The sequence below is a fragment of the Mustela erminea genome, chromosome 17, assembly GCF_009829155.1.
Source record: "Mustela erminea isolate mMusErm1 chromosome 17, mMusErm1.Pri, whole genome shotgun sequence".
In the NCBI taxonomy this organism is placed as follows: Eukaryota; Metazoa; Chordata; class Mammalia; order Carnivora; family Mustelidae; genus Mustela; species Mustela erminea.
This window is the reverse complement of record NC_045630.1, coordinates 50,041,917-50,178,213: the sequence shown is the minus strand read 5'-3', so window position 1 is coordinate 50,178,213 and position 136,297 is coordinate 50,041,917. Positions and strand designations below refer to the sequence as shown.

Sequence of the window (136,297 nt, the reverse complement as noted above, 5' to 3'; positions counted from 1 at the left end):
CAGCAAGAAACCCTAAATCCAGAAGCAGAAGAGAAATAATAAAGATCAGAGCAGAAATCAATGAAATAGAAATCAAAAGAACTGTAGAACAGGGGCACCTGGGTGGCTCAGTGGGCTAAGCCTCTGCCTTCAGCTCAGGTCATGATCTCAGGGTCCTGGAATCGAACCCCGCATGGTGCTCTCTGATCAGTGGGGAACCTGCGTCCCTCCCTCTCTCTGCCTGCCTCTCTGCCTGCTTGTGATCTCTCTCTGTGTGTCAAATAAATAAATAAAATCTAAAAAAAAAAAAAAAAAAAAGAACTGTAGAACAAAACAATGAAACTAGGAGCTAGTTCTTTGGAAGCATTAAACGGATTGATAAACCCCTGGCCAGACTTATCAAAAAGAAAAGAGAAAGGACCCAAATTAATACAATCATGAATGAAAGAGGAGAGATCACAACCAATACCAAAGAAATACAAACAATCATAAGAACATATTATGAGCAACTATAAACCAGCAAATTTGACAACCTGGAAGATGCACTCCTAGAGATGTATAAACTACCAAAACTGAACTAGGAAGACAAAAAAAACCTGAACAGACCCATAACCAGTAAGGAGATTGAAGCAGTCATCAAAAATCTCCCAACAAACAAGAGTCCAGGGCCAGAGGGCTTCCTCTGGGGAATTCTATCAAACATTTAAAGAAGAATTAATACCTATTCTCCTGAACTCTTCCAAAAAATATAAATGGAAGGAAAACTGCCAAACTCATTTTATGAGGCCAGCATTACCTTGATCCCAAAACCAGACAAAGGCCCCATCAAAAAAGAGAATTACAGACCAATATCCTTGATATTTTCACACAGATGTGAAAATTCTCACCAAAATACTAGCTAATAGGATCAAACAGTTCATTAGAAGGATTATTCACCATGACCAAGAGGATTTATTCCAGGGCTGCAAGATTCGTTCAACATCCACAAATCAATCAATGTGATACAATACATTAATGAAAGAAAGAACAAAAACCATGTGATACTCTCAATCAATGCTGAAAAAGCATTTGACAAAGTACAGATCCTTCCTTGATCAAAACTCTTCAAAGTGTAGGGGTAGAGGGTATATACCTCAATACCATCAAAGCCATCTATGAAAAACCCACAGCGAATATTATCCCAATGGAGAAAAACTGAGAGCTTTTCCACTAAGGTCAGGGAAATGACAGGGATGTCCATTATCACCACTGCTATTCAACATAGCACTAGAAGTCCTAGCCTCAGCAATCAGACAACAAAAAGAAATTAAAGGCATCCAAATCAGCAAAGAAGAAGTCAAACTCTAACTCTTTGCAGATGATATGAATACTTTATGTGGAAAACCCAAAAGACAACACTCCAAAACTGCTAGAACTCCTACAGGAATTCAGTAAATTGTCAGGATATACAATCAGTGCTCAGAAATCAGTTGCATTTCTACACACCCATAGCAAGACAGAAGAAAGAGAAATGAGGAGTCAATTCCATTTACAATTGCACCCAAAACCATAAGATACCTAGGAATAACCCTAACCAAAGAGGCAAAGAATCTATGCTCACAAAACTATAAAGTACTCAGGAAAAAAACTGAGGAAGACACAAAGAAATGGAAAAACGTTCCATGCCCATGGATGGGAAGAAAAATATTATGAAAATGTCTATGCTACCTAAAGCAATCTAAACATTTAATGCAATCCCTATCAAAAATACCATCATTTTATTTTCAAAGCAATGGAACAAATAATCCTAAAATTTATATGGAACCAGAAAAGTCCCCTAATAACCAGAGGAATGTTGAAACAGAAAGCCAAAATTGGTGGCATCACAATTCCAGATTTCAAGCTCTATTACAAAGTTGTCATCATCAAGACAGTATGGTACTGGAACAAAAACAGACACATAGATCAATGGAACAGAATAGAGAGTCCATAAATAGACCCTCAACTCTATGGTCAACTAATCTTTGACAAAGCAGGAGAGAATATCCAATGGAAAAAAGGCAGTCTTTTCAATGAATGGTGTTGGGAAAATTGGACAGCCACATGCAGAAGAATGAAACTGGACCATTTCCTTACATCACACACAAAATTAGACTCAAAATGGATGAAAGACCTCAATGTGAGAAGGAATCCATCAGAATCCTTGAGGAGAACAGGCAGCAACCTCTTCAACCTCAGCCCCAGCATCTTCTTCCTAGAAACATCGCCAAAGGCAAGGGAAGCAAGGGCAAAAATGAACTATTGGGACTTCATCAAGATCAAAAGCTTTTGCACGGCAAAGGAAACAAACCAAAAGACAACTGACAGAATGGGAGAAGATATTTGCAAACAACATATCAGATAAAGGGCTAGTGTCCAACATCTATAAAGAACTTAGCAAACTCAACACCCAAAGAACAAATAATCCAATCAAGAAATGGGTAGAAGACATGAACAGACATTTCTGCAAAGAAGACATCCAGATGGCCAACAGACACATGCAGAAGTGCTCCATATCACTCGGCATCAGGGAAATACAAATCAAAACCACAATGAGATATCACCTCACACCAGTCGGAATGGCTAAAATTAACAAGTCAGGAAATGACAGATGTTGGAAAGGATGAACCCTCCTATACTGTTGGTGGGAATGCAAGCTGGTGAAGCCACTCTGGAAAACAGCATGGAAGTTCCTCAGAAAGTTGAAAATAGAGCCACCCTACCACCCAGCAATTGCACTACTGGGTATTTACCCTAAAGATACAAATGCTGTGATCCGAGGGGGCACATGCACCCGAATATTTATAGCAGCAATGTCCACCATAGCCAAACTATGGAAAGAACCTAGATGTCCCTCTACAGATAAATGGATAAAGAAGAGATTTTATATATGTGTGTGTATATATATATATGTGAATATATATATATATTGGAATCCTATGCAGTCATCAAGAGAAATGAAATCTTGCGACTTGCAATGACATGGATGGAACTAGAGTGTATTATGCTTAGCAAAATATGTCAATTAGAGAAAGACAATTATCATATGATCTCCATGATATGACGAATTTGAGAGGCAAAGTGGGGGGTTGGGGTTAGGGAAGGAAAAAATGAAACAAGATGGGATCAGGAGGGAGACAAACAAACCATAACAGACTCTTAATCTAACAAAACAAACTGAGGGTTGCCAGGGGGAGAGGAGTATGGAGAGGGTGGTTGGGTTATGGACATTGGGGAGGGTATGTGATATGGTGAGTGCTGTTAAGTGTGTAAGCCTGAAGATTCACAGACCTGTACCCCTGGAGCAAATAATACATTATGTGTTAATAAAAAAAAATTTTTTTTAATTTCAAAAGATAAAAAAAAAATGTTATATATCCAAAAAAAAAAAAAAAAAAAGGAGAGAGATTGAGAGAGAGAGAATGTGATCAGGCAGGTAAATAGAACAGAGCCATACACTAGATTTTGGGTATATTTTGGTCTGTTAGAAGAAAGTGCATCTCACTATTTTAAAGAAAGAAAAAAAAAATATATATATATACACACACACATATATACATGTGTGAATATGTCTATACACACACACACAAAATAAGGTTAAATACAATGAAGGACTAGACTATGACCGAAAAATGAGAATTAAAAAATATTTTTAAAAAGAAATTGATAAGAAGTTGGTTGAAAAGAAAAGAAGAATAATTCAAAAATAAAGAAAAAATTAAAAAGTAAAGAAAATTTTAAAAATTAAAGTTGGGGGCACCTAGGTAGCTTAGTGGGTTAAAGCCTCTGCCTTCAGCTCAGGTCGTGATCTCAGGGTCCTGGGATGGAGCCCCACATCGGGCTCTCTGCTCAGCAGGGACCCTGCTTCCTCCTCTCTCTCTGCTTCTCTGTCTACTTGTGATCTCTGTCTGTCAAATAAAAAAATAAATATTTTTTAAAAATTAAAGTTGAAAGACTAAGGAATCACGGGGCAGGGGGGAGGGGGAAACCATGAATTCTTTGGGCTGTATTCCCCTAGCACTGGAGATTTGCAATTCTCATTGATCAGTAAACTTGGTCTTGGCTGAATATTCTTGCTGATCTTCTGGGGGAGGGGCCTGTTGTGGTGATCCTCAAACATCTTTGCCTAAGGCAGAATTGCACCATCCTTTTCAGGGGCCACACTAAGTAATCCACTCAGTTTTGCTCTTTGTAGCTTTTGTTCTGTAAACGCTTCCCCTACAGCTTTAGAGGAGGGGAATGAAAATAGCAGCCTCCTAATCTTTGGCCCCAAAGGAGCTGAGAGCTCAGGGCCCCACTCCTCAGTGCACCCTCAGAGAAACTCGGTCAATCCCTCCTGTCTCCCTGGTCTCCGGCCTCACTCCGTGCTCACCTGGCCTGTGATCAAGCGTTTCTATCTCTGGCACACAGCCCCATTTGGAATCTCCAAACCCAGCAGATTCCTGCCACGCTGCTGCTTACAGAGAAGGAAGGAGGGAGTCTCTCTGGATCTGCTGCTTGTGGGGTTCCTGCTAGAAGAGTAGTGGCCTGAGTGTGTCTCAGATCACAGTTTAAGGTAACCCTGAGCCGAGAGCCCTTCCTCAGTTCCATCTCTGTAGCTGGCTTCCTTGCTCTGATCCCTGGGAAGTCTACCACACTCAGACACCCCGGTCTTTCTGTGACCCTGCGGGTCCTGAGACCACACTGTCTCCATGAGGGCTCCATCCCCACTTAGCCTCTAGAGCAATGTCCCACCGTGGAGCAGACTTCTAAAAGTTTCAATTTTGTGCTCCCCTGCTCTGTCCCTTGCCGGTAGCCGGCTGATGGAGGCTGGCCTTTCCGCCCGCTCCTCACCCCCGCCCACCCTGCAATCTATGTTCCCATACATCACTTCAGATTCACTTCTCTACACCTCCTACCTTGCAGAAAGTGGTAGATTTTCTATTCCTAGAGTTGCAGCTATTCTTTTCTTTGTTCTCCAGTTGAGTTTATAGGTGTTCAGAATGGTTTCATAGTTATCTAACTGAATTCCAGGAACCAGATGAAATTTAGGTCTCCTACTCTTCCGCCATCTTGGACCTCTCTCAGCCTGTGGGACTTCACTCTTGCCACGAAACCCCAATGTCCTACATCTCTTCTGATCATTACCTCTCTGACTGGCTTTTACCATGGCACATGCTCAGATCTCTATAAGCTAAGAGAAGAAAAAGAAGAAATTAAAAAGAAAAAAAATTTTTTTAAGTACTTAAACCCTATTACACCTTTTCATGACAACCTCTTTCCTCTCTCAAGTACCAAGAATATTGAACTAATCATCTACATTTGTTTCTCTAGCTCCTTATTTCCCAGTGATTATTTAGCTGCTACAATCCTGCCTCTGCTGTCATCCATGGAAACTGTTTCACCAAGTGACATCTTTATTAAATCTGATTGCTAGTTTCATTATCATACTTGACCTCCTTAGCAATTGACACCAGTGCCTCCCTCCCCTGTCTTCCACAAACCACAATATCCGGGTTTCCTCCCTGATGCTCTATTTGTTCCTCTTTGGTATTCCCCATGAGTTCCTCTTATACTTTTAATTTTTAAGATGTTAATATTTTTCAAGATTCTTCACTGAGTTTCTTCTATTTTCACTCTAAAAAATAATTTATAAACTATTTCTTCCAGGGCCCCTGAGTGGCTCAGTCAGTTAAGAGTCTGCCATCAGCTCAGGTCATGATCCCCAGGTCCTCAGATCAAGCCCCACACCAGGCTCCCTGTTCAACAGGGAACTGCTTCTCCTTGTGCCCCTCACCCCACTTCTGCTCTCTATCTCACTAAAATCTTTTAAAAAAGAATTTCTTCTAATCCTGTAACCCTAGTTATCAGCTACATTTTAATAAGCAAAAAAAACTATAATTATAGTCCAGTACAAATTTTTCTCTTTTATTCCAAATTCATATATGCAATTACTTATTGGGCATTTAAACCAACTGGATCCATGAACACTCCAAAATCAACATTTTTCCCCCGTCTCTCAATCTCACTATTCTCATTCTCCTATATGCCTTATCTATGAACACCACATAATCCACCACATTGACTAACCCAGATACTGTGTATCTTCCCCAAGGTCCTAGTTCCCCTCTTATATGCAGTACCAACTCTTTGTTTATTCTGTTCTATTCTATTTTGTGATTACCTCCAACAGATCCAATTCTACCCAACCTCGTTATTCTTATCAGGCAAAGACATAATTTGTCCCTATGTCTTGAATCTTATTCTCTAGAAAGTCTTCCCTGAAATTCTTCCCCAAGCCAGTTTCTTCCTTTAACACTCTTATTGAAATCTGTACTCCTCATTCATAGCATTTATTACAATTGTAAATAAATAATTCATTATGTTGTTTGGCCTTTGTGTCCTTCAAAAAATGTAAGCTCCCTAAGAGAACATAACACTCATAATGAAGGAATGGATAAATTCTTCTTAAATTCATTTTCCACACTGCCACCAGCCTAATCTTTCTAAAACACAGTCTTGTCACTCTACTATATAAAAGTCTTCAAGGGACTTCCACTGCCTTTAGCAATTAACTTTACATCTAAACCTTTTTAGCATGGAATACAAGATTCTCTATGACCCAGCCTCCTTACTTCTGTCTGCAGCTTTGTTTCTGATAATGACTGATTGCTTAATATCTCTGATCTTTTTCAACCTTACTTCAGACAAATTAAATATTTCAAAAATGAAAAAGGAGAAGGAACATACTTTCAGTATTTTATCATGCTCACATTAAGAAACAAATGAGGGGCGCCTGGGTGGCTCAGTGGGTTAAGCCTCTGCCTTCGGCTCAGGTCATGATCCCAGGGGCCTGGGATCGAGTCCCACATTGGGCTCTCTGCTCAGCAGGGAGCCTGCTTCTCCTCATCTCTCTCTCTGTCTGTCTCTCTGCCTATTTGTGATCTTTCTCTCTGTCAAATAAATAAATAAAATCTTTAAAAAAAAAAAAAAGAAACAAATGAATGGGGGCACCTGAATAGCTTAGTCAGTTAAGCATCTACCTTCGGCTCAGATCATGATCCCAGGGCCCTGGGATTGAGCCCTGCATTGGGCTCCTTGATCAGCCAGGAACCTGCTTCTCTCTCTCCCCTCTCCCTTACTCATGCGCTCGCTCTCTCTCTCTCTCTCTCTCTCTCGCTGTCTAAAATAAATAAATAAAATATTTTAAAAAGAGAGGGAGAGAGAACAAATGAATAAAACATATTAAATAAAGCAGCAGCCTTATTTCAAATAAGCACCCTAAATTACCTAAATCATCTGGGATGCTTCTTTACTAAAAACCAAAGAATATTCCAGGTGAATTAGAATTAAGTATAGCACACCTGGACAGAATTCTTTAACAGGAACTACTTACTTGGTATTCCTCAACTTTGGATATCAGAATCTTTAAAAAATGCAGTGTCCATTAGGTTTAGGCATAGATAGATAGATAGATAGATAGATAGATAGATAGATAGATAAACATGTGGAGGATTTCCTAGGAATATAAAGGAACTTACTGAAAGTAACTAACCTGGGCCACCTGTCTGACTCAGAGCATGAGACTCTTGATCTCTGGGTTGTGAGTTCAAGCCCCATGTTGGGTGTAGAGATTACTTAAAAATAAAAATCTTTAAAATTAAAATTAAAAAAAAATTATGAAAGTAACTAAACCAACTCTAACATGAGAATTACATAAAATTTGTCCCACATATTAGGAAGGTAGGTCTCTATATCCTTACTTCCCAAGACAGACTCCTAAGAAATAATTTAATCAAACCCTTGCAAAAAGGTAGTTTCCATTGTCATTACATAGCTAGAGGTATGCTGAAAATGAAATACTCAGTAAATGGTCAGCTTCCTGTATTTCTAATAGACAGGACTCTACATAATTCAAAACTGGGGAACAGGATGGGACTAAATGAAATACTCCATGATAATATCAACTGTGCATTTGGAGAATAATTTGACTTCACAAATTTAACAATAAAAAAACGTTTTTCTTCTTTCATAAAAGTATGGACTGTCTTGGAAGGAGTTCGCATGAGTGATTTTGGTTTTTTGGAAAGAAAGTGGGAGATTCAACAGTTATTTGTCAGACAAGTGAAAGAATAAAGAGAAGCCTACAACTCACACCGGTGGAAAGCTTGAAGAGGACGAATTCTTGAGTGTCTGATCAGTTCTTCAGGGTTCTGGGGTACCAAGGTCTCTGGTACAGTCATTCTTACTTCCAAAGTGCCTTAGGACTTAGAGCACCAACATCCACTAAAGACCGTCCTGCATGAGCCCTGCCAAATTTCATTCTGAACTGATCCATTTAGATTTGCTTAATAATACTGCTGAGAAGGAAAGTGTGAATCTTGAGGGAATGTCAACCTCATGAGTAAAGACAGAATTACCTAAAAACTACATAGGGAGTAGTAATGGTTTCACAAGTGTACACTTATTCCCAAACTCATCAAGTTATATATATAAAGTATGTACAGCTTTAAATGTGTATGTGTGTGTGTGTATGTGCATATATATATACATATATATACATACATATATATATACACACATTTATATATATACATACATATATATGTATATATGTATATATACACACACATTTATGTGTGTGTGTGTGTGTGTGTATTAGAAACAAATACAAATACATCACGAATCACAAAACCAAAAAAGAATTTGGAACACCATGAGCAGATTTAGTAAGTAATGCTCTTATTGGGTTTTATACAAAACTTATAAACTGTAGAATACTACATCTGAGACTAATGATATACTGTATTTGTCTAACTGAATTTAAATTTTAAAAAAATGGGGTTCCTGGGTGGCTCAGTTGGTTAAGCATCTGCCTTTGGCTCAGGTCACGATCCCAGGGTCCTGGGATTGAGTTCTGCATCAGGCTCCTTGCTCAGTGAAGAGCCTGCTTCTCTCTCGGCCTGCTGTTCCTCCTGCTTGTCTCCTCTCTCTCTCTCTCTTTCTCTCTCTCTCTCTGACAAATAAATAAATAAAATCTTTTAAAAAAAAAAAAGAAAGAAAGAAAATAATGCTCTTGCAAAGAGGTCCAAATGTGAAGACAGAGGGAAAAAGAGTTTACAACAACTGTAAGGTAACTAGCCCGTAGCAGATTCGATTTCTTACATGATTTTCCTTTGAATATGAGGAAAAGTCACCTTTAGAAATTTTTTTTTCATCCTGCCCTATAATTTCCATTTGTCACCCAAAACCATCAGTGAAATCTGGCACACTCACAGTCTTCTGTGTGGTTCATATGGAGAGCAAAGGGGCACGACAGTAAAGGGAAGTATGATTTGCCGACATCTCATGAGTACCTTTTAGTTCTTACAGGAACAAAGTGTTACCACTCAAGAAAATTGGATTAGGAGGCAAAATCTGGCTCATAATAGAGGTGGAGATGGGGATAGAGGGTCCTGGGATAGAGTCCCGAGTTGGGTTTCTGTCACTTCAAAAGATACCTGACACAAAATTTTACATCACCACCTTGCTACTCACAGTCATCCCTCCAAGGACTCAATTTCCAGCATCTCTTTTCTAAGAACAAAGGCAAGAGCCACTACATGCCACATGGAGCTGGGCTTTCCCAATCTTGCCCCCACCCTCTTCTGGCCCTTCTCCTTCTGCAGCCGCAACACCTGCTTAGTGGTAGTCAGCTGATGCTTACGTTTACTCATAAAGCACCACTTTACCATTTTTGAACACAGAGCAGTTTCTATTCCAGAGATGTAAGTCCTGGTGTGCTACATTCTCTCTGACTTCATAATTTGTCTGTGTGCAAATGAGCTTTCAGACTGTGAAACTGCAGCCAAAGCACCACGGTTTCCCTGATGGCAATTTTCTCAAATTGCTGACATATTGCCTAGGAAAAAATAGCCTCTGGAGTGCTAAATTTGCAAACTTCAATCTGTTGAGGCAGCAAATATCACATGCTTCATTAGAATAGTGAAGGGAAGTCAGTCATAGGACAATTAATTATGGAAACCTGCCACTCAAGTGCCTAATAAGTAAGCATCCCCAAGACTCGGTGGTGCTGGCTTTTCATGCCATTTTCAATCCATTCCAAGAATCACAGTGACAAGATTAGCTCATCAAACTGGTGATGTTTGCAGCTCTAGAGTAAAATTATTCTACAAATGAAAAGCCCATGACTTGGGCTATAAAGCAAGTTTAAGTTGATGTTCAATGCATCTGTTCACTGCTGACATTTTCACAGGTGCTCAAGAAGCGTGAATATGGGGCTCAAAGAGAAGCACAAGCAGAACACACACAGTCAATCTCTCTTTGGTAGTCACAAGGGAAGCTTTGTAGCTTATATAAAGCATGATTTGTACCCTATTTGCATAAGCAATTCTCGATTACAGAATTACAGGATGTTAGGATCAGGAAGCACATAACAGATCATCTCATATAATTCTTTGAAATTGAGACTCAGGGAGGTGTAATGATTCACCTAAGATTTTACAGCTAGTGACTGACATAGCCAGGAACACGCAGGTCCATCTCCTTACAATTTGTCTGGAGCTACCTCACCACTTCTCTTCTGTAAACTGTTTCTTGACCATAAATCATTGGTTTGCTCCAACCTCTGGCAGTGATTCCATTGCAAAAGCATTAGACCCAGAGTTACAGTGCCAAGATTTAAGTCCTGGCCTTGACACTCTAGATTTATGATCTTGGTCAAATCAGGTAACCTTTCTGAGTTCCATTTTCTGCATCTTCATCTTTTCCTCTATCTCATGGGGCTGTTACTAGAATTAAATAAAATAACGCATAAAGCACTTTGGTAGACTGTAAATCACTTTGCAAATACAATGTATATTATTTATAACCAAACTGTAACCATAGTTAAAAGAAAAAATCAATCATAGTAATCATCAATAACTGTACAGTACCGTTCTTGGCATAGAATTGAGGTAATTCTTCCGCAAAGAACTTTCCCAGAGGGTGAATCCCTATCTACAAACAGTTTATATTCCAAAGAATAACAAAGGAACAAATGGATTTCTGTTCTTTGTCTAACTCATAAATGTCAGAGTTTTTTGCCTACAAAACAAAGATGTGATGAATCCGGGAGACTCTCATTTAGGATGACTTTGGCTGTGGTTACCAGGAAGCCCTGACTTAACCAATAAAGGTAGGACAACTTTAACTAGAGTTTGTCAAGGTCCCAGTTCAGCTTCTTAGCAATTCTCCTGATTCTGCCCCTCTTCATATATTGACAACTTCCTCGACTGGTAGCAAGATGTTGGCAGCATTTCCAAGGATCACATCCCAACAAGATAAAGTTGTAGAACAGGTTTGCACCTTTAGTGTCACGTACTTAAAAGCAAAGAAGATTTTCCAGTTGTCTGTGGCAGACCTGTCCCCGTATCTCTTTGGCCTGAAATGGATACCACAGATCTCCTCCAAATGGCTGAAGGTAGTCAGAATACATTTGCCTGAGTGGTGAAGGAGCCAGCTTTTCCTTGAGTTCAGGCTGTATGGTGAAGGGGTGGGTACTTAAGCAAAATAGGAAGGAGAGAAGCAAAGAATTCTGATGCCACACCTTCCTCATTGCTCTGTGGCTTCGTCATTAGGAATGCCTCCTAGGCAGCGAGTATTGATAAAGGTGATGGCCCTGATAGAGGCAGAGGGGAGCCTGTCTATTGGTACCAATTCAGTCTCTAGGTTGTCAATTGTGAAACAGTGAGGAGCACCTGGAAACTAAATCAGTCGGGGTTTTGTCAGCACTGTTACCTTGTTGTATGTTACTTTGCTGTGTGACGTTAGGGTGAGAAGCATGTTGGAAAACAGAACAAGTTGTAAGTAATCATGACAAGTTTAGTAGAGGGAAAAAAACAGATTTTCAGAAATCTAGGAAGAAAAGCAGCATCAGTCTGGAAGATTGAGAAAAATAATTATCTGAGGTTGAGAAAATGTCATCAGATGGATCCATGAATGACATAGGAAATGTGACTGAACACATGAGGAAGGTCAAGCAAAAGGCAGGAAATCGGGGCACCTGGGTAGTTCAGTCAGTTAAGTATCTGCTTTCAGCTCAGGTCATGATCTCAGGGTCTTGGGATTGAGCCCCACATAGCGTTCCCAGCTTAGTGGGGAGCCTGCTCCTCCCTCTCCCTCTACTCCCCAGGGTCATGCTCTCTCTGCCATTCTATCTCAAATAAGTAAAATCTTAAAAAAAAAAAAAAAAAAGGCAGGAAATCAAAGAGCAAGGTCGGCAGGACAGTCTTAATGGAGAAAGACAGGTTTCAAAACAGGTTTGTGAAAATGTAAAAGCCAAAAGAAACACACTTGAGAGACAGATTTGCCTCTTGGGTTGCCAATCTATGACTCTTGGTAGAAGAGTTCTGAAGAAACATTTGAAGATATATCTATTTATCTGATTTCTAATATTCAAATGTAGAAACATTTGCAGAAGCCTAAAGCTTGATCCTTTTTTTCTAAATCATTCCTTTCCTTTGTGTTAAAATTTTCCATATATATGATTCTTTTCCAAAAACCAATTGTATTGGGTTCTATTTCATTTGTATGGATTTCACATATAATATCAAATGTAAAGTTTCCCCAAACATTTTATGTTTTCAAGACTGATTCTCAACGTAAGTAAAACAGATCCTATTCCTTAGCAGTAAGATTCTTAAACACCCAGGCAATTCCATCATCTTGTTTTCTTTTTATTCAAGTGGCAGTGGATCTAGCAGGAATTTAATGTGCTTTTGTTGCATCCACTGTATCAAAGATGGCTGCTTTCCATCTCTCTTTTTGGCATTCTGAGCGGTATGTGCCAGCCATTTTCAGAGAGAGTGGATGATTTCCTGCACCGTTTTATAGAGGGTTTTGCTTTGCAGCCATAGTGCTAAACAGTCATCCTGCAGCTCAGCTTTGCAATCTTATTTTTTTCTCATCCTATTCTTGCCCAAAAGTTGAATTACCATAAAAGACAACTGAAGTCACTTTCTCAGCCATGTCAGGAGACCAGGGAGATGACTGCATGTCAAAATAAATCAGCGTTCCCAAACGCATTGAGACAGGGCAAATGTACCTGAATCTATTTTTGGCTGGTGAAAACTCTTACCATTTTTGGCAGTGTGAACAGTCACGCATATGCAGTCTCAGCTCAGTGCAAACGCTGGCAGTAGCTTTGATTTGTTTCTATGGTTTCAAATCACTGCAGGTAACAGCCATGATGCAGCTTACAGTAATGTCTCCTGGTAGAACTCTGGTTGAGATAGCCTCTTTGTCCAGCTCCCTTTAAGAAATACTAGCACAAAACCAGCAATTCCCATTGTTGGTTTGTGTTTTTTTTTTTTTAATCACTACTTTAAGTGCTTGATATTTCTTTGTTTATGGTATAGAGAGAAAAAGAGTTTGGATTAGGTTAGTGAAATATCTAAGTGCTAAAGAGGAATAATGTAAATTTTGAATTTCAAGATTGAAGCCTTAAGCCTCCTTCTATGTTATCTGGCTGATTCTCCCGACTCAGTAATCATCACTGATATTTTCTATTAGTATTTTTTTATTTTCTTATTTGAGAACAAGAGAGAGCACAAGCAGGGGGAGAGGGGAAGCAGCAGGCAGAAGCAGGCTCCCCACTGAGCAGGGAGCTGGATCCCAGAACCCTAGAATCATGACCTGAGCCAAAGGCAGACACTTAACAAACTGAGCCACCCAGGCGCCCCTATCATTGCTGATATTTAATGAGATCTCAATGCGCCTGCTCCAGTCTTTCATTTGGATGGTATTTCACTATGTAACTACTCACTTTGGTCAGTTGAAAACATTTAAATGGAACATTACTAGATAAGTCAAATATCTAAGGTGATCCTTCAAAAATTTAAGGAATCACAATCAAAGTTAGATATATTCATTATGATGAGGGTTTCAAGGAAAAAAGAATTTATTATGATGAAGATAGGGAAAAAAAAATTTTAAATTCTAGACCCACCACTTCCTGCCATAGTAAATTTGTGAGCAAATCTGAAGAATGGATACTCTACAAAAATGATTTATTTATTCTAAATATATATATTTTTAAAAGATTTATTCTACAGGACTTTGACTAAAAACTCCTATGAGACTTTCACTCTTCTGTAGTGGGTTGAATAGTGTCTCCCAAAATTTTAGATCCACTCAGAACCTTGTAAGATCATTTTATTTGGAAAAAAAGGTCTTTGTACATATAATTAGCTCAAATGAGGTCATACTGAAGCAGGGTATTGCAACCCGAAATCCAATCACTATTGTCCTTACAAGAAAAGGAGCAACATGCAGAGAGACACGGGAGGAAGAAGTCCATGTGATAACAGAGGCAGATATTGGAGTGATATAGTTCCGTGACAAAGAACACTGAAGATCACCAGCAACCACCAGTAGCTACCAGAGAAGTGTGAAACAGACTCTCCCTCAAAGCCTCCAGAAGGAACCAATCTTATCAACACCTTGATTTCAGTCTTCTGGCCTCCTAAACTATGAGAAAATAAATGCCTATTGTTTTAAGTCACCCAGTTTGTGGTACGTTGTTACAGGAGCTCTAGGAAATTAATAGAACTTACAGGGGACTGTGCCAGGTATATCCCACAAGGAGTCCCTGTATCCATGTTCCTAAGGCCTAGACTAAAATTTGGCCCTTTTAGCTCCTTTCTTTAAGCCTATAGCCTACTTTTAGCCACCAAGGTCTTCCACCCCCACAGAAGAATGACCAACTCAAATAAAAAATATTTTTCTTAATGTCTTGAGCATAGGCAGTCTTATAGTCCATCTCCCGCCTTCATTCTCACTAGATTCCACCTTGACCCTGAAAGAGAGGATCCTTTCTAAATCAGAAGCTTCACCCATCCTAAGGCATTCTTATGATATCGGCTAAATGGGAATTTAGAGAAAGAAGGACTTTAAAGAGCAGTCCAGGGCGCCTGGGTGGCTCAGTGGGTTAAGCCGCTGCCTTCAGCTCAGGTCATGATCTCAGGGTCCTGGGATCGAGTCCCGCATCGGGCTCTCTGCTCAGCGGGGAGCCTGCTTCCCTCTCTCTCTTTGCCTGCCTCTCAGTCTATTGTGATCTCTCTCTGTAAAATAAATAAATAAAATCTTTAAAAAAAAAAAATTAAAAAAAATAAATAAATAAAGAGCAGTCCAAATTAAAGTAAGGGCTCTTATCTCTTCTTTTAAAATTTTATTTCTTAAAAGGTAAAATTGACGTATGACATCATCTTGATTTACTCTCTTGACAACTTTCAAGTATGCACTATAATATTATTGACTAGAGTTACTATACTGTACATTATATCTCATGACTAATTTATTCTATAAATGGAAGCTGATACCTCTTGACCCCCTTCACCCATTTCATCCACTCCCCATCCTCCATGCCCTCTAGAAACCACTCTCTATGAGTTTTGTTCTGTTTTGATTTTATTTATTTGTTTTTTAGATTCCACATATAAGTGAAATCATACAGTATTTTTTTCTCTCTCTGACTTATTTTGCTTATCATGATACCCTCAAAGTCCATCCATGTTGTCACAGATAGCAAGATTTCATTATTTTCTGGGGAGGAGTCAAGATGGCAGAGAAGTAGCAGCCTGAGACTACTTCAGATAGCTGGAGATCAGCTAGATAGCTTATCTAAAGATTGCAAACACCTAAAAATCCAATGGGAGATCGAAGAGAAGAAGAACAGAAATTCTAGAAACAGAAAATCAACCACTCTCTGAAAGGTAGGACTGGCGGAGAAGTGAATCCAAAGCGACGGGAAGAGAGACCCCAAGGGGAGGGGCCGGCTCCCAGCAAGAGGCAGAGCAACAGAGCACAAAATCAGGACTTTTAAAAGTCTGTTCCACTGAGGGACATCGCTCCAGAGACTAAACCGGGGCGAAGCCCACGTGGGGGCAGCGTGGCCTCAGGTCCCGCAGGGTCACAGAAAGATCAGGGGTGTCTGAGTGTCGCAGAGTTTACAGGTATTAGAATGGGGAACTGGCTACAGAGACAGAACCAACAGTGGGCTCACAGCTCAGGGTTACCTTGAACAGGTCACAGGCTCGGTGAGCTCGGAGCGCGGCCGGAGGTCAAACAGACGGGAGTTACTGGACGCTGTTCTCTGAGGGCGCACTGAGGAGTGGGGCCCCGGCCTCTCGGCTCCTCTGGGCTGGAGACCAGGAGGCCGCCATTGTATTCCTGTCCTCTGGAACTCTAAGGAAAGCGCTCAGGGAACAAAAGCTTCTGAAAGCAAACCCTAGCGGATTACTTAGCCCGGCCCCTGATAAGGGCGGTGCAATTCCGCCTGGGGCAAAGACACTTGAGAATCACTACACCAGGCCCTTCCCCCAGAAGATCAACAAGAAATCCAGCCAAGACCAAGTTCACCTACCAAGGAGTGCGGTTTCAATACCAAGGAGAGCAGCAGAATTCCAGAGGAGGAGAAAGCAAAGCATGGAATTCATGGCTTTCTCCCCATGATTCTTTAGTCTTGCAGTTAATTTAACTTTTTTTTCTTTTTCAATTTTTTCTCTTCTTCTGCTAAATTTTTTTTAACCTTTACCCTTTTCTTTTTTAACATTTTTAACTGGTTTATGTACTATATATGTATTTTTTCTTTTTTATATTTTTTCCTTATTGGTTTTCTTTTTTTAATTTTCTTTTTTTTTTTTTTTTTTTCTTCCTGAACCTCTTTTTATCCCCTTTCTCCCCACTCACGATTTGGGATCTCTTCTGATTTGGTTAAAGCATATTTTCCTGGGGTTGTTGCCACCCTTTTAGTATTTTACTTGCTCCTTCATATACTCTTGTCTGGACAAAATGACAAGGTGGAAAAATTCACCACAAAAAAAAGAACAAGAGGCAGTACCAAAGGCTAGGGACCTAATCAATACAGACATTGGTACTATGTCAGATCTAGAGTTCAGAATGACAATTCTCAAGGTTCTAGCCGGGCTCCAAAAAAGGCAAGGAAGATATTAGAGAAACCCTCTCAGGAGATATAAAAGTCCTTTCTGGAGAAATAAAAGAACTAAAATCTAACCAAGTTGAAATCAAAAAAGCTAAAAAAAAAAAAAAAAAGCTATTAATGAGGTGCAATCAAAAATGGAGGCTCTCACTGCTAGGATAAATAAGGCAGAAGAAAGAACTAGCAATATAGAAGGCCAAATGACAGAGAATAAAGAAGCTGAGCAAAAGAGGGACAAACAGCTACTGGGCCACGAGGGGAGAATTCGAGAGATAAGTGACACCATAAGATGAAACAACATTAGAATAATTGGGATTCCAGGGGCTCCTGGGTGGCTCAGTGGGTTAAGCCGCTGCCTTCGGCTCAGATCATGATCTCAGGGTCCTGGGATCGAGTCCCGCATCGGGTTCTCTGCTCCGCAGGGAGCCTGCTTCCTCCTCTCTCTCTCTCTGCCTGCCTCTCTGCCTACTTGTGATCTCTCTGTGTCAAATGAATAAATAAAATCTTTAAAAAAAAAAAAAAAGAAGAATTGGGATTCCAGAAGAAAAAGAAAGAGAGAGGAGCAGAAGGTCTATTGGAGAGAATTTCCCCAATATGGCAAAGGGAACAAGCATCAAAATCCAGGAGGTGCAGAGAACCCCCCTTAAAATCAACAAGAATAGGTCCACACCCCATCACCTAATAGTAAAATTTATAAGTCTTAGTGACAAAGAGAAAATCCTAAAAGCAGCCCGGGAAACGAAGTCTGTAACATACAATGGTAAAAATATTAGATTGGCAGCAGACTTATCCATAGAGACCGGGCAGGCCAGAAAAAACTGGCATGATATATTCAGAGCACTAAACAAGAAAAACATGCAGCCAAGAATACTATATCCAACTAGGCTATCATTGGAAATAGAAGGAGAGATAAAAAGCTTCCAGGACAAACAAAAACTGAAAGAATTTGCAAACACCAAACCAGCTCTACAGGAAATATTGAAAGGGGTACTCTAGGCAAACAGATAGCCTAAAAGTAGTAGATCAGAAAGGAACAAAGACAATATACAGTAACAGTCACCTTACAGGCAATATAATGGCACTAAATTCATATCTCTCAACAGTTACCCTGAATGTTAATGGGCTAAATGCACCAATCAAAAGACACAGGGTATCAGAATGGATAAAAAAACAAAACCCATCTATATGTTGCCTACGAGAAACTCATTTTAAACCCGAAGACACCTCCAGATTTAAAGTGAGAGGGTGGAAAAGAATTTACCATGTTAATGGACATCAGAAGAAAGTAGGAGTGGCCATGCTTATATCATATCAATTAGATTTTAAGCCAAAGACTATAATAAGAGATGAGGAAGGACACTATCAACAAGGAAATAAAGGCCTTAAATGACACTCTGGACCAGATGGACATCACAGATATATTCAGAACATTCCATCCCAAAGCAGCAGAATACACATTCGTCTCCAGTGCACATGGAACATTCTCCAGAATAGATCACATCCTCGGTCCTAAATCAGGTCTCAACTGGTATCAAAAGACTGGGATCCTTCCCTGCATATTTTCAGACCACAATGCTCAGAAGCTAGAACTCAATCACAAGAGGAAAGTTGGAAAGAACCCAAGTACATGGAGACTAAACAGCATCCTTCTAAAGAATGAGTGGGTCAAATGATAATGAAAACACAATGGTTCAAAATCTGTGGGACACAAGAAAGGCACTCCTGAGAGGGAAATATATAGCGGTACAAGGCTTTCTCAAGAAACAAGAAAGGTCTCAGGTACACAACCTAACCCTACACCTAAAGGAGCTGGAAAAAGAACAAGAAAGAAACCCTAAACCCAGCAGGAGAAGAGAAATCATAAAGATCAGAGCAGAAATCAATGAAATAGAAACCAAAAAAACAATAGAACAAATCAACGAAACTAGGAGCTGGTTCTTTGAAAGAATTAATAAGATTGATAAACCCCTGGCCAGACTTATCAAAAAGAAAAGAGAAAGGATCCAAATAAATAAAATCATGAATGAAGAGGAGAGATCACAACTAACACCAAAGAAATACAGACAATTATAAGAACATACTATGAGCAACTCTATGCCAACAAATTTGACAATCTGGAAGAAATGGACCATTCCTAGAGACATATAAACTACCACAACTGAACCAGGAAGAAATAGAAAGCCTGAACAGACCCATAACCAGTAAGGAGATTGAAACAGTCATCAAAAAATCTCCAAACAAACAAAAGCCCAGGGCCAGATGGCTTCCTGGGGGAATTCTACCAAACATTTAAAGAAGAACTAATTCCTATTCTCCTGAAACTGTTCCAAAAAATAGAAATGGAAGGAAAACTTCCAAACTCATTTTATGAGGCCAGCATCACCTTGATCCCAAAACCAGACAAGGATCCCATCAAAAAAAGAGAACTACAGACCAATATCCTTGATGAACACAGATGCAAAAATTCTCACCAAAATACTAGCCAATAGGATTCAACAGTACATTAAAAGGATTATTCACCACGACCAAGTGGGATTTATTCCAGGGCTGCAAGTTTGGTTCAACATCCACAAATCAATCAATGTGACACAACACATTAAAAAAAGAAAGAACAAGAACCATATGATACTCTCAATAGATGCTGAAAAAGCATTTGACAAAGTACAGCATCCCTTCCTGATCAAAACTCTTCAAAGTGTAGGGATAGAGGGCACATACCTCAATACCATCAAAGCCATCTATGAAAAACCCACCACAAATATCATTCTCAATGGAGAAAAACTGAAAGCTTTTCTGCTAAGATCAGGAACATGGCAGGGATGTCCATTATCACCACTTCTATTCAACATAGTACTAGAAGTCCTAGCCTCAGCAATCAGACAACAAAAGGAAATTAAAGGCATCCAAATCAGCAAAGAAGAAGTCAAACTATCATTCTTTGCAGATGATATACTATATATGGAAAACCCAAAAGACTCCACTCCAAAACTGCTAGAACTTGTACAGGAATTCAGTAAAGTGTCAGGATATAAAATCAATGCACAGAAATCAGTTGCATTTCTCTACGCCAAAAACGAGACAGAAGAAAGAGAAATTAAGGAGTCAATCACATTTACAATTGCACCCAAAACTATAAGATACCTAGGAATAAACCTAACCAAAGAGGCTAAGAGTCTATACTCAGAAAACTATAAAGAACTCATGAAAGAAATTGAGGAAGACACAAAGAAATGGGAAAACGTTCCATGCTGCTGGATTGGAAGAATAAACATTGTGAAAATGTCTATGCTACCTAAAGCAATCTACACGTTTAATGCAATTCCTATCAAAGTACTATCCATTTTTTTAAAAGAAATGGAACAAATAAATAATCCCAAAATTTATACGGAACCGGAAAAGACCTCGAATAGTCAAAGGAATACTGAAAAAGAAAGCCAAAGTTGGTGGCATCACAATTCCGGGCTTCAAGCTCTATTACAAAGCTGTCATCATCAAGACAGCATGGTACTGGCACAAAAACAGACACATAGATCAATGGAACAGAATAGAGAGCCCAGAAATAGACCCTCAACTCTATGGTCAACTAATCTTCGACAGAGCAGGAAAGAATGTCCAATGGAAAAAAGACAGCCTCTTCAATAAATGGTGTTGGGAAAATTGCACAGCCACATGCAGAAAAATGAAATTGGACCATTTCCTTACACCACACATGAAAATAAACTCAAAATGGATGAAGGACCTCAATGTGAGAAAGGAATCCGTCAAAATCCTTGAGGAGAACACAGGCAGCAACCTCTTCGACCTCAGCTGCAGCAACATCTTCCTAGGAACATCGCCAAAGGCAAGGGAAGCAAGGGCAAAAATGAACTATTGGGATTTCTTCAAGATCAAAAGCTTTTGCACAGCAAAGGAAACAGTTAACAAAACCAAAAGACAACTGACAGAATGGGAGAAGATATTTGCAAACAACGTTTCAGATAAAGGACTAGTGTGCAACATCTATAAAGAACTTAGCAAACTCAACACCCAAAGAGCAAATAATCCAATCAAGAAATGGGCAGAAGACATGAACAGACATTTCTGCAAAGAAGACATCCGGATGGCCAACAGACACATGAAAAAGTGCTCCATATCACTCGGCATCAGGGAAATACAAGTCAAAACCACAATGAGATATCACCTCACACCAGTCAGAATGGCTAAAATTAACAAGTCAGGAAATGACAGATGCTGGCGAGGATGCGGAGAAAGGGGAACCCTCCTACACTGTTGGTGGGAATGCAAGCTGGTGCAGCCACTCTGGAAAACAGCATGGAGGTTCCTCAAAATGTTGAAAATAGAACTGCCCTATGACCCAGCAATTGCACTACTGGGTATTTATCCTAAAAATACAAACGTAGTGATCCAAAGGAGCACGTGCACCCAAATGTTTATAGCAGGAAAGTCTACAATAGCCAAACTATGGAAAGAACCTAGATGTCCATCAACCGATGAATGGATAAAGAAGAGGTGGTATATATACATAATGGAATACTATACAGCCATCAAAAGAAATGAAATCTTGCCATTTGCGACAACATGGATGGAACTAGAGGGTACAACTATCATATGATCTCCCTGATACAAGGAAGTGGAGATGCAACATGGGGGTTAAGGGGGTAGGAAAAGAATAAATGAAACAAGATGGGATTGGGAGGGAGACAAACCATAAGTGCCTCTTATTCTCACAAAACAAACTGAGGGTTGCTGGGGGGAAGGGGGTTGGGCGAAGGGGAGTGGGGTTATGGACATTGGGGAGGGTATGTGCTATGGTGAGTGCTGTGAAGTGTGTAAACTTGGCGATTCACAGACCTGTACCCCTGTGGATAAAAATATATGTTTATAAAAAATAAAAAATAAATTTAAAAAAAGATTTCATTATTTTCTATGGCTGAGTAGTATTCCACAGATCCATTTATCAGTGGTCATTTAGGTCATTTCCATATCTTTGCTATTATAAATAGCAGTTCAGCTGCGATGAACATAGGGGTACATATATCTTTCCAAATTCGTATTTCATTTTTTTCAGATAAATATCCAGAAGTGGAATTGCAGGATCATATGGTAGCTCCATTTTTAACTTTTGAAAATCCCCCATACAGTTTTCCCTAGTGACTGTACCACTTTACATTCCCACCAACAGCAGGCTATTGTCCTCTTTTCTCTATTTGCTCAACACTTACTTCTCATCTTCTCGATAATAGCCATTCTAACAGGTGTGGGGTGACATTGTGATTTTAATCAGCATTTCCCTGATGATTAGTGATGCTGAGCATCTTTCCATGTGACTACTGACCATCTGTATTCTTCTTCGGAAAAAATGTCTATTCAGCTCCTCTGGACAGTTTGTAATTGAATTATTTGGTTTGTTTGTTGGTTGCTATCGAGTTGTGTGAGTTTGTTATATATTTTGATTATTAATCAGTGGGGTTAGCATAATGAAGGTCCATGCAGTGATGGCAAATACCTGTTGTCATGGTTTTAAGAGAAAGGGAAAGGAGAGAAATTGATGACAGTGAATACAGATAATGCTTTTAGAAGGAAACTTCCTGCAAACACATACAAGGAATTTGAGTGTTAGTTGTTGAGAAAAGTAGAGTCAAGATACTTTTTTTTAAAAAAGCTAATTGGAATGATCCAGTAAAAAATGAAAAAATGATACTGTAGAACAAAGAACAGTGAATTTTAGAATGTTTTCTTGGGCAGACAAGAGGGAAAGGCATCTAATGACAAGTGAAGAAGCCAGCTTTCAACAGGAAGATGGGTAGTTCATCTGCAGGAACAGGTAAGAATGCTGAGGAGGTACTAATGCTTTTAAGTAAGTAGATGCAGTGGTGGAAGTCTATGCAAGTTTTCCTCTGGTTGGTTCCATTTCTCAGTAAAGGAGGAAGTATAGTCATCAGCTGAGCATAGGAGAGATGTTGAGATTTAAGTAAAATGAAAAAAGTCACTATATAATCACCTCAAAAAGAGAGATGAAATGGCCTTGGGATGTATAGAATGCTTACCTCATAGAATTAAGGACCCACTAGAGGTGCATGATCAGAATTTCAAGGGAGACAAGGTAACTTGGTTTCATGTTTTTGTTTTTGTTTTTCCACCAGATCAGTTGCAGGTTCACAATAATAGTGATTTGGACTTAACCAGAATGTAGTTTTGCCAAAAGAATAGCACAAAGAGAAGGGCAAAGGAATTCAGGGTGTATGCAAGAGAGGGCTTGTACTAACTGACCATGAAACTTAGGTTGGGAAATGAGAGAATAAGGATGTCAAAAAAAAAAAAGTGCAAAACTGGAAATGGTGTGGAATTGATGGAAATGAGGATTCCAGTGGAGCCAAAAGATTGCTGGAATTAGAATGCTGGAAGGAGCCAAGACGGGAGATAAGAGGTGGTGTTCAGAGAGTGAGGGGCATGAAATTCAGATTAAAGAGATGCAAATATTGGTAATAATAAAAGTCAAGGGTATGATCACAGCATTGAGTGACTTGAAGGCAAGACTAGAGAAGATCACTGAAGAGGAACACTACAAAGCACTGAATATCCAGGACACTGTGCACTGAAATCATCAAGAACTGAAACAAGAGTTGTGTAGGACTAAACAACTAAATGGCTCAGGAGTTAAAATTACAAAGAAATGAGGGGTATTGAGAGCAATTATGAGTCATATAATTTGATGATATGAGATCTAAAAACAGCAAGTTTCAAGGAAGAAAGAGGGAGAATGAAAGAGGCACTGGTGAACAAAGGAGACAAGACCCACCCAATCCCAAGACCCAGTGGGAGGAAGAAACAGCAACTGCTCTAGGGCAGTGGAGAAAGTCACATTTTTGTGAGAGCAAGAAGGTAAAAGCGATGTTTAAAATGTAGACTGAGGACATAAATTACATAAACTACACTGTGGGCACTATGGAAAGGTTTCCAGAGTCAGAGAGGGTGGCAGAAGGACAAAGAGTCTACAGGTGATAGAGTGGGATAGGGAAGACCCAGGAGTCTGTGAAGTTTTATGGTACAAAGAGCATGACGGGCATCATGCTTTATTTGTCCATTCCTTTCCATATTCACGTTTTCTCCCTCTTTATCAACTCTCCCTATTACAGCAAGTGTGATCGTATAAAAATGCAAATTTGACCATGTCCTTCCCCTTCTTAAACCTCTTCAATGGTTTCTATTAATCTTAGTATGACGACTAAAATCCTTAGTGTAACTCACAAAACTCTGCACAAGCACCACTCCTAGCTCTCCAGACTAACACATGCATTTGCTTTGTGCACCCCAGTCATACTGTCTTTTTTAGCATTCTAAAACACTAAGTTCTTTCCTGTCTCACAGACTTTGTACTTCCTTCTGCCTAGTACTTCCTTCCACACACAAACCCCAGGTTTTGCCTACTTAACCCCCACTTGTCCTTCAGATTTCAGCTCAAACTGTCACCAAGACAGGTCAGGTTCTCCTGTTTGATGATCTCATAGAGATCTTTGCTTTCACAGCACTTAAAATGGTTAGAAATTATGCATTAGTGGTTATCTGACTCACATCTGTCAACCTCACTAGAGTAAATCCCATGAAGACAAAGATAATATCTGTTGTTTTTACCATGGCATGCCCAGAATCTCATTAACCTGATGCTCAGTATATGTTCAATAAATATTTATTAAATGACTTGATCTAGAGGACACCGTCTCCAGCACTACAATGAGACAAATATCATTAGCCTTAAACCATCTATGTCAATGTTCCTCCTTCTTCTTGGTAGAGGAATCTGATGTCAGAGAAACATTAAAAATAAGATTTCAGCTTTAGAAAACAAAATTTCTTAGTATCTAAAAAGCTATTACAAAAGAATAATGAAAATATTAACACAGCAATAGAATAATGGCGTAAATACGTGACAGGTACTTCATTAGCAAAGAAATACAAATGGCAATTAAACACACAAAAGATTAACTCCACTAATAACCAAGGAGCATGGAAACACAATCTATGCCATTACTGCAGAGATAAGAACTACATATATTTTTATTGAAATTACTGTCAATTTTTTTAAATGATTAAGAATTACTAGTAAATATTGACAGTTTTTACATGTAGAAATAAACAGAGAAAGAACTTCATTGCCTACTAATGCTGTCCTGGGAGTGGTCTGGTTTGCCTGCTTACAAGACTTTAAAATTAATTAATTTTTTTTAATGGATGAAATGAACAAAGCACCAATAAAATAGTAAGGAATTCCCAGTCCAAAAGAAAAAAGAAAAGAACAGTTTAAGAAAGAAAAGAACACATGAAAGATGTTTTTGCCAAAACATGCTGTCCTTGCTCTTTGAGGAAGTTATCACCAGTTAGATTTATAAGACCACAAGGCCAATACCCAGTTGAAGCTCACAGAGCAAGACCATGTCTTTGCATCCATGTATCCCCAACACAGCATTAAATCTCACTCAGAGTAGATGCTTAATAATACCTTTTGGTTGAATGAATTAATGAACGAACAAGCAGACATTCAAGCCTATCTTCAATCTTACTTCTTCTATTTTAATACTATCATGTGGTATTTATAGTAGGGCTTCTGTCCTGACATATACTAATGCTAAAATATATCATCCAAAATTCTTTAAATGTAGTTCTATCACAAGGCTCCAGAATTATCTACACTTATTTATATAGGTATCCAGAAAAAAAGTTGATTTTCCTTTTTCATGAATAAAGGTTGCATATATAAATGACTAGATTTCAAATTGGAGATGTTTTGTCAGAATAGTTTATACAGATGTTTCCCAATTTTATAATGGTTCAACTTAACAATTTTTCAAATCTTCAGTGGTGCAAAAGTGATATGCATTCGGTAGAAACTATACTTCAAATTTGGGATTTTGATCTTTTCCTGGGCTGGTCATATGCAGTATGATGCTCTTGTAATGCTGGGAAGCTCCCAGTCAGCCACACAATTATGAGGGTTAGCCCAACTGTAGGCTAATGTAAGTGTTCTGAGCACATTCAAGGTAGGCTAAACTATGATGTTTAGTAGGCAAGGTGTATTAAATGCATTTTAGCCTTAGAATATTTTCAACTTACAATGGGTTTATCAGGGCTTAACCCCATTACAAGCTGAGGAAGAACTGTACTAGCTTACACTCTCAATACTATCTTAGAGGTTAAAATTAGCAAAAAGACTGCTTCAAGATAATAATACAAATTAGATGTATAAGTTTATAAGGCTGTCAATGCAGGAGGCAAAGAGACCCCCAAAGCATAGGGATAAAAGCTTGGGAAACATAACCAAACTTTTTATAAATATCTGTGTTTTAAAAGAAAAGAAAGTCATATAAGCATGATTTCTTATGTTTAGACTCAACCATGAGAGACAGCAAGAGAGGGCCAGAAGTGTTTGTGTCTAATACAAAGAAGCTTTAATAGAGCAGTATTTGTTTTAAGGGTTAGTCATATACACATATGTGAAATTTGTTTGCCAAGTGCTATTTGAATCTTATAAGAAAGGACAAAGTACATTTCAGCAGATAACACAACATAGGCCAAGATCATACAATAGTAATAGCACAGCAGGACTAGAATCCCAGGTCTCCAAAGTCCAAGTCTGGTAGTCGCCCTCCAACATACTTCACCAAGAGGTTACAATTTGAGAGTAAACTGGTATGCAGAAAGTTCAGTGGCTTACCTGTGACATTGTGTTTGCCAACTTCAAGAAAGTTGGCAAGAGGTACAGTTTGTGGAATGATAGCAGAGGCTAGAGTGGCCAAATTACTCATGAAGATACAATGAGACTACTTAGGTTGACACACCAGTTTTTGATTGCAAATGTTAATTCAAGTAAATTTTGGTCTAAAATCTGAAAGAGTAACTGCATCACTCAAAGGCGATCGCTGTATTTGCAACACAACTATCCCAGTAACAATCTGTGTGCTCCAAAAGAAACACTTCCCACATCATCTTAAGTATGCTAGGTATCCCAAATATGTAAGTTAGATATAAACTATTTCAGGCATGCATTATTAAGGAGGGTCATAGTGGTGATGATTCCTCAAACATCAGTGCTACATAGGTTACAGAAAATATGGACAAAAAATTCATGAAGAAACCAGATAAAAATAAAAAACTGAAATAAAATGAATATGAACTTAAATTATATTTGAAAACATTTTTTTGATATGAGAATGGAAGTAGGAAAATATCAGCCAGAAAAGTGATAATAATGGAGTTTAAAATTCTGATATTGTGTCTCTAGTACCGTGTAGCAGGATACAGTAACATTTTGGCCAAGAGGTGTGTAATGCACCAGGCAGATTCGGTTGGTATCTAGTACGGCTAAACATCTCATAGGTTATCACAGCCAATACCTCTTAAAAAACAAATAATTTCCTTTGGACCAGTTCTATAGTCAACCTGCCTTCTGGTCTTAATTTGGTTTCCTTGGTAAATTTATCTACCAGGGAGAGAATGTATTGATAGGTTGATAGGACTATCTGGTCTGCTTGGCTGTTATAATTGAAAAGTAAATTAGTAAATTGTCTTTCAGGTGTACATTAGTCTGTAAGTTTTATTAAGTTGTCTCAACTACCCAATGTCCTTATTACCTTCAGTGACTGTATACTCACTGCCTCAAATCATAAGCTGAAAGGGCAGACCTTGGACTTTGGTAACTTCACTGGGAGACACAATCTGGGAGGCCCAACCTGGATAGCTTGTTAGTCTCTAATCAAAATCATCATAATTAGCAGCCCACACAGAGCCACTAGATCCCAGAGCTCACGATTACCACTTACTCTATGCATTCCTTAATAATTCAGTGAAGGGGGGCGGCTGGGTGGCTCAGTGGGTTAAAGCCTCTGCCTTCAGCTCGGGTCATGATCCCAGGGTCCTGGGATTGAGCCCCCACATCAGGCTCTCTGTTTGGCAGGGAGCCTGCTTCCTCCTCTCTGCCTGCCTTTCTGCCTACTTGTGATCTCTCTCTGTCAAATAAATAAATAAAATCTGTAAAAAATAATAATAGTAATTCAGTGAAGGTAATTAATGTCTCCTAAAAGCTTCTAATAAATCCATAAATAGGGTAGTTATTTCACCCAGGAGCCTCCACTTCTTGTTTCTGTCCATAATGCAACTTTCACCCCTAAGATTGAGGGAAGGAAGAGTAAACTGGTGATAGGGAGGGAAAGAAGGGAGGGAAAAAGAAAGAAAAATAAGAAAGGACAGAGGGAGGGAGGCAAGGTAGGGGAGAGGGTGTTGACAGTGAGGAAGAGACGGAGGGAGACCCAGTTAGTTGGGTTTGAATCCAAGGTCTACTGCTTACAGAGCTGTGTGAAGTTGAGTAAATTAGTTTTAGTTTAGTTTTTCTTGTTTTTTTTTTTTAAAGATTATTTATTTATTTATTTGTCAGAGAGAATGAGAGCGCACAAGCAGGCAGAGTGGCAGGCAGAGGTGGAGAGAAGCAGGCTCCCTACTGAGGAAGGAGCCCGATGCAGGACTCCATCCCAGGACCCTGGGATCCTGAACTGAGCCGAAGGCAGCGGCTTCACGGACTGAGCCACCCAGGCATCCCACACTGTTTTAGTTCTTTAGTGTCCTCATGAAAGTGGGAATAACAGGATGCACTTCTTATTTTGTGAGGATGAGTTAATATGCAAAAATACTTAGAAGAGTGCCTGGCACATTGTGACTGATTTTGCATTTTCTTCCTCCCTCCCTCCCCTATCTCTCCCTCTCTTTCTAATTTTCATTTTCAATTCTTTACTTTTTATCATATCACGTGCTGTCCTTAATGCCCATCACCCAGTTATCCCATCTTCCCACCTGCCTCCCATTCTGCAACCCTGTTTGCTTCCCAGAGTCAAGTCTCTCACGATTTGTCTCCCTGATTTCTTCCCATTCAGCTTCCCTTCCCTTCCCCTACGATCCTCTGCGCTCTTATATTTCACGAGTGAAATTGTGTAATGGTCTCTGACTTATTTCACTTAGCATAATACCTTCCAATTCCATCCATGTCAATGCAAATGGTACATATTCATCCTTTCTGATGGCTGAATAATACTCCATTGTATGTATGAACCACATCTTTTTTATCCATTCATCTGTTGATGAACATCTTGAGTCCTTCCACAGTTTGGCTATTGTGGACATTGCTATTATGAACACTGGGGTGTAGGTGCCCCTTCTTTTCGCCACTTCTGTATCATTGGGGTAAATACCCAGTAGTGCAATTGCTGGGTCATAGGGTGGCTCTATTTTTAACTTCTTAAGGAACTGCCATACTGTTTTCCTGAGTAGCTCCACCAGCTTGCATTCCCATGAACAGTGTAAGAGGTTTCCCCTTTCTCCACATCCTCACAACGTTTGTCCTGTTAATTTTTAGCCATTCTAACTGATATAAGGTAGTATCTCATTGTGGTTTTGGTTTGTATTTCCCTGACAAGTGATGTGGAGCATTTTTTCATGTGTCTGTTGGCCATTTGGATGTCCTTCTTGGAGAAGTGTCTGTTCATGTCTTCTGCCCATTTCTTGACTGAATTATTTATTTTGGGGGTGTTAAGTTTGATAAGCTCTATATAGATCTTGGATACTAGTCCTTTATCTTATATGTCATTTGCAAATATCTTCTCCCATTCTGTAGTTTGCCTTTTAGTTTTGTTGACTGTTTCCTTTCCCATGCAGAAGCTTTTTATCTTGATGAAGTCCCAATACTTCATTTTCACTTTTGTTTCCCTTGCCTTTAGAGATGTATCTTGCAAGAATTCTAATTCCAGAATTAGAATAGATAATAATTCTAAAGCAATAATTGTAATTCTACTGAAACTGTAAAAATCCTAAGATCAATTTCTTAGGTGCAGAAAATATAGCACAATGCCCAGATTATGAAAACAGTATTTCCGTAAGTATAAAAATAACAAATGAGCCTGTGCTTGTTAAATTTGAATGTGCACAGGAATTAACTAGGCATCTTGTTAAAATGAAGATTCTGATTTCATTGTCCTGGGATTCTGCATTTGTAACAAGTTCCTAGTGATGCTGATGCTGCTGGTCTGAAGATCACACTTTGGGTAACCAGGTTACAGATGATTTTATTTAAATACATAATACAGATATAGATACATAAGATGAAAAAGTAAAATAAAATATTTTTTAATGCTAGAGATGGAGCTAGAGACTATTATGCTAAGTGAAATAAGTCAGAGAAAGATAAATACCATAGGATTTCACTAGTAAGAGGAATTTAAGAAACAAATAATATGGGAAAAAAGAGAGAGAGACAAATCATAAAACAGATTCTTAACCATAAAGAACAAACTGAGGGTTGTTAGAAGGAAGTTGGCAGGTGATTGGTTAAATGAGTGATGTGTATTAAGGACAGCAGTTGTTTTGATGGGCACTGGGTATTATATGTTAAGTGATGAGTCACTAAATTTTACTCATAAAACTAATATTACACTATATGTTAATTAACTGGAATTTAAGAAAAACTTAAAAGTATAAAAAAGTTAATTGACTAAAAAATAAACTGCTGTAAGAAAAGCCACCAGTGGGGAGTACCCCATAAGCACCATTATTATTATTGTTACAAAGACATAGGTATGCCTTAGATTACACCATAAATATATCACTCAATATGTGATAGACACATATATATACATACACATACATAAGCTGCATTTATATTTTGTTCATATTTAAATGCATTAGGGGAAATGCATTTAAATGCATTAGGGAACATCTTACTGAAAGAAATCCTAACGGGGTGCCTGGGTGGCTCAGTGGGTTAAAGCCTCTGCCTTAGGTTCAGGTCATGATCCCAGGGTCCTGGGATCGAGCCCCACATCGGGCTCTCTGATCAGCAGGGAGCCTGCTTTCTCCCCTCTCTCTCTGCCTGCCTCTCTGCCTACTTGTGATCTCTGTCAAATAAATAAATAAAATCTTAAAAAAAAAATCCTAACAAAACTTTTGTCACAAGAATAATTGGCTAACTTATTATATGATTTATTTACTTATGGTTTAGAACATGAAAGTAATATAGTCTGGTAGGAAAAATTTCAGTATCTCGGAAACCTGTAAATTTGGGGCACCTGGGTGGCTCAGTGGGTTAAAGCCTCTGCCTTCGGTTCAGGTCATGATCCCAGGGTCCTGGGATCGAGCCCTACATCGGGTTCTCTGCTCGGCGGGGAGCCTGCTTCCCTTCCCCTCTCTCTGCCTGACTCTCTGCCTACTTGTGATCTCTCTCTCTCTGTCAAACAAATAAATAAAATCTTTAAAAAAAAAAAAAAAAAGAAAGAAACCTATAAATTTAAAATGGAAAATTCCCTACTTCAACCTTCTACTTCTAAGCCCCTGGGTTATTAACTGTTAAGAATCTGGTGTGACACTTTCAAATATTTTTGTTTTTATATATACACATATAAGATTTTTTCCTCAGAAAATGGATTTATGGGGCGCCTGGGTGGCTCAGTGGGTTAAGCCTCTGCCTTCGGCTCAGGTCATGATCCCAGGGTCCTGGGATCGAGCCCCGCATCGGGCTCTCTGCTCGGCTGGGAGCCTGCTTCCTTCTCTCTCTCTCTGCCTGCCTCTCTGCCTGCTTCTGATCTCTCTCTGTCAAATAAATAAATAAAATCTTAAAAAAAAAAAAAAAAGAAAATGGATTTATACTATATCACTATAGTGCAACTTTCATTTTCCTCAAAAACAGATCACAGACATCCTTCCATGTTAACGCACAGAATCTTATCTCATTATCTTCAATGATTTGCATAGTATTCCAACATACTATTTTCCCATTCCCTCTTGCTATGCTTTTAGGTTGTTTCCAATTATTTGCTATTACAAAGAATACTATGATAAATCTTCTTATACATATCTTTACGTACTTGTGTGAACACGTACGTAGTATGGTTCTTGGAAGTGAAATTATTTTAAGGATATAAACCATCTACATTTTGAGAATTGCTAAATTGCTTTTCAAAAGATTTATACCACTGGTCCATCAGCCTGCCCATTTATGCCCGCACTGTAAACTGGATGTTTAAAAGCACTTTAGTTTCCTGATAATCTGACAGGAAAAAGGCATCTCTTTAAATTTTGATTTGTATTTTTTTTTAATCACTAGTGGATTTACCATCTTCTATATCACTAGATATTTTTTAACACCTTCTGTGAATTGCCTTTTCATATCACCTGCCAATTTTTCTCCTGGGTAAGAGCTCACTGTATATTAGATACCAATTTTATATCTAATATACATATTGCATTTTGTTATGATGAAAATTTGTTTTCTTGCTTTTAAGTTTTTAGTGTTTTTTGTACAGAAATTTCTACACAGTTAGGTGTTTCTCTTCCAGATTTTTTAAAAATGTTTTATTTCTTGCTTAGAAAGCTTTTCTCTATCCCCAAATAGTAAAATATCCTCCCATATTTTTCTTATTATTTCATTGTTTTACTTTTCATGTTTACTTCTTTAATCATGGTATATATCAAACTGTTTTTAAAATACACTTGCACAAGACTTTTCCCACTAATTTTATGGTTTAGTCATTACTATACTACATTCCTACAAGAAAGCCTTACATAAGTTTATGTAGACTATCTGATTAGCTTAAGAAAGTACATCGACCAGTGGCCCTAGTCTTTTCTACATGTAATTTTTATTCAACCTATTTTTATATTGAAAATCAAATCAAAATCACCCCAAATCAACTTTCCTAAACCATTTAACTATCACACATTATTAAAAATTAGCATTCAGAATTATTGCATGTTGGTTCTGCCTATATGCAATCCTCTTTCATAGCGCTGTCAGTCCTGCAGAGAATATGCTCTTCATTTAGATCTCTGCTTCAATATCATCTCTTTAAAGGTATTTTCCATGGCCATCCTATCAACCCTCACCTCCCTCCATTCTTTTGACCTGTTGTTTTTTTTATAGTCTTACCAGGACTTGAAAAATTGTACAGGCTTGCCTATTGCCTCTTACCATGAGGTCAGGGGCTTGATCTTGTTCACCACTGCATCTCCAGCACCTAGAACAACTCAGATATATGTTGAATAAATTGTCAAAGAAATCCTCAAGACATTAATATAAAGTCAAAAATAAAAAATACTAGGTATGCTTGAAGTGGTGACTCTTTGACCTCTCAGTCATTGGATTTAAGCCAATTAACCATGTGTTAAGAAAAAGAACAAACTGAAGAACATTCATGTTTGACAGATCTAGGAATTCATGTCAGTTTTAAAAATAAATTCCTGGGCACCTGGGTGGCTCAGTGGGTTAAGCCTCTACCTTTGGCTCAGGTCATGATCTCAGGGTTCTGGGATCGAGGCCCACATTGGGATCTCTGCTTAGCAGGAAGCCTGCTTACCTTCTCTATCTCTGCCTGCCTCTCTCTGCCTACTTGTGACCTCTCTCTGTCAAATAAATAAATAAAATCTTTTAATAAATAAATAAAAATAAAAAATAAATTCCTCCCCCCAAAATCAAACTATCTGGTTTGCCCATTTTGTTTCTATGCTTTACTTCACACTACTAGGGGCTTATTAAATACAACATAGCATACTTATATATTGGAATACAGAGCAACCATTAAAAAAAAAAAGCTATGGCAGCAGCATCTCCGCCTACCCACGGGCCCTGTCCCCGTGCCCTAATAAATCACCTTTTGCACCAACGACGTCTTAAGAATTCTTTCTTTAGTCGTCGGCTCTGAACCTCCTCACCCCACCGAACCTGACTTAGGTTCTGGGACTTCATCATTTTTGGCAAGCCAGCAGGAGTTTTGTGAGTCTTTACATTTGGACTCTGAGCTTCGGTGCAAAATTGGGTAGGCCTGGCTTGCTTCTCCCTAATATGTGGACATTTATAGAGTAATTTTGATGTACATGGTCTACCTTTCTACCAGAGAACAACCAGGGGTGATGTTCCCGTTCACAATGAGCAACTAATGAACTAGCTAGGTCCTTGTGTCTTCCCCTGTATTAACAGGAGACCCAGAAACTGTGGACGCAGCAATTGTCAATAAACTTGATTGCCTGTTAACCACTTTCAGTCATAGGACATCAAAAGCTATTTGTGAAGATCACAAGTAGGCAGAGAGGCTGGCAGAGAGAGAGGAGGAAACAGGCTCCCCGCTGAGCAGAGAGCCCCATGCGGGGCTCAATCCCAGGACCCTGAGATCATGACCCGAGCTGAAGGCAGAGGCTTTAACCCACTGAGCCATCCAGCCTCTCCTTTTTCCTGATATACTCCTTATTCGGCGTGATGTCCATCTTTCCAAGACACTGATAACAGCTTTGGATCTGATATACCTCAGGGAAACAGATAGATATATAAGAAATGACAAACTTCGGGAGGTTTAAAAATATTCCAGCCATGCTTCTTGATTAACAGTCCCCGATTCCCTTCTGAGATGATCGAAGAGAAGAAGAACAGCAATTCTGGAAACAGAAAAACAACCACTTTCTGAAAGGTAGGACCGGCGGAGAAGTGAATGCAAAGCGACGGGAAGATAGACCCCGGGGGGAGGGGCCGGCTCCCGGCAAGCGGCGGAGCAACGGCGCACAAAATCAGGACTTTTAAAAGTCTGTTCCGCTGAGGGACATCGCTCCAGAGGCTAAACCGGGGCGAAGCCCACGGCGGGGTCAGCGTGGCCTCAGGTCCCGCAGGGTCACAGAAGGTTCGGGGGTGTCTGAGTGTCGCAGAGCTTGCAGGTATTGGAACGGAAAAGCCGGCTGCAGAGACAGAGCCGACAGTAAGCTCACAGCTCGGTGTTACCTTGAACCGGTCGCAGGCTCGGTGAGCTCGGAGCGCGGCTGGAGGTCAGGCAGACGGGAGTAACTGGGCGCTGTTCTCTGAGGAGTTCTCTGAGGAGTGCGGCCCTGGGCTCTCGACTCCTCTCCCAGGAGGCCGCCATTTGTATTCCCGTCCTCTGGAACTCTACGGAAAGCGCTCAGGGAACAAAAGCTCCTGAAAGTAAACCCGAGCGGATTACTCACCCCCGCCCCTGATAAGGGCGGTGCAACTCCGCCTGGGGCAAAGACACTTGAGAATCACTACAACAGGCCCCTCCCCCAGAAGATCAACAAGAAATCCAGCCGAGACCAAGTTCACCTACCAAGGAGTGCGGTTTCAATACTAAGGAGAGCAGCAGAATTCCAGAGGAGGAGAAAGCAAAGCACAGAACTCATGGCTTTTTCCCTGTGATTTTTTTTAGTCTTGCTGTTAATTTAATTTTTTTCTTTTTCATTTCTTGTTTTTCTTCTCGCCTTCTGGTAAAATTTTTTTTTAACTTTTACCTTTTTCTTTTTTAACGTTTTTTAACTAGTTTATCTAATATATATATTTTTTCTTTTTTATATTTTTCTTGTTTTCTTTTTTTTTTAATTGTTTTTTTTTCTTTTTTCCTTTTTTTTTTTTTCTTTCTTCCTTTTTGAACCTCTTTTTATCCCCTTTCTCTCCCCTCACGATTTAGGATCTCTTCTAATTTGGTTAAAGCATATTTTCCTGGGGTTGTTGCCACCCTTTTAGTATTTTACTTGCTCCTTCATATACTCTTATCTGGACAAAATAACAAGATGGAAAAATGCAACACAAAAAAAAGAACAAGAGGCAGTACCAAAGGCTAGGGACCTAATCAATACAGACATTGGTAATATGTCAGATCTAGAGTTCAGAATGACAATTCTCAAGGTTCTAGCCGGGCTCAAAAAAGGCATGGAAGATATGAGAGAAACCCTCTCGAGAGATATAAAAGCCCTTTCTGGAGAAATAAAAGAACTAAAATCTAACCAAGTTGAAATCAAAAAAGCTATTAATGAGGTGCAATAAAAAATGGAGGCTCTCACTGCCAGGATAAATGAGGCAGAAGAAAGAATTAGTGATATAGAAGACCAAATGACAGAGAATAAAGAAGCTGAGCAAAAGAGGGACAAACAGCTACTGGACCACAAGGGGAGAATTCGAGAGATAAGTGACACCATAAGATGAAACAACATTAGAATAATTGGGATTCAGGAAGAAGAAGAAAGAGAGAGGGGAGCAGAAGGCATACTGGAGAGAATTATTGGGGAGAATTTCCCCAATATGGCAAAGGGAACGAGCATCAAAATTCAGGAGGTTCAGAGAACGCCCCTCAAAATCAATAAGAATAGGCCCACACACCGTCACCTAATAGTAAAATTTACAAGTCTCAGTGACAAAGAGAAAATCCTGAAAGCAGCCCGGGAAAAGAAGTCTGTAACATACAATGGTAAAAATATTAGATTGGCAGCTGACTTATCCACAGAGACCCGGCAGGCCAGAAAAAACTGGCATGATATATTCAGAGCACTAAACAAGAAAAACATGCAGCCAAGAATACTATATCCAGCTAGGCTATCATTGAAAATAGAAGGAGAGATTAAAAGCTTCCAGGACAAACAAAAACTGAAAGAATTTGCAAACACCAAACCAGCTCTACAGGAAATATTGAAAGGGGTACTCTAGGCAAACAGATAGCCTAAAAGTAGTAGATCAGAAAGGAACAAAGACAATATACAGTAACAGTCAACTTACAGGCAATACAATGGCACTAAATTCATATCTCTCAATAGTTACCCTGAATGTTAATGGGCTAAATGCCCCTGTCAAAGACACAGGGTATCAGAATGGATAAAAAAACAAAACCCATCTATATGTTGCCTCCAAGAAACTCATTTTAAGCCCGAAGACACCTCCAGATTTAAAGTTAGGGGGTGGAAAAGAATTTACCATGCTAATGGACATCAGAAGAAAGCAGGAGTGGCAATCCTTAGATCAATTAGATTTTAAGCCAAAGACTATAATAAGAGATGAGGAAGGACACTATATCATACTCAAAGGGTCTGTCCAACAAGAAGATTTAACAATTTTAAATATCTATGCCCCCAACGTGGGAGCAGCCAACTATATAAACCAATTAATAACAAAATCAAAGAAACACATCAACAATAATACAATAATAGTAGGGGACTTTAACACTCCCCTCACTGAAATGGACAGGTCATCCAAGCAAAAGATCAGCAAGGAAATAAAGGCCTTAAACGACACACTGGACCAGATGGACATCAGAGATATATTCAGAACATTTCATCCCAAAGCAACAGAATACACATTCTTCTCTAGTGCACATGGAACATTCTCCAGAATAAATCACACCCTCGGTCCTAAATCAGGACTCAACTGGTATCCAAAGATTGGGATCATTCCCTGCTATTTTCAGACCACAATGCTCTAAAGCTAGAACTCAACCAAAAAAGGAAGTTTGAAAAGAACCCAAATACATGGAGACTAAACAGCATCCTTCTAAAGAATGATGGGTCAACCGGGAAATTAAAGAAGAATTGAAAAAAATCATGGAAACAAATGATAATGAAAATACAACGGTTCAAAATCTGTGGGACACAACAAAGGCACTCCTGAGAGGGAAATATATAGCGGTACAGCCTTTCTCAAGAAACAAGAAAGGTCTCAGGTACACAACCTAACCCTACACCTAAAGGAGCTGGAGAAAGAACAAGAAAGAAACCCTAAGCCCAGCAGGAGAAGAGAGATCATAAAGATAAGAGCAGAAATCAATGAAATAGAAACCAAAAAAAACAATAGAACAAATCAACGAAACTAGGAGCTGGTTCTTTGAAAGAATTAATAAAATTGATAAACCCCTGGCCCGACTTATCAAAAAGAAAAGAGAAAGGACCCAAATAAATAAAATCATGAATGAAAGAGGAGAGATCACAACTAACACCAAAGAAATAAAAACTATTATAAGAACATACTATGAGCAACTCTATGCCAACAAATTTGACAATCTGGAAGAAATGGATGCATTCCTAGAAACATATGAACTACCACAACTGAACCAGGAAGAAATAGAAAGCCTGAACAGACCCATAACCAGTAAGGAGATTGAAACAGTCATTAAAAATCTCCAAACAAACAAAAGCCCAGGGCCAGACGACTTCCCGGGGGAATTCTACCAAACATTTAAAGAAGAACTAATTCCTATTCTCCTGAAACTGTTCCAAAAAATAGAAATGGAAGGAAAACTTCCAAACTCATTTTATGAGGCCAGCATCACCTTGATCCCAAAACCAGACAAGGATCCCATCAAAAAAGAGAGCTATAGACCAATATCCTTGATGAACACCGATGCGAAAATACTCAACAAAATACTAGCCAATAGGATTCAAAAGTACATTAAAAGGATTATTCACCACGACCAAGTGGGATTTATTCCAGGGCTGCAAGGTTGGTTCAACATCCGCAAATCAGTCAATGTGATACAACACATCAATAAAAGAAAGAACAAGAACCATATGATACTCTCAATAGATGCTGAAAAAGCATTTGACAAAGTACAGCATCCCTTCCTGATCAAAACTCTTCAAAGTGTAGGGATAGAGGGCACATACCTCAATATAATCAAAGCCATCTATGAAAAACCCACCGCAAATATCATTCTTAATGGAGAAAAACTGAAAGCTTTTCCGCTAAGGTCAGGAACACGGCAGGGATGTCCATTATCACCACTGCTATTCAACATAGTACTAGAGGTCCTAGCCTCAGCAATCAGACAACAAAAGGAAATTAAAGGCATCCAAATCGGCAAAGAAGTCGTCAAATTATCACTCTTCGCAGATGATATGATACTATATGTGGAAAACCCAAAAGACTCCACTCCAAAACTGCTAGAACTTATACAGGAATTCAGTAAAGTGTCAGGATATAAAATCAATGCACAGAAATCAGTTGCATTTCTCTACACCAACAGCAAGACAGAAGAAAGAGAAATTAAGGAGTCAATCCCATTTACAATTGCACCCAAAACCATAAGATACCTAGGAATAAACCTAACCAAAGAGGCACAGAATCTATACTCAGAAAACTATAAAGTACTCATGAAAGAAATTGAGGAAGAGACAAAGAAATGGAAAAATGTTCCATGCTCCTGGATTGGAAGAATAAATATTGTGAAAATGTCTATGCTACCTAAAGCAATCTACACGTTTAATGCAATTCCTATCAAAGTACCATCCATCTTTTTCAAAGAAATGGAACAAATAATTCTAAAATTTATATGGAACCAGAAAAGACCTCGAATAGCCAAAGGGATATTGAAAAAGAAAGCCAACATTGGTGGCATCACAATTCCGGGCTTCAAGCTCTATTACAAAGCTGTCATCATCAAGACAGCATGGTACTGGCACAAAAACAGACACATAGATCAATGGAACAGAATAGAGAGCCCAGAAATAGACCCTCAACTCTATGGTCAACTCATCTTTGACAAAGCTGGAAAGAATGTCCAATGGAAAAAAGACAGCCTCTTCAATAAATGGTGCTGGGAAAATTGGACAGCCACATGCAGAAAAATGAAATTGGACCATTTCCTTACACCACACACAAAAATAGACTCAAAATGGATAAAGGACCTCAATGTGAGAAAGGAATCCGTCAAAATCCTTGAGGAGAACACAGGCAGCAACCTCTTCAACCTCAGCCGCAGCAACATCTTCTTAGGAACAACGCCAAAGGCAAGGGAAGCAAGGGCAAAAATGAACTATTGGGATTTCATCAAGATCAAAAGCTTTTGCACAGCAAAGGAAACAGTTAACAAAATCAAAAGACAACTGACAGAATGGGAGAAGATATTTGCAAACAACGTTTCAGATAAAGGACTAGTGTCCAGAATCTATAAAGAACTTAGCAAACTCAACACCCAAAGAGCAAATAATCCAATCAAGAAATGGGCAGAAGACATGAACAGACATTTCTGCAAAGAAGACATCCGGATGGCCAACAGACACATGAAAAAGTGCTCCATATCACTCGGCATCAGGGAAATACAAATCAAAACCACAATGAGATATCACTTCACACCAGTCAGAATGGCTAAAATAAACAAGTCAGGAAATGACAGATGCTGGCGAGGATGCGGAGAAAGGGGAACCCTCCTACACTGTTGGTGGGAATGCAAGCTGGTGCAGCCACTCTGGAAAAAAGCATGGAGGTTCCTCAAAATGTTGAAAATAGAACTGCCCTGTGACCCAGCAATTGCTCTATTGGGTATTTACCCTAAAGATACAAACGTAGTGATCCAAAGGGGCACGTGCACCCGAATGTTTATAGCAGGAATGTCCACAGTAGCCAAACTATGGAAAGAACCTAGATGTCCATCAACAGATGAATGGATCAAGAAGATGTGGTATATATACACAATGGAATACTATGCAGCCATCAAAAGAAATGAAATCTTGCCATTTGCGACAACATGGATGTAACTAGAGCGTATCATGCTTAGCGAAATAAGTCAAGCAGAGAAAGACAACTATCATATGATCTCCCTGATATGAGGAAGCGGTGATGCAACTTGGGGGTTTAAGTGGGTAGGAGAAGAATAAATGAAACAAGATGGGATTGGGAGGGAGACAAACCATAAGTGACTCTTAATCTCACAAAACAAACTGAGGGTTGCTGGGGGGAGGGGGTTTGGAAGAAGGGGTTGGGATTATGGACATTGGGGAGGGTATGTGCTTTGGTGAGTGCTGTGAAGTGTGTAAACCTGGTGATTCACAGACCTGTACCCCTGGGGATAAAAATATATGTTTATAAAAAATAAAAAATTAAAAATTAAAAAAAAAATTAAAAAAAATTTTTAAAAAGCTATGATACAAGCACATTTATTAATAAGCTTGTAGGGGCTGGGAAGCACGCAAAAAAATATTTAATTGTAATCCCTCTTTCATAAAAACTAAAGTATCTATTACATGTGTGAGTGTAAACACATTCTCTGGGGAGATATACATCAGAACACTAACAGTGATTATCTCTGGGTAATAGGATTAGATTTTATTTTCATATTTTTCTTTTCTGTATTTTCTCGTTTCTCTAAAGTAAACATGTATTACTCCTATAAAAAGAAAAAACTGTTACTGTAGAGGAATGTAATAATGTGTGATGGAGTGGACTTGCCAGCCTCCTACTAAAATGCCTTCTTACTCTGCAGAAACTGGAGAGCTAAAAACTCATTTCTTAGATTCCTTTTGCAGAAAACCTAATGTAAGTTTTGAAAGTCAAAAGTAAGGCCTGTTGCTTTAGCTATTCTGAGTGGCAGAGTTTATTCTGAGTGGCTTTCGCTATTCTGAGTGTTTAACTGCGGAGAGGCTGAATTTCTTTCCAGTGCTAGTGTCTAGTCACCGCGTGACAACACAAAGTTGCAGCACATTCATTCCCAGACTGCCGCACCTGCAGCAGTCCTAACAACAGGGAGTCCAGTGGGGAACCCCTTGACTGCTGCAGATGTAGCAGTTCTGCTAGTTCGCCAGTAACTAAGTTTTGCTGGGAGTCATTCCTGGAAACCCAAACTTGAGCCTACTCTTCCATATCTTTCAATAACCCTCTAACAAACTAAGTTTCAAAATGCTCTTATAACCCCATTCCTCTTCAAATAGCTGGAGTAGTTTGTTTCTTGCAAGTAAGTGTCAATGATACAAAAATGATAAATTGCATATCAACTGTTTTAAAAAATATATATACTACGTAAACCTATTTTGGAATATGCAGGCATGCAAACACAAAAATGCACCCATACTGGGGAAAAAAGGATCACTAAATACACTAAAATGTCAATGTAGTCATCCTTGATGGTAGAATGATGGGTAATTTAAATTTCATTTTTGCTTATCTTTAAAATTTTTAAAGGAAAAACCTTAAAAGCCTTTTTTTCCCCAAAAGACACAAAATCCTCCTACGGCGGTGGGGGGTGGGGGAGTGATTTCTGAATGTATCTTGAAATGTTTTAGGCAACTAGATTAACAGAAGTTATTAATCTGCATGTAACACCATCATACACACAGAATATGTATCATGGTCTAAATAGGGGAGCAAGTCCCCATGGTTCACGATCTAAGAACAAATATTTGTCTATTCTAGTGGCACAGTCAAGCTGACTGCTCTCTGTTAGAAAAAGGGCAGCTATCTTGGGAACTAAACATATGAGGTGAGACTAGCCAGTGCAGCAGCTGTTGGCAAGCTTTCTGTGTTTATGATAACAAAAGTATATTGCTTAAAATTGGCTCGTTATTGGGGCGCCTGGGTGGCTCAGTGGGTTAAAGCCTCTGCCTTCGGCTCAGGTCATCATCTCAGGATCCTGGGATGGAGCCCCACATCAGGCTCTCTGCTCAGCGGGGAGCCTGCTTCTTCCCCTCTCTCTCTCTGCCTGCCTCTCTGCCTACTTGTGATCTTTCTGTCAAATAAATAAATAAAATCTTAAAAAAAAAAATCTGACTCATTATTTAAAAAGGCACCAAACAGAATGGAAATGCCTTCACCCATCCAAGAGTTAAATGAGATTTCAGAAAATAAAGGGCAAAAGTGAAAAGAACAAAGGAGACTTTCTTTTAAATACTCCTGTCAATACATCTTTTTAAAAAAGAAAAAAACTTCCCACATAACTGACATTTATACATTTCTGGATTGCTCTTCATTCATCCATTTTCTCTACCCACCAGCTTCATGACTTAAGACCCAGACAAAGACAAATTGTATTTCTTTATTCACTGGCAGACATTATCATGAAGGATCACAATGCATTTACATTTATCAAAGAAGAAGCAGATAAAAGAAACCGTTCTTAAGCTATGGAAATTCCTATCAAAGAATTTTATTAGAATTAGATTAGTAAGAAAATATCCTTACACCTATTAACAGTTTTATAAAGCTATTTTTTAATGTCATTTGATACTGGTTACTCTTGTTAAAAGCATCTTTCAATGACAAGTTTTTAATTTTTATAAAGAAATTTTGGATCTTTTATGGTTATTGCTTTCTGTGACCTAAGAAACCTTTGGCTACCCTCAAGTCACAAAGATCACCTACGTTTTCCTCTAAAAACCTTTGTACTTTAGCTATTAAAAAAAGGTCAATGATCCACCTCAAATTCTTTTTTGTGAGGAAGGGGGTCTTGGTTCATTTTCTTTCCACATGGAGGGTTAGTTGTTCTGGCCTCATTGAAAAGACTTTCCTTCTCTGTTGGATTGCTTTGCAATCTTTGTCAAAAATCAGGTAACCATATAGGGGCGCCTGGGTGGCTCAGTAGGTTAAAGCCTCTGCTTTTGGCTCAGGTCATGATCCCAGGGTCCTGGGATCAAGCCCCGTATCAGGCTCTCTGCTCAGCAGGGAGTCTGCTTCCTCCTCTGTCTCTCTGCCTGCCTCTCTGCCTACTTGTGATCTCTGTCTGTCAAATAAATAAATAAAATCTTTAAAAAAAAAAAATCAGGTAACCATATAAAGGTGGATTTGTTTATAGGCTCTCTTCTGATTCCACTGATTGACTTTGTTGTTGATCCTTATGCTAGTATCACACTGTCTTGATGACTGGATACTATTGACTATAATATTCCTTGTACTGCTTTACAGAATTTAAGCCTCTATAAAATAGGGTATATAAGGGTACCTGGCTGGCTCATTCAGTAGAGCATGCAACTTTTGATCTCAGGATCGTGGTTCAAGCCCCACGCTGGGTGTAGAGATCACTCCAAACTAAAAAATCTTAACAAAAACAAAAACAGGGTATATAAATTAAGTTGAAAATAATTGGGATCAAGGAAGCCTAAAATAATCCTTAATAAATCACTTTTTAAAATTTTATCATGGGTTTGAAAACACTCCATAATTACTATTGTATCCAGAGCAAAATATATTTACCCACAAACAAATGAAAAACTACAAATTCCTCTTTATTATTTTCAACTGAAATTATGTGTGAAAAATATTTTATTAATTTTTCTACTCAATTCCCACCAGATTTTTTCACATTAGTTACTTAGTAATACCACAGTCTAGTAAGTTTTAAAATAATCCTTAAAAAAAATTCATGTGTTTGAAGCCATAATAAACTGTTAAAAAGTCATGCATCAATTCAGAAATGTATCTAGTTTAAAAAAAAAAAAAGTAGATAATTTCCTTTCTAAAGAGAAGTTCCATAAAATCCCCTTTAAAGTTTAACTATGAAAAGATTAAGAGCAAGAGTACAATTTTTCCATAAAATAAAAAAAAGCAAATCCCAAAAGTAATTTTTAAAAATCCATTGTGAGCAGACTGTACATGGTTCTTGAAACTATTGGGCTGTACCAATTTCATTCAAACTGGCAAAGAAGGATCTTCTACCACCACATCCTATTTTTTTTTTAAAAAGCAGATAGCCTAAACTGTCAAACCTCTGATTTTTTTATATACGGCTTAGCAGCCAGAAAATGCTGCCAGACTGAGAGTAACACCAAAAATCTTTTAAGATTTATCATTTATTCTTAACCTGAAATTCTACTTCGAAGCATAATACTTATACTTTCCTAAAATTATTCTAATAATACATAAATAAATAACCCCAAACACTTAAAAATTCTGCTAAAATAAATTGAATGTTTATTACTTTTTCTTCTGGCAGCAATGAAAATCACTAGAATCTATACTTTTGTCTTTTCCAAATGATCTGCATTAAAACCATACTTTCTTGAGACAAAATTCAGTTTTAAAATCCTCAAAATGTTTAGATATAATAGACAAATACTGATTTTTTTCACTAATGATGAGAAACAAGAGATCTAATTTAATCAAGATCTGACATTCATAAATTTTAAACATGTAACTGAGCTAAAAGATCGAGATATTGATTATAATAATTACAGGTAGAGAATATCATTTATGCAATTTCTAGGTTCATCATGATAGTATATATCCAGAGAACTTCTCTTATATATAAGAGAAGTTCTTGGATCCAATGTCAAATAATGGAATTTGGGCAAGCACTCTTAATATCACTTTTATTTAATATGCACTACATGCACATGATGCAGGCTGGGAAAGAATCCATGCATTAAAGACAAGACAGACTGGTACTATTGCCAAACGTGCATTGAATCAATTAGAATGTTGCTCAAAGTTCTTTATACTTAATGGTTTCCATGAAAATAAGTGCAGAAGCAGAAATATGTATGCATCCCAAAGCGTCGTCTTCATTTGGTTTCCTGTGCTTTCTTTGCATTCTGTTTTTCTTTTGCCTAGAAGTTAAAGATAGTATTCTATAAAATCTTAAAAGTCCATTTAGATCATGTTAAAATGTGTGTACATGGGCATACTTAAGCTGAAAGACTTGAAATTCATTGTTTTTAAGATTTCTAGAGCAGGGCGCCTGGGTGGCTCAGTGGGTTAAGCCGCTGCCTTCGGCTCAGGTCATGATCTCAGGGTCCTGGGATCGAGTCCCGCATCGGGCTCTCTGCTCGGCAGGGAGCCTGCTTCCTCTCTCTCTCTGCCTGCCTCTCTGCCTGCTTGTGATCTCTCTCTGTCAAATAAATAAATAAAATCTTTAAAAAAAAAAAAAAAAAAAAAGATTTCTAGAGCATTCGCTTTCATAACTCAAGACTTGCAACATACCACTGCAGGACAAATTATAGTTATGCTCTGCCCCTCAGTAAAAAAGGATCATGTGTGGTTTACAGTTCTTTCTTATCTGCAACTGAAATGTATTATAACTGTAATCATTTCAATATACATAATTACTCATTCCACAAAGTCATACTCATTCATAAATGCTTCAAAACAATATATTTACCTATGTGCCCATTTCTCATTCAAACTGAGTATAAGAAAAATACTAGTTTCTGCATAGTTGGGATTAACAGAATATCACTGAAGGATCACATATCTGTAGTATTAATAAAATTTACTTATAGAACCTAAGAAAAATGCTCTCATACCTTATTTCATTTGATCTTCATAACAATTATATAGCTTGAACCCAGTAACTCTATTTTATTTTTCAGCAATGAAGACAGAGCTGATTGATTTCACACTTGAAAAAAGTCACACCGCTAGTATAAAATAAAACCGCAAGAGGTCAAAAGACACCTGTTCAATAGTGGTGCTTTTCAATGTGCATACCAAAGAACTGGGTACCCTGTTATATGCTGTTCAATAAAATGCCTGAGATTCTAAATTTCTAATAAATTTTTAGGGGATACCAATTCTGCTGGTCTTCAGATGACACTTTGAAAAATAAGATTTTAGAGAACTACAATATAATGTTCTTTCCACTATGCCACTTGAATCAGCAAGGAATAGAGTTTTGCTATTATGCAACTAAGAAAAAAACTTCCTTGGACGGAAAAAATAGGGTAATTAGAACTACAATATTTTTATAATGTATTAGGTAGTATAATTATACAGCTATACGATAAAATAGTGTTATTCCTTAGAATATATTAAAAGGAAATATATGTACTATATCAAACTGCTTACATAAACATTTTTTATTAACATAATTTATAATTTGATATGTATATAATTTTTAAGATTTTATTTATTTATTTGATGCAGAGAGATCACAAGTAGGCAGAGAGGCAGAGAGAGAGAGAGGAGGAAGCAGGCTCCCTGCTGAGCAGAGAGCCCAATGTGGGGCTCGATCCCCAAACCCTGAGATCACGACCTGAACTGAAGGCAGAGGCTTAACCCACTGAGCCACCCAGGTGCCCTAATATGTATATAATTTTTAACAAAGAAACTCTGTTTCTAAATAATAAAAATAAAATTTAATTTCTGATATAATTTGAAATAAAAATATGTATTTTTCCCATATTGATCTCCGAATATACTCTGAACATACAGAATGTTTAGTAGGATTAACAAAAATAAACTTACTGGTTTATAACGTAAACTTTATAACATAATTAAATGAGCAGACATATAATGCAGAGTGTGCATACATTTATTAAACTATATAATTCAGATAAAAATAAGTGAAATAAGTTAAAAATAATTATTACCATTTATTGAGGACTTATTTATGTACTTTATAGATCTGATCTCATTTATTCCTCAAGAATGTGAAGTAGGTATGATTCCTAATTTATAGATGAAGAAATGGAAACTATAATAACTTGCCTAAAAGCACCAGCTAATAACATATCTTCAATTTAAAACCCAAAGCCTATATACTAAACCGAAAGCTCAGACTTTGTTAAAAATAAAAAACAATATTACATTTCTAAATAGTATGAAAAAAAGGTGCACTGTTATGTTCTATACAGTATGCCAATGAAATATCAAAATACACTGACCCAAGTGGATAATTCTGTAACCATAGATATCAATGTAGATATCACTGGGAATATCAACTGTTCTTCTATCTTATTTCCATTAAGGAATAGAAGAAGTAAGTTCTAAAGATTATTACCAATTGAATCGTAATGTTTTAGTAAAATGGGGACAAAATTCAACATTGTGAAGGTGCTTTGAATCCCCCCAGGGCAATGGAATCTGATTTTACATTATGGTAGGTTATGGGTGATTGTTAAAAACCTGGAATAGACAATGATCCAGAATTACTAGGTTAAGATAAAAATATTAAAAGAATTATAAGTATACCTGAACTCAGTAAAAGTTTCACAAATGAAATTTTCATCTAGCTGATTTTATATTTTAAGAAATAGATGTGGTATATGCCACAAGAAGTTTTATAACTATGTATTTTTAGGTTATTTCCTGAGCAGTTCTTACGTAATGCATATTTAATGCCTCAAAAGATTAGAAGCCTCATGTAACAAAAATACTTATAAGGCTAGACCTTAACCTAATTCATTATAGCCATATGGCTTCAGGAGAATCAAAGTCTTGATCTTTTCTTTATTATTCTATAAAATAAAAAGATTTTCAAACGTAAATATTTTTATGCAAGCACAGGCTCTAAGCAACTATCTCAGTTACTCAGGGATCTGATCTTGGACAGGTTTGGCCATTTACCTTACTGCCAAGAGTAGCCAAATTTTTCCTCTTTGGTTCCCTCTCCCTCTTTTATTATTTTCCCTTGGCATAGGGGGCTGAGGGGTAGGGGAGGAACAGTTAAACTTACTAATTCTGAGTAACTTCAACTTACCCATTTCTGTATTCTACATGTTATTTTTCTTAGAAGTAGTACTATTAAGCAATTACCACTGTTAAAGATTTTGTATTATATATAATTACAAAATCTCATCATTATTTTTTTTATTTGTAACATTTGTGTTTATCTGCAGAAAGTGATATTCAGTATGATACAATGATTTTTTTTTTTTTCAAAATGAGATGAATACATTTGTGGTTAAGGAAGCTGATTTACTGGTAGAGAATATTGATTCTAACCATGGATTTAAAATTTTGTGGCTGTGAAACTTCAAGTGGCATAAAGCTATTTAAGAGCTACTCTGTGCTCCCCCAGGATCTTCAGCATGAATTGATTCTGGCACTTACTAGAACAATCCTATTCAGCACAATACTATAATTGTTTATTCCTTTCTCCAACTGTATCATGAACTGCTTAAGAGAGAAGAACGTGTCTTAATTATATGGACATCTACAGACTTTAAGAAGTTCTGGAATATTGTTAAAGCTAGATAAATGTTTGACGAATAACTTTAAAATTTCAAAAATTTTAATCAAATAATCCATCTGAATTTCTTTAGATTCCTTAGGAAACATTCCTTAGGGTATAACAGACTGATTCCTTTAAAGGAATTCCTTAGGGGCTAACAGATACTGCATATACACAAGGAATAAACATAATTTCAATATTGCTTATCCAATATTATTAATCAAAGAATAGTCTGAAGAAATAGGCAAAACGTAGATGAGTAACTATCCCTTCAAAAAAAGATGCAAACACAAGAACACACAGAGCTGGTGTCCCACTAACACAAGGCATTCATACACTGCCACCCTGTGTCCAAAATGTGAAGCAAGAAATTACGGTTCCAATGCTTGTTCTCCCTACTATGCTTTCAAAAAAATCTGGGGATATAGTCATTAAAAAACAAAAATGGTTGTTTTCCTAATTTGCATCAAAAAGTTTATCCACAGGCCAATTTTAAAGCAAAATACACACATTTTAAATTTCTCTAATAACATTTGTCTGGCCTTTAGTAGTATTTATCTACAGTTAGAATCTGATGCAACAGATCATTTGATTTAACACAATGCTATTTTATTATTATTTTAATATTTTTAATAGAGAAATATTTCATACTGTTTCATACAAAGAACACAGTATCTAGGAACTTCTGAGAATCATAGAACCCTAATTGTTTAATTTAAAACTTTTAAAATCAGTTTCCCATCTTAGAATTTTTTAACTTTAACACCCTGGGATACATGAACAGAAAATCCGTATGGAAAACAGTAGACTTAGCAGTTTTCTGCAATAATTTGTGCACTAAGTGCAAAGCAGAACACACATGTTTCAGGATTCAGGTAATAAGGTATACACAAAAACACTGTCTCATTTCCTTTTGTTTACGATGATATTAAAAAAGCTGGGTTGAAATGTACCTTTGCTTCAGAAAGTTTAAAATTAATAAGAAACATACCAACCACGTACTCTGCTTTTAAGTTAATGGTCCAAAATTTTATTTGCCTAGTAGCGTCTTTTCAAAGTGTTTCTCAAAATGTAGTACACAAACCAGCTGCATTAGAGTCACTAGGGGTAACTTATTAAAGATTCTTTCCCCTATCTGAGAAGAACTGAGGAGGGACCAGGTAACATGTATTTTAAGAGTATCCAGCAATGGTCACTTTCGGAAACACTGACTTACAGTATGAACTTAAAAACAATTTAAATGCATCGCAACTATGCAATTATTTTATTTAAGAGCCTTATACTAAGGAAAAAATCTTAGAAATCAGCATTTTTCACAAACGTATGTGAACTTTCTTTCGGGGGAAGGAATACTAGTTTAGGAACGAATTAAAAAATAAAACATTTCTTAGTCTAAGCTATAGTTATTTTTCCCCCTTCAGTGTCCATTCTAGTTTTAAATTACATGATAATTCAAATTTTTCCTAATATAAATAACAAGAAATCTACTGTTTCAGTCTTTAACATTAAAAATTTGCTTTCAACTAACTTAATGGCACCTGGGTGGCTCAGTCAGTTAAGTGTCCGACTCTTAGTTTTGGCTCAGGTCACAATCTCAGGGTCATGAGATCAAGCCCCATGCATCAGGCTCTACATTCCGGGTGGAGTCCGCCTGAGATTCTCTCTCCCTCTCCCTCTGCCCCTCCCCATTACTCCCTAATAAATAAATAAAATCTTTAAAAAATTTTTTTTTGCTTTCAGCTTACAGACAGGAAAATTTTAAAATTTTATTCTAATATTTGGTACAACCTAAGTTCTTAACACTAAGGATTCAGGACGGCTAAAGCAGTGCGGCAATTCCTTATTTTATTTTATAATATCAGGTTGAACTAATTCTCATCTAGAATATAAAACAATAACTAAAAGCAAAAAAAAATTGAAATGGGAATGCTTCAACAAATTTTACCTCTACTCAAGTCAAGATGTTTATCTTGTTTTGGGGGAATCTAAATCTAATTTAAGTATTCATCAGTAAAATACTTACCTTTTCTACTAGTGGTATTAACTGTTGGTGTTCTGCTAAAGTCTTTAATAATTCCATAATGAAAGGCAGGTAATTATGCTTCCTTCTGATATTTTCAATCTGAAAATAAAACAAATATCAAACCACACTAAGTTTCTGACATTTTGATCTTTGCATCCAACTCAAAACAGAAATGGGAGTAAATTTTCCATTCTCACAAGAAAAAATATTAGAAATAATGAGATTTCATCTCCATGAGAAAAAAGACTAATACAACAAAACATGTGACTTTTCTTGGGTGTGGCTTCCTACTCTTGCCCTAACAAATAACACTTTTAAAAGTCTAAAATTATTTATGAAAACTTAAGAGGAAAGTAAATTTAAGAAGCCCACATGATAAATTAACACTCTTACTACTACAACTATACAAATAATTAGGTCATACCTAAAGAAACCAGCTTTACTTTGTGATCAAGAACAATCTTTCTTTCAATTACTTTTAATCAAGAAGACAGACTGTAGGGACAGATCTGTACTTCAAGTGAAAACCATGCACTGACTCCTGGGTATTTACCCCAAAGATACAGATGTAGTGAAAAGAAGGGCCATCTGTACCCCAATGTTTATAGCAGCAATGGCCACGGTCACCAAACTATGGAAAGAACCAAGATGCCCTTCAACGGACGAATGGATAAGGAAAATTTGGTCCATATACATATGGAGTATTATCCCTCCATCAGAAAGGATGAATACCCAACTTTCGTAGCAACAAGGATGGGACTGGAAGAGATTATGCTGAGTGAAATAAGTCAAGCAGAGAGAGTCAATTATCATATGGTTTCACTTATTTGTGGGAGTGTAACAAATAGCATGGAGGACATGGGGAGTTAGAGAGGAGAAGGGAGTTGGGGGAAATTGGAAGGGGAGGTGAATCATGAGAGACTATGGACTCTGAAAAACAATCTGAGGGGTTTGAAGTGGCGGGGGGTGGGAGGCTGGGGTAACAGGTGGTGGGTATTATAGAGGGCACGGATTGCATGGAGCACTGGGTGTGGTGAAAAAATAATGAATACTGATATGCTGAAAAGAAATAAATTTAATTTAAAAAAAAAAAAAAGAAAGAAAACCATGCATTGTCTAGAGCACCCCTTCCAAGTTATGTGATTCTAGTTTGTTACTGCCCTTTCAGCTATTAAATATTCTGTCTGGCAGAGGTTCAATTTACTTTCCTTTTCTCATAGGAAAAAAAGACAGTTTACATTTTTAGTAAATTCAACATTCCTTTACTTCATATAAATTTGAGCTGCTTTAACTTCTTATTTTAACTAGTTGTGATATCTTACAGGTTCCTTCAATTAATTAATCAATTAAATAAAATCTTAACACATGTTCATATTATAGCAGTAAGAGAATCATTTTACCTTTCTGAACAGACATTTTCAAGCAATGTAGCAGGTAAAGATTCTGAAAACTTAATCTGTATTTTATCTTAGGCTAATATTAAAACTTAGTGATGAAATAACCCTGCATTAAGAATATGTAAGTGTTGTTGGGGGACGCCTGGGTGGCTCAGTTGGTTAAGCAGCTGCCTTCGGCTCAGGTCATAATCCCAGCGTCCTGGGATCGAGTCCCACATCGGGCTCTTTGCTCCGCAGGGAGCCTGCTTCTCCCTCTGCCTCTGCCTTCCACTCTGTCTGCCTGTGCTCGCTCTCGCTCGCTCTCTCTCTCTCTGACAAATAAATAAATAAAATCTTTAAAAAAAAAAAAAAAGAATATGCAAGTGTTGGGTACTTATTTTTATATACCACAAAAAATGGAAGATAAGTCTCTGAACTTTCATCCCTTACTTTCCTATCTTCCATGAACTTGGAATTCTCTGGAACCAGCCCCTACTACTTTCAACTGAAGAAATCCTACAGTCCAAGGTTCATTTATTTAATTTAACAGTCATTTATTGGCTGGTAAGTATGATGCGAAACACCATGCTAACACTTTGTTGAGCAATAAAAAAGAAAAAAGGACAATTCTTGCCTTCAACTGAGCTTCAAATGAGTAACAATGATTTTGATACACATGAGAAATGACATAACTACCATTTCCAAACTTATGCAAAATTCAAAGCTCCTTCTACTCTTCACTCTCTCTGAAAAAAGCTTATCAGACTGCAAGTGAAAGAGAATGACAGTCTTAAAGACAGACTTGCTTCATATTTGACTCTGAATTATACAAATGTTTGCCATAATTAAAATTAAATTAGAAGTTTTTTAAAAACCCTAAATAACTGGAAAGGAAAATAAAACAAATGAATCCAATTGTGCATTGGTGATATACCCACACCAAGAGAAAATTGGTGACAGAACCACATCAAGAAAAAATTTTTTCAAGTGAATTTAAAAATAGTAATTTAACTGTATAACCGAAATGGGGTATACCCTAAGGAAAAAAATAAACTTCAGAAAAAACTGCATTGTTATTAACACTAGTATTGCTACTCTGAACCTTTCTATATATATCCATAGGTTTTATATATATAAAATATATATATATTTTATTATAAAGAAAACAAGTCATTACGTTAATATTGTTAGGAATCAAGACTTTCAGCTTAAAAGAAGAAATGCAAATGGTTAATTTCAAGTATAATGCCCTTTAACTCATTTTTTTTTCCTTTTAAAGTAGGCTCCACATCCAACATGGGATGGAGCTTGAAGTCATGACTCTTGAATTCAAGACTCTCATGCTCTAACAACTGAGCCAGTAAGGTGCCCTAAGCCATTTATTTCTAAATTTGAAATTTATTTCTAAATTTATTTCTAAATTTTTACTCTAAATTGAAGAGTAAATTCACATTGTACAAATTCACATTGTTTTCTCTTCAAAACTAAAATAAGAAGCAAACAAAAATGGATTCCTTAGCTTTGAAAAGGCCTAGACATAATGACTAATCAGGATCACTGAGTACGCAAATAGTGGTTTCTAAATAATATTTCCCACCAAAAGAACCCAAGGTTTCTTTAAAAAAATGGCTAATCCAAGTCTGAAGTAGGAAATGTTCAAGAGGAGTCTGAAACATCTTGTCATACTAGAAATCAAGGAAGCTATCAAAGATGAAGAGAATCATATCAAAAGGACTTAGGACTTGAACTGGATCCTAATAGCCAAAGACAAGACAATTTGATCATTTATTACAGTGAACTGAAGCATCAAATAGGTTAAAAATTTGTTCATAACGATACTTCAAAAAAAAAAAAATCAAAAGAAAGAAACCTCACTAGTTACACCTTTGTGGGGTGCCAAGGAACCAAGGAACCAAGTCATTATTCTGAAAACTAGTAAATGATGGGTAAAACAATCACGTATTCAACATATCTTCATGTCAAAATATACTACTCTATATTAAAACAAAGGAACAAATAAAATAAAACATACCTTATATCTTTTTAGTTTCTGTACTTCTTCTTCAATAAGCATCTGGTTTTTGGCAACCTCTGACTGAATAGCACTTAACATATTACTACCCTGGTCTGTATCCATGGGTTCCTCCTTAGGGTAAAGAAAAAAAAAAGAAAACAGCATACCCTAATGATTGAGGCTTGAATCCAAACTATTTTAAAATGATAACACAGTACAATTATTTTCAAATTTTACTTTTTTTCCTTCCTTCTCTATAAAGATTTTATTTATTTATTTGAGAGAGAGAATGAGAGGAGACATGTTAGCGGAGAAGCAGACTCCCCACTGAGCAGGGAGCCCCACGCGGGACTTAATCGTGGGACCCCAGGATCACAACTCGAGCTGAAGGCAGACGCCCAACCAACTGAGCCACCCAGGTGCCCCTCAAATTTTACTCTTAATACTGGTGACAGATTACCAGTCTAATTGCAATGTTAAAGGACAAAAGCCCTAAGAAAGTACTTCCCATATTTCTATGTTCTACGATAACACATACGAACTTTTACCTAAAAAAAATCTATACTGCAATATACTATAGTGCTATAATCTTTAATTCAGCCACAAAATGCTTGAATATGCTATTAAGAAAATGTCACCTAAAGAATATAAAGAAGATATTATTACCAATTATCTTCTCCAATCGTAATTACAACAAAAAAACAATTACATAGACTAGTAAAGATTTTATGTAAATCTAAATGTACCCAATTAATTCTGTGAGAAATATATTCTAACTTGCTCAATTTCATAATGAAATTAAATAGTTAATTGCTAACACTTACTTAGCATGTAATGTTTGTCAGTCTGTTTTAAGTTGTTTACATATATTATCTCAGTTAATCCTCACAACAGCCTTCTAAGGTAAATACAATTCACTTCATTTTAATTTAAGAAATTGAAGCACAGGGGCTCCTGGGTGGTTCGGTCAGTTAAACCTCTGACTCTTGATTTAGGCTCAGGTCATGATCTCAGGGTCATGAGATGAAGCCCTTCATGGGCTCCATGCACAGCACGGAACTTAAGATTCTCTCTCCCTCTACCTGGCCCCCTACCACTCATGGGCACGTGCTCTCTCTCTCTCAAAAAAGAAAGAGAGAGAGAGAGGGAGGGAAGGAGGGAGAAGGAAAGTGAAGCACAAAGAAGTATATTCCAATTCATACATCTACTACGTGGCAAAGCCAGGAGCTAAATCAAGGCAGCCTGACTCGAGTGTGTTCTCTTCATCACCACTCAGGACACTTGATTAAATCAAGAAGGAAGGAAGCGAGGAAGAGAGAGAAAAAGAAAGAAAGAAAGAGAAAAAGAAAGAACAGAGAAAGAAAAAAAACAGATCGGATAAAGAAAGAGAAAGAACAAAGAGAGAGAATACCTTTCCTGAGACAACTGAACTAGAACTTTGCACTTAAAAATGTGGTCACAAACCTCAGCAAGTTGTCTTTGTAACTCTGCTATCTTCTGTTCGTATATCATTTTTCTGTCAGACACAATGGCCATTAAGTTAAATCGAATTTCGCCTTCACTGTACCTAAAAAAGTTAAAGTTTATAATGTAATAAAGAACTGTAACACTATTACAATTAAGATCTATTGTGACTACCCCATGGCTCTTTAGGATAAACACAAATACTATCAATTGGCTACAGTGAAAATTGACATTTAAAAAAAGCTTTCATACATGAAAGGCTATAACTGCAGGAAAAAAACTAGCTAAATTTAATCACAAATATTTTTAAATGTTCTAAAATAAAATTATATCACTAAACATTTGAAATAAAAAATATTTCATTTTCCTACTTTTATAAGAAATATGGCAACCATCATTTACTTCAGATCTCATAAAAAAATAACTAAACTAAGACCTCCCACTTGTTGGATTAATTATTATGGCATTTTGGTGGTAATTAACTGTATTCCTAACTACATACTTTTTTCCAAGTCATGATGTAGCTGCCATTTTTAGTCCATATATTTTTATATTTCACTTATACTTTACATTTAATTATAAACTATAAAATATTGTATAATATTTTACTAATATAATGTGGTTATATCCTGTTGGAAAATTTCTGAACGCTATTTTATTTTCACTACTCTGATACCAGAGTATCACAATGAGACATCTCACAGTGTAAGTTTATTTATGGTAACGACTGACATTAGAATTACTGGTAAGATGTGTAAGTGGTGCTTAATCAAGATGAAAATATATAGAAAATCTAAGCCTGTTTTTGCATTATATACTTAACGACAATTTCGCATAGTTCTATTCACTGAAAGAGTATAGAGCACTATAACTACAGTGCTTTAAACCATGTAAAAATGTTTTTAAAACTCTGCTGTGGACAATTATCATACGATCTCACTGATATGTGGAATTTAAGAAACAAGACGACAGAGGATCATAGGGGAAGAGAGGAAAAAATCAAACAAGACGAAACCAGAGAGAGCAATAGACCATGAAAGACTTAATCTCAGGGAACAAACTGAGGGTTGCTGGAGGGGATGGGTTGGGAGGGATGGGGTGGTTGGGTGATGAACACTGGGGTGGGTATGTATTGTAATGAGCACTAGATATGACATAAGATGGATGAATCACAGACCTGTACCCCTGAAACAATATATTATATGTTAATTAACTGAATTTAAATTAAAAAAAATAAAATAAAACTCTGCTGTGGAACTTCCATTTCCTCATTTCTCTCACTAAGAAAATACCAAAATAAAAACACCAGACATAATATATATTTTTAAAAAGAAAACGAAAGCATAAATTGAACATTCTCAAAGATGGAGAGAAGGCAGAGAAGCTAGGGAACCAGGACCCAAAAATAACACAGTGATGAACTCTGTGAGTTATCTTATATGCCTTCATATAGCCTAGACCTGAAGTTAAAGAAGCCAGCAGCTAAGAAATACCAACAGGCACAGACAAAAAATGGACAAGAAAAAGTCTATTCCTTCTATCCAAACAGGAAAGGAGCAACTCACGAGACAGAAAACTTTTAGATAATAACCACTCTACCATAGCTAGACACAACCCGAAAAAAACTGTGCCCCAACTCTACCTACCAGCAAAGACCGAACAGGGATATAGGACTTTCATCCCTGTGGACAATACTGACACCTATTTGCACCTATTTGCAGTATCTAGAAGAAACTAAAAAGGGAAGCCAAGTGGGAAGTCACTACCATACAGTGGTAAAGGAGCCTCTCCCACTCTAGTGACAGTGAAGCCATGTAGTAAGCAGTAACAAGGCATTCCTACTCCTTCCAGCAAGGGTAGTATCAAGTGGACACTCTTTTGGGGACCAGAACTCCCCCCAGCCCAGTAATAACAAGGAACCTCTTCCCATCTCAGGTATCAGTGGAAGCAGAGTGGAAACCTGAACATCTACTCCCACCTGGCAGTAATGAGGTAACATCCTGATTTACTCGGCCAGAGCAGTGCCCATATAAACCAGCTTAACAGAAATTTCATTTAAAAAATCCAGAGTCTTGGGACACCTGGGTGGCTCAGTGGGTTAAGTGGCTACCTTCGGCTCAGGTCCTTGGGATCGAGTCCCACATTGGGCTCCTTGCTTGGCGGGGAGCCTGCTTCTCCCTCTGCTTCTGCCTGCCACTCTGCCTGCCTGTGCTCTCTTTCTCTCTCTCTCTGACAAATATATAAAAATCTTTAAAAAAAAAAATCCAGGATCTTTTTATATAAAACTACAAATGTCTAGGTCTCAACCTGTAATCATTTGTCATATTAAAAATGATGAAGAGCTCAACTCAAATGAAAATACTAATCAGAAGAAAACAGGGCTGCCTATATCACTATGAAATAAAGTAAATTTCAAAACAAAGAAAATTTACTCGAGAGGGACATTACATGATAAGATCAATCCACTAAGAAGAAATAATGATAAATGTTTAGTTTACACACCAAACAACAGACCTGCAAAATACATAAAGTAAAAACTGATTAAAACTGAAATGAGAAGTAGACAAATCCCAAACTATCCCAATCTGCAATGACATGATTATGAAGAAAATGCCAAGAAACTCACAAAGAACTTCTGAAGCTGGTGCATGAGTTCAACAACGTCAAAGTATGCAAGAAAGAAAATAATCAACTGTGTTTCTACATACTAACAATAATCAAAGAAATCAAATATGAAAATAAAGTATCATTTGTAATCACTCAAAAGACTCAAGTACTTGGGTACTTTATTATCTGACAAAACATGTACCAGACCTGTATGCTAAAAAGTACAAAATGCTAAAGAAAGAAATTAGAGAAGATCAAAGTAAATAGAGAGACAATACCATGTTCATGGACAGGAAGACTCATCATAGTAAAGATGCCAATTCTCCCCAAATGGATAGAAATGTTTCACACAATTCCTATCAAAATGCCAGCAAGAATTTTTGTAGATATGCACAAGATTATACTAAAACTTATCTGGGAAGACAGAGGAACTATAACAGCTAAAACAATTTTGAAGAAAAAGAATAAAGTTGTAGGTATCAGTTTATCTGATTTCAAAATTTACAATACAGCTACAGTAATCAAGACTGTGTAGGACTGTCAGAGAGCAAACAGGTCAACAGAACAGTGTAGTGAACCCAGAAACAGACACATAAATACACCCACCTGTTATTATAATTCTACCAAATTATTAGAGGAAGGATAACAACAAATGGTGCTAGAGTAAATGGACATGCACAGGCAACAAAATGAACTTTGACTAACTTCACAACATGTACAAAAATCAATTCAAAATGGATCACAGACTTAAATGTAAAATGTTAAAACATAAATTATTTAGGAAAAAAAGACAAAATCTTCAGGATCTCAGGCTAGACAAAGAATTCTTAGATTTGACAACAAAAAACAATTCATAGTAGAAGAGAGTGATAAATTAGACTTCATTGGGATTAAGAGGTTTTGCTCTGTGACTGTACTGGGAGAATTAGGGGATAGGCTACAGATTGGGAGATAGTATCTGCAGGCAACATGTCTGATGAAGAACTAGTACTATCTATCTAAAGAAACTCAAGGCTCAACAGTCAAAAACAATCTAATCACAAAATAGGCAAAAGGCATGAAAAGATTTTCAACATCATTAGTCATCAGGGAAATACAGATTAAAACTATCATGAAATATCACTACCACCTACTATAATGGCTAAAATAAAAAATTTTGACAAAACCAAATGCTAGTACATATATGGAAAAACTGGATCACTCATCCACTGTTGGTAGGAATGAAAAATGATACACTCTGGAAGAGTCTGGCAGTTTCTTAGAAAATTAAACATGCATTTACAACTCAGCAATGGCACTTCTGGGCATTTATCTCAGAGAAATGAATACTTATGTTCACACAAAAATGTGTACACAAATGTTTACTGCTGCTTTATTCATCACGGCCAAAAACTAGAAGCAATCCACATACCCTTCAATGGGTAAATGAGGGAAAAAAAAAGAAAAGAAAAAAAAAAGGTCCTACCCATACCATAGACTACTACCAACCATTAGAAAAGAATGAACTACTTATTTACTTAACAACCTGGATAAATCTCCAGAAAATTATTCTGAGTGAAAGAAGCCAATCCAAAAAGTTACATATTGTATGATTCCATTTATATAACATTCTTTAACTGAAAAAAAAATGATAAAACTAGGGATTAAAGATAGGAGGGGAGAGTGGCAACAGAGGAAGTGGTTGTGGCTCTAAAACCGTGACATGAGAAATCCTTGTGCTCATGAAATCGTTCTGTACCTTGACTGCATCAGTATCAACATCCTGGCTGTTGACACTGTACTCTAGTTTGATAAGATGTTACCACTGCTGGGTAAAAGGTACATGGGATCTCTCCATATTATATCTGTAAATGAATGTGAATATATAATTATCTCAAAACAAGGGTTTTAATTTAATTCAAAAATATGCTTAAAAACAACTCCACAAAACAACCATACAAAATATCTAATGGAGATCTGCATGTTTAACCTTTATAAAGAGGACACATTACCATGTAGAATTTAAATATTTCTGAAATAGATTTCCTGAACATATTAATTCAATCAAAAGTAGATGTTCAAGCACTGCTAAAATAATAATAAAATACAAGATGAAAGAAAATGTTTAAAAACTAGAATACTATGCCAGTGAGATTAGCTGAGCATTTACTTTTGTATCCTTTTTTCTATGACTGGCCTCACTGCGCTGATCCAGTCATCTTGATTGCATGCACCTAGAAAGAAATTTGAAAGCAATTAAATCAAATGAAATCAACAATAAAATTATTTCAAAAGTTAGTCTAAAATATCTTTTTATAAATATTTTGGAAAATTCAGGATGGTAAAAATCCTTTTAGCATAACAATGTTAAGCTTCAATTTAAAGATAAAGGCAAAGAAAGCACGAGTATAATTTGCATTACTACATTATTACATCATTTAGCAGGTGCTCAACAAATGTATGGAAAAGTAATTCATTAAGGAGTTATCCCATTAAAATCCACAACTTTGTGAAATAAGAATACCATTTTACAGTAGTAAAACCAAGGACTAAGAAAAATAGCACACAAGTTAGTAGCAAATAAGGATTCAGTCCTTATCAGCCTGACTCCCCACCATAACTATAAAATAAAAAACTGAAATCTATACATAATGCAAAACTAATTCTACCCAGTTGTATTAATCCTCTTTTTCACCATAATTTTTAGCACAGCCACTAGATGTATAGCAAAACTAGCTGTTCTACTTTATCTTTTACTTCCTTTGTATTTGAAGGTTCTAATAAATACAGAGTAAGTGACCAGATAGAAGCCAACAGAGAAAATACAGAGATCAGCTTAACCACCAAACTACAAAAAACTTCAAAAGAATTTTTTAAAATTCTATTTTTCTGTGACATAAAAAATTAAGTATTTTTAAATATAGAGGTAACATATAAATCTTCATAGATGAATTACTGGTTCTATGCAGGGGACATGGTCAAAAAGTATAAACAAAATGAACCTAGGTTCATTTTTTAATCTAATAGAACTACAAAGTTTTATGAACAGCAGATAACATTAGGTTTAATAAGAACAGGTTTTGTTGAAATTAAAATGAACCTAATTTTTTAAAAAGGGAAACTTAATGAGCTAAAAATAAAGAGTTAAAATTCTTTGTGAGCGTGTGATTTTAGTACAATATCAGAACTACCAATTTTACCCTTACCTTGCTAACCATTTATCATTTTTGCTTAAGGTTAGAGATGGGTAGAATTGGGACATATCTACCCTCTGGTCCAAAGAACAGCATATTATTGCACTACTTAAACAGAAACTTCAGGGGCGCCTGGGTGGCTCAGTGAGTTAAAGCCTTTGCCTTTGGCTCCGGTCATGATCCCAGGGTCCTAGGATTGAGCCCTGCATGGGGCTCTCTGCTCAGCGGGGAGCCTGCTTCCTCCTCGCTCTCTCTGCCTGCCTCTCTGTCTACTTGTGATCTCTGTCTGTCAAATAAATAAACAAAATCTTTTAAAAAATAAAAAATAAACAGAAACTTCAAAGAAAAACACTTTTGTAGACTGTTAAACTCTGAATTAAAGTGATTCTGAATGATCCAATTCTAAGTGAAAATATTTTAATGCAAAACGGTAAGAAATGCTTACTATCTGTTATCAGTAGGTTAAAAATGACAATAACTTAATATTCACTAAAAGAAGTAGCTTTTTAAAGTTACCTGGAAAATTAAAAAAATAAATTACATAATCTATCCATGGGTTAAAGAAATTTTCTCTTAGAAAAAACATTAAAGATCCCAGTCAAACCATAGTATTAATATGTCCTTCCTGTTATTTAACCTCACAAAGAAATGAAAAGCTTATGACTTTCATGACATTATACTACCTTACAGTCACCTTCCCCTTAAAATCTAAGCAGAGGGGCGCCTGGGTGGCTCAGTCATTAAGCGTCTATCTTTGGCTCAGGTCATGATCCCAGAGTCTTGGGATCGAGCCCCGCATCGGGCTTCCTGCTCCAAGGGAAGTCTGCTTCTCCCTCTCCCACTCCCCCTGCTTGTGCTCCCTCTCTCGCTGTGTCTCTGTCAAATAAATAAATAAAATCTTTTAAACAAATAAATAAACAAAATAAAATCTAAGCAGCATTGTGGCAAAAACAAAGGAGAATGCCCTATTTTTTTCCTTGTCAAAAGTGCAATACTTAGAACAGGAACCAGATTACCTAAATCAATTGGTCCTTCTCTTAATCCATCTAATTCATACAATCTTCCATTGACAGGAACATAACTGACAAAATGAAAAGCATCTTCTTCTTTTGCTGATGTCTTTGCATCAAATTCAAACATTTGCTGTCTTCAGTGAAGAAGAAGAAAAAAAAAATAGTGAGAGACAAACAAGCAAAAAAGAACAAGTGTTTATTTAATAAAAAGTCTCTTTACCTGGCAAAACTGTTGTGTACTTGTCGGATCACATCTGAATTGCTCAGTGCCAAACCTTTCATCTAAAATAAATTGTTAAAATAGCCTATTAAAAGGAGAACTATTACAAATAGGACATTTTAGGAATAATAAGAGTATACTCACAGCTGCATCAAAACTTTGTGAAAATTCTTTAAATTCTGATAATGTCTCTCCCAAATGGACATCTTGATGGGTACAGTTCAATAACACACTTACTATAGCTTGGGTAGCACAAGCATTGTTAATTACCTATAAAACAAAAAAGCAAAAATATTATTAATTTATTTTTTAAAAAGCAGCTTTTAACTAATGACAATGCCCTCTAAAATATGAATAACGCTAATAGTTTTCAAAATGTATTTCATATAGTCTTAACATAAACATAATAAACATGTTTAATTCCATTCTAATGTATTTTCAGGAATTTGCTGCAATTCTGGAGTTGAGGATTCTAGGAAATCAAATAAATTAAATCCTAACATCAGTGAAACCAACCAGTTAGGGTAATAAGACAAATCTTTCCTAATCGTAAATATAGCTGATTAAGCCAAAATAACTTGTCCTCCCTCCTATTCATACTTCTTCCTAAATTCGTTTCTGCCTCTCCAAATTTAACCCATATTTCCGTATTCAGCATAAGCTCCAACTCACCTAGGTGGCTTTTAGAGAAGTTATCCAATAACAATTGCTATTAGTTTCTACCTTCGAGTTCCTAGAGAGGATACATTTTGTCCACACATTTTTTTCAGCTCAGTCCTATACAGTCTTTACAGAGCTGTCATCTAGTTGTTAACAATTTATTTAGCAAATTATGTGGATCTTACATTTTAGTAAGAGTGAAAAAACATGTAGATAGCATGTACTATGTGCCAGGTACTTTTCTAGGCACTTCACGTGTATTAATTCTTTTAATTCTCTCAACAATCTATGAAGACGTAGTAATATTATTATCCCCATTTTACATTAGTGGAAGCTAACGAACAGAGAAGTTAAGTAACTTGCCCCAAGGGCACAAAGCTAAGTAAGAGGCAGATAGTCCCAGTTCTAGAATTTGTGCAGTCAGCCACTATGTAGGCTGGCTCAGCCATTATGTGGTCTCTCTAACGAGATTATAACCTACTGTGGTCAAGGGCTTCTTCCATATTTCCGATAACCCCTATACAGTGTTGAGATTATAGAGCTAGAAAGAACCTCAGATGATCAGTGTGAATACCACCAAGGTTAATTATAAAGTTGAACTAAATTTGGTGAATGACCTTTAAAAAAAATACAGTTTAGTACTATTGCTGTTTATTTTGTTACTACATTATAATTAAATACTATTTTCTAGAGTCTTTCCAAAATGCTAACTCACTTATGCATTTACAATTTAGCAAGCTATTTATATCCTGCCATATTTCAGAAGAAAAACTTTCAATTATCTTCTGTATTTAATTCTCATAGTCCTCTACTTATTACATCGCCAGAGGCTTTTGAGGTCTTGTGAAATCCACCAGTTCTTACATCATTTGCAGCAGTATGTTTGAAAAATTCCTCAATGAGACTGCTTTCTCTACTAGGAAACATTCTCTTCTACCCAGTTCTCAAACAAATACAACAATACCACCACATTTCTGATATCCTCTCTGATAATTTCTTATACTCATAACTATATTATAACTGACAAATTAGAGAAAAGTAACAGGAAATCTAGAATCCAATTAATAGTGCTGATTTCTTTTAATATGTATTTTTCTCTGAATCACAATTCTTTAGTTAATTTGGAGAAGAAATTTCAATGAATAAAGGAGACTACATAAAGGTTTGGTTTACTAAAACTTAGTAAGACTCAGTGTCTCCTTACCTTGGGGTAAGGGGACCCTTATCTGGGATGAAATTATCTGGGAATGGGTTGGTAGGAGCAAAGTTAGAAGAAGTTAAAATTTATACTCATTCAAACATTCTTTCAAATTCTCACATTAAGGACATACTATGCACCCAGTGCCAGGTTAGATGCTGAGGCTATGGCAGAGAATACTCTCAAACATTCCTATAATCTAAGGACTTCAAATCTGTAATCCATCACTTTAGAAAACTTTTTTAAAGAATTGGGAAAAAAAGCTCCTTCCAAAGTAATCAAGTTACATATGTTAAACATGCATTTTTCTTATAATCAATTTCAATATTTTTTTTTAAAAATCCAGTGGTTAATACTTCCCCTTCAATATTAAATAATGATACACACTGTCTATGATTTACTACAGCTTATTTTGTGTATGAAGAATAGTAATCATGGTGTGCCTGGGTATAAAAATAGCTTTCCAGATTTAAAAATGAGTCTAGCGCCACCAAGTGGTTATGCTATATATAGCATAAAACTGCCAAAAGAAAGACCTTAAAAAGGGTACCTCCATACAGTCATTCACATATTCACTAAGCACCTACAGTGTAGGTGTGCCATACATTGTAGTGTGTGGGATGCACAGTGAATGAGAGAGAGGTCTTTCACCCAATGAAACTCACATAAGAATCATCTTACATCCATCTATTTGGAAAAACTTTTAGTTCCTGTCACAAAAAATTCACTGCAGCATAAATTATTTTACAGTTCCCAACTTTTAAAGTCTCTAATTTATCCTGAGTATTCTATTATATGCTCTGGCATGTAACACATTTTCAAACACAGTAGTACAGTTCAACAGTTAAAAAAAAAAAAAAAAGGCCAGAGTAAGAGGTCACAAGTAGGGCTGGCCCAGAAAGAACCTTAAGAATTTGGTTTGAATTCCTTTGAGAGAACATATATTCTTTGGTTCATCCAGGCTCTCCCACTCCCTGTTCCTTAGAGACAGCTCAGTTCACGCATGCATGTTGCCAACCTGATACTACAGCCATTTGATTAGCAACCCCTGGACTACAGAATAACTTTTCTCATAGTTTATACAAAAGAATATAGTGGGTGCTCAGAGGAATGCTCCTAAAATAGTTTTAAGTACTGCATTATAAATCACAGTCAATTTTCACTAAGTTGTAGTCATAAAATAAAAATGTTTTCAGTATTTGTTTATAGTCAAGGGGAAAAAAAGGTTGAGAATGAAACTGTGGGGTCCTAAAGGGAAGGTGACTCTAAAATAAACACAAAATCGAAAAAGTATATATGTCCTGCCTATGAAAAATTTAGAAAAAAGTCCATACATGAAAAAGAGATGAACAGAAATCCAAAATGATGAAGGAAGAAATCATCTTTAACTGAAGTATCATAGCTTTCTCAATGAATGTAAAATTTTAACAGAGCTTTGAAAGCTTGACAGGACCTAGAGAGAAGAGAAGGAAATTCATTTAGGGAAGCAAGAGGGTCTGAACAAAGGAACAGATTCACGTGGTACGTTCAAGAGACAATAAGCGTATTGGTTTGTATTAGAATGGTTGTGGTCAGGGTATGGCATCATTTGTTACCTTGAAAATCACTGGCCTTGAGCAATTAGTAGTTTGCCCTACGAGCAGACGATTTTTAATAGGAAAATAACATAACAAATATAGGGTTTTTATTATGAAAGATTCAGATGACAATTTACAGCAAGGACTGAAGATGGCTGAGAACAGAAACAAGATCAACTAGATTACCCTATGAAACAGATATGAAACAATAAAAGGTGAGATTAATGGCTTTTTAAAACCTGTATCACACAAATATGTAGTCAAAATTCTAGGAGTCAGGAACACAACAACAACAACAAATGCTGGGTGTCTGGGTGACTAGTGGGTTAAACATGTGCCTTTGCTCAGGTCAGGATCCTGGAATCCTAGGATGGAGCCCTGCATTGGCTCCCTGCTCCAAAGGGAGTCTGCTTCTAGAACCCTCTGTCCCTCCCCTTGCTCATGCTTTCTCTCAAATAAATAAATAAAATCTTAAAAAATAAAATAAAATAAGGTTAAAAAGAGTAAGGGCATACTAATATCCATATGAAACAATTTTGCTTTATATGGATATTAGTATCCATATGAAAGATTTTTATAAAATGGAGAAATTTTTTTAAAAATCTTAGCAAAACCAAATCAAGAAGAAAGAAGTGTCTTAAATGGTCTTTTAACTATTAAATTGAACCAATAGTTTAATGTATATACTCACAAAGAAAATACCAGGCCCAGAATTGACTGTATAGGCCAATTCTAATAAAATCTGAAAAAAAGGATCATCTAAACTTTATATAAATTCTTTGGAACAATAAAAGAAAGAGGAAATTCCAATTCATTCCATGAAGCTACCAAACCCGTAATACTAAAACTAATCAAAGCCATTAGGAGAAAAGAAAATTAAGGTCCATTTCATTTATAAATACAAATGCAAAACACTAAACAAATAATACTGAATTAAATCTGACAGTACATAAAGAGAGAATATATCATGACCAACTGGGCTTATCCCAAATATGAAGGATGATATAATAGTTAGAAAAATCCTTAACATAGCTGATTGCATTAATCTATTAAAAGAGAAAAATAAACACGATCATTACAGTATGTGCAGAAAAATCACTTGAAAAATTTTCACAATAAAGACATTCACTAAATTAATAACAGAATGCCCTTACTTAAAAAACATTTAGAAAAATAAAAATAAAAACCAGAGTAATCATCAACCAAAACAAGAAAATGGTAAAAGCATTCCCTTTAAAATCATGATAATTTTATTGAAAGTCTTAGGCACTAAGAAAAATAAATTAGGGGGCGCCTGGGTGGCTCCGTCATTAAGCATCTGCCTTTGGCTCAGGTCGTGATCCCAGGGTCCTGGGATAGAGTCCCACATTGGGCTTCCTGCTTGGTGGGAAACCTGCTTCTCCCTCTCCCACTCCCCCTGCTTGTGTTCCCTCTCTAGCTGTGTTTCTCTCTGTCAACTAAATAAATAAAATCTTAAAAGAAAAAAAATAAATAAAAGAAATCTTTAAAAAAAAAAAAAAGAAAGAAAGAAAAAAGAAAGAAAAATGAATCAGAGGTGTAAGGATTTGAAAGGAGGAAATAAAACTGTTATCATTTGATAGAGTAATTTAGATAGAACCCCCTCAAAAACACCAACAAACAAATATTAGAGATAAAAGAAGAGTTTAGCAAGATAGCTAAATATTCAAACATAAAAGTGAACTGCATTTTTTGGCCAGCATCGAACAACTTAGAAAATTGAAAAGAAGATAGGACTTATAATTATAACAGAAATATCAAGGAGTTAGGAGAAATCTAACAGAAGAGGAAATTACCTCTACAGAGAAAATTACACATGTTAAAGATAATAAAGATCTAAATAGATACATACTATGTTCATGACTTAATATGAAGATATAAATTCACCCCAAAGTGATATTTATAGTCAATGCTATTCCATTCAAAATTCCAACAAAATTTTTCATACAACTTGGTTAGATGACTCTGAAATTTAATTGAAGAGTACTGGGCCAAGAACAGAAGGATATTTCTAAAAACGAGCAGGGATGGAAGACATGACCTATTAAATAGCAGACCTTATGAAGAAGTGAAAGCAATTAGGACAGTGATACTGGCACAGGGACAATCTGATGAGTGGAACAGAGTCCAGAAAACACACAAAGTCTGATATACAACAGAGGCAGAATGTTAGATAAGTAAGGAAAACAGATGTTTAATAAATGAGGCTAAAAAAAAAAGATGATCCATATGGAAAAAGATAAAACTGAACTCCTATTTCACATGCTATACCAAAACCCAACTCCTAAGGAATTACGAACATAGATGTCGAAAATTCAAATTGAGGGGCACCTGGGTGGCCCAGTGGGTTAAGCCTCTGCCTTCAGCTCAGGTCATGATCTCAGGGTCCTGGGATTGAGCCCCGCCCCGGGCTCTCTGCTCAGCAGGAATCCTGCTTTCCCCTCTCTCTCTGCCTGCCTCTATGCCTACTTGTGATCTCTCTCTGTGTCAAATAAATAAATAAAATATATTTTTTAAAAAAAGAAAATTAAAATTGAAATACACAGGTAAATATCTTTTACAACTTCAGATAGATAACAATTTCTTAAACAAGATACAAAAAGCACTGGCTCTAAAATATAAAATTCTACTCCTCAAAAGACACCCAGAAGGGGCACCTGGGTAGCTAGTGGCTTAAGCCTCTGCCTTCAGCTCAGGTCATGATCCCAGGGTTCTGGGATCGAGCCCCGCATTGGGCTCTCCGCTCAGCAGGGAGCCTGCTTCCTCCTCTCTCTCTGCCTGCTGCTCTGCCTACTTGTGATCTCTCTCTCTGTCAAATAAATAAATAAAATCTTTAAAAAAAAAAAAAAAGGACACCCAGAAAAGGTATGCCAACGTGCAGAAGCAGTATCAAGAACTCATAAACAACTCCTACAAATCAAAAAGAAAAGCATAGTTCACCCCATAGAAAAATAAAAACAAACAGAAATTTCACAGAAGAAACACATATGTCACTTTCAAAATGTAAAAGGAGATGTAAACCAAGACCATGATGAAGTACCATTTTGAAACAAGCTGGCTGGCAAAATTTTTAAAAGCCTGACAATACCACATTGGAGCATGCTACATAGTTACTCAGATACTGCTAATGGGAGTGTTACAGGAGTATCTACTTCATAAAACATTTTGATACATTTATGTATCATGTTAAGTAGTCATTTCTACTTCTAGGTATACACCAGGAAAAATCTGCATATATACAGCAGCAGACATGTAGAAAAATGTTTCTAGTCACACAATTCATAGTAACTCAGATGCAAAACTCAAATGTCAATCTAGGAAGAGTAAGTAAATAAACCTAGCATGTTCAGGCAATTGATCCTATACAGCATGCAAAATAAAGGAACTATGAAGATAAACAATTTATAGAAGAATCTTAATGATATATATTAAGACAAAAAGTAAGTCCCCCAAAATCACACAGAGGATGTGAGAGAGGAAATGAAATGAAGCATTTATGTCAAGAAGTTTTAAAGTGGAGCCAGCCGGGACGCCTGGGTGGCTCGGTCAGTTAAGCATCTGCCTCCAACTGAGGCTCCTTGTTCTGTGGGGGGTACCTGCTTCTCCCTCTGCCTGCCACTCCCCTGCTTGTGCTCCCTCTCTCTCTCTCTCTCTCTCTGACAAATAAATAAAATCTTAAAATTAAAATAAAATAAAATAAAATAAAATGGAGCCAGGAAGCCAATAAGGAAATGGCCTTATGCACATCCTCACAGGACAAAAGCCATGAACTTTTAATTGGGAAAAAGGGAAAAAATCCCAAGGACTCTGCCAAACACCTGCAACTTGCAGTAAGACTTTGCTTAGTGAATGCCGTAACAACCAAACTATATTCAGTCAAGACTAGTCTTTTCTGAGCCAACATCAATCAAAATTCTTTGTAAACAAAACACACAAACATTCCTTTTGTCTTAAGACCCTTGATTTTTACTACCTAGGGAACATAATTTGGGTTGCTACCCAAATCTGTGCTCCCCAATTTAAATTTTGAGACCCCATATAAGTGCTTTTATTTCAGCACTGCCTGTTTTCTCAATTGGTAAGCATAATACTCTCTATCTAGTCAAAATTTTATATACACACCCCTTTTTAGGATTACAAAAAATATAAAAGAGAAAGCAAAAGGGGATGCCTGGCTGGCTGAGTCAGTCAAGCGGGTGACTCTTGGTTTTGGCTCAGGTCATGATCTCGAGAGGAGCCCAAAGCCTGGCTCTGTGCTCAGTGTTGAGTTTGCTTCAGATTTTCTCTCCCTCTCCCCTCCTGCTCAAGCTCTCTCTTTCCCAAATTCTATATAAAAAAAAAAAAAGAAGAAAAGAAAAGAAAGAAAGAAAAAGAAAAGAAAGCAAGGAAATAATATACCAAATCCAACATGAGGATTACAAGGGATGGAGGGAGGGACGATGAGTTGTGCTGAACAATGGTGAGAGAGAAGCAAAAACAGATGAAGTTTACTTGCGTAGTGAGTTCTTAGGTGCTTACTGTATTACTTAAAATAACTAAATAAATAGGAGTCACGAGTATGTGTCATCAATCAAGGATTATCATAAGCCTATTTCATGTACCTAAAGATGAATTTTTTTAAAAAAGGAAAGACGAAGAACACAGGCATCGTCATTGGTTGCTATGTCCTCCCCCTTCATCCCCACATCCAATCCATTACCCGTTAAGAGTGCTAAGTATTATTCAAATCTGCTCATACTCATCTCTACCACCAGTCTTTCACCTACTTTTGCATGTACTTCTGCAGAAGCCTCCAGATAACTAGCCTTATATTCTATACCAGCGTCTCCTCCTCATATGCATTCTCCACACTATGGCCAAAAAGATCTCTTCTAAATAAAAATCTGATCATGTCATACTACTTTAAATAAACACTTCAATAACCTTCTATTACTCTTAAGATACCAAAAAGGAAAAAAAAAAAAAAAAAAAGTACGAAGTCTCAGTCATGGCCTAAAATACCATACATGATCTGACCTCTGTCAACATGTTTGCCAGAAGGCTGATATTCTCTAATAACCATCTTCTTCTTCTTCCAGATGAATAAAGTACCCAAATTTTATCAAGGTCCATGACCCTGGAAGACAACTTTCCCACTCCCCTTTGCTGCTAAGGACAGCTATATGACTAAGGTCTGGCCAAAAAGAAGTAAACATGTAACATAGGTAAATTCTAAAAAAATGTCCATAAAAGGAGAGAAGTGTGCTGTCCCCTTTCTGCTTTCTGGAAAGTCCAATTAAGACAGAATGGCTAAAACTCCAAAGTAATCTTTAGAATAGAATCCACACACAAAGGAACACAACAAAAGAGCCTGTAATTCTGACAGTTCTTGGAAGTGAAAGAGAAAAACTTCTATTTCTTATAAACCAGTGTGTCTCTACATCTAACTGTACCTAATTCTGATTAACATGCTGCCTGTTCATCTCATGCCATCTTCCCCTTGCTCTCTATATGCCAGCTACAACTGGCCCTCTTTCAGTACATTTTACTCTTATTCCCTTTACTCTATAAAGCTGCTATTAATCTGGGATGATCCTCAACCTCTTTACCCCAGTTAATACCTACTTAACCTTCAGACTTCAGTTGAACTGTCGATTATTCAGAACTTTCTCAGATCTCCCTAAAGGGGTCAAGTCCCATTTTCATATATATAATAAAAAATTTAACCTTGTCCAAAAAGAGGACTTGCCCTTGCCCTTGGCTTCTGGGAGGTAAACTCTAAGCTCCTGAAAAGCCAGGCCTCATAAGAGCATCTTTGTTTACCTGGGGCATTTGGTCCACAAAGGTAGTCACTGTGACTTCGGGGAGAATTTGGTGACTAGTGACTGAGGTCAGCCGTGGTGGGTGGTCAGCCAGGTCTATGAGACTGAAGCCAAATAAAAAGTCTGGATACCAAGAATTGGTTGAAATTCCCTGGATGACAATCCTCTGTATATACTGTCACATATGGTTACCAGGAAAGTTAGTGCCATCTGTGACTCTTGGGAAAAGACAATGGGAAGCTCTGAGCAAGGAACCTTCCCATACTCTGTCCCATCCATCTCTTCCCTTGGCTGAATTTAATCTGTATCTTTCACTGTAATAAACCATAACCGTAACTCTAACAGCTTTCAATAAAGTCTAAGTTTTTCTAGCACATTATAGAAACTGAGGGTGGTCTTGGGGACCGGACCGCCCCCAAACTTTCACTTGTCAGAAGTGAGGGCGGCTTGGTGACCATGAACTCTGTAGTTGGTATTCTAAGTGAGGACAGTCTCACAGATTGTTTTCAAACTTCTGCAGTATAATACAGTTGTCATTTCACTCCATGCAGTACTTTATCACCACCAAAAATTTTGCATTTTACTGATTAAAACTGATCACTTCCACTAAACGCTAAGCATCTTGTGGGCAGGGATTATGACTATTTATCATTCTCCAAGCACCTAGCACAGTATCTGGCACATTGTAGGCAATCATGCTTTCCTGGAAGACTGACTAAATAATCAGACAAACCCAGTACAATCCTAGCAAGGACCATCTAAACAAATAAATTGGTGGAAAGTGAAAACAAGAGAATGACATCGAACAGCGAAGTACTACCAAATGTCATTTTTTTTTAAGATTTTATTTATTTATTTGACGGAGCGAGAGACACAAGCAGGCAGAGCAGCAGAGGGAGAGGGAGAAGCAGGCACCCCATGGAGCAGGGAGCCTGATGCGGGGCTCAGTCCCAGGACTCTGGGATCATGACCCGAGCCGAAGGCAGTCGCTTAACCGACAGGGCCACCCAGGCACCCCCCAAATGTCATTTCTTACACACAAATTACTAGATTCTTTTCTCAATACTTCTTAATCAGTGATCCACGTACATGCAGTTCCACAATTAGAGTGTATGATCAGCTTAAGACACCAGTATTACTATTACCTCTCTAAACTGATGTAATTCCACCCATAAATACCAAAAATATTTAGTTAATATGTATAACCTTATCATAAATAAATATAATTTAATTACATTAAATTATAAATATATAATATTTTAATTATATAAATATATAAATATTTTATATAAATATAATTTTAATTACATTTTTAAATTTTCTGAAAATAGGAGACTCCTGGATAAAATCATTATTAGTTACTGAAGCCTAGAATTAAGGATTATATATTTATGTAATACAAAGTTTCTGGCATAGGCTCAAAGGAGGCATACACTAAAAAGACTAAAAGATATTTTTGGGAAATACTGATTCAGTTCAATACGAACTGCTGAGATAATACAGTATAAAAAATACCCAGTATTACTGAAAAATCACAAATCCTCGACATTAATAAATATGGCAGGAATAATATAATACAAATAAAACATTAAATTTTAGTTAAGACAGAAATACAGACCTAGAAAAGTATTACAAATTCAAACCCTAGAACATTTTTCTTTAGAGTACTTTCTTTTACCTTAAAAATACTTAGACCTCTATAAATCATTAATGTTATAGTGTTAGTTAATATTAGTGTTAACTGTAATATTGTTAGAGATAAAGATCTCAGTCTATATTTATTGGATATCTACTATGTGCTAGGGACTGTACATAAAAACAAAACCCTAGACTCCCAGGTTCACAATTTAGTGTGAAAGACATACAGAGTGGAAGAAATTAAATGCACACATACACACAGAGAAAATGTTCAAGAATATAAATAATTTCTGTGGTTATCTCTGAAGCAGGGATTATAAGGGACTTTTATAGTTACAATGCTTAAATTTTGTAAAATGAGCATATATATTTATATACCTTAAAATATAAAAAAATCTTCCTTTACAAGGAGAAAAACACCTGAAGGACTTTTAAAATTATCTGTCTCTGGGTTGCCTGGGTGGCTCAATGGGTTAAGCCTCTGCCTTTGGATCAGGTCATGATCTCAGGGTCCTGGGATCAAGCCCCACGTGGGGCTCTCTGCTCAGCAAGGAGCCTGCTTCTCTCTCTCTCTCTCTCTCTCTCTCTCTCTGCCTTTCTGCCTACTTGTAATCTCTCTCTCTGTCAAATAAATAAATAAAATCTTTTTTTAAAAAATTATCTGTCTCCTACTTTTTCTCTACTACCTAGATCCTGAAAATCACAGCTTGTAATTTTGAAATTAGAATTACTGTTGTAGGGACACCTGGGTGGCTCAGTGGGTTAAGGCTCTGCCTTCAGTTCAGGTCATGAACTCAGGGTGCTGGGATCGAGCCCCACATCAGGCTCTCTGCTAAGCGGCGAGCTTACTTCTCCCTCTCTCTCTGCCTGCTGCTCTGTCTACTTCTGCCTACTTGTGATTTCTCTGTCAAATAAATAAATGAATCTTTAAAAAAAAAAATTACTGTTGTACAATAATACATAAGTACAAGTATTATAATACATAAACAAATTAGTTGTGTTATAGAAATAACCAGAAACTCAAAATGTTGATCATTAAGAGATTAGTTAAATAAATTGTAGGACATTTACACCAATAAATTATAGGACACTATCTTTTTAAAAAGACTATGTCGTGATGTGGTCGAGAGCATAAACTTCAGAGCTACAGTGCCTGAGTTTGCACCCCAGCTCTGCCAATGCCTAGCTGCATAACTTGGGTAAGTTGCATAACCTCTCTGGGATTCAGTTTCCACATCTGTGAAATAATAAGGAATGTATAAAACCACAAAGTGTTGTTGTGAGTATTGGCTACTACAAATAAATTAATACATAAAAATAATACATATGGAAGTACCTAATGAACCTTAAGAAAATGTTAGCTAATACTGAAATGTGTATGGAAATGGAGCAAAGCCAAACTTTTATCATTAAGTGAAAAAAGATGCAAAATATTTTGCATAACAATCCAACTTTAGTAAGAAAATTATAATGAGAATATGTTAGCATATAAAAAGACAATGTGGGAGATAGTATGGCATGTGGAATGACAAACCTAGGTTTTAGACCTGGCTTTAAATTCTGTGTGACCTCTGAAAAATAAGTTAATTTTTCCAGATCTCAATTTCTTCATCTGTAATATTAGGGTAACAACTTCACAGAGTTGTTGCAAGGATTAAATAAGTAATATATCTAAAGCATAATATCTGATACACAGTAAGAATGGTAAATGATGGCTACTGCTGTATTGTTTTCATTATTGAAATTAAGAGGCATGCCTGTCTTATTCACCATTATACCTCTAGTACCTAAAACAATGCCTAGCACAAAATGGGTGCTCAAAACTACTTGTTGATTAAATGAATGAGTCAAACCATTAGAAGTGGTTAGTAGAGAAGGGTGTGGGATTACAAAGTCAGTCATTCTTATTACTATATATTTCTGTACTTGAATTTTTGCTATCAGAAAATAAATACATGATAATATTCTCTTAACCCTTAAAATAAAAGAAGAAAGTGATAATTTCTCTAAAAAACACTCAATTTTAAAAAGCTGGAGGAAAGTGGAAAGTAGTAGTAAGAAGAAAAGGGAAAACAAGTTCCTAAGTGGAATGGCAAAGGCTTCATCCAAAGGACAGTAGTGAGATTTAGCCATTTTATTTTCAACCTTTCTAAAGGTTAAACAGATTATCCTAAGCAATTTTTTGAGTCTCAGAAATGAGTGCAATTTTCAAACAATGTCATCAAATTTAGCTTAGATTTTAAACATTAATCAAACCTCTTTTATCATTCTCTTTTTCAGCTTTTCCAAAAAATGGACCAAATGTATGGAGGCATATAATATTCACCACTGCACTGTATATACTAAAACAGCAGTTCTCAAGTGCAGTCCATGGACTCCTGGGAATTCCTAAGACGCTTCTCAAGGGGTTCATGTGCTCAAAAATTGTTCCCATAATAATTCAAAGATAGTTTTTGACTTCTACCCTGCTTTCACATTTGCAATGATAGTATAACAGAAATAGATATAGACATAGTATCTATAGCAGTACAGAATAGCAACAGATAACACTGCTGGTATTTTAGCACCAAATATGGGCAGTGGCATTAAACTGTTTCATCGACATAGATAGCTTAAAAAAAAGAAAAAGGAAAAGAGAGAAAGAAAAAGAAAAAAAAAACAGTTTTACTGAAGACTGTCTTTAATGAAGCAGTAAATTTTTACTAAAATCTGACTTTGAAGTACAAGTCTGTAATATTCTACCAAATGAAATAGCACAAATAAAGCAGTTCTGCTGCAAACCAAAATACGCTAGTCATTTCAACAAAAGGCAGTAGTACGACTCTTTGAGTTGTGAGCTAAGTTGGCTACTTTTATCGAGGAACATCTTTTTCATTTGAAAACACAAATGGCAGACAAATACGGTTGTTCAACAGGGTTTGCAGCAGGTATTTTTCTTTGAACTGAGTGAAATGAGCCTGTTACTTGAAGGAAAATCCCTGACAGTATTTGGTTTTATTGATAAAATTTGAACTTTCAAGTGAAAATTAGAATTTGGTAAGATTAAGATATTCCACTATTAGTTTAAAAGTTTCATGATACTTAACGACTTCTGATGATACACATGTGATTTATTGATAATGTATGTAATCAAATGTGTCAACATTTAGAAGATCTGTGTAAGTCGGTGAACTTTCAAAATGACCAATACACAATGTTATCAAATGTTGCACGAGTAAAAGACCCATTTGCACAGCAAGATAAACCAAAGTTTTTAATATAATAAGGAGTAAAGTTCAATGATATGGTTTCAGATGTCACCTGCAACTAACCTTTAAGAAAGCAACATTTTTAGAGTTTTGATATCAAAGAATATCCATAATTCTCTGAAAAAGACATTAAAATACTCCTCCCTTTCCAACTATATATGTGTGAAATCGATATATCTTCATATATTTCAGCCAAAAACAAAACAAAACAAAAATACTGCAACAGATTGAATAAAGCAGCAGAAAGGAGAATCTAGCTGTGAGCTATTAAGCCAGACATTAGATCTGCAAAAATGTAAAACAATGTAAAATGTGAATGTAAAGCTTCTTTCTAATTTTTTTTGTTTGGTTAAGTGTGATTATATTTCACTAAAAAATGTGTTACTTATTTTAACATATAATGCATTTACTGTTTTTTAAAATCAATTAATGCTCTCAAAATGGGGGCACCTGGGTGGCTCAGTGGATTAAGCCTCTGCCTTAGGCCAAGGTCATGATCTCAGGGTCCTGGGATGGAGCCCCGCATTGGGCTCTCTGCTCAGCAGGGAGCCTGCTTCTGCCTCTCTCTCCCTGCCTGCCTCTCTGCCTACTTGTGATCTCTCTCTCTCTGTCAAATAAATAAATAAAATCTTTAAAAAAATTTATCTCAAAATGTCTGTCTTAATGTCTAATATAATAAATATTGATAAATATAATCCATATAAACAGAAGAGCTCTTTGGAGATCTCAACAATTTTTAAGAATGTAAAGCAGTCCTAAGACAAAAAAGCTTGAGGACTGCAACACCAAAGACACAAAAGTGAAATAGACTTGTTTATAAAACTCTCAAGACTTCAGAGTACCCAAGGAGCATACCTGCTTTGCAAAAAATATTGTGTCAAGTCTGGAGTCCTGAACTACAGAGCCTGCTGGTTCTTCTCCTGGCTGCCACTTGAAAAGAAAAATTAACCCATGAACTGGCCTACAAAATAAAATACAAATTAGTGACACCAAAACCTGTTTTTTTTTTTAACATGCTGTCAATACATTACATTCTAATCAGCTACTTAACAAATACACTGCAAACAAAGTAAGTTTGAGAAAATTTTTTAAGATTTCTATTGTCATTGAATCACTAGAATGTTGCCTAGAACATGGTTAATAAACCTTAAAATTACATTAGATAAAACAGAATTAAAATAAAAGGTTTATTCTCAAATCTGGGTTATGCACTTCTACCTTGTACCACTTCACTAAAACCTAAAAATAAGAACATCACAAGACTAAAAGAAGCTGTTAACCGTAGACTGAATTTTAATCTATATGAATAAAATTCACATGGGATATTTATAGATAAATGGCTTATAGCATATATATTATAAAATATATTAAGTCACCTTTATATAATTGTTGGATTCATGAAAAATCATCAAACTGCAGTATGAATGGATGCTACCTTATACATAATTAAGTCATCCACTTCCCTAAAGGAACTCTTGTTGCCCATGAAAGATTAAATCACCACTTTAGGATTCTCTCCAGTCTTTTATAACTGTCTTCCATGCAACAAAACCCTTTCTTAGCCTTTAAAGACAGTTCAAATGACACATTTTTAATTAACCTTTCCTGATCACTCAGCCAGAATTGATCCCTTAATTCATATCAAGTCACTGTTCTTCTGTGGGGAAGGGGAAAGTAGGGAGAAGCAAATGATCTCTTTACTATTAAAAACGGTAGCCATATCCCTACAGTCCCCGTTTCCCCTCTAGAAGCCTACTCCTTGTCACATTCCAAGAATCCAAGAATTCTCCCCCCAATGAAAATTCCTCTAGCCCTCTATTCACAATACAGGGTCAATACTTGCGGGCATGGAGATTGATGTTAGGGAGTCTTAAACAGGTGATTTGAGTCATAAAGATGGGGAAAAGGAAGGTACTTCCTGGAATCTGAACTGGAACCTCCCCAAAAAGCAATGTGATAATGTATAGACAAGTTCTGAATTACTATTAATATAGGTTATCTAGTAAATATGCCTTTGTAGATTAACTTATTACGTTTTTAATGTTAAAATGTGTCCTGTGTTCTGACCCCATTGATATACAAGTGAATATTGTAAAAAATCAACCAGTCAACCAATTCTGACATGGAATTACAGAGACTTACTTTTTAATCGCTTAAAAGTTACTTATATGAGTCTCAGGTCTGGGTTATAAAATGAGAGTAATAGTACCTATCTCACAAGAGCAAAGAAAGACTTAAAGGAGATGATGTAATCATTCTAAATCAAGCCAAGTAAAATAAACAGAAAACAGTCTGCTTAAAGTACAGACATACTATTTTTAACACAACTAAGATCATACTTACTTTAATTTTTCAAAATTCTCGGGCTCTAAACTCCATATTTCTTCTACTTGGGCTCCTCGGCAACCTGATATAAGAAATTATTTCTTTAGAAAACAAAGTAGCTCATTTTTTTCCTTCATCATTAAATAAAATGCTAACTGGAAAAAAAATGCAGTTAGGGACAATGAGACAAGATAAAATGAAATGGTAAAACTGATGAAGTTCACAGCCAAATCCTTTTACTTCTTTTACTACTTCCTAGTTATTTGTAATGGGAGTATATTACTTTTATAATTTAAAGAGTTTTCAAGAGTTTTTCACTGAAATGCCACCCCAGACTTCTCAGTCTCTCTCAATCGCTCCCTCTTCTGCATCTGCTCTTTTCATTCAACTGCCATTTGCCTAGTTCTTCCCTTGGCCCTCTTCTTTTTTTTCTATACACTTTTTTTTAAGTCATAATAAATAACTACCATTTAACACTGACTTTCACATCACATGTTTAGTTCTGACCCTTTTCCTAAATTCCAATTCTATATTGTCTTTAATATAATTTTATTTTCAACTATCTCAGAGTCCCCCAAACATACCTTTCCTTAGGATAGTGTTTCTCAGTCAGGTGATGTTTTCTGTCCCCCACTCTCTGCCCCTCCTCCCCCCGCTTCCTGGAAAAGATTTTATAATGTCTGGAGACATTTTTATTGTTACTATTGTCATCAGTGGGAAGGCCTTGGCATCTAATGGATAGAGGCCAGAAATGCTAAACATCCTATAGTGTAAAGGACAGCTACCAACAGTAAAGAATCATTTGCCAAAAAGTCAACATTGCCAAGGTCGAGAAACCCTGTCCTAGTGGTATGTATCATAGTAACAGTGTACTGGTTAAGAGGTAGGCTTCAAAAATACCAGGGTTTGAATCCCGGGTCCTCCATTTACTAGCTATATGACCATTTAACCTCTCTGTCCCCCAAACTCATGGAGTTATTATGAGGAATCAGTGAGAAAATTTAGTATGCATGAGATACATTTAATACAGTGCCTAGCACACTGTAAGGATTTACTATTAACTAATATTACCTCAATACAAAAAACAGCCATATTTATAGTGTCTTCTATCTGTAATGTGCTTTAAATGCATTTTCCCTAATCACTGCAAGGCAAGTATTATACAGAAGTTTAGGGATCTTAAGTGTCTTGCCTAAATTCACTACAGTTAGTATATGCCAAAAAACTAATAAAACCGACATCTGGTTCCAAAGTCTGGACATATTTTAATATTCCAGATTATTTTCAAGTAAAAGCTAGAGAAGCCTTTGATCTACCTGGGAAAAAAAAAAGTTGGGTCGACCAACTACATGACTTTGGGCATTCATACCATCTCAGACTCAATTTGTTCTATTCAGCAAATATCTATTAAGTACCCCCTCTCTCTCTCTCTCTTTTTTTTTATTTTTTTTTATTTGTCAGCGAGAAAGAGAGTGAGCACAAGGAACAGCAGTAGGAGGAGGTAGAACAGCAGGCAGAGGCAGAAGCAGGCTCCCTGCTGAGCAAGAAGCCCTCTGTGGTCCTCAATCCCAGAACCCTGGGACCGTGACCTGAGGCAAAGGCAGACGCTTATCCTACTGAGCCACCCAGGCATCCCTAAGTACCCGCTCTGCATGAAAAGATGTATGTACAAGGGAGAGTTACTAGATTGTAGTAGAAAACATGTTGCTAGACATTCACATATAGGAAGTGAGAGGAAAAAGCCTTTTAAGTGTGACCTGTATTTTTGAGTGTCAAAAAGGGCATGGAAGGACACTAAGGCAATTGCTAACACTGGTTACTGCTATTAGAAATCAACTATAAAAAGGCCAAACATCAAAACACTGTACATATCACTAAAACAACAAAAATCCACTGAATAAAAGTGTCCCAAAATCCTCTGCACAGGGTGAATATCAAGTGGTGACACCTGTTTAAACCTTATGCTAAACACACAGTCTCTTTATATAAAGAAAACATAATATTCAACTCTTAGTACCTATCGTCTTATACACATTCAATATCTAATAGCCCCCTTATGTATACTCGATTTCAAATAATGTATGGTACAGGAAAGAGAAAGAAGCAGTGATTCAGGAGAGCTGGATTCCAATCCCAGCACTACCTTAAAATTCTTAACCTTGAGCAAGAACACAATGTCTTTGAGCCTCCCTTTCCTTGTGTATAAAATAAGGTTACTCCTCTGCTTCATCCAATCCACACAGTTCTTGTAAGGTATACATTACTAAACACTAAATATAAAGAATCCTCTAATGCAGACTTCCTGACATATGTTAAGTAAAAAGATGGGGGCAGGGTGAGGAAAGCTTTAAAAAGTTAACAAAATGCTGGTATTTCACAAATACCTTTTATGTGCCAAGCATGGTACTACCTCCTGGCAAGGACAGAAAATAATAAACTATTGTCACAACACTTAATACTATCACAACTAGGGGGGGCCCTGGGGGCTCAGTCAATAGATCCTCAGACTCTTTATGTCGGAGTCCTAAATTTCAGTCCCACACTGGGGGTAAACGAAAGAAAGGAAGACAGGCAGGAAAGAAGGGGGGGAGGAGAGGAGAAAGGATTTCACCACTAGTAGAAAACAAGTAGATACAATTCAAAGACAATGCAGCGAATTTACATATGAAATAATTTACATATCAAAGTTAAGATGTAGGAGAGACCACCGCTGTCTTGGCTGATCAGAGACACTTTCCATGGATAATTGAACTGGGTCGTAAACAGGCTGGCCATAGAATCTGTCATCCAAACCAGAACACACTGCTCCAAAGTGAAAGGAAGTACTAACATTAAAATATGTTTGAAATATTTATGTATTGACAAACACATTTGCATTATGATACTGGTGGCTTCATAAAACAGTTCTATTCAAAAACTAATTTCAAGAAATAGCTCTCTTAAAAATATCCTGGCACATTTCTCCCCAAAAAAAATACCATGGTAGGGTCCTCCCTGTCGCCAGTGCCTTAAATTTAAATTTAATGCTATCCTCCAACAGTTTTCACAATCTATCATACCCCAACCTAACCAAGTCTACCAGAAGTAAAGGCATGGTCCCGGCTTCTGTACCTCCTACCAAAAAATAGCACCAGGTATCTTCACTAATCATGTTATTCCATGTTATTTAGTTAGTGATGTGACCAAATAGGAAAAACTGGATTGTGGGCACTCAAGCACGCACTTCAAAAACAAGGACTAGACTCAACTATTTGGGAACCTCAAGTTGGAAAGTTGTTGACTTGTATTCCTAATGAGAGGGTTCTATTTTGGGGGCCCCAACAATTATAAGCAATATTTGTTTCTAGGGGTACCAGGTGCACTCTCATAAGTATACCTTTACTTTTTGTGTGAAACCAGTCATTAACTTGCTTCTCTCCTCAAAACAAGGTAACATGTACCTCAAGAGAAATCATAACTGACCTTGGCAAGGCAACTCTATATTGGCCCCCAAAGTCATTCAGATTTGTCTCAACTTCTGCGTCACAGTTGCGGATGATGGAATTCTGCAAGACTTCTTCCTTGCAAGTCCAGGAGGAGTCCATGCAATCACTAAAATCACTATATACCTAAGTTCATGCCTTAAGTAAGATGAAAAGTCAATACAAAAATTTAAGGAGAAAGCCACCTGCTTTCTAATGTAAACACTACAAGAGATAAACAGACTTGGTATCTATGGGTCAGGTCCGATTAATCAGAGCAGCTGAAGGAAAGGCAAGTTTGATACAGAAAACAAGAATGGATTTTGTTGGGAGACAACTTTCAGTGAGTTTCTCCTCTTTCTGCTTGTCTTCTGAAAGTTCTGGACTATCTTTTCAAGGATGTTATTTTGATAAACAGACATAAGACAGAGAGAGTACCTCCCCCTGGTGCAGAGATAAGACGTATTTTCTGTCCATAGAATATTCCTAACGGTAAAGGTTGATCAGGTTTGTTAGCAACCTCTTTAATTGGAAGTCCCCTAAGCTCAGGGTTCCTTAACTATCACAAAGATCCATGTGTGCAACATCCACCTGGATCCATCCTGACTCCCAAGGACCTGTAGGACAAGGGAACCAGTGCAAACATGAATCTCCAGCTGCTTACTGTGCCAACAATAATACAATTCTTTTTCTCTTTATCAATATATCAATACAATCTTTTATAAAACAGAGCCAGACTAACCCATTGGCTGGCAAATGGTAAAATATAATAGCATATATTTCTTAACAGACATCAGATTTTATCAAATGCTTTTTGTGTCTACTGAGATAATCATATAGTTTTTATTTAGCTTGTTAATATGGCAAATCACACTGAATCTTAAATGTTAAACCAACACTGAATTCCCAGGATAAATCCCAGTCAGGCATGATATACTGTCCACTTAATATATTATTAGATTTAATTTCCTAATATTTTGTTCAGAATTTTCGCATTTATGTTGATGATGGAGTTAGATCTATAGTTTACTTTCCTTATAATGTCTTTGGATTGGGAGTTAGGGTAATGATGGCCCTCAATGAATGAGATGGGAAATATTCCTTCTTCTCCATTTTTTGGGGGAAAAGTTTGTGTAGAATTGGTATTACTTAATCCTGAAGTATTTGAAATAATTTATCAGCAAAGAAATTTTGGCTATAGTTTTCATTGTGGCAAGATTTTAAGTTACAATTTTAATTTATTTAGTAAATATAAGGCTATACTGGTTATTCTTGTTTGAGCTTTGGTAACTTTTGTCTTTAAAGAAATATATACATTTCATCCAAGTTGTCAAATTATTGGCATAATGATGTTTAGAATACTCCATTATCTTTTTAATCTATAAAATCTATAGCAGTATCCTCTCTCTTACTCCAAATATTGGTCCTTTGTGTCTCCCTTTTTTTTTTTTTTTTTAAGATTTTATTTCTAAACAGTCTCTACACCCAACATGAGGGTCAAACTTACAAAGACAAGATTAAGAGTCACATGCTCTACCAACGGAGCCAACAAAGAGCCCCCTGCTCTTCTTTTTCTGATCAGGCTGACTAGAGGTTTATCCATTTCATTGATCTTTGAGAAACCAGCTTTTAGTTTCATTGATTTCCTCCACCATTTTTCTTTTTTGTTTCACTAATTTCAACTCTGATTTTATTTCCTTTCATCTGCTTACCTCAGGTTTCATTTGCTCTTCATTTTCTAGGTTCTTGAAATGGTTGGGGTCATTAAATTGTTGTAGGAAAAGTAAATGCAGTCCCTGTTATTCCATTTTGGCTGGGAATGGAAGTTTACAGCTTCTGTTTTTAATCAGTAGACCATCACTACTATTCTGGTGCATTTATGAATTATGTATGTACTGCACCAATTAAAACTGTAAATTCTGCTTGTACTCCATCAGTTTCTTAATAAGAACTTTGTTTGTCGGGGTGCTTGGGTGGCTCAGCTGGTTAAGTGGCTCACTCTTGGTTTCAGCTCAGGTCAGTATCTTGTGCTTGGGAGATTGAGCCCTGCATCTGTATGGGGTTCTGTGCTCAGTGTGGAGTCGGCTTGAGGATTCTCTCTCCTACCCCTCCCTCCCCATACCTGCACACATGCTGGAGAACTCTCTCAAAGAAACAAATTTAAAAAAAAGAAAAAGAAAAAAGAATATTGTTTTATCATGATGTTATAGTCTACTAAAATTTGTATTTATATATTCACTGACTCCACAATTTTTCCAGTGAAGAAACTTTCAAAATAAACTGACAATAGCTTTCATACACAATAAGATTATCTACTTTTTAAAAAATAAACTTCAAAAAGCTTTTTAAATCTATGAGTTAGGTAAGAGAAAAAAAAAGGAAATGATTGGAATAAAGTGATTTTCTCTTTGAGGTATCTGATGATGATATACAATTTGCATCATTTAACTTTTTGCAAACTTTTTCTGCCAATGTAGCCAATCTTTTAATAGCAATTTCTTCACTTTTCATATGGGCCAGTACAGAAGATGCATTTACATATCACTCTAATGCATGTCTTTTAATCATTTTCAATTTTAAGTTTTCTATACATATGGGACTAAAGCAATAACTGTTAATGGAGTGGATTTAAAAACAAACTTGCTTAGTACACTATTTCTTAAAGTTAACTTAAAATGTCATAATAGTTAAGGTTTTGAAGGTAAACCTGCAGACATCTCAAACTCATTACTCAAAAATGGATTCATTTTCTTGTCCATCAAGCTTGTTCATCAAGCTTCATCAGCCACTCAAGCTAGAACCCATGGAGTCATTTTCACCCTTTCCCTTACATCCGGTCAGCAGTCCTGTTGATTTAAATGGAGCAAAATTACTGCAACTGCCTCCTCCTCTTGACCCCGTAACTTTAGGTCAAGCTGATCACCGGACTCCAACCCTTTTATGAAACTGCTAGTTTCTCTCCCTTCATACCACTCCACCCTGCACACAACACCTAGTAAACCTTTTTTAATTACAAAAATGTCATTTTGGCATTCAAATATCTTTGGCAGTTAAGTCCCCAGGAAGTACAGGGCAATCCAAACTATACAACTCAGCATACAACCTGGCCTCAGTTTACTTTTCAGCTTCAGATTCAAACAGTTCTCTTTTGACTGTTACATTATTTGTTTTTTTGTGGGTTTTTTTTTTCTGTCGCTTTGCTAGCTGTTTCCTGTGGCATATACTTTAACATTACTACAGTTTATGTTTTTTCTTTGCTCTTCCATGACCTGTGTTCCCGTAACATTTTGTATATACTCTAACATAGGAATTAAAAATATTAGTTTGAGGGTCAGATCTTTCTAAGAGCAGTCGTGGTTTATTCACACTGAACATTCCCAGGCCATACCAGTGTGCCTGAGATACAGTAGGTAAACAACACATGCCTGATGAATTAGATTCGAAATATTCATCTATGCACAAGAGACAGTATCTATATCAAAGTTTAGTTTTCATCCCGAGTACAAGTTTTAACATAATAGCTAGAATTAATAATCTTGAAGAAATGTAGCAATTAAATAAAGCTACTGCCCAAAGAAAAGAATGGGAAGATGGACACAAAAGGATAAAAAGTCAAATATGCTGACTATTTAGGATGTAAGACAAGAAACATGGTCAGGAAAAAAAAAAAAAGCCCTGAGAAAAGCATGTGGCCTCTAGTCGAGAGCACCAGCTCAAGAAACCACACTTTACCGGAAGCCAAAAAACGAGCCGGGAGAAGAACTCGCCAAGTGGCTTGTCAGTCCCATGCAGTCGGCGTGTGCGAACGTCCGCGGGGCTACTCACACCCTCAAGGTGTTCTGCTCTGAGTAACCAGAATCTCGGGCTCCTGCAAGGCTTGGGCCATACGCACCCCACCGTCGAGCAGGTACACCCTAGCTTTTCCTGCAAGACTGCTGGCCTGAGAACGTGCACGCAGGCACACCTGCCGGGTAAAGGGAGCGCTCCCCGGGGCAGCGACCGTGGAGAGGGAAAGATACGTGCGTGAAGGGCGGGGGCGAGGAGCGCTCAAGTCAATTAACAAGTCCTTGAGTGCCGAGTCCTGAGGATACGACAGTGCACCAGACAGACAGGATCCCTGCCCTCGTGATGAAGCTCTCAAATTTAGGGCGGAAACGCGACCGCCCGAGACTGAGGAGGGGACGAGAGACCTCCGCGATGCAGGCTTCTGGAGTCTCCTCCCTTCGGACGCAAGGCGGCGGTGGCCGCAGAGAACCACTCCATGCCCAGCTTGGGCCTCCTCCCGTGACCCCCGGCCCAGGACGGTCCCTTGTCTCTCACCGAATCCTTTAATGAGCTCGGTGAAGACCCCGGGGTCGCTTTCCATGAGGCACCACTCCCCAGCATTGCCCGTCATGGCCCCGGCCACACACCGCCCCGCTCCACCTCAGGATCCGGCCGCCCCCCGCACCAGCTGCAGGCAGCCACTGATCTCGGCAAACCCGCCGCTGAGCTCGTCAACCCCACGTCACCCCGCCTACTTCCCGACAGCCTCCGGGCTCCGTCACCTGCAGCGCGACAGAGCGCGGGAGGACGCTCTAGCCACCCAGGAGACAGCGAAACTCTTCCTAGGCCGTGCAGGACCCGTAGCGGATTCGGAAGGGGCCGGGGCTTAAGAAGACAGGGCGGGGATTCAGCGCGCCGTGGGAGGCCACATCCGGGATCCTCGCCAGTCGGGGGCGGGGCCAAAGGAGAGGGGTGGGGCTCGTTCCCCCGGAGCCTAACCTGGAGGAGTCCCCGGCGGCAGTGGAGTTGGAGCAGTTAGCGCCCGTGGGGCTGTAGCATCTTCTTGTCGTCTCTCTTGAAGCGCAGGGCTTCTCCCGGTGGCGCTGTGGGTTCGGAGGGTCGGCCGCCAAGCGCAGGTGAGGAAACTGCGGGAGGCCGGCTGGGGCCCTTTGTGCGGTCTGGGCAGAGCCGGGGACGCGCAGGGTTTGGCTGGTCCTCCATGTCCGTCATCCAGCATCCCAGAGGCTGAGGCCGGGGCCAACGCTTGGCAAAACCCTCGTTCTCCCCCGCCCTGCCTCTGAGTCCTGCCGTTGCTGGAGAGCGGACCCAGCATCTCTGCGGGCACAACCTCGGTTGGCCCGGCTGGGACGCTTCCGAGGGTGGGCCCTTCCCAAACCCGGGAGCGCTCCGTCTTGTGCTTCCATAGCGTTCCACAGGCCAGCGTCCGGAGGGCCTGCTTTAGCTTTACTCCTCCTCTTCCTCCTCCTCCTCCCGCGGCTTCTGCGCGGAGAGGCGTTGCCCGGGATGTGGGGCTTGGAAAGAGGGATCTTTGTGGGAAGACAGAAGGCGAGTTTATCCTCGAGGGAATGGCAAGAGGAGAAATTCTGTAATTCGTGGGGATGATGGACAAGCGTAAGGGGATGCGATGCCTCAAAGAAAAGGAGGTTGAAAAACGTCGTGTTTTATTCTAAAAGCATTTGTAATGTTTCTGAGATGAAATGAGTTAATCCAAAAATGCCTGTTTTCGCTAAACCGTGAAATTGCCCTCATTCAGCCGGCTTTCGCAGAATACTGGTCTTAAGATTAAAATCTTCAGGAGTACGTGTATTTATGCATCCCTCCTTAAAGCTCTGAATTCCAAGAGAGGCCTTTGGATTCCAGAGAAAAATACTTTAGCAGACAAAACTGATTCCTTGCTCCTCAAACAGGTGACCTGTACCTCGGAGTTAGCGAGCACTGTGTTACGGACTCTGTGAAGCCACAAAATAAGCATGACAAATATTACTGAGAGAAACAACAGGACAGTTTGTATATTAGAACAAGCATGGCTATGGGGCGGCTGCCTGGCTCAGTCGGTAAAGCATGCAACTCTTGATTTCTGAATTGTAGGTTTCAGCCCCACATTGGACGAAGAGATTACTTTAAAAAGAAAAAAAAATCATGGCTGTATTATGGAGTAGAAATGAAAGTTTGCATCAGGTGTTTGATTTTTTATTTATTTATATATACTGTCTTGAAGTTTCAAAATAAAAAGAGGAGACTGGTTGGGGGGCATGGATTTCTGTTCATTATCTGTTCCGTTAAGTATACTAAATAGAAAAGTTTGTGAGGCACAAGAATCTAGATTTGTTTCCTTAATAAACCATTCCTAGAATGAGTGTCACTGGAGCCCAAAGCTGTTTGTGATCATTTGTGGTATATTTTAACCTATAGTACTACTGTGAACTTGAAAGTGCTTTCTGTGCGGAATAAGTACTCCTAACATTTGATACGCAGCTCAACATAGTGCCTGTTGTAGAAAGACCAAACTGAAAATTTAGCCCTTGACATAACCTAGAAGTAACCAGAAAGGAGGGTGAAAATTTCTTCAGTTGTGTTAACATTTAATCCCAACTTCAAGTGAAAATCCAGATTTCTAGGTCTTTGAGAAAAATGAGAAGATTAGGTAATAAAAGGTCCCTAATACATACAACCAGTTGGCTGAAAGTGTGTGGCTTCAGGATGGCATGCTGTCAAGTTTGCCACAGTTCCTCACCACTTTTTATTGCATCATTTGACTTGATCAGCTCAGGTACACTACCAGTCTGAATGATGTATTTATTTTAATTTGTGGCCCCAGTTTTTGCAGTATGGCTTCTTTTAAATTTTCTTGCACACTCATAGATGTGTATCAGCTTTGACTTCATTTAGAAAGGATTAAGCTGCAAAACCTGTTTGACCTCTTGGGATAAAAGCATTTTCCAAATAACAAATGATCAGGAGACTTTGGAAAGATACTCAGATGTGTACATTCAAGAAAAACAGGAACCCAAGAAAGAGTGTTAATACTCTTAAAATAAGATAACTATAAATGTTCTAATGAACACAAAGCAGAAAGAAGTGCTATTACATATTGTGTATTAATTACTGGCATTCACTGGTTTTTGCATTCAATATTAAGAGAGAAGTGGGCATTGTATAAAATGGCCACAACCAATTTCACATCGTGGCCATACCTTTAAAAATTCTGTCATCTATTTAATTCTTCCTAAATTTTCCCTAAACTTTACTGAAGTTTAAAACAACTTTAGCTCTGTTAAAGTCTTTGGAGTATTGTGCTTTAAGAGCACTGGATAGGACAGGCCGACCCAAAGAATTAACTATCTTTTTTTGTAGTTGCTGTTAATCTGGATTTACAACACTTGATTATTCAGGAGTGGATTAATTGATGACCAGGCTCTGACCTCATTCACTGCCCAAACTGCCTTCTAAATCACTGACAGTGGAGCTTGAGCTTTGAAGAGGGAGATGATGGGAGTTGGGAAAAGGGGAAATTAAGGTCCTGTATATGTCTGTGTGTAACTCAAGTTAGTTTCTAAAGATAAATATAAAAATACAGGGTTAAGGGGAGCCTGGGTGGCTCAGTCGTTTGGGTGACTACCTTCAGCTCGGGTCATGATCCTGAGGTCCTGGGATTGAGCCCCACATCAGGCTCCCTGCTCAGTAGGAAACTTGCATCTCCCTCTCCCACTCCCCTCTTTGTGTCTCCTCTCTCACTGTCTCCCTCTGTCAATTAAATATATAAAATATTAAAAAAAAAAAGTACAGGGTTAAATATCATTTGAATCTCTGTTTATTTATATAACTTCCCAGGTATATTTTAATATAGTCAATTTTTAGTTTTCATTATTTTAATTGATTTAATGACAGATTTTTTTTTTCCAAAGATTTTATTTATTTATTTGACAGAGAGAGATCACAAGCAGACAGAGAGGCAGGCAGAGAGAGAGAAGGAAGCAGGCTCCCGGCTGAGCAGAGAGCCCGATGCGGGGCTCGATCCCAGAACCCTGGGATCATGACCTGAGCCGAAGGCAGCGGCTTAACCCACTGAGCCACCCAGGCGCCCCATAATGACAGATTTTTGAGATAGAATTCCTATATCATGAAATTTGCTATTTTAAAGTATGCCCTGCAGTGACTTTCACTCACAGACTTGTGTTGATATAGGCAGACTGGGTCCATGGATCTAGAAGGAGTCCTACAGGACCAGCCAAGAGGGTCTTTGGCTTTAAAAAAGGATAGCAGTCAAACACCACCTGAGAGGAAGTGAGAGTAGAGTTTATTGCAGATATATAGAGAGGACAGATAGAGACATAGTATCTGCGAGACTTCAAAAGGAAAGGAGAGTGAGTCTCCTTTTGCTTGGAGTGTGGGGTTTTTATTGAGGATTGCGATCTGGTGTGCATGTCTTCTTACGCATCCAGAAACTGGTCAAAACAAGGACGAGGACTCAGGTGTCCTCCTTAAGTCACTTCGCCAGAAGGCTTGGTGTCAGGGTATCTACAGTCTGGTCTGCAAAATGTACATGACAAGCTTACCCTGTCACTCCTATCAAAACTGAATTAAGACACCACCTAACAATCACTCGGATGGCTACAATGAAAATGACAATAGTAAGTGTTAGGTAAGGATCTAGAGAGATTAGAACCCTCATACATTGCTAGTGGTAATGTAAAATGATGGATCATATGGTAATTTTATATTTGACATTTTGAAGAACTACCAGACTGTTCTCCAAAGTGGTAAGGGGTTTCTTTTTGGGAGTGGTGAAGATGTTCTGAAATTAGACAGCCGTGATGGTTACACTGAGATAGGGAAACTGAAGGGACTCCATGAAAGACTGCTTTTTTGTTCCTTTTCTGGCTTCTAATCTTGCCAGGACCTGTACCTCGACATTACACGTGTGCCTTATACTCCCCTTCTTGTAAGGGTCCAGCAGTTAATGATTTCTTTGGAGTACTCCAGCACAATTGATAGGAGTGACAGGGCACAACCCCTCAGGGTCGATAATTCCCTGGAATGACTCACATAACTCACTAAAAGCAGTACCCTTATGATTATGGTTTTAATATAAAGGATATGACTTAGGAACAGCCAAAGTCAAATGTAGTCCAAAGTCTAGAGGCAGGAGAAGGAATACCCTTGGTGTGGAATCCTGGCAGTTCATACTCCCAGGACATCAATTTGTTAACCAATTAGGAAGTGCTACTGAACTTTGATGTTCAGAGTTTGTATAAGGGATTTTATTACGAGGCATGATTATGATTGGTTGACTTTGTGGTTGAGCCCAATCTTGGGCCCTAACACCCCTCCTGGGAGTTTGACCTGGCCAAAAATTCCAACCAACTCTTTAATCAAATGATGAGTCTTTCAGGTGACCAGCCCCCATCCTGGATCCCAGCTTGAATCACCATATTAGCATAACAAAGACTCCTATCAATCTGCAAATTCCAAGGATTTTTGAAGCCCTGCCAAGAAACCAGCACAAAAACTAGATACTCTTTTATTATACCACTGTCTTATCACCCAGCCAGTTTTAAAGTTAATTTATATATTAGCACTGAGGGACGAGGAGAGTAGCTTAGAACTGCTGCCTTTCTGCTTTTCATATTTCACTTTACAAATTTGAATCTGGTAAATTTGCACAAACAAGTAAAGGGGCCATTCATGTGATCTGTCCCACTGTTTTAAGTTGCATCCTGGAAAGAATAGTCACAGAAGCATGTGAATAGCTGAGAATTTTTTTCCTGCAAAAATGCTGAAAGGGTAGGTCTTAGTGGTTGTCATTAACATATGCAAGGGTAAGAAAGATTCCTTTGATGAGGCACTGAGTAAGTAACTACATTTCTTACAACAGAGATTACAAGGATTACCTTCAGGGGTAGCTCTTAAGCATCTACCCTTGATTTAAAAGTTCATTTTTCTTCTTGCTCAACAAAAGATAGCTTGACTACCTAATATTAAATATATTAGGAAAACTTTCAAAAAGATACTGTTCTGCTCAGAAGACGTTTTTACTCTGGACTCATTACTTCCTCTGTAACTTTTTCATGTTTTATTTTTCTTGATTGTATATCCACTACCTGCATATAGTACATTTTTTCCTGGTTACAGAATTTATCTTAAAGGCTTGAATTACATTGTTAATTCCACACATTGAGTCTCATTTTTCTTAATATTTTATTTATTTATTTGATAGAGATCACAAGTAGGCAGAGAGGCAGGCAGAGAGAGAGGAGGAAGCAGGCTCCCTGTGGAGCAGAGAGCCCAGTGTGGGGGCTTGATCCAGGGACCTTGGGATCATGACCTTGATGAGGGAGCAGGAGACTGGCTGAAGACAGAGCAAGAGCTGGCGCCTTGCACCCCCTCTCCACTTGCCCCCCCCATATGTGTAGCATTCCTCAGGCACCCCTGACTGCCATAAAACGATAAATAGTTAACTTGCAGGGATCACAGTCCTGCAGAACAGGAATCTCCCTTGCTCTACAGATGTCCTAGCCATCTAAACAGGGAGGTTACCTTATCAACAGCACAAATTTCCAGAGACAAATAACTCTCAGTTCCTGAAGCCCTCATGTCTCCCTCCCCACCATAAACTGGAGGAGGCTGAGGTAGAAGGGAATGTAAATGATAGCAGGATCATAACACCCCACCAAGAATCTCCCAACTATCTTGATGTTAATGCCTGACCTAAAGACGACATTGATCAAGCCATAAGGGCAAGCCCCCCCCACCACCACCACCCCCTCCCCCCGCACCTTGTAGGCCCTCCTTAACATGTGAGAACTCTGTTGAAACCTCCCATGCCTTCTCCTCACCTTCCCCCAACCGCAAGGTATATAACCTGCCATCCCTCTCAACCTGGGACAGCAGCTCTTCCTGCCAACAGGTCCTGTCCCCGTGCTTTAATAAACCACCATTTTGCACCAAAGATGTCTCAAGAATTCTTTCTTGGTCATCGGCTCCGGACCTCAGCCCACCGAACCTCACCTAGGTTCTAGAACTTCATCAACCTGAGCTGAAGGCAGAGGCTTTAACCCACTGAGCCATCCAGGCGCCTCGAATCTTATTTTCAAAATAAATGTTTTACAAGGAAGAAAAACCAATCATACATGATTCTTAGATGGTTCAGAAAACCACTTTAATACTGCTTAGTTATCCTCAAGTATGTATTACTGATATGGTGTTCTAGGTTCAGGATACAAAACTAAACCAGATACCTGTGAAGGACCCCAGGTCAGAACTATAGTATAGCCTGTAAGTTTTAGCATTCTTTTTATAACCAGCTTATGCTAACTAAGAAACTGTGGCCAGCTGACCATAGATAAGGGAGTCAGCAAGCAGCATAACAGGATAACGAATAGCAAAAATCTGTGTTTAACCCAGCTGTTTCTGGCTTCTGTATAATAATGCTTCTAATGCTTTGCTAAGAAATGAAAAATTGCTTAAACCCTCGCTCGCTGTGTAATCAAATAAAGTTATACCCTTCCCCTGTTAAGAATTTCCCCTACTACTAAGTAAAATTGCTAAGGGTTGTCTCCCGTACCAAGGCCGGAGACGTGCGGTTCAGCACGTATACAGATAAAGGTTAGAAACGTGCAATTCAACACGTACCCTCTGCTGTACACTACCTGAACGGTGACTGGCCAGAATGTATGGTTGGTTTTAAAGGATTGACTACCTGTGTGTAGGCCTTGCTGTAATGCTTTGAAATTACTGGCTAGAAAAGTGAGGGCTCTGATGTAATGGACTGTAAAATTCTATATTAAGTCACTCCCGAAACAGATCCGGGCTCTCAGACACTGACCCATCCCTCGCGGATTTCGTGGTCAAGTGTCCCTGGGAGTCCGAGCATGCCCGAATAAAATCCTCTTGCTTATTGCATCCAGTGGTCTGTGAGTGCGTCCTTGGGTGCGGGTCCTCTAGGGTCTTTCACCTGCTCTTAAGGGAACTAATATTAGCTAGACATACTCACAAAAAATAATAACAAGGGAAAGAATTTGGAGGGGAGGGAATTTTGAGATTTGGATTGGGATATTTAAATCACACCTCTGGGGTTTTGGTCAGGAAAACTGTTGTATTAGCATAACCTGATAATTAAGTATCATTTTAGTATTATTCTTCTAACAAATATAACTAATAAGCAGGAATAGCCAGGTTAAAGTACCATCTAAGGGTATTTTTGTAAAAGCTTAGAGATGAAGCTAGCAATCCCAAATGCAGTAAAAAGGTCAAAATAAAAGAAAATTTTCTACTGGAATTAGCAATTAAGTAGTCCGTCTTTGAGAAGCATGTTGTTCTCAAATCTTTTTTTTTTTTTAATTAAAAGGCAGGTAAAAAACCATATTGAAAAGGGTAAGAATAAATAGCAGAAGCATCATCTGTTGCACGAGGACTTTCTGCCTATACTGCACTGGGTAGCTATAAATCAGTCCCTAATGACTAATATAATATGATCATTACACTTTAACACCTGAGGTCTAGGCCAGCTCTAACATTGACTACTTTACACCAGAGCTTTATTTGAACTATGATGCTGATTATTTCCAACCCAATTCAAATCATCCCTCCCCTCCCCAGTCACCTTCAAAATGTGAGGCTCTCCATTCTCCCATGCATTTATACCCACCCCATTCTCATTCTGAGACCCAACCTCATTGTTCCCTTGCATACCGGACTACCCACATTAGGAACTTCCTTAATTTCCTTACTCTTCTCTCTTTTCTCTAACCCCTCTTCACCCTTACTGAAGGAGGGATCTCTTTTGCTGTCAATAGGCCATTCTCAACCTGGATGCTCTAAAGCTCATTCTATTCCACCTTTAGTGATCAGTTATATCCTTTCTCTGCTGCCTTCCACTCTCCAGTTTGAATCATTCAACCTCAGCCTCAGTGTCCTCTCATCTAGAAGGATAAAAAGATTTTTCTTTGTGTTCTCATCTTCTCTGTTGCCATCCCTTTCTGCAAAAGAGTAGTCCACCTGTGAAGTCTCCCTCACTGCATACTCCTAATCTCACCGTAATCAGGCTCTTTCTTGCAGAACTCTACTACAGTTGCCCTTCCTCATCACTACTGTTTGCTAAATCCGGTGGTCATTTTCCCAAATTATTTTACTTAATTTCTGAGCATTTGACATTGCCAGCCCTGACTCCTTGAAATCCTCTTCCCTATGGTCCATGATACTGCTGTTCGGCTATGCACCCCTCTTTCACCCCTCTTTCTCTCTCTTCTTTGAAGGGCCTCTTCTCCCTAGCTCTTTTTTTTTTTTTTTTTTTTTAAAGATTTTATTTATTTATTTTTGAGAAAGAGGGAGAGAACAGGAGCAGCAGGGAAGGAGAAGCAGACTCTGCTGAGCAGGGAGCAGGATGTGGCGCTCCATCCCAGGACCCCGAGATCATGACCTGAGCTGAAGGCAGACATCCAACCAACTGAACCACCCAGGCGCCCCTTTCCCTAGCTCTTAATTATTAATATTCACCAGGATTCCATCTTAAATTAAGGCTTACCCACAATATATAAATATGTTCAAACTTGTATCATCCTCAAAACAAAATTTCTTTTACCTTGTGTTGCTCTTTAAGCTACTGCCTTATCTGTCATTTCTTTACAGCTATGCCAGTATACTTAGTTCCTTTTCTAAAATGTAAAGACAGCAAGATTTCAGAAATCCCTTTCTGGAACACATTCCCCCAAGGTTAATATACCAGTTTCTCAGTTTGCCTTCTCTGCACAAGTCGTCTTCTATTATTGAGACAGCATTTTATTCTCCTCTGCTGACTCATAGTACTTTTTTATTAGAGTGCTTATATACAGTTTGCTTTTTATATGTATATATTTCTACCTCACCAACAGAATATGGTTTTTCTTTTTTCTTTCTTTTTTTTTTTTTTTTTTTTTAAGATTTTGTTTGTTTATTTGACTGAGATCACAACCAGGCAGAGGCAGGGAGAGAGAGGAAGGGAAGCAGGCTCCCCACTGAGCAGAGAGCCCACCCGACCCGGGTTCGATTCTAGGACCCTGAAATCATAATCATGACCTGAGCCAAAGGCAGATGCTTTAACCCACTGAGCCGTCTAAAACCATATTCTAGATGAAAAACCAGAATATGGTTTTTCTAAGGGCAAGAAAAAATGGGGAGGGGGGGTACTTTAAAAAAAAATCATTTTAATTGAACAGGAATCTCTTTAATGTCTTACACATAATATGCAGTAAATCCTGGTTAAGTTTTTGTTGTTGTTTGTATTGTTTTGTTTGTCATGGGGAGAAGCCTAGTGCAGTGCACTTTAATGGTATAGCCATGAGACTTGGGGCACCTGGATAAGCAGCTCTACTGTAGTAAGAGTAGCAGTGGGCTGATAAAGTAGTGGACAGTTGCGGTTGCTCCATTAGGAGGATAAAAAGGGACATTGCTGTCGTGCAGCTAGTTCTAGTAGCTTTAGCAGTAATGGAAGGAAGAAAGTACAGGTAATTACAGATCACATTAGCTATAAATGAGCATAGTTGATAGGATTTTAATCAGTTATGATGCTCTCAACCATGCTCTCAAAATTTATAAAAGGCTTAAACAATAATTAGGATACATTTGTGATACATTATGAAATTTGTAACTGAGGCACTGCCAGGTAGCTCAGTGATACCAGAGACCCAGATTCTTTTCTAAATTTTTTTTCAGTTCTACCGTCCTTATAAATTAGTGTGTTTTCTTAAACTGACTTTCCCATTGCCTCTAGCCCACCTCTCCAAGCATCACTTCTACATGAGTGTCTGAAGGTAGAAAGGGAGCTTTCCTTTTTGAGAGCCTAAGCCCACTTTGAAGAGTAAAGAAAACCTCAGAAGTGTTCTCTGTAGACTTAATCATGTCACAGTAGCCAGTTGTATGCCCTTACCTGTACGTGTCACATGGCCAAACACATTCATCCCTTAGGACTGGAGAAATGGCTAGCCTCCCCTGAAGGAGTTTATTGCCTGGGAAAAGGGGAAGGGAAGGAATGGATGTTGCATACACTACCAAAACTGTGTACACAATTATTCTGAGAGGAAAGGTAGAAAGATCTTTTTAGCCTCAGCGACCACAGCTGCCCTCCCTACCCCATTGATTCTCTTTCTAAGGCCTCCAGACCTTAAGCCGAGCTGCCTGCTTAGTCTCTGAAGCAAGGAACTAGACCTCAAAAATGTAACCTAATTGTTGCTTCTGGTTATCATGCTACCACTTAATGAGTTTAAAAAATACTCTTTAAGTTAAAAGGTTGTGTAACAGGGGCACCTGGGTGGTTCAGTCCATTAGGCATCTGACTTCAGCTCAGACTCTGATCTCTGAGTTCTGAGATCCAGCCCTGAGCAGCAGGCTCCCACTCAGTGGGGAGACTTCCTCTTCCTCTGTCCCTCTGCCCCTCTCCCCTGCGAGTGCAAGGGGGGTGGGGAGGGCGCTAGTTCTCTTTCTCTCTCAAATACATAAATAAATAAATGAATCTTTCTTAAAAATCAAAAGTTTTGTAGCAGATTTCAAAAAGCATAGATAAATGTTTTCAGAAATAAAAATGTCTTCCTTTTTATAATTTTACTGTTCTTTCTAGCTATAATAACATTTTGCTTTTTTGCTTTTTATAGGTTTCCTAAAAGAAAAATGGAGGAATCAGTCAACCAAATGCAACCACTGAATGAGAAACAGATAACCAATTCTGAAGATGGATATGTATGGCAAGTTACTGATATGAATCGACTACACCGGTTCTTATGTTTTGGTTCTGAAGGTGGGACTTACTATATCAAAGAACAGAAGTTGGGCCTTGAAAATGCTGAAGCTTTAATTAGACTGATTGAAGATGGAAGAGGATGTGAAGTGATCCAGGAGATAAAGTCATTTAGTCAAGAAGGCAGAACCGCAAAGCAAGAGCCTATGCTCTTTGCACTTGCCATTTGTTCTCAGTGTTCCGACATAAGCACAAAACAGGCAGCATTTAAAGCTGTTTCTGAAGTTTGTCGCATTCCTACACATCTCTTTACTTTTATCCAGTTTAAGAAAGATCTGAAGGAAAGCATGAAATGTGGCATGTGGGGTCGTGCCCTCCGGAAGGCTATAGCAGACTGGTACAATGAAAAGGGGGGCATGGCCCTTGCTCTGGCAGTTACAAAGTATAAACAAAGAAATGGCTGGTCTCACAAAGATCTGTTAAGACTGTCACATCTTAAACCTTCCAGTGAAGGTAAGTAAGTATAAGATTTTTGGGTCGGGGGAGGTTGCAGATACCTGGTAAACAACAAATTTTTATTTGACATAAGATAATTGTGTAATATCTTCTAGAAATAGCCATTCAGTCTCAAAACACATTGGTTGACTAATTCAGACGCGTAATGCCAACCTGGAATTAAAACCCTACCACAGACAATCCAGAAATTACTATTCAAGAATCAAATGACAGATTTACAGATTTAATATTCTAAATCTCAGAATGTCACTGTGCTAACTAGAATGTTTACCCAAGTAAATATGGCTTATGAAAGCAGTATGGACATGGTTAAAGTTGTAGTAAGCAATGGTTAAAGTTGTAGTAAGCAAAACAGCTCCTAGCCAGTAGGTGGCAGATAGATAGACAGGCTACAGTGTTGTAGTCCCTTACGATTTTTTTCCCTCCCTGTCTTCCTAGGATATATGTTCCATGGAACCTAAAGGCTACCTGAAATAGTGCTGAACTTAACAATTCAGGATGTTAATTGTCTCCAAGCAGTCAGCCAGGCCAGGGAACATGGTAACTTGGGGCAGTTTTTCTGTGTCTGCGGGAAGATTTCTGAGAAGTTAGTTGGATGTATGATAATTACTCAGTCCCTCTTAGAAGGGAAATAAGAAAAAAAATTTGGGCAAGAATAATTGTAAAGTATGAACTTCCACAGCATTTCTAAAATTTGCTCTTTTTTAATACCAGAAGTAAAACTTGAAAAGACAGCTCCTCATTAATTTCTAATTTATCCATTTTATTATGAATGGACTTTTTAAAATGAAATTTAAACAGTGAATTATTGCAAATATTTATATAAACCCATTTGTATTTTGTTTTTTTATTAGAAATTATATGTTTGTTTTAAAATAGCTGGATAATACATAAAAATATAATGCAGAAAGTAGGAGTCCTGCCCTTCAAAAGAAATCACTGTATGTGTTGTGTATTACTCCTAAACATACACTGTGTTGGTTTTTTTTTTTTTAAGATTTTATTTGATAGAGACACAGGGAGAAAGGGAGTACAAGCAGAGGGAATGGGAGAGGGAGAAGCAGGCTCCCCACTGATCAGGGAGCCCAATGCAGGGCTTGATCCCAGGACGCTGGGATCATGACCTGAGCCAAAGGCAGATGCTTAACAACTGAGCAACCCAGGCGCCCCCATACACTGTTTTATTCACCATTGTATAAATATACTATAATTTATTTAGCTAGTCTCTTACTGATGACAGTAAAATAGTTTCTGGTTTCTTAATCTATTACAAAAATACTACAGTGAAAAAACTTGCATAATGTAAATATTTATATAATGGGTAAACCCACAAACAGTATTTAGAAGTGGCCGGTTTCCCCGCATTAAACAATGACCGTTACGAGTGGTTTTTTTTTTTTTAAGTCTCTGCCAATAGGATAGGTGAGAAATTATCTTACTGAATTTGTGGGCAAAAGTTCATCTTCTCATATACTGCTGATTATTTTTAATTTTTTTGTGGTGTATATTATATCTTTGTCCTTTTTTCCATTGAGTTGCTATTCTTAATATTGATTGTCACCATTCATTCATTCAGCAAATATTTATTGAGCACCAAATGGATGGGCACTGTTCTAAGAACCCGGGACACATAGGAATTTATAGCTTCATATTATATAGATCTCATGCACGTTCTCCCTTTTTTTCTTTTGTCTTTCATTTTTTTTGATGGGGGTTTCTGGCATATTGAAGTTTGGAATTCTAATGCAATGAAACTTGCCTGTTTTTCTTCATAGATTTTTGTTTTATGTTAGGTGTTAGAATGGCCTTCGCCAACCTAAGGTCATAAAAATATTTACCTGTAGTTTTTTCCCTAACATATTCATGCTTTTAATTTTTTTAATTTTTAACCAACTGAGCCACCCAGGCGCCCCTTTTTTTTTTTTTAATTTTTAAATCTTTAATTCAGTATAAGAAGAGTGTAGGGATCCAGCTTTGTCTACTGAGATACCACATGGTGGTGTGTACCTAAGTGCTAGTTCTAGGTGGAAAAACTAGTTTCTGAATTTGTGCAAATAGTTCTGGGTTTTGAATTCTTGGTCTATGAAATGAATTAGTAGATGTTCCCTAAACTTACTCCCACAGACAGTATTGCTTAATTCTAAATTTTTTTGAAAGAAAAACTCCTATTTAACATCTTTTAATAATATCAAGTATGTTCAGGCATAAGAGATTCCTAGGCTTCTCAACATGAAAAGAATTCAGAAAAAACTCCGAGCTTCCAGAAATGTAATAATTTTTTTAGAGATTTTACTTTTTTGACAGAGGGAGACATAGCAAGAGAGGGAACACAAGCAGGGTAAGTGGAAGAGAAAGAAGCAGGCTTCCCGCTGAGCAGGGAGCTCAGTGCCATGCAGGACCCTGGGATCATGACGGGAGCGTAAGGCAGACACTTAACAACTGAGCCACCCAGGCACCCCCAAATAAATAATATTATTTTAATACCTTAACTGAAACATGTATTTGAAACAGATAAAACACGTCAAAATGTAACTTAATTAATCAGGTATTTATTTTATACTTACTGTGTAGCCAACATAGAACTTAAGTAGAATAAAAATAATAATAAGCCTGCCTTTAAGGAAGCTATATTTTATTTGGGAAAAACAAAATAGAAGACATGCTCAAATATGAAATATTTAGTAATTTAAAACAGTATAAGATTTTGTACTAAAATCTGGATGTCTACAAGAGTTACAGTACTTTAGAAGTCCCTACATACTAGTATTGACTTTTCATCAAATTATCCAGAGTCCAAAGATAACACATAGGTTCAGTCTGCCTTAAAGATGGATTTTATTGGCCTGCACAATATTTTAGGGGAAAAAAATGAATTCTTTGCTAAAGTCATTTTAAAAAAAATCAGAAGACATCAAATAAAAATACTTATTCTGGCTTCTTTTGAAAGTACTTTTTTTGGCACCACTAAGTCAAAACTTCACTAAAACATTAGTAGGTACTCTAGTTCGTTCTATCATCTTAACCATTCTCTATTATATGACCTGTTCCATTTATTTATTTTACCAGCATTTAGCCCATAGACCTTTTTAAGTTTGATAACTCAAAAACTTCTTCCCCATTTAACAGAATTGAAAACTAAGGCCTACATTGGTCACATAGCCATTTATGGGCAAAGTGTGGCTATAATCTCATCCTCAGTGCTGTCCTCAGTGCCCCAATCCCAAGCTCTTGCAGTTACTAAAAGGAATTACAAAAGAAATGAACACCTTATTTTCCTTTTTTAATTTGACCTGTAATCTTTTCTCATTTATTTAAAAAAATATTTAAATTACTTACCTAACTGTCCACTTCCACTTACCTCTGCTACTTGTAAATGCATATTTACTTAGTAGCAGAAGGGGACAAGTGAATAGGAGATTATTTGAGACAGATCTGTACTTTGTGAATCGTTCTGAGATTGTGGACCTGAGAGATAGGTATTGTCTACCAAAGTTCCTAATGCTGGTGTCTCAAAAAGGAAAAAAAGCTCTATAACAAAATGACTTAGAATATAGGAGGTTTTTCTCCAGAGCCTCATATTAATACAGTTGTGATGGAATAAGCAAAATCGTTTGACTCCCATTGGCTTAAGTGTGTTTGTTATATCACAGAAGGCAGCCTCCCAGTGTAAAGAGCTTAGCTCCTCTGTATCTAGTTATTTCATTCTCGGTAAACATGTTCTGTTTTTCACCTAGAAATTCTCATGCCATTTCAATTCTTTATTTTCTTAAAGGACTTGCTATTGTGACCAAATACATTACAAAGGGCTGGAAAGAAGTCCATGAATTGTATAAAGAAAAAGCACTTTCTGTGGAGACTGAAAAATTATTAAAGTATCTGGAGGCTGTAGAAAAAGTTAAACGCACAAAAGATGAACTGGAAGTCATTCATCTAATAGAAGAGCATAGATTAGTTAGGGAACATCTTCTAACAAATCATTTAAAGTCTAAAGAGGTAAGTAAAGTATATTATAGCTTGTGATTAAACAAGTAATTTGTGGCATATATTTGTGCATATATTAAAATTTATGATGTGATATGTATAAAAGTAATTTATAAAATGTAATATATAAGATGGGTAACAGTATATCCACTTTTTTAACAAAAAATGTAAAATATATCTTGGGCGCCTGGGTGGCACAGTCGGTTAAGCGACTGCCTTCAGCTGAGGTCATGATCCCGTAGTTGTGGGATCGAGCTCTGCATCGGGCTCCCTGCTCAGCGGAGAGCCTGCTTCTCCTTCTCTCTTTGCCTACTTAGACTCTCTGTGTCAAATAAATAAAACCTTTTTTTAAAAAAATGTAAAATATGTCTTGAAAATAGTATTTATGTAAAATACTTAATACAATGCCCAGGTGTAGTTGGCATTCTGGTAAGTGTTATATCTGCTTCATAAAGGCTGGTTAATTTGCCTGCTAATTAAAAATAAACAAATAAAATTCTTCTGTATAGTTCCTTCTTAAAATAGACTTTACTTTCTTACTCTAGTAAAGAGAAGTTAATTTGATAAGCCTTTGACCAGTGTGCAAATCTTTTTATTTAGGAAATACTTGGAACCCCAAAAGAAAGGCTTAAAGGATATGTTAGTAATATTGATACCATGATTATACTGATTCATGTGCCCTTAATCTTTTATATTTCTCCCTGTGTCACTTCAATAGGTATGGAAGGCTTTGTTACAAGAAATGCCTCTTACTGCATTACTAAGAAATCTAGGAAAGATGACTGCTAATTCAGTGCTTGAACCAGGAAATTCAGAAGTAGCTTTAGTATGTGAAAAACTGTGTAATGAAAAACTGTTAAAAAAGGTAAGCACTTGGGCACCGAGGTAACTCGATTGATCGAGCTTCTGCCTTTGGCTCGGGTCATGATCCAGGGGTCCTCAGATTCCCCTGCTCAGAGGGGAGCCTGCTTCTCCCTTCCCTCTGCCCCTACCCCCTGCTGTTAAACACGCACACACACATGCTCCCTCTCTCTCAAATAAATAAATAAAATCTTAAAAAAGAAAGAAAAAGGTAAACCTTACCTTTGTTAGCTACTACCAATTGAAAAACTCAACTTCTAAATTTTGGAAACATAGCCAGTGCAGTTTCAGGTGTTCTGAGATTTTTATCATACCAGATTTTATTTAACTCTGAAATCGAAGATAGTAAGTCCTTGTTTTTATTTTTTCCTTAGCTACGGTAACAAAACCTAAGACACATAATGACTATCTTTCATTTGAATTTTGCATTTACTTTCTGTCTCTGTCTTGTTTTTAGGCTCGTATACATCCATTTCATGTTTTAATTGCATCAGAAACTTATAGAACAGGTCATGGTCTCAGAGGAAAACTAAAGTGGCACCCTATTGAGGAAATTTTGAAAGCTCTAGATGCCGCTTTTTACAAAACATTTAAGGTAATGGTTTGATTTCTGTTTTATAACAAATGATCCAGTTGGGACTTGATATATTTTATAAAAACCCATTTTAAAGATGATACTAATAGGTTAACCATTTTTATTAGATACTCATTTATTTTTCCACAGTTTGTGTAAATGTGGATATATAATTAACATTGGAAGCTTATGAATACAGATTTTCTCCTTTGGACAATATCCAGTCATCTTATAAAATCATTTTGTTAAGTTTTAAAATACCAAATTTAAGATTTTTTTATTCCTGTAGAGTCCTTTGACTTGGTCCCCTGTCATTCTGTTAATGAACAGTGGATCTCTGTCTTCGTGAGAAGTGAATTTTTTTTTTTTTTTTAAGACTGAAAATCCTACATCAGAGCTATAAGTTAAAGTTTTGATTTTAAAATTTTCTTCTTACTCCGCAAAATAGTAGTAACTAAATTCATCAAATGAAAGGGATTATACAAATGAGATTTATCTTCAATATACAAAAATCAGTCAATGTAATATGTCACGTTAATAGAATGAAAGGACAGTTACACAGTCTCAGTGCAGTAAAAGTATTTAATAAAATTCAGTACCATATTATGATTTTTAAAAAAAGTAAACTAGGAATAGAAGTGAACTTCCTCAGCATGATAAAGGCCATATATAAAAAACCCACAGCTATTATTATACTCAAAGGTGAAAGGCTGAAATCTTTTCCACTGAGATCTAGAACAAGACAAAAATAACAACTTTTCCACTTCAATTCTACAAAGTCCTGGAAGTTCTAGCAGTTAGGCAAGAAAAATAAATAAAAGATACCAGATTAGAAAGGAAGAAAAATTATCTCTGTTCTCAGATGACATGATCTTATAAGGAGAAAAGCCTACAGAATCCACAGAGAGCTTAGAGCCAACAAACAAATTCAGCCAAGTTGCAGGATATAAAACTAATGGGCAAAAATCATTAGTATTTCTGTACACTAGCGATGAACAATCCAAAGGCCTTAGCCTTTGTTTAGCCTTAAGAAAACATTTCCATTTACATTAATATAAAAAAAACAAAAACAAAATAAGACTTAGGAATAAACTGTGAAGGTACAAGATCCATATACTAAAAGCTATAAAAAACATTGCTGCAAGAAGTATAAGAAGACTTAAATGGGAAACATAAAACTTGTTAAGATGACAGTACTACCCAAAGCAATCTACACATTAAGTGCAGTGCCTATAGCATGTTTTGCAGAAATAGTAAAACCTACTGTAAAATTTATGTGGACTTTGAAGAGACACCCTCCCCACCCACCCCCCGCCGCTGCCCAATAACACAGCTAATCTTGAAAAAGAACGAGGTTGGCAGATTCACACTTCCAAACTTAGTACAAAGGTACAGTAATCACAACCATGTGGTACTGGCATAAAAGCAAATATATAAACCAGTGGAAGAGAATGCAGAGGCTAGAAATGAACTCTCACATGTGTGATCAATTGGTTTTTGACAAGAGTGTCAAAACTGTCCAATGCAGGAAAAGTTAGTCTTCAAAAAATGGTGCTAGGGAAACTGGATAACCACATGCAAAAGAACAAAGTTGCCCCTTTAAATTACACCACATACAAAAATTAAAGTGGCTCAGTGACCTATATTTAAGAGCTGAAACTATGAAACTCTTAGAAAAAAACATAGAATAAAAGTTTCATGACATTAGATTTGGCAGATTTGGCACATATGACACCAGAGCACAGGCAATAAAAGGAAAAGTAAATGAATTGGACTTCATCAAAATTTAATAAACCTTTTATGCATCAAAGGACTCTCATCAAGAGAGTGAAAAGATAACCTATAGAGTAGGAGAAAATATTTGTAGATCATATGTTTGATAACTTTTTAATGTTTAGAATATAAAGAAGTGCTACAATTCCACAATAAAAATTTTTAAAAACCCAATTCAAGAATGGGTAAAGTACTTGAATAAGACATTTCTCCAAAGACGATAGCCAGATGGCCAATTAGCAGGTGAAAAAATGTTCAACATCATTAGTCATCAGGGAAATGCAGATCATTGGTTCTTATCAAAAAAGCAGAAATAACAAGGCTTTGGGAGGATAGGAGAAACTGCAACCCTGGTACATTGCTGATAAGAGTGTAAACTGGTATAGGCCTATGGAAAACAGTTTGGTTGTTCCTCAGAAAGTTAAACATACCATTACCATGCCATCCAGCATTTCCGCCACCTATGTATATACCCAAAGTAATTGAAAACAGAATCAAATGTACCTATAGGTGAGTGTTCATAAGAACACTCTTCACAATAGCTAAAAGGTAGAAACAACCCAAGTGTTCATCAGGAGATGAATGGATAAACAAAATACAATATATACATACAGGGGAGTATTCAGTCTTTACAGCCTATTACAAAGAAATGCATTTTGAAACATGCTACAACGTGAACCTTGAAAATATTTTGCTAAGTGAAATAAGCCAGACGCTATAGGACAGGTATTATATAATCCCATTTATATGAGGTATCTGGAATGGGCAAATTCATAAAAAAAAAAGGTAAAACATTATAAGGGGCTAAAGATGGATAGGAATAGAGAGTTACTAATGGGTACAGAGTTTCTGTTTGGGTTGATGAAAAGGTTCTGGAAATAGATAGTGGTGGTTACATACCATTGTAAATGTACTTCATGCCTGGAATTGTACCCTTAAAAATGATTTAAAAGCAATTTTATGTTATTTATGTTTTACCACAAAAAACTTCGCTAAAAATTCTCAGTTTACTTTCTGAGGAATGATTTCTAAAAAAAAAAAACAAAAAAAAAAAAAAAACAAGAATATAGTAACTTCTTTAAATAAAATTACTAAGTAGGCTATCTTATTTTGTTTTTCCCTCTAGTAAAAACTTAAGCATTTTCAAATGCTTGTCAATTAGTTGGTAAATCAAAAACCAGGTCTCTCAAGTGAAAGATGAGTAAATACGATTTTTAGAAATCTAATTGTAATTTCTGTGACTGCTTTTAATGATCATTTTGATTTTTTTTTTTTTTTTTTTTTTAGACAGTGGAGCCAACTGGAAAGCGTTTCTTACTGGCTATTGACGTCAGTGCTTCTATGAACCAGAGAGTTTTGGGTAGTGTCCTCAATGCTAGCACAGTTGCTGCGACGATGTGCATGGTAAGAACACCTAAGACAACTTAGAATTTTTGCCACCCTAAGAAACATTTAATGTGGGGCAAAACTATAAAGTTAGATATGATCAAGGATTATGTTTTCACCTGTTTTTGTCATTTTGCTATATAAGGAGAGTTTTAAGCCTGGGTAGCTCTGTTAAGTACTCAATTCTTGATTTTGGTTCAGGTAACTATCTCAGGGTTGAGAGATTGAGCCTGCCTTGGGGTCCACACTGGGCATAGAGCCTGCTTAAGATTGTCTCTTTTCCTCTCCTTCCCCACTCATGTGCATGCTCTTTCTCTCTCTGACAAAAAAAGAAAGAAAGGAAGGAAGAGGGGCGCCTGGGTGGCTCAGTGGGTTAAAGCCTCTGCCTTCGGCTTGGGTTGTGGTCTCAGGGTCTTAGGATCAAGCCCCGAGTTGGGCTCTCTGCTCGGCAGGGAGCCTGCTTCCTCCTTTCTCTTTGCCTGCTTCTCTGCCTACTTGTGATCTCCCTCTGTCAAATAAATTAACAAAATCTTTTAAAAAGAAAGAAAAAGCAAAGTTTTAAGTATATTGTAAGTATATTTATAAAGCATGTCTAAAGAATAACAAATTTTTAATTTTACCGAATATTAAATATTAATGTATTATTGAAAAAGTAGATAATGCTTTGAGAACTTATTAATAAATACCGAAGTTAAAAGATCAGGAACTAATAATAATAGTCAGACTTTGGTTCTAGTCTGTCACTTCTCTTCTGTGACTTTATTCTATATTAAAATGAGAAGCACATATGCACATATTACAAGAGCCATTTGCTTTGTAATAGTTTGTGAAAGTACTTTGAAAGCTATACTGTTACTATGTAGTTCCAAAACAAAAATAAGTTTAGAAATAAAATAAATATCTTTTAAAGATTTTATTTATTTGAGGGGCGCCTGCGTGGCTCAGTGGGTTAAAGCCTTTGCCTTTGGCTCAGATCATGGTCTCAGGGTCCTGGGATTGAGCCCCACATTGGGCTCTCTACTCCGAGGAGAGCCTGTTTCCTCCTCTCCCTCTGCCTGCCTCTCTGCCTACTTGTGTTCTCTATCTGTCAAATAAATAAATAAAATCTTCAAAAAGAAAAAAAGATTTTATTTATTTGAGAGAGAGAAAGAGCATATGAGTAGGAGGGAGAGGGAGAAGCAGACTTCCCACTGAGCAGGGAGCCCGATCAGGGCTCCAACCCAGGATTCCCGGATCATGGCCTGAGCCAAAGGCAGATGCTTAACTAATTGAGCCACCCAGGAACTCCCAAATTAAATATCTTCTAAAGATGAAGTTTTATGAACTTCAAGATACTGTATTTATTTCACTCATATGCTGAAAATTACCACTTGAATTTTTCAGGTTGTCAAACGAACAGAAAAAGAGTGTTATGTAGTTGCTTTTTCAGATGAAATGGTACCATGTCCAGTGACTACGGATATGACATTACAACAGGTTTTAATGACCATGAATCAGGTAAGGAACTGTTTTATTAAGTTTACTTAATGTGTTGTATAATAATCTTATATTGATGTTATGTCTGATATTAATGTTTATGAGAATAAATAGTTTTATCTCAATTTTCCCATGAGCACAAAATAATAAATATATACACATGCTTTGAGAAGGTCTATGTTTTAGCCATAAGCAAAATGATAATGTAAAAAAAAAAATTTTAAGTATTATTTCAAACATCTGAGTATGGAAACTAGGACACTTATTACAAATCATGTTTTTGTTCTGAGTTAGATCCCAGCAGGTGGAACTGATTGCTCTCTTCCAATGATCTGGGCTCAAAAGACAAACACAGCTGCTGATGTCTTCATTATCTTCACTGATAATGAGACTTTTGCTGGAAGTGTCCATCCTGCTGTTGCTCTCAGAGAGTATCGAAAGGTAAAATTCTAATACTATTTCTCACCCCAAATAAGACTCCGTACTAAAATATACACTATATTTTTCCAAAAAATACTTAAGATCGTTCTGTACCTTTGTATAGGGATACAAAGCCAGTTCAACAGTACTTGAAATAAAAAATATTGGTTATCCATATATGATTTATTTCAGCTAGTCCCAAATTCTATACATTACTAAAATATCCTCTGCAAACTGTTTTTGGCAATAATAAAAATATTTTACCTTAACTATACATTCTTAATAATTCATTGTGCTCCTTGAAAAATTAAAGTATCATTTATGAATTTTGTTAAAGGACTACATAAAATTAAAGCAAAGGTATAATCTGTGTTTTAAGTTTCATGGCTACTTCTGTGTTCTAATCAGTGCTCTCCAATTGAGCTCTCAAATCATGGAAATGTTCTTTAGCTACAGTATCCAGTGTGGTAACCACTAGTCACATATGGCTGTCAAGCACTTGAATTGTGGCTAGTGTGATGAGAAGAACTAGAACTTGATGAGAAGTGCTATTTCTCAAATTGGGGTTTTCCTATCTGCAGCCTTAGCCTGGGCCCTTGCTAGAAATGCAAATTCCTAGACCCCATGGGAGACCTGCTGACTCAGAAACTGGAGAGTGGGATTGTGTTTTAACAAACCCTCCTGGGGAATCTAATGTATGTTTAAATGTGAGAGAAAGGGAGAGAATAGATTTGTAGTCAAGGCAGGCTGGGTTCTGAGTCCTGGGTCTTTCCCTTTTACTGACTGCAGACCTAAGCAAATTATTTAACTGATGTATGTCATAGTATTTAATAGCACTACTTACCTTTTGAGTTATTATAACAGTTATATTAGATAAGTTAAAGAGTTCATTATGGTATCTGACATATTGTATACTCAATGATTATTGGTTTTTCTCCAAAACTCAGTTATTTCAACCCTAAGTCATAGCTATAAAGCAAGTTCTGACATGTGACATGCATAGATCATATATAACAAAACCATAGACCAAAAGTTGAGAATTGCAGGGAAATGTTTCTTTATATATACCCACACACACTGCCCCAGTATTTGATATATTGGTAAAAATATCTGATGTCCCCAAATGTCCTGACAGGTTTCATAAGTTGAAAGCCTTTTGGCTGCCTAAGAATGTAGTACTCTATGGCCCATAAACAGAAAAGCGGGAATTTCAGGCAGGCTGTTAACACAATTTTATTTTCTGTTCTAAAGATCAGAGTCTGACCTTGATAGATTAACAGATTTTATGGAGAGAAGAAAAAAAATTGACTTCAGAATGAAAAATTGTGATAGCCTTATAAGTGTTTTTGGTGGTTATTTGCTTTTGCTTACATAAATTTTTTAAATATGTATTTTGATCTTTTCCTACAGAAAATGGACATTCCAGCTAAATTGATTGTTTGTGGAATGACATCAAATGGTTTTACCATTGCAGACCCAGATGATAGAGGCATGTTGGATATGTGTGGCTTTGATACTGGAGCCTTAGATGTAATTCGGAATTTCACATTAGATGTGATTTAACCATAAGCACCAGCATGATATCAGAGGTCCATTGCCATCAGTGATCTCACTAAAAATATGTAGCTACTTCCCAGCTAATCTTAATCCAATGAAAGATGATGATAGTATAGTATGTGCATAATGGAAAATTTACCTTGCCAAAAAAGAAAAGAAAAAGAAAAAGATGAGCCCAAAGTTCTTTCTGTCTGCTAAACTAGCTCTTGGGAAATAGCTTCAGAATACACTATAGCTCCCTCTTTCTAACAGAGAACTCCTTGTTGATAGACACTGTAAAATAACCAGTTTTGCTATGGTGAATAATCTCATTTGTACTTAAGAGAAGTGAGAGCCAAAAGTAAGTAGTTCTATATCATGTCACTTGTTTGAAAAGTGCTTGAAGTTTTCTTAACTGCATTGGGAAAGGACAGCTGTGACAATGTCCAAATACTCTGAAATGCACTGGACCATGTAACTGTGATGGAATATCAAATTCATCTGTAAATTTTTATACCAAGGGGTTTTAAAAAAAAGATTAAATTATGAACACATTTTTACAAATTCCTTGGAGTTTTCTAAGATCACATAAATAGCAGCTTTCTTACTCAATGAAAAAGATACTTTAAATCTGATATTTTATTTACACTTGTAGGATTGTTACATTAACCAGAAAAAGAGTGGAAAACCCCTGAGAAAAGACACTAAAGTTCGTGTCAGCTGAGGAAGTCTGTTTGGTTTGCTTTTTGTTTGTTTTGGTGCATTTTATTGCTGTGAGTTGGGGCATGACTTGACAGTTTGTGCTGAAATACAACAACATAGCCATGTGTAGCCACACTTTTTCTTTTTTTTCATAGTCTTAACAAACGTAAACAACAAACTGTTTTAAGCATTTAACTCCCCCACTCATAAATATGAAAAGTATGATAATTAAAATCTCAGCTGTAACCAGATTAGCTTTTTCCTTACTTTAAATATTCTAATTACCTTTAACTATTTTTTTAACCAGTTGTAAGTGGGTTTTAGATATTTCCTAATTGTAAACATGTCAGTGACATATCTCTGTCCATTATTCATTTGTGGCAAGACATTCTTTTTTGATATTTTAAAAAATAATAAAGCAAGCTAGGTCTTTCATATTTGAAAGGCAACTTTTGAGTAACATTACCACTAACCAGTCTGTAAGAAAATTTTTTTTCTATTTTACTTGTTGTGTATATTAAACTTCCTTTTCATTTACACTAAAGTGCATTATTTTCTTGAGCAAATGTCCTTCTTTCTGGGGAGGTTTAACATACTGAAATTCCAATATATTTGCTCATAATTATATTATGGTTATTTAAGATAACATAAAATTTCAATTTTTTTGTATTCTTTTCCTAATAACTAATAATTTACTGAAGGATTTATAAAGCCCTTCTCATTATCATATGAAAAGTCAAACTGGTAAATGTAAATTATAACCTTCTGTGTGGTTAGGAGTCAGAGGTTTTGTTTTGAGGGCAAAAGAGGACTTGAATTTGTGAAGATACTTTATGTTTCATAAGAAATTTGGGTCTGGAAGTGACAAGAAAATGCCCCTTTCAGACTCATTAACAATGCTGGCTCTGCTATGAGCCATTCCTTCAAGGCAACTAGTAGCAATTTGTAAATGTTACGATATTTACCTGAGATTTTTTTGTCAACAAGGTAGTGTGTGGGTACCACCACCCTTGTACATTGCTTCAGACATCATTCTGTTTTTTGGCCCTCTGTCAAGCATTGGATGTAAGGTATTAGCTACTTTTGATAACATTAAAATATGTTCGGATTGAATTTAAAGTTTAAAGAGCCTAGTAAAATCCTGTAATAGTTTTTGAAGTTTCTAAGTAAACCCAAGATCTTAAAAATTATAACACGATCTTTTTATTCCTAATAGAAATGTTAATTGGAATATAGCATAAAGGTATATTTCCTTCAGTTATGTACTTCTCCTATAGTGCTTTTAGATGTTCACAAGTCAACCAGTCCATCAGAGAAGTAAGATTAGATGTGACCGTTTTGAAGATTTACGTACATCTAGTTAAATGGATTAGGGTAAGATTTAAAGAAGAAAAAAATCTGAAATTTAAAAGGCGATTTTTAATGTAGGTTAGGGACCCAAGGTCTAAAAGAGTATGGCTTTGGAGCACTGGATCTACCAATCTTGGGCTCTTCATTCCCATCCAGAATTCATCTCCCCACAGAATGGGAAGACATGGACTCACAAGAGTAGGTGGTGAAATAAAATTATTCAAAACCTTTATCTTTTTAGGTATTAGGAAATAATGTATCTACATGATTGCTTTAGGAGTAGCAAAACAGATTGTGAACATGTATGCTTTTCTGATTCATAGTAATCCTCAATTACAATTAATATCTTAACAACCTGTGTTGCTATATAAAATATAGCCCTATAGAAAAGATTTTTAAAACTTCACCTTATTATGTTGAAGTGATAAAGAAGTTTTATTTTCTGAATTTTAGGATTATTGCTACATTAATATTTAGGGAGCTATTGCTTTAAAAACAATTCTAAGAAAAATAAACTTTATTTCCTAGAAAATATGTAAATATTTTCAGGATATAGTTAAAATTAGTGAAACAAAGCTAATCTTATACTCTTCCTTATTTGTTGAAACTTCTTGAAAATGCAATTTATTAACAGTTAACATATTATTTAGTTTAGTCACTGTTTTATGGAAACATTAGTGAGGAAGATACTAGTGAATGGAATTTAGTATTACCCCTCTAGAACCTCTTGCTTATCTTACTTTGGGGGATTGTAGACAACCAGTTTAACCTTCAATTTTGTTATCTTTGAAATGTAACCTATCTGGATGCTGGGCTCTTAGAAGAATCAGTGATTTAATATCTGTATAAAAGTTTAAATTAGGAGGAGGACTTGCAATACAAATTAGAATTTTTTAAATTAGAAACATTGTTAATAGACGATACATGGTTCAAATGATAAAATGTTTTCAAATAACCATTCAGTAGGCTCAGTAATTAATTAAAACATTCCTATTCTGAGTGGGAATAGGAAGAAAAATGTTTACAGTGAAGGTGAGTATTTTTGACTAAAGTCACTATTGTGTGATCAAGAGAAAGTAACACATTCCAAGTTTTAACATCCATTTGGATATAATCTTATACTTATCTAAATGAAGAAACACTATTAATAAGCATTTGGTTAACCTTTTAAAATAACAGGTAAATCTACAAATGATTATCATCATATCAGGATTTGTCCTCATTTTTGGAGATTTTGCAAAAAACATATAAAATTATTTTGGAAATTTAAGGTAAAATTCCTGAATAAATTGGAGGATCTGACAAGTGAAAAAAAATTTAAAAGCACATCTAAACAATAATTAAAAAGAAATCATTGTGATCACTTATTGGACTTAGCCTGATTTAACCTAAAGATTATATACCCACAGATAAAAATTTCTTAAAAAGTGGTGCCCTTAGAGTAAGTTATCAAAAAGGAAAAATTCTAGACTTACATTTCATAGGTTTGGGGTGATTTGTTAAGGCAATATCCCCTCTAGAGAAATGTTCTATAGCCTCAATATAAACATGCACAAGGAAGAATTGGGGAAAAAGCTATGAATTTAGTTATATATACTGTACAGATTTTATTTAGCATTTCCCTATTATTTGCTTCCTAATCTTCCTTGTTGGAAGATTATACCTTGTTTTTTTGTTTGTTCATTTTCTTAAAATTACTTTATTCTGACATTTTTGTCTTCTGTTTCTAACCTTACCTCAGTAATAAAATGAATGACAGGAAAATCACCCATATTCAAAGTTGGGATGAATCTCTTTGCACATTTCAGATCACATTTTTCAAATTAATAATAGGCAGATCTCTTGAAACAATAATTGGATTAATTTATTTTCTCCCCAATCAAATTCTATTATATATCTTTTGCATTAGATGGTTGCAAAAATTTTGTGGCCTTTAAGTAAGTTTATTCAGTCTTTGTTTGCAATTCTAGATCTACTTTGCTCTTAGAAAACTAATTAACTGAATACTCAGAATAGCATATCTCGTGTTCATATTTCCATATAAGAACCACTTTCAAATCTTTCATCTACTAAGTACTTAACTGAGCTTATATATACATCATTTGTGGTGTACAAGAGCCTGTCAATAACTTGTATTCACATTTAATATTTTTTAATTGGTAAGTTTTTTGCTTTTGAAAAATTAAGTTAATTTAAAAATTCTATGGCAATATTTTTTCATGTAGAAATCTAATATAGATAGTTAAGCATATGTTTGAATAAAGTTATAATAAATAACACATTTTCCTAAACCGTGAGAGTTTCAAATTATATTGGAAATTGGTAGAAATAAAAACTAGAGAAGTTGCATTGCAAAATTCTATTACTGAAACTAAGGTGATTATTTTCAATGATTATAAATTACATAAATACAATGAAAATACACAAAAGCTGTTTCTGAGCCTACAGAGATTTTTCCCTTTGCTTTTTAATTTAGCACCACCATATGTCATATTAATTTTATGAACACAAGTGATACTAAATTTTAAAATATATTTAAGACTTCTGTACTTTTAGAAGTTATCAGAAAACTGAACAAAAGAACTAGTAAGTTAGCTGTATTTCTGCTGGTTTAACTTAATGAACACTTGGATTGTTAAGAATAGTAAATAAGGTAAAGCCTTGCTATTTTATGTATCAATCCCACATATAATTGATAGAATATTGGAACTTTTGTTTAAATACAGTTTTTATTTGCAGTGTAAACTTTAGAATACATATACACCCAAATAAAGTTTAAATTATTAAACAACTAATGAATTGTAATCAAATGTGTTTGTTGCACTGTTATTTTAAACATGGACTATATATAATGTGGTATGAGTAGATGACATTTTTGTAATGCATATGAGTTATATTTTCTTCCTTTATTGCCACCTTCTGATAATGAAGAAATTCTCCAGAGGGATGAGATACATGAAATCATCTTTTTTAAAAAGTTCTTTAGGGGAGACGTATTATAGTACTAAACTGTCCATTTGTTTTATATAAAGGCTTTGATATCTGTAATTTACCACTTACTGAATACTTAAATTACACAGAATAATGCCTGCATAGAATAAAATTTAAGTATGCAAGAGCCTTAAAGTGAAAAAAATGAATCTTCTGACTGCCTTAAAATATGACTAGCTCTCCACAGGCATACTAGTTACTTTCCATAGGGTCTTGTTCATTAAGTAATGCCTTAATAGCGTTAGTGTTTCTGAAGTACAGAACCCAAAGGGTCTTACAGAGCTTTCGTTTTTACATAATGGAAATTTAACTGTTAAGTTTTAAAACCTGATAGTACATTAGTAGTTTTAAGTACCTATTAATAGGATAATCTGGGTACACTGATAACATTCTACATATGTGACTGTTACCATCAGTACTATTTTGTGGCTGTTTAAGGTTTTTTTTATTGTTTGGTATAACAAATTATCCAAGACGCTGGACTTTGTGTAACATAATCTCCAAGGACCAAGCTGCATATTTAAACACTATGAATGAAAAACAGATTTGTACAGTTTCAAAAACGGTTACTTTTTTGAGGAAATTTTTCAAGACAAAAAGCAAATACTTTGTTTCAAGCCTATAGGCAAATTCACTGAAAGATGTGAATATAGTTGTAAAACATTGCAATTGTTGCAATAAAAAGTATCCAGGCCAGTCATTTGTTTAATTACATTCACATTTTTATATTCACTTTGCCTTTCAAAGCAGGAGTATTTTATAAAATTGAAAGAAAACTTAAAATTGTCAAGCTGGTGCTTAAGGATACAAAGTTTCATTTATACAGGTTTCATTTCAAAGGAAGGAACCCTAAAAAGAGGGGTGGGGGGGGGGGGTTCTTAGGTCTGTTGATAAACTTATTGATGCGTTGTTGAGTCTTCCATATTTTCTGTAAATAATATACCTATACCTTACAATGTAATTTTGCTGTTTTCTGATAGAAAATTGATGAATACTAATGTATTAAATTTATTTCATGATAAAAGTTTTCACCGATACTGTGAAATGTTTCCTTTTCTCGCCTTGAAAAATACCATACTGAGGACATCATTTTAGACATGGAGTGAGTGCAGATGCACATTACGGGAACTGCTTCTGGTCAGTTGTATTATGTAGAAACCAATAGATACACCAAATAAACTCTATGCACATCAAATAATGGTTTTCACTTTTTTTTTCTCCCCCAAAGATTTTTTGAGAGAGAGGGAAAGAAGCACACTTCCCCCGCACTGAGCAGGGAGCCCAATGCGGGCCTTGTTCCCAGGACTCCAGGATTATGAACTGAGCCAAAGGTGGACACTTAACCAACTGAGCCACCCAGGCACCCCGGTTTTCATTTCTTTAAAGAAATAAGAATTTTAAGGTTATAATATGCCTTATAAAATCTAAGGCTATCAGTAATCTGTTACAATATTTCAATAAGATGAAATTAGTTTGATAATTAACATTAGCCTTATAATGCCTCTAACTATATCTTTAAAATACATGTGGTTGAAGACTCTTCCCAGTGATTTCTGGATTTAACCAAAATGCGCATTCTTAAAGAGTTTCAACAGGTTTCTTTGGTGAAGAAATTACTCAAAGTTACCCTTGGGAAAAGTGACGTTAATACCAAAAATCAATTATGTAAACAAAAAAAGTTTTAGTGCCAATGCAGACATTTCTTTTCTCTCTGAATTCCCGTAACTTCTGAAAACTAAGATCTGAGCATATAGGTGATACATAAGAGTAGAAGCAAGTTACATCAGAATATACCTACCAAAACTTTGAACATTTGGTTGATCTTATAGTTCTCTATTTAAAGATGGCAGCAGTTATATGGAGAAATTAAGATCACAAATTATGCATTTCTTCATGGATAAAGAAAACTAGGCTTAAAAAATACTTTACAATAGGGGGTGGCAGGTGGGTCAGTTCGTTAAGTAACCCACTCTTGATTTCAGCTCAAGTCATGATCTCAGAGTCCCCTGAGGATCAAGCCCCATGTTAAGCTCCCTGCTCCATAGAGTCTGCTTCAGGAGTCTCTCCCCTGCCCCCCACCTCCACTTCTCTCTGTCTTAATTTTTTTTTTAAGTTTAAAAAAATATTTAACAATAAACCTTATCAAGAAGCCGTGACTTCAAAACTATTTTCAAATGGTATTTTTTAATAATATTAGTAAACAATCTAGATCCACTTAGACAAAAGACCAATTTTTTTCTCAACTGTTTTTTTAGCTTCCCTTTTAGATAATTGGGCAATTCAAGGATAAATTGATTAATGATAAAATGAGAAACGGTCAATTTTTTCATATTAGCTGGCTACAGTAAACAGTTTATTTTCTAAATCTTAACATTAAAAATTAAAAGACTGAAAAAAAAGATAACATCACCTTTTCTTAAACTGATCACCATTCTCTTCTAGCCTTTGGTTCTGGGAAAATAGCTGCTGGGACAACTTATACCTAGTTTTGCCTTAGATTTGTATTATACTTTGTTATCAAACTGTAAGAATGGTATTACGGAGTAAATGTCTCCCCAAATTTTGTATGTTAAACCGTGATTTCTAGTGTGATGGTATTTGATGATGGGGCCCCTTTAGGAAGGTCATTAGTGCTTTGAAGGTGAAGCCCTCATGATAGTTTAGTGCCTTTGCAAGAGACAAGAGAGCTTGCTTTTTTCTCTCCTGCCGCACAGACACAGAAGATGACCATCTGCAAACCAAAAAGCACGCCTACACCAAAATCAAATTAGCGGGCTCCCTGATATTGGCCTTCCCAGCCTCCAGAAATTTGAGAAATATTTCTTGTCTAAACTTGCTATACCAGCCCAAGCTAAGACGTGGGAAGAGAGAAGAAATGGAAATACCCCTCCCTAAAATCTTAACTAGGACATTGGAAAATCCTGATGGGTCCACAAGATAATCATATTTCTGAGCCACTGTGATTATAATAACCATTACATATTGAAAAGTCTATTTATACTAAGCACTGTGTGATGTGATTTGTTATTTCCATTTCCCAAAATAAATACTAAGGAAAATGGTATTATCCATATTATATAAAAAGGAATTTATTGTTCAAAGAGATTCACCTGCCTACTGGCCATACCCAGAAAATGTGATTTGTGTTTTGAACACTTCTCTGTCTTGATCTAATAGGTATTAATCACTGTTGAAGTACTAGGAATGATTTTCTTTCACTGAGGATTTAGTGGTTTATTGTAGTCGCTATCTAAATCCCTCCCCTATAACCCTAGGTTTTGTAACTAGCTCCTTTCAGTTAAAACTAAGTATTGGTTATCTGGAATGGGCATGTCAGGGCAGCTGCTCAATCCTACAGGACTGCCCCTCAAACACTGCTTCAGGCACGAATCTGAAATCCAGGTTGTCACCTGTTATCCTGACTGACCAGCTCTAGATTAAGGGTTCCAAGGACCCTGGATCGAATCATTTGCTAGAATGGCTCATAGAACTCAGATTAGTTGTTTATTATAAGAGTTCTTGAAGGTGAAAACATAGCAAGCATGTAAAATTTCTCATTGGCACAATGCAAAATAAAGAACTAAAGGACATGGTATTCTCTGTTCCATTCCAGTGTTCTAATTTACCACACGAGAATGAAATAACTCAAAATCTTGCTTTCCCAAGGTCTCCTAATGGCAGTTTAATAAATCCATGTATGAAGCATCATTGATGGCATATGGCCAGAAAAGCCACCAGATGTCTCCCGCAGAACTGTCCCAGATTCCTTGGTCCATCTTGATCAGAAAGCAGAAGCACTTCACCCAAAATGCGCTGTCCTCCCACCTCTGAGCAAGTTTTTTCTCTTCCCAGAATTTGCAATCTGCTTTATTGACTCTGTGGGATCAGCTAGGAAAATGCTTCCCAGGAAGTGCACTTTAAAAAGTCTTGTTGACAGGCACCTGGTGGGCTCAGCTGATTAAGCATCTGCCTTTGCCTAAGGCCAATGGAGCCCCCACATCAGGCTCCCTACTCAGCGGGAAGCCTGCTTCTCCCTCTCCCACTCCCCCTGCTTGTATTCCCTCTCTCACCATCCTCTCTCTGTCAAATAAATACATAAACTCTTCTAAAAATTTAAATTAAATTAAAAAATAAATAAGATTCTTGTTGATAAGTTTGATACAGGGATTGGATTAATCAAGTATCCAAAATTTTTTTATTCTATTTTTTGAGATTTTATTTATTTGACAGAACAAGTGAGAGAGCACAGGTGGGAGCAGCAGAGGAAAAGGGAGAAGCAGGTCCCCCCACTGAGCAGGGAGCCTGATGTGGGGCTCGACCCTGGGATCATGACCTGAGCTGAAGGCAGACCCTTAATGACTGAACCACCCAGGTGCCCCTTTCATTATCTTTTGACACAATTTCACCCCTGTAGTTTTAAATATCATCCCCTTTGTTCAAGAATTGGCAAGTAGGAAGAAAAGATTCCACAGCAATTTATTGTTTTACAACTTTTTCGGGAAGACAATTTACAAATTTAAAACATCCTCAAACATTTAAAAGGCATTATCAGGCATTATCACTTTAAATCACTGACATTTTACTAGCAACATTATGAGCGCCTACATAACTAAAATTCTTTCCTCTTACTTTTTTTTAAATAGCACTGATGAACTAGTGGAAGCAATTTCCCTTCTTTGTGAAGCCTGTGAGTGTCAGTTGCACCGCCAATAAAAGTTCCATTGATAAATATTCTTGGTACCTGTTGGATAAACAAAAGATCAGGTGTCACTCTACCGTCAGAAGTATAAGACCTTTCACATAATAATAATGGATGCGCATACTCTGGGTACTTTTATGGGCCAGACAGTAGACTAAGCTCTTTCACAAAGTACTTAAATCTTTACAACCCTTGAGGTAGGTACTAATTTTAGCCTTATTTTGGAGGGAAATGAGGCACAGGAACTTGCACCAAATCACGATAGCAAATGACAGAGCTAGGATTTAAATCCAGGGCAATCTGACACTCAAGCCTTTCCTTCTAACTGCTATGGCACATAAAAGGTAAAATAACAATCTGTAATTATTGTTTATAAACACCTTCCACACATATACAAACAAGAAGGAAAATGGCAATATTATGTATTTTCCCGACAACGCATTTCACTGAAAAAATGCATATGGTTGGACAAATTTCAGAAATCCAAAAACATGAAGAACTAAAGCACTCTTATTAGCACAGCAGCTGAAGACTGACCCATGGTCTGTACTGTTTAAGTAAGGGGAGAAAGGATTTCATCTTGAGAAAAGCTCCAGGAGGATCTTCAAGTTTCACAGGCAAGCACTCACGACAACCCCACCCTCCTAGTCAAAACATACACACACACACACACACACACACAAATATGGCAAGAATAAAGATAAAATAATGAATTCTGCTGTATCTCAGTCTCTGAATCTTATTCCCAGATCTGCCATTTCTTTATCCAAAAAAGATTCTCAGAGGATGAGACAGAGAATGCTTGGCTCACTTTATATAACACCAGGGCCTAGGCTGTAGGTGACCCAGGTACCATTTATTTGGAGGAAAAACACAACGGAGGATACACTCACAGTTCTTTCACCGGTCATTTTGTAGAGAGCATCTTGAAATTGACTTCCATATTCAAGCATGTCCAATTCCACCACTTTATACTTAACATTCATGTCATGGAAAAGTTTTTTTGCCATTGTACAGTAAGAACAAGATGTTTTTGAGAAAATCACCACACAGTTATCAGAAATTGTTTCCTGAAGTCAAACAAACAAACAAAAAAATGTTTTAATTCTAGACATTACCTTCTGGGAAGAAACCATTATAGTGGAAAGGGGATGGATTTGGAGGCTCATGATTCAGTGCTCAAATTAAGTCTCCATCATCTATTTTCTCATTTGCAGATTGAGAATATTATTTATTTATTATTTATTATTATTTATTTAAAAGGGATGTTTTTAGGGGAAAAGATGGGTTACAACAGAGGCAAAGTTAGCATGGAGTGATAACAATACATAGCCAATTCACATACAGCAAACATCTCTGTATGCCAGACACAATTCTTAATATCTAATCTTCACCAGCTCATGTAAACCTCACTATAATCCTGAGACAGGTCATATTATTATATCTACTTTACAGATGGGGAAAGTGAGGCACAGATGGGGAAAGTGAAGAAGGGAAATGACTTAGTCACAGTCCTCACCTAATAAGACCTGGAAAGCTTGAGATTTGAGCCCAGGCAAGTCTGATTCTACAGACCAGGCACTTAACTCTGTTACATTGCCTCTTAAATACTCAGTAGGTGTTCAGGAGCTAACTCCTTACCTTCCTTTACTTTTAATGGTGAGGACTGATATACGAGTTCCATTTAAAATGTAAAGCTTTCACTGATCCAGATATAAAAACAATTTACCCCCTCAACTTTCACTCCTTCCTTTATATCTTTATAGTTTTAAAAAAACCATCATTATCATTACAGTATTGATAAGGCATTCTTATATTCTTGTTCCTGGAAAAGCTACTACCAGAAATGCTGATTCAAAGGGTTTCAGGCAGAAGTCAAAAGCTTTTCTTTTTTTTTTTTAACTTCCCAGTCAGCCTGGTTTGGAAACTACTCTCCAGGCCTTTATCACAAAGACCATGAAATTTTCCTACGCATCTGCATTGCCTGTGAAGTTTGTTTTCTTTTTTGTTTCTAAATACATGAATGTCCAGGTCCTTCAAGGAATTCTGAATAGATAAGTCTAGCACCCAGGCATCTATGTTGTTCTTATGTGGGTCATAAGCAACACCTTCAAGATGAAAGCCAAAAATCAGAAAGTAGAGTACCAAGGCAAAGTAGTTCTAAAGTTACCAGGGCACCGGGGTGGCTCAGTAGGTTAAAGCCTCTGTCTTCGCTCAGGTCATGATCTCAGGGTCCTGGGATCAAGCCCTGCATCGGGCTCTCTGCTCAGCAGGGAGCCTGCTTCCCTCTCTCTCTCTGCCTGCCTCTCTACTTATGATCGCTCTCTGTAAAATAAATAAATAAATCTTGGGCTCCTGGGTGGCTCAGTGGGTTAAGCCGCTGCCTTCAGCCCAGGTCATGATCTCAGGGTCCTGGGATCGAGCCCCGCATCAGGCTCTCTGCTCGGCTGGGAGCCTGCTTCCCTTCGTCTCTCTCTCTGCCTGCCTCTCTGCCTACTTGTGATCTCTGCCTGTCGGATAAATAAATAAAATCTTTAAAAAATAAATAAATAAATAAATCTTAAAAAAAAAATTTAAAAAAAAAAAAAAAAAAAAAACCGATGAAGGGGCGCCTGGGTGGCTCAGTGGGTTAAAGCCTCTGCCTTCAGCTCAGGTCATGATCCCAGGGTCCTGAGATTGAGCCCCTCATCGGGCTCTCTGCTCAGCAAGGAGCCTGCTTCCCTTCCTCTCTCTCTCCGCCTACTTGTGATCTCTGTCAAATAAATAAATAGAATCTTAAAAAAAAAAAAAAAACCACCGATGAAGAGATTCCAAAGTGAGTTGAAACAGCATATCAAGCCAGAGTGTCTCAAACAACCCTTCTCATCTCCCTCAGGCTCAACTTAGCTGAATTTTCATCATTTTGTATTCTCACTTTAAGACGGAACCCTCACAACAGGTTTCTAGCATTGCTGTTACATTCATCAGCTGTGAGTGAATACTTTTTTAGCCAAATAAATTAAAGGCAGATATGTTATCTATGTTGTCGTGGCTGGTGATGAGGAACAAAGAAAGAAAAACATGAGTGTGTCTTCTGGACCTCGAGAGAAGAAATACATAGAAGGTTTTCTGAGGCAGAATTAACTGCGTTTTGCAGTAAAAGAGAGGAAAACAGTACACAGCAGCAAATGGTGTCGCTAAGAGGATCATTTATAAAGTAACTACAGCACGCTCAGTTCTGTGTTGGGGGAGAAAGCTGTGAAGCAGCTTCCCAGGCCAAAATCAAACAGTATCCCTGGCGAAGGGCAGCCTAACTGGTATCAACAGGAGACGGAGGTAGGTCTGAGGGAAAGGAGAAGCTAACCTCACAGACCCCACTTAGAGGGAGTAAAGACTCCATTAATAATAAACCTCATAAATTTTGGCTACCAATATGATCTAGAACTTTTCTGTCACATGGATTATTTTGATAACACACTTTAAAGTATACATTTAGTAATTCATTTGCCAAACTATGTCAGGTTGGATACTGAATATGCATGTTAAATGTGTAAAACACAATTCTTTTTCTACAGAGGAAAGTTTTTTCCTATGTCTCCCACATCACTCACTTGAATCTGATTCACAGGAGCAGTTGCTGAGTTCCCCAAAGATGATGATGTGCTGTTCCCCATCCTAAAAAGAATTTTAAAAGGCAGTGCAGCTTTAAACATTAAAGATAATCATTAATGATAATATAGCAAATGAGATCCATTTAATGAAAACCTGATACGCAAATATATACCCAAATCTATGAAACAGAAAAAAAGAGTTTTACTTATCACTAGTACAACAAGACCAGTTTAGGGGCGCCTGGGTGGCTCAGTGGGCTAAGCCTCTGCCTTCAGCTCAGGTCATGATTTCAGGGGTCCAGAGGTGGATCTGAAATATCACCCCCTACCCTCCCAAATAAAAGTTTCTGGAAAGCACCTTTCTCCCTCAGTTCTGGCTGAGCTTGGCAAAAGTTACTACCTAGTAAGGAAAGAGACGTCAACAGAGAAACGCCAAGAACCGTTTCACTTCAACACTGATGCACCCATTAGCCATGCCACATTCATGGAGCGCCTGCTATATGCTAAGTAGGCGAAACATCATTGGAAAAAGACATCAGGGGCTCAAGGACAGTCAGAGAGTTAACACCACGTAGTCAGCCCCTTCATGGACTGGGTCACCAGCTAATAGAAAGGTAATCAACAGTTCCTACAGTCTGGCAGAACTGATCAGAGTTACCAAACCAAGCAGGAAGGAAGAGATTCCAACACAGAGGGGTGGATGCGCAGCGGCAGGCAAAGACACTGGAACTGTCAGAACCACCATGGAGCAGCGGCTCGGGCTCAAGGGCCGCACAGCCATCAGCCCAGGCCGGGGGTCCTCCACCGCAGGCCTGGTACTGGAGGCCGGGAAGCACAGGGAAAGCAATCCTCGGTCTAGCCAGAGGCGACATCTACATGAATTAAGTCACAGTCCCCATCCTCAAAGACTGGGCCCTTTAGTAGGAAGCTCCCCCTTCACTTCCTGCAGGAGGGTTGCCAGGTTTAGCAAATAAAAATGCAGAACGATCGATTACATTAGAACTTTATGTAAAAAGCGAGTAACTTCCGAGTCTAAATATAATCCGCGCAATATTTCGGATAAACTAAGAGTAAAAATTAATCGCTGTTTATCTGAAATCCCAATTTATTAGACGGGGAGGGGGAGGGGAGGTTCCAAGCTCCACCAAGACCACAACTCGGGTGTTTCCGATGGTCGAGTCACACGATCCATAAGAAGGCACTACGGCTTAGGGCATCATTCACCGCCCACCCTCCCCGGGCTCCCGCCGCCCTCCGAGGGCCCACCCCGCGCCGGGGAGAGAGGCGCCTGCACCCTGCGAGGCCTCCGCGCCACGCCGAACCCCCCGTGCCCTGCCCGCCGCGCCCCGTACCCAGAGGCCGCAGCTCCCACTACCCCGCCGAGCCGGCCCGCCGAGCCGCTCCCGCTCCAAACCAGCCTCGTCCCCCGCAGCGCAGCGCGGCGCCAAGACATGGTCCGAGCGCCCGGACGCAGCGAGCCGAGAGGGTGCGACCGCCGCCGGAGAAAGCCCGCCCCCGCCGGCCGGCTCTGCCTCCGCACGCCCGGCCCCTGCGCGGCCGGTCCCGCCTCTCCCCGCCCCGCCGGGCTGCCCGAGCCGCAGCCGGGCTCCAGCGCGAACGCGTGAGTCCTCCGGACGCGGGCGGCGGGCGGCCGGAGCGCGCGGAGCAGGGGTGCGGGGGGAATGCGGCCCGCGAGGGGTGAACCTGCCGCCCCGGCCTACGCGGACGCCTCGCCGGCCGGCTTCCAGGGCTCGGCCCAGCCCCGCTCCTGTCTTTAGGGGTTAGGGACGCTCATCAAGGCCCACGGGCCCGTGGAAACGACGCGTGGGGACTGTGGCCGACATTCTGGCGAAACGGAGGAAAAAAAAAAATGACTGTCCGAAAGAAAGACTCGAAATGCCTGGGATGTTTACAGGAAGGTAGCAGCGTCATCACAACTTCCGGTCAGACAGGTGTCTCTGCCGGTGAAGTAAGAGCCTAACTGTGTCATCTTCAAATGAGGCTGCTGATCCACAGCCCGTATGAACCGTGGGATTGTTAGAGTTTACATCCAGAATTAAAAGAAAAAAAGTAATCCAACGCAGAACGCTCCTTCCAAAGAAAACAAAATTTGTGTTTATAAATGAAAATGAAATTAGGAAATAAAACTTGAACCGGCCCGGAGGTGTTTTGTCATGGCTGGGAAAATAGCTGAGTGCTAAGGACAACATTGTGCCACTCGTCGTAATGACAGGCCTTTGGGCGTCACTATATGAGAAGTGGGGGGGGGGGGGGTGTCTTTATTTATTTACTGAAGACATTGAAATCTATTTGTTAAGGTCAGAGGACAAATATGGTATTTTTTAAATTCTAAACAATTATTAGAACAATCCAGACCTTTTTTGATCCTTCATATTCAACTAGCTAAGTTTAAGATTCGCGTTACCAGGTTACAAAATTAGAACGTCTTGTTTCTGACGGGGTTTTTCCCCCTATTTTCAAGTGAGTTGTTTCATTACTTCATAAAAGGATGAAAATTAGTTACAAAAACAAATACCCCAAAAGGTGTGAAGTCAGACTTCATAAATCCAAAATTAAAAATTTAAGATATGTAATCTATAGTGTTATGGGGTTTAGTTTTGCTTTGATTCAAAGATACCTATTTAGGAAATTTACTGTGGTTTTTTTTTTTTTAAGATTTTATTTATTTATTTATTTATCTGACAGAGATCACAAGTAGACAGAAAGGCAGGCAGAGAGGGAGAAGCCGACTTACTGCTGAGCAGAGAGCCCAATGCAAGACTCGACCCCAGGACCCTGAGATCATGACCTGACCCGAAGGCAAAGGCTTAACCCTCTGAGCCACCCAGGCGCCCCTATTTTTGTTTTGAAGTAAAATTTTACCTTATTGTTGTAAACTGTCTTACAAAATAGAGGCCACTATGAAGTGAAACAGTCATGTCACAATTTAATTTCCATATAGTACAGCCTATGTTAAGCACAGAATTCACTGGACAGGTTTTGAAAAAGGGATTCCCAAATGAAAATACTTTAAATGAAAGTGTTATGTCTGAATTAAGCATAACGTATTTATAACCTTCAATTTCTTTGTGCTTCATTGATTGGGTAGCTACAGAACTGATGATTCTTGGTCATGATCGTGAGGTCTATGATAGTGCTTTTACAAGTATGCCTGCTGGCTGTTTGCTTAAATGTATGGTGTGAACACAAGAGGGGATAGCCAGTATAGGTAGATAAAGAATAAATAATTAAATACAGTCTTATGAGTTCTATACTTTTTTTTTCATGACTGAACAATGAAAAGAATTGACATATCTTGGGCGCCTGGGTGACTCAGACATTTGAACCTCTGGCTTCGGCCAGATCATGGTCCCAGAGTCCTGGGGTGAAGCCACAGGTTAGACTCTCTGCTCAGTGGGGAGCCTGCTTCTTTTCCTTCTCCCTCTGCCTGCTGCTCCCCCTGCTCTGTCAAATAAGTATATAAAATCTCTTTTTTTTAAGATTGTGTGTATTTATTTGACAGAGAGAGACACAGTGAGAGAGGGAACGCAAGCAGGAGGAGTAGGAGAGGGAGAAGCAGGCTTCCACTGAGCAGGGGGCCTGATGCGGGGCTTGATCCCAAGACCCTGGGATCATGACCTGAATCATGGGATCATGAAACTTCCAACCAGTGGGACACCTAAGTGGCTCAGTCAGTTAAGCGACTGCCTTCAGCTCAGGCCATGATCCCAGGGTCCTGGAATCCAGTCCCACATTGGGCTCCCTGCTCAATGGGAATCCTGCTTTTCCCCCCTCTCCCTCTGCATGCTGCTCCCTCTGCTTGTGCTTTCTGTCAAATAAATAAATAAATATCTTTAAATAAATAAGTAAGTAGGAAATTCCTAACTAACCTATTAATATATTCCTGGGAAAGGCTAAAACTGCAATTAGGTTAGGTATTAAGTATTTTCAGTTTGGTGACAACAGCTTAGCACAAGTGACTCCATTTTGGACCTGTGGGTTTTTTGTGTTTGTGTGTGTGTGTGTGTTTTATTTATTTGACAGAGAGAGATCACAAGTAGGCAGAGAGGCAGGCAGAGAGAGAGAGAGGAGGAAGCAGGCTCCCTGCTGAGCAGAGAGCCCAATGAGGGACTCGATCCCAGGACCCCAAGATCATGACCCAAGCCGAAGACAGCGGCTTAACCCACTGAGCCACCCAGGCGCCCTGTGTGTGTGTTTTTTAAACACTGCTAAGATTAATAAATTAAGAAATCTTTTCACTTGAAAGGGCACTTATGGGAGGTCCTCTATACTGGGTCCAACCTGTGGACCTTAGCCACCTGGGAACCTTTATAAATTCTTCTTCCAAAGAAACTTTTCTAAAAAGAGCATGACTGTGAGCCCTCAGGGGTCAGCTATTATCTTTGTATCCTAAGGCTGCTGTAACAAATTATCACAGATTTGAAAAAACAGAAATTTATTTTCTTACAGTTCTGGAAACTAGAAATCCAAAATCTGGCAGGGTCGCGTTCCTTCTAGAGGCTACTATACAGGAGACTTCATTTTCTTCCTCTTCCACCTTCTGGTGGCCCCAGGTGCGCCCTGGCTTCTTTGACTGATGGCCACATCACTTCACTCTCTGCCCGTATCTTCCCTTTGCCTTCTCTGTCTCTGAGGATGAGATTTAGTCCACATCTGAATAATCCAGGATGCTCTCATCTCAAGGTCCTTCACTAAATTGTATCTGCAAAGAGTCAGTGTTCCAAACAAGGTAACATTCACAAGTTCCAGGGATTTGACCTCTATATTTTGGGGTAAGGACCATGTTTTAGCCTATTGCAATGACAATACTTAAAACAGCCTGGAGAAATCCTGATATTCATTAAAAGTCTTGGGTATTTTGTTAAGTTCTGTGAATGCTGTGTTATAGTCATTTTCTCTTTTTGTTTTACCGTATTATTTCATTCATCTTTTACTATGTCAGTCATTGGTCAGATATAGGATACAGACTAGGTCCCTGCCTATAAGAGATAAAACTCCATCTTTTCTCCCAATTTTTTGAACATGTGTAAAATCCATGGTTCAAAAGATGTGTCATATTTTGGGGACCCTGGGTAGCTCATTCGTTTAGTGTTTGCCTTCCGCTCAGGTCATGATCCCAGGGCCCTGGGATCAAGTCCCACGTCAGGCTCCCTGTTCAGCAGGAAGCTTGCTTCTCCCTCTCCCACTCCCCCTGCTTGTGTCCCGTCTCTTTCTGTCAAATAAATAAATAAATAATCTTTAAAAAAAAAAAAAAAGATGTGTCATATTTTTAATTTGACATCACTGTTCAATATTCCCATCTGAAAAGATTAAAAAAAAAATTATGTGTGCCCATGCATTGTTTTAGACTAAACAATGTCTCTCCTTTTTGTCTGTTTCCCAAATACACTGCAGCTATAATTAAAATCACATTAGTTTAAAACCATTACTGAAGGTACACCTGGGTGGCTCAGTCAATTGGGCATCTGATTCTTGGTTTCTGCTCAGGTCATGATCTCATGAGTTGTGGTATCCAGCCCTGAACTGGGCTCCATGCTCATGGGAGAGTCTGCCCCTCCCACCTAAAATAAATAAATAAATAAATCTTTAAAATATAATTACTGTAATTTATTATAAGCCTTTTATCACTATAAAGTTTCTCATTCAACAAGTACAAAAGTACAAAAATTAAAACACATGATATCATAGGAAGATGTAAGAAAGGCTATTTTGTTTTCCAAACAACAGCCAATTTTCCAATGCTCTCATATCAACTGCGTGTTCTACAGTTCAATTCCATTCTAACACAAACTACTATACTATACCGAATATAGACCCCACAGGTCAAGGGCTCAGTCCTACAAGACTGCCTTTACTTCAAACCAGCCACAAATGGGATGTCCTAACTACCTGCATTTCTGCCTGGTCAACTACAAATTGGGGTGTATCATGACCTTCCCACAGGTTCAGTAATTTGCAAGAAAAACTCCTTAAACTTGGGAAAATACTATACTTATAATCACAGCTTTGTTATGAAGGATACAACTCAAACAGACAAATTCGAGAGATGCATGGGGCAAGGTTGAACAAGGGCAGGTGCAGAACTTTCATACTCTCCTCAGGTGCACCACCCTCCCAGGAAATCAATGTTTACCAACTCAGAAGCTTTGTCACTCAGGAGTTTTCATCAAAGTGTCATTGCTAGGCAAGACTGATGAAATCATTTGCCCTTCGTGCATGAACTCAATCACCAGTACCTTCCCCTCCCCTGAAGGGTAAAGGGTAGAGGATGTGGGGAGAATTGGAAGTTCCTTAAGAATAGCCAGCTCCTGGGGCACCTGGGTGGCTCAGTGGATTAAGCCTCTGCCTTCGGCTCGGGTCATGATCTCAGTGTCCTGGCATTGAGCCCCGCATCGGGCTCTTTGCTCAGCAGGGAGCCTGCTTCTCTCTCTCTATCTCTCTCTCTGTCTGACTCTCTGCCTACTTGTGATCTCTCTCTCTGTCAAATAAATAAATAAAATCTTTAAAAAAAAAAAAAAAAAAAGAATAGCCAGCTCCTCTCTTAAAACTAAGGGACATCAAGAATCAATCACCATAAACACAGGTACAAGGGAAAGAGACTTGCTATGAATAATAAGACTCCTCAATCCTTAAGGAAATTCCAAAGGTTTTAGGAGCCACGAACAGGAAAAACCAAGTATAGTGGTGCCTGGTTGGCTCAGTTCATGGAGGGTGCAGCTCTGGATCTGGGGGTTGTGAGTTCAAGCTCCACACTGGGGGTAGAGATTACTTAAAAATTAAATCTTAACAATAAAAACAACCTTAAAAATTAAAAAAAAAATTAAAACCCAAATATACATTTTTATTATACTACAAGGACCTATCTGGTCTTTTTATGGAAACAAAGGTAGTAGTAACAACTGGAGGTATCCGATATTACTTGAAGTTCTTATACTCAGAAGGCATATAGTTCAGGTTCCTAATTCAAGAATGAAAGGAATAAAAAATACTTTGGTGGGTAGAATATCTGTCAAAATGTAGGAATGGAAAGGATTATCTAAGGGTTTCTTCAGAATTTTTAAGTGTCAAATTGAAATATACTTAAATGCTCCAAGCCCAGTGAACAGGGGAAGGAAAACTAGATAGTATTATATATCTATACGGAAGAATTGGGAGCAGGATATTCCTGAACTAAGAATGTTCTGTATGTATTTATGAAGGAAATGAAAGATATATCATAGATTAGGGGAAGTTCTGTTTAAAAATGTGGTAAGTTTACTAGCTCAATTCACTGAAGAAATAGAATCCAGTATATTCTAATGAAAATATTTATCTAACAAGTTTTTTATTTTTTACCAAGCATATTTCCTTCCTTTTTTTTTTTTAAGATTTTTATTTATTTACTTGACAGAGGAAGAGAGATCACAAGCAGGAAGAGCAGCAGGCAGAGAGAGGAGGAAGCAGGCTCCCCGCTGAGCAGAGAGACCGATGTGGGGCTTGATCCTTGGGGCTTGATCCTTGGGGCTTGATCCCAGGACCCTGAGATCATGACCTGGGCGGAAGGCAGAGGCTTAACCCACTGAGCCACCCAGGCACCCCTATTTCCTTCCTTCTATATCGTTCCTATATCCATAAAATATATGTTCTTAAGTCTTTGGGTCAATAGACTTGGAATAATAAGACCAGAACATATGTTTTCTTTTGAAGTGTGAGCAAATTACTTTTTTAAAGATCTCGGGTCTGTAAGGTCTGTAAGCCTTGCACTAGACAAATTTATGACTAACTCAGAGTGCCATCTGGTGTTGAACAAATAGCATTTTGCGATAGATGTTTCCTAACCTTCGCATTCTGAAATTTTGTCTTTTCGATCTCTATGGAGAAGTCAATATTGCTTTGTCCAGTCTTATTTTCTTTTTGTCAAAGGGAGGCTGAAGTTGTGTTTTTATTCTTACTTTTCTTACAAATTCAAAGAGAGAGAATGAGTGGGGGAACTATGTTTTCAGCTTTACTGGTGAATATAATCATAATCATATTTAAGTCTAAAAATTTACCTAATATTATGGTGAGTTTTAACTATTGATGCAGATGAATAAAAGATATGTCTTGCAAAACCTAATACAGACACATAGTAAGTAAATTCATGCTCATAATTTAGTAACTATTTCGTTCAGACTATAGATTGAGAAATTTCAGTGGTGTTTCAAAAAAAGAAAAAAGCTGTAGTGGTAGTTGGGTCCCACCAAGTCTCTTTTTGGAATTGATACAAAAGTATTAGGGAACAATGCAACAGACGTGCATCTAATAAAATTCCCTTAAACCTAATCTAATTCCCCTTAATTTTAGAGGACTTTCCCGATAAACTTATCTAAAATAATACTTTTACTCTGCTTAATTTTTCTCTGAGACATTTATCACTAACTGGCTTTGTACATGGGTATATATGTATTTATTGTCTCCTTCTCTGTGCGAATGAAGGCTAGATAGGGCAGAAAATCTGCTTTCTTTAATGCTAAATTTATTTAAGAAACTGTTGTTTTGGGGGCTCCTGGATGGCTCAGTCAGAAGTGCATGCAACTTTTGATCTCGGGGTCATGAGTTTGAGCCCCATGTTTGGTGTAGAGATTACTAAAAAAAAAAAAAAAAAAAAAAAATTAAAAAAAGAAACCTGTTGAGTTTTCACTATAGTTGCAGGAATGAACAAAAATGTGTACATTTAAAACTTCGTATGATTTAAAATTTAAAATAGTAAATTTAATAAATATCACAAAATACAGTATAATTACATTGGAAATGTAATAATATTTGGTCAGAACAGTAGGTTGATAGTTTTCAGAGAAGAAAATTATGATGATCTTATTACTCATACTGAATTAGCTAATGTAAAGTTTAATGGTTTCTACAACAATATGATATAGGAGAAAAGAGTCCAATCACTTAGGAAGATATCTAATCAAATATAAATCAAATTTAAATCAATCCATTCCAAATCTTTTTTGAATATAATGAAGCAGCTTATCAGAGAGGTCTTCCCCAATAATAATATATGAAATAGCTAACACATCTTGCACTCCCTCTAGTTCTTACTGCTTTATTTTCCTTTAGAGCATTTATCATTTCCTGACATGTTATATCTGTGTGTATTTATTATCTGTGTTCCCCCAAAGAAGGTAAGCTCCATGAGGCAGGGGCCTCAACTATTTGGATTACACCAGATTCCCAGGTATGCTAGAACAGGATCTAGCATGCTGTAGATAGTCAATAAATAAATGATAAATGCATGAATTGTTTCATTATATTTGAATACAGAATATAAAATTTTAATTGAGTGGTCATTAAAACAAATTCATAGCAGTCTTTTGAAAAATAATATAATTTTAATGATAATAGTTCATATGGGATAGTTATCTCATTATAATTAATCTTTCTACTGTTCCTAATTTACAAGTCATAGAAAAGAAAGTATTTGACTCTAGCATTTCAGAAAAGAAAATCCTCTTATTTTCTCCTCTAAACTAGATCCTCTGACAATTCCCATTTCAGAATGTGCAAAGTGTTTTAGAGCCATTAGTAGCTGTCTGATCTCCTTTTAAATTGCAAAAAATGCTGCAATATATACATATATCATATGATCGTATTATACAACTTAAAATGAATACAATATTTTTTGTCAATTATATCTCAAATACATATGCACACATTGCTTATTACTCTTTGTCATTCTTATCATTTAGAATTGGAATAAAAATGTGATGCTTTAGAAAGAGATTATGATTTTGTTATGAACCTGAAGTTATACTAAAGTGAAAAGATGTTAAGCATCTGTGAGGTGGGCTCCAGAAGTAAGCAACTGCGTAATTCTCAAACTAAAATCTGCTAGTATGAATAGAATTTCAAGATACAAATTCTTTAGTGATAATAGCAAAAACATTTCATTTGATGTTTTCCTTTCTTTTTATAATTCTTATCATCACATATATTTGATATGTTTGTGCATATTTGCCTTCATATAAAGTAAATTAATTTTAGTATGGGTTCTTTATGTATTTCATTGCATTTCCTATGTTTCCCCGCAAACCATTTTTCTTTGTTTTCCCAAATAATCTAATTTTTAAAAAGTAACCCAGGGGCTCCTTGCTAGCTCAGTCAGAAGAGCATGCGACTCTTCCTTTTGGGATCATGAGTCTGAACCCACACAGGGTAGACAGATTACTAAAAAATAAATAACTTTAAAAGTAACCCCCAAAATAGAATAGAATGAAAACAGTATTTTTTTTAAAAGATACAATTATAACTGAAAAACACTCTGCATTCAGAAAATAATTTCCCACTGTAAAAGTAAATGAAGACTATCCAAATGAGAACAAACAGAGGCTATTTATTAACAGTTTGCTATAGTAAGGGAGTCAGCACTTACCACATGGGAGTGGGAAGCTTTGTTAAGGAAAAAAAAAGAGGCTTCAGGTGTGCTCTGATTAGAGGTTGTTGCCATAGGGAAGCTGGAGGCAGGCTAAATGGAAGCAAGACATGGGATTAGGGAGCATATCTGGCTTTTCCTGGTTAATCCTAAGGCACAAGTGTGGGCAAAAATTGAGAACTGGCAGTCATTAACCAAGTCCTGATTGTTTTGGCTGTTTGCTGCAGTTACAGTTTGACTTCCTGGATTTGGTGTTGCAGAGGTTGTGAGTCAGAGTTCTATTGTCATATATAGCCTGGCCATTGTCCATTTGTATATTCAGTCTCTCATCACTAAATGATGGGAGTTAAACTCTTGTTTTCCTGCACTCAGTACGTTCTATGTGCTCATGATATCCAGGCACTGCAATAAATAATATAGAAATGGTACTAGCATTCACAAAATCTAGGAGTTCACATAAGAGGGCAAACTAAGTTGAATTTGAGTAATAGGGAAGGTATACCAAAAGGTAAACCTTCTAATTCAAGGTTTCTTTAAAAAAATAAATATTTTATTTATTCATTTGACAGAGATCACAAGTAGGCAGAGAGGCAGGCAGAGAGAGGAGGAAGCAGGCTCCCTGCTGAGCAGAGAGCTCTATGCGGGGGCTCAATCCCAGGACTCTGGGATCATGGACTGAGCTGAAGGCAGAGGCTTAACCACTGAGCCACCCAGGTGCCCCTAATTCAAGGTTTCAACAAGAGTTAAGAATTATCTAGACAAGGGGGTGGTGGAAGGGAAATGAAGAAGAGGAAGAGGCTTTAGGCAGTGGAGAAGACAAAAGAGATCACATGCTTTCTATTAAAATACTTTTGATATAATCAGATTTGGAATTTAGCCATTGTTCATTTTAAAGTGCTGATTAAAAAAACAAGCATGAGTAGTTTTTCTGTTTATATAATTCAAACTCTGCATTGAAAGAGCAATCAAACCAACAAATCCAGTTTTGTCATGTGCCTTACTTTTTCCCCCCTCCTTTCTTTTCTTTGTTTGGCAAACACTAGTCATTAAATATTCTTGCTGGTGTGAAAGTTCTGACTGAGTTGGGCTTTGCAGCTTCTTCCTGTTGGACATCCGATATTTCATTCTTTTTAGAAAAATTCATTCTTGTGTTGCACTAGTAACCAACCAGATAGAGATGAGACCATCATCTTCCCTCACCCTCACTTCCAACAGATCTCTGATATTTCTTGGGGCATCCTGAAACAATTATCAATAATTGTTTTGTGCTAGGAGACACACATTGTGTGCATTTTCATAGCTCAACTAAATTCTGGAAAAAAAATTGTGATGGTTAATTTTATGTGTCAATTAGTGCATGAGATGCCAGATATTTGCTAAAAAATTATTCTGGGTGTTTCTGTGAGGGTATTTCTGAATGAGAACAACATTTATATTGGTAGACTGAGTAAAGCACATTGTTCTCCATAATGTGGGTGGCCTTGTCCAATCAGTTGAAGGCCTGAATAGAGCAAAAAACTGACTGTCCCCAAAGGAAGAGAATTCTCCTGCCTGGTGGCTTTCTTACTGGAACACTGGATCTTCCTGCATGACAGCATTTGAGCTGGGACATCAGCAGTATATATTTTGGACTTGTCAGCCTCCATAATCCCATGAGCTGATTCCTTATAAGAAAACATACATATATTGTTTCTCTGGAAAACCCTACTATTACAATATCCAACTGTTTTAGCAAAGATAAGAACATTGTTCTGTTGGGGTCGATTCCACATTAAAACATGTTAACCCCCTAGGGCCTGCCTGGGTTTACTTAGCCATAGTAACTCCATGTTGCCTAGGTAAACATTTTGTTGTTTAATAAATGCCTCAACAGTTATTGATATCAGTTCCAGGTAACTATTACTAAAACACGCACCTGAAACAAGGCCATTTTTTTTATATCGATTCGAGGTAACTATTACTAAAACACATACCTAAAACAAGGCTATTTTGTTGTTTAATAAACGCCTCAACAGTTACTAGTATCGGTTCCAGGTAACCGTTACTAAAACACACAGGTAGGAGACATCCAATCAGCCAAAGCCACATATGCAGATGTCTGCGATTGTGCCCTATAAAAACTAGCCTGTAAGACCGAGGGGCATCGCTCTCTTCGGAGGCGGCCCTGGCCGGTCAGTCTGACTTCTAATGCTTGGCACAGAATAAAGCTTTACATAACTTTTACTTTGTCTCAGCCTCGTTTCCCTGGCCGGTCAGTCTAACTTCTGATGCTTGGCATAGAATAAGGCTTTGTGTAACTTTGTCTCAGTCTCGTTCCTTTGATAAC

The 136,297-nt window shown here is 37.4% G+C and overlaps 3 protein-coding genes across 9 annotated transcripts; 1 reads left to right on the top strand and 2 right to left on the bottom strand.

Annotated features, from left to right (window-relative positions):
- Positions 1-44,026: 44,026 nt before the first annotated feature.
- On the bottom strand, positions 44,027-87,660 carry UCHL5 (ubiquitin C-terminal hydrolase L5). 5 transcript variants are annotated; one of them, XM_032317533.1, is made up of 11 exons: positions 86,974-87,660; positions 78,767-78,830; positions 77,279-77,384; positions 62,428-62,553; positions 62,284-62,345; positions 62,067-62,197; positions 60,027-60,090; positions 55,271-55,373; positions 53,825-53,938; positions 50,417-50,515; positions 44,027-45,049 (listed from the first exon to the last, which is right to left on the bottom strand). In XM_032317533.1, exons 1-11 carry the CDS (start codon positions 87,305-87,307, stop codon positions 45,005-45,007), a joined length of 1,248 nt encoding a protein of 415 aa, XP_032173424.1. In that variant the 5' UTR covers positions 87,308-87,660; the 3' UTR covers positions 44,027-45,004. The 5 variants fall into 5 exon arrangements, with proteins under 5 accessions (XP_032173424.1, XP_032173423.1, XP_032173425.1 ...); XM_032317532.1 differs by having other exon boundaries at positions 53,825-53,935; positions 86,974-87,433; XM_032317534.1 differs by lacking the exon at positions 86,974-87,660 and adding an exon at positions 86,530-86,732.
- On the top strand, positions 87,000-115,078 carry RO60 (Ro60, Y RNA binding protein). Of its 2 annotated transcripts, XM_032317530.1 has the most exons (9): positions 87,000-87,110; positions 97,620-98,215; positions 101,991-102,211; positions 102,918-103,064; positions 103,518-103,655; positions 106,695-106,811; positions 108,177-108,290; positions 108,564-108,710; positions 110,100-115,078. In XM_032317530.1, exons 2-9 carry the CDS (start codon positions 97,636-97,638, stop codon positions 110,250-110,252), a joined length of 1,617 nt encoding a protein of 538 aa, XP_032173421.1. In that variant the 5' UTR covers positions 87,000-87,110; positions 97,620-97,635; the 3' UTR covers positions 110,253-115,078. The 2 variants fall into 2 exon arrangements, with proteins under 2 accessions (XP_032173421.1, XP_032173422.1); XM_032317531.1 differs by lacking the exons at positions 87,000-87,110; positions 97,620-98,215 and adding an exon at positions 98,681-98,758.
- A 4,648-nt stretch (positions 115,079-119,726) lies between these two features.
- Positions 119,727-125,418, bottom strand: GLRX2 (glutaredoxin 2). 2 transcript variants are annotated; one of them, XM_032318816.1, is made up of 4 exons: positions 125,292-125,418; positions 123,558-123,621; positions 120,861-121,037; positions 119,727-120,009 (listed from the first exon to the last, which is right to left on the bottom strand). In XM_032318816.1, exons 2-4 carry the CDS (start codon positions 123,618-123,620, stop codon positions 119,878-119,880), a joined length of 372 nt encoding a protein of 123 aa, XP_032174707.1. In that variant the 5' UTR covers position 123,621; positions 125,292-125,418; the 3' UTR covers positions 119,727-119,877. The 2 variants fall into 2 exon arrangements, with proteins under 2 accessions (XP_032174707.1, XP_032174705.1); XM_032318814.1 differs by lacking the exon at positions 125,292-125,418 and adding an exon at positions 124,910-125,107.
- Between the last annotated feature and the right edge of the window lie 10,879 nt (positions 125,419-136,297).

What these genes read in the sequence shown, in the direction of transcription:
- GLRX2 (XM_032318814.1), bottom strand. Translation starts at nt 125,010, where the DNA reads ATGTCTTGGCGCCGCGCTGCGCTGCGGGGGACGAGGCTGGTTTGGAGC. An exon ending in GTGGGAGCTGCGGCCTCTGG is followed by an intron (nt 123,622 to 124,909) that starts GTACGGGGCGCG and finishes AATTCTTTTTAG; the next exon opens with GATGGGGAACAGCACATCAT. An exon ending in AAATGACCGGTGAAAGAACT is followed by an intron (nt 120,010 to 120,860) that starts GTGAGTGTATCC and finishes TTTATCCAACAG; the next exon opens with GTACCAAGAATATTTATCAA.
- RO60 (XM_032317530.1), top strand. Translation starts at nt 97,636, where the DNA reads ATGGAGGAATCAGTCAACCAAATGCAACCACTGAATGAGAAACAGATA. An exon ending in ATCATTTAAAGTCTAAAGAG is followed by an intron (nt 102,212 to 102,917) that starts GTAAGTAAAGTA and finishes TCACTTCAATAG; the next exon opens with GTATGGAAGGCTTTGTTACA. An exon ending in CTTTTTACAAAACATTTAAG is followed by an intron (nt 103,656 to 106,694) that starts GTAATGGTTTGA and finishes TTTTTTTTTTAG; the next exon opens with ACAGTGGAGCCAACTGGAAA.
- UCHL5 (XM_032317533.1), bottom strand. Translation starts at nt 87,307, where the DNA reads ATGCTGGGTCCGCTCTCCAGCAACGGCAGGACTCAGAGGCAGGGCGGG. An exon ending in ATAGAAAAAAGGATACAAAA is followed by an intron (nt 55,374 to 60,026) that starts GTAAATGCTCAG and finishes TAACTTTTTTAG; the next exon opens with GTACAGTGAAGGCGAAATTC. An exon ending in TAATACCACTAGTAGAAAAG is followed by an intron (nt 45,050 to 50,416) that starts GTAAGTATTTTA and finishes TTTAACTTCTAG; the next exon opens with GCAAAAGAAAAACAGAATGC.